Here is a 144,179-nt window from a genome sequence, read left to right as displayed (position 1 = left end):
TGAGCTGTGGCTGGGCTGGGCAAAACATGAGACAGTCTTGCAGAGTATTTCACTGCCTCTTTCCTGAATTCAAAAGTATGATGGGCAGGGGTATGCTACATGGTATAATTACCCAGAACTCCTGAGCTCTACCCAACCCAGGCCTAAACCGGCAAAACCTGAACCCTCTTAATTCAGATCTGCCTTGAGCCTGAACTTCTGGGACCCAGTAGGAGAAAGGCTGATGCCAGTACCCCCAAGCTTATTGCACTAAAAACTATCCAGGAGAAGAGAGCTCACAGCAGAAACATCATCATCTATCCATACCCGCACACTAACCATATGGTAGTTTTAGAAAGGGGAGGAGGAACTGAAACAGGAAAAGAGGGGTCCCTTTCCCAAATACTATTAAGAACAGTGAGGCCTGAGGCCAGAGGAAGGACCCCAAAATCTATCTGTCCATCCAAGGGCTCTGTCCTTGGAAAGTGGGTCATTTGGAAGAATTTTTCTAGTGAGCCCTGAACTCTGCCCATCACCGGTCCCCCAGTGCAGCCCCATTCAATACTCAGGACAGTTCCAAAGCAGCAAATCCTACCGAATCAAATTCAGCACCTGGGACAGCTCCCAGCCACTCTGGCCCCATTGCCAGAAAGGCAGGATGCCAGAAACGAAAGGCTTACCCCACTATACACCCTCTTTAGTACAGAAGCCCCTCTCCCATGCCCCTCCCACACTCGCTCCCATCCACCGGAGGCACCTGGTACTCCTCCTTTCTCTCTGTGTCCAAAGAAAGAAAAGAAACCCAGACACGAGACTTCCCTGAGTGAGCCTAGAGAGAGGACCCCACCCACCTCCTTTCAGCCCTGAGCCTCTCAACGCCACTCACAGCTGGTTCTAAAACCACTTTCCTTCTCAACCACCACCCCAAAAAATAAAAGAAATACTCACGTGGGGGCTCCCGGCCCTGCAGGCAGATGTGGTGGGGGGAGGCAGAGACAGGTAGCTCCCCACACCCTGTTCTGAGCCCCCTTTCTGAAAGAGCCAGCTCCCATCTGGACTGGGGGGAGGAAAGATATGTGGAAGCACTGAATGAGGGGAGGGGAGAAGGAAGAGGGGAGGAGGCAAGAGCGGGGGACTGCAGGGTGGGGATGTCGGGATAGGGGCGAGGGAATCCTTTTTAATTTCATTCTCTCCCCATGTCTACATCAGCCCTGCAGGCTCAGCTCTTTAATATTTACACACAGGAAGAGGAGAGGATGAGAAAGAACAGAGAGTGAGGAGGGCAGGGGATACCTGAGCTCAAAGGGGATAGAGGCAGGAGCCTTGGAGAGCTGGGTGCTCACACCATCCCCAGGTCATTTCCATTCTGAGCTCTTGACTGGAAGGAAGAAGGAACTCTGGGACCATTCTGTCCCTTTGTTAACAAGACACTTTGAAACAGCATCAGAAAAAGATCAGATCCCCACCCACATACCTGGACACCCCCACAAACCCAGATTTCTTGGGTGCCTTATGTTCAGATGGTAGAGGCAGTATTCATGCACAAGCATGTTCTGATGCTTGGAGGCATGTTTGCATGTGGGCTGCTGTGTAAAGGCACATGAACATGTCAGCTAGCATGTACAGGTTTCTACAAGTATGTTTTCAGGATATGCACATGTAACAGCCCCTGCAATCATATGCAAACTTATATAATCATATGTGTAAACCAGTCCCCAAGCAACCTCCCCACAGCTCCCCAGCTACAGTCCCAAGGACAAGGCCACCCACCTCCCCAGACTCCCTTATTCACAGGCCCCTCCCTCAAAGCCTCACTTTTTCTTTCTGTGACATGGGGAGAAGGGATGGTGGGAAGGCATGCTGCATTTGAGCCCAGGGACTTGACAAGTTATTAGCAACGATGAGCTGGCAGCTCGTTACCATAACGATGTTGCCACCACCTCACCCCAGCTCAAACCCAGACTCCCCAGACAGCAGGAGGCCCGCTGAGCCAGCAGCCTTCAGACTGGGGGGTTGTGGGGGGAAGAGGGAATCAAGACATAGCGCTTGTAGAGTGGAGGGTACGCAGCTGTTCTTCCACCCCCCACTGAGAGACAAAGCTTTGAATCTACCAAGTGGGAATGACATCAGACTCTGGAAAGGTTTCCTGACCATGGGGCTGGTAAGATACTGGAAGGGGTCTGTAGAAGCCCCTCTAGACAAAAGCTTCTGTTGTCATTTGCTCCTCTGTCCCCTCACTCAAAAGAATCTCTTCTACTGATCTTAGTAGATTACTATAAAAAACGAACAAATAGGAGGCTGTTCTATGAATTTTTATTTTCCCACCTATAAAATGAGAACACTTTTCTTTATCATTTACCCGAGACTCTGGGAAAGTTTAATCAGAAAGAGTTTAAGAGTAACCACAAACCCCTCCAAAATCAGACAGGCCCCAGAAGCTTCTCTACCTAACTGGAACCTATAAACCTATAAAGTAAGGAACTATCAGGTCAACAAAATGCATCAGAAACTGGATGGTATGAAGCAAAATGGAGCTCAGCCAGCCCAGGTTCCAACATCAACTGGAGAGAGATGATATGAGCTGCCAGGTAGCAGCCAGCTGCTGCCACAGAAGAAAGTCTGGGAGTCTGGCCTGCAGCAGTTTCAGCCCCTCACTGGCAAGAATTAAGAGATGCCATGGCCTACCTCAGTGGTGGGTATGGCTAGGAATCCCCATTCCCAGGAACATCTGTTAACTCCTTCTCTTTGGAAAGGGGTCCCAGGTCAAAGGGTCTATAGCCTTAGGGTTATTGAGTCTTTGCTTCTTTTCCCCAAATCCCCTCAGCTCTGTTTTAAGGAGCAAAAGGTGGGAGTGGGGGTTTCCAGGAATGGAAAGCAACATGGAAGTTTGGAAAGTTCCTGGGCTAAGATAGCTAGGAACCCACAAGTTTGCTCTGTGACCTTGGGCAAGTCCTCTCCCTTCTCTGGGCTTCAATCTCCTCACTTTGTAATTAAGAGATTGGACCAAGTCAATTCTAAGTTTCTTCCCCTGGCCATCATTCTGTAACTACATACAAGCTCACTCCTTGGACATGAGCCCCCTGGCATTAAATGCAGTGGGCACTGCCTGCCAGATCAGTGGGGCAGTGGGGGGTGGGGGATGCGGGGGTTGTATCTGAGGCTGTTCATCCTATGTTCGTGTTCCTTTTAGAAACACCTGCCACCCTAGCCCTCCCAGCTCCCTTTTTAGACCCTGATTCACTGCCAACTCACGAAGCCTCTCCCACCCCTCCCTCCTCTCTTCTCCCCCTCTCTCCCAGCTAGGCCTTGGCAGCTGGGTGCAGAAGTAGCCCCAGCACTCAGGGAATGCTGGGCAGAGGTGGAGGGCAGTGCCACCAGGGTCAGAGAGAGCACACCATGGAGTACCATTCTCTAACCTTGGCCCAACCCAGCTCTTTGGGTCAGCAAAAGACCCAGGCTGGAGTCTTTCTGAACCTCTAACTAGCAGTGTGTGATTGTGGGGAATGCAATTCAACTCTCAAGCCTCAACATCCTCATCTGTAAGTGGGCATTATATTAGGTTGAACGACATGAAATTGCTGTTTTTGTAGGTAAAAAGCAAAGACAGTTGAATATTGGTAATTTCATATAACTTAACCTGCCCTGCCTGTTTCCTGGGGCTGTTGGGAAGAAGAGAAAGAGTTGAGAGGGGAGCATTTTTCAAAAGCCCTGAACTGATACAAGGACATTGTCTCTTAAATTATTATTACTTCAGAGAGCTTTTGCACGGACCCACCTGGAGTCAGTGGTCTGAACCAATGACCCAGAACTTAGAAATTGAGGACTTGGAAGTCTAGAGGTAGCCACCTGCTCTGATGACTAAGAACAGGACAGAAGCCTCCACCTGGCCTCCTGAGCCCATGGCACTAAAGGGCCCTTGGTGAAACATCACTGGGGTGACACAGGTTCCAGACCTCAAGAAGAAGAAGCACACACAGGCACATACACCCCAGCTGCACCCCCGCCCCACAACCCCCAGGGGCCTCAGTGTCCAACTAGAACACAACCAGTAGCATCACAGAGGGTAACCCCTGGGGTAGGTGAAGGTGGGAACCAAGGTGGAAAGTGCCATGCAGCTCTTGCCTGAGTGGGGTGAGGAGTCCTCGGGGAACGGGTTTGATCTGACCTCAGAAAAGTCCCATCTCTCTGTCCCATCCCCAGCACCTCACCAGGCATCCCCTGGGGGAGGAGGGGACAAAGCCTAGGTGTGCGTGATTTCGAATGAACCCAGCTCAGATACATTCTCACACAGCACGCACCCCCCAACCACACACACACACATTCACGCAGGCCACGGATACCCGAACCCACTCTCGGAAACAGTCACACCAGCACACACACATCCGTTCACATACACACTCAGAGGACCCCCCCGACACACACGGTGACAACACACACACTCATTCACACACATGTTCACAGATACATACACGGGAACACCCTCCATACTCACACTGCATACACCCACGGACACGCACACACTCACCCACAATGACACACGCACACTCTCGCTGCATACACTCACTGGCACACACAGCCACCCACAGACCCACACGGTGACACACACGCTCATCACAGACACACAGTGACATGCACTCACACTCACACACCTGCAGAGGAAAACTTCTCTCCGGATCTCCCTGAAACCTCCACTTCCCCCCACCACCCTGCTGGCTACTCCCGCTCAGACCCAAGCCTCAGCCGGCCCGGGGCTGGGCCGGGGCTGGTGGCCCCGCGGCTCTCCCCAAGAGCCGGTCCCCGCTCCGCGTGGTCTCCCAGCCGTCCCTCTGGTCAGGCCCGCGGGCAGCCAGGCCCGGGCGGGGGCGGCGGAGGAGGCCAGCCTTCCCCCATCCCCGGACTGGGAGCCGAGGCCGCCGGAGCCCGGGGCGTGGGCGGCGCCGGGGCCGCAGCCAGGCCGAGGCTGGGGGGCGCTGCAGAGGGCGCGGCGCGCGCGGCCCGGTCCCCACCCCTCCCCGCGGCTTACCTGGCCCGGCTCGGGCTCCGGCCGGGTTACATGGTGCCAGCGGCCCGGGCCGGGGTCGCTGCGGCGGCGGCGGGCGGGCGGGCGGGCAGGGACGGGGCCCGGCACTGCGGAGCCCCCGGCGGAGGGGCCGCGCCGGCTGCGGAGCCCCGAGCGAGCGCCGAGCGGCAGCGGGCGCGGGAGCGGGAGGCGGCCAAGCCACGGAGGCTGGATTTCCCGGGGACCAGGAAGGGGAGGCGGGGGGATCCCGCCCGCGCGCTCCGCCCCCGCCCCCGCCCCCGCGCAGGGCTGCCGAGCCCGGAGCCGGCGAGAGGGAGGGGGCCGAGCTCCCCGCCCCCGCACGGGACCCAGGAGGGCCGAGGTCGCCGCCAGCGGACGGCCGCCCGGGTCTCTGAGGAGCGCCCGCCTAGGGGAGGCTGAGCGACGGCGCTGGGAGGCCCAGGCAGGGGTGCGAATAAGCTCCCCCTCCCCGGGGACCACCGGGTCCGCGTCCGCTGGGGACCCAGGAACGGGCACACACAGTGTCACGGTCACGCACGGCCGCCTAGGCACAGGTCCGAAGCCCGGAGACGGGCGCTTGGGTAGAGAGTCACACAGCCTCCCAGACAGGGTCTCGCGCCCCACCGAGGCACAGTCCCACCCTGAATGTCACACAGCCCCCTGGGCGCATCCCTCTAGGAGACGCTTTTCGGGTTTCGCGGATGAGCTACCCGACTGCAGCTGCTGGCCGCAGGTCTAAGGGCCCCTCTTCAGCCCTGCGTCCCCGGCTGGGGCGCCGTGCCGGGCTCAGAGCCACAGACTGGATAGAGTCCCTCACCCACAGCCCAGGCAGCCCCACTGTGTGGAGGGAAAACCCCGCTCGACCTGCGGGCTTTGCCGGGGCCCCACCTGTGCCCACTGTGTCCGCCCACCTCTAGGCCCTGAGCCAGGGGTCGTGCCAAGGCGGAGGCGGGGTGGGGGAGGGAAAAGGGACGGTCCGGAGCACAGCCGGAGGCTGCAGAGCCGGGACTCGGGCTGCGGGAGCCAGGAGAGGCGGAGGAGAAAGGACTGCAGCAGTCCCTGGCTGGAATCCGTCTTGGCGCCCAGGGCGATGCTGTAATGGGGGGGAGGGGGCGCACTGGAGAAACCGCTTGGGGAGGGGCTGGCTCTGGGTTCTGATTTCCTGAGGTAGGTGTGACGGGAGCTCGGCCTCAGGCGCTGAAAGTTGGGGTGGAGAGTAGCGTGCATCCTTAAAGCCGTCTTCCCTCTTCCTTCGTCCACCTTTTCTGGTCTGGAAAGCTGGGACGGTGAGGAGTGGGTTTGGGAGGCTAGGGAGACTGACCATCCTCCTCTCTAGGAATAGACAGACCTTGGAATAGTTTTGATTCAATATCCACCCGACAACCTTCTCCCTGTACCTCTTTGGGGCCACTGGCTCTCCTTATATAAAGGGGGAAACTGAAGATAGAAGAAGTAGAAGTCACAGGCCCAAGTGAATTAAAACTGAGAGTCACACCCTTTCCCCTTTTCCCAAGATGTTTAAAGATGCCACATGACATAAAGTTCTGGTGGAAGACAGGCAGACTGGTCACCTGTCCTGCTGGCCGCAAGACCTAGTCAATCAAGAAGTTTCACCCTGAGCTAAGGTTGCAGAGAATTCCCAGCCCAGAGATCAGCCAAGACCAGATACCAGGGAAAATCAGATAGAAAGCTGATCCTAGGAACCCACTTCAGAACTGCAAGAAGCATCTCACTTGCCATGAAGCATAAGAACAGCCTTCATGCAGGATGTTAAAAGGCACCGTCACGTTTTCTCAGGTTTTTTTTTTAATTATTATTATTTTATTTATTTATTTTTGACTGTGCAGGGTCTTCATTGCTGCCTGCAGGCTTTCTCTGGTTGCGGTGAGCATGATGCACAGGTGTCCCATTGCAGTGGCTTTTCTTATTTCGGAGCACAGGCTCTAGGGCGTGCAGGTCCAGTAGTTGTGGCACACGGTCATCGTTGTCGCACAGCATGTGGAATCTTCCCGAAACAGGGATCGAACCCATGTCTCCTGCATTGTCAGGCGGATTCTTAATCACTGGACCACCAGGGAGGTCCTTCTCAGTTCTAAAATGTACATTCTGTTGACTGTTCTGAAATTGGAAACGCATCTTACAATGGATAGGGACCTTTTATGTGGTTCCCTACTTTTCTCTTACAGTTTGTATAAAAGAGTTGACATATTTTAGAATTAAGAAGTGGCGTCGTTTTCATCTGTTCCCTCCATGAATATTTACTGATTGTACCTGGCACCTTGCTAGCCTGCTGGGGCATAAAGATTAGTCAGACAGACTTTAGACAGTGTTCTCTCACACCCATCCAGTAGTGTATGAGGGAGACGGAAAGGTAAATCAGTCATTACTCTCAGGGCCAGCTTCACAGGAGTGTGAGTGGGGCAGTCACACAGAGCCCCACGCTTACAAGCTTTATGCTCTGCTGTCACTGTTTTGAAATTCTCAATAATTTCTTTAACAAGGGACCTTGCACTCCACAAATCATGACTGCTGTGTTAAGAATTCCATGCCTTAATAGAGATGAACACTAAATACTTTTAGAATCTAGAGCTCTGTCTGGGTGAAGAAAGGTAGTCAAAGAAGTCAAGAAGCATAACAGAAGCATTTGAATAGAGTCTCTAAGACTAGAAGAGAGAATTAGAGAGCCACACAGGTGCAGAGACAGAGAAACTCATCAAAATGTCAGTCAAGCAGTACGGCAGACTAGGTGCCTGGTTGATCCTCCCACTGAAAACATGATAAATGATTTTTTTAATGATAGATGAAATATATTTTTAAATCTTCTTAAATGTATCAATGAGCTGGTAAAAAAAAAAAAAAAATCCCACCAGCCAAAATCTAAGTGAAGACAGAACCAGAGAAGTAAGCAGAGCACTGAAGCCAACTTTAGCCTTGGGGACTATAATACGTTGGTTGCAAAAGTGGCACTAATTTACCCCTCCATGAATCCATGATTTTGCCATATGACTTTGCAACTCCCTGCATCAAGAAAAGGCTCTGTTTTCCCACTCCTTAAATCTGGATGGACTTGTGACTTGCTTTAACCAACAGAATATGGAAAAAGTCATGGTGTGTCTATTCTGAGCCTAAGCCGTAAGAGGCTTCCCTGCTTCTACTCTTTCTCCTGGTCTTCTGCCTGCTTTGTGAGAACAAGCCGGGTAACCTGCTGTTGGATGAGAGACAAGATGCAAGAGAGCCTTGCTATCCAAGACAAGGTCATCATAGATCAGCCTGTAACCAGCTGACCCCCAAACATGTGAGAGAGTCCAGCCAAGAGCAACAGAGACATATACCCCACTGTGGCTGACTGTAGACACTTAAGTGAGACCAGCTGAATGAGAAGACCCACTCAGTCGGTCTGAGGACTGTTGAGTAATAATAATGCTTATTAATTGGAGCCACTGAGAAAACCACTATTCTAAAAGACACATGTACCCCAGTGTTCATTGCAGCACTATTCACAATAGCCAGGACATGGAAGCAACCTAGATAGGTATTGACAGATGAATGGATAAAGAAGGTGTGGTACATATATACAGTGGAATGTAACACAGCCATAAAAAAGAATGAATTTGAATCAGTTCTAGTGAGGTGGATGAACTTAGAGCCTGTTATATGGAGTGAAGTAAGTCAGAAAGAGTCAGGTCAGGTGGTCTGGTATTCCCATCTCTTTCAGAATTTTCCACACTTTATTGTGATCCACACAGTCAAAGGCTTTGGCATAGTCAATAAAGCAGAAATAGATGCTTTTCTGGAACTCTCTTGCTTTTTCCATGATCCAGCAGATGTTGGCAATTTGATCTCTGGTTCCTCTGCCTTTTCTAAAACCAGCTTGAACATCTGAAGTTCACGGTTCACATATTGCTGAAGCCTAGCTTGGAGAATTTTGAGCATTACTTTACTAGCATATGAGATAAGTACAATTGTGTGGTAGTTTGAGCATTCTTTGGCATTGCCTTTCTTCGGGATTGGAATGAAAACTGACCTTTTCCAGTCCTGTGGCCACTGCTGAGTTTTCCACATTTGCTGGCATATTGAGTGCAGCACTTTCACAGCATCATCTTTCAGGATTTGAAATAGCTCAACTGGAATTCCATCACCTCCACTAGCTTTGTTCGTAGTGATGCTTTCTAAGGCCCACTTGACTTCACATTCCAGGATGTCTGGCTCTAGGTGAGTGATCACACCATCGTGATTATCTGGGTGGTGATGCTGTTTTCTGTATAGTTCTTCTGTGTACTCTTGCCACCTCTTTTTAATATCTCCTGCTTCTGTTAGATCCATACCATTTCTGTCCTTTATCAAGCCCATCTTTGAATGAAATGTTCCCTTGGTATCTCTAATTTTCATGAAGAGATCTCTAGTCTTTCCCATTCTGTTGTTTTCCTCTATTTCTTTGCATTGATCTCTGAGGAAGGCCTTCTTATCTCTCCTTGTTATTCTTTGGAACTCTGCATTCAGATGCTTATATCTTTCCTTTTCTCCTTTGCTTTTCGCTTCTCTTCTTTTCACAGCTATTTGTAAGGCTTCCTCAGACAGCCATTTTGCTTTTTTGCATTTCTTTTCCATGGGGATGGTCTTGGTCCCTGTCTCCTGTACAATATCACAAACCTCCATCCATAGTTCATCAGACACTCTATCTATCAGATCTAGGCCCTTAAATCTATTTCTCACTTCCACTGTATAATCATAAGGGATTTGATTTAGGTCATACCTGAATGGTGTGGTGATTTTCTCCACTTTCTTCAATTTAAGGTTGAATTTGACAATAAGGAGTTCATGATCTGAGCCACAGTCAGCTCCCAGTCTTGTTCTTGCTGACTGTATAGAGCGTCTCCATTTTTGGCTGCAAAGAATATAATCAATCTGATTTCGGTGTTGACCATCTGGTGATGTCCATGTGTAGAGTCTTCTCTTGTGTTGCTGGAAGAGGGTGTTTGTTATGACCAGTGCGTTCCCTTGGCAAAATTCTATTAGTCTTTGCCCTGCTTCATTCTGTATTCCAAGGCCAAATTTGCCTGTTATTGCAGGTGTTTCTTGACTTCTTACTTTTGCATTCCAGTCCCCTATAATGAAAAGGACATCTTTTTTGGGTGTTAGTTCTAAAAGGTCTTGTAGGTCTTCATAGAACCATTCAACTTCAGCTTCTTCAGCATTACTGGTTAAGGCATAGGCCTGGATTACCATGATATTAAATGTTTTGCCTTGGAAATGAACAGAGATCATTCTGTTGTTTTTGAGATTGCATCTAAGTACTGCATTTCGGACTCTTTTGTTGACCATGATGGCTACTCCATTTCTTCTAAGGGATTCCTGCCCACAGTAGTAGATATAATGGTCATCTGAGTTAAATTCACCCATTCCAGTCCATTTTAGTTTGCTGATTACTAGGATGCCTACATTCACTCTAGCTATATCCTGTTTGACCGCTTCCAATTTGCCTTGATTCATGGACCTAACATTCCAGGTTCCTATGCAATATTGCTCTTTACAGCATTGCTCTTTACATCATTGCTTCCATCACCAGTCACATCCACAACTGGGTATTTTTTTTTTTTTTTTTTTTTGCTTTGGCTCCATCCCTTCATTCTTTCTGGAGTTATTTCTCCACTGATCTCCAGTAGCATATTGGGCACCTACCGACCTGGGGAGTTCCTCTTTCAGTATCCTATCATTTTGCCTTTTCATACTGTTCATGAAGTTCTCAAGGCAAGAATGCTGAAGTGGTTTGCCATTCCCTTCTCCAGTGGACCACATTCTGTCAGACCTCTCCAGCACGACCCATCCTGCCTCTTGAGAAAACTATATGTAGGTCAGGAAGCAACAGTTAGAACTGGACATGGAAAAACAGACTGGTTCCAAATAGGAAAAGGAGTACGTCAAGGCTGTATATTGTCACCCTGCTTATTTAACTTATATGCAGAGTACATCATGAGAAACACTGGGCTGGATGAAGCACAAGCTGGAATCAAGATTGCCGGGAGAAATATTAATAACCTCAGATATGCAGATGACACCACACTTACGGCAGAAAGTGAAGAAGAACTAAAGAGCCTCTTGATGAAAGTGAAAGAGGAGAGTGAAAAAGTTGGCTTAAAACTCAACATTCAGAAAACTAAGATCATGGTATCTGGTCCCATCACTTCATGAGAAATAGATGGGGAAACAGTGTCAGACTTTATTTTTTGGGGCTCCAAAATCACTGCAGATGGTGATTGCAGCCACAAAATTAAAAGATGCTTACTCCTTGGAAGGAAAGTTATGACCAACCTAGATAGCATATTAAAAAGCAGAGATATTACTTTGCCAACAAAGGTCCATCTAGTCAAGGCTATGGTTTTTCCAGTAGTCATGTATGGATGTGAGAGTTGGACTGTGAAGAAAGCTGAACGCCGAAGAATTGATGCTTTTGAACTGTGGTGTTGGAGAAGATCTTGAGAGTCCCTTGGCCTGCAAGGAGTTCCAACCAGTCTATCCTAAAGGAGATCAGTCCTGGGTGTTCACTGGAAGGACTGATGCTGACATTGAAACTCCAGTACTGTGGCCACCTCATGCGAAGAGTTGACTCATTGGAAAAGACTCTGATGCTGGGAGGGATTGGGGGCAGGAGGAGAAGGGGACGACAGAGGATGAGATGGTTGGATGGCATCACCGACTCAATGGACATGAGTTTGAATGAACTCCAGGAGTTGGTGTTGGACAGGGAGGCCTGGCGTGCTGCAATTCATGGGGTCGCAAAGAGTCAGACACGACTGAGCGACTGAACTGAACTGACTGAACTGAAGTCAGAAAGAGAAAAACAAATATCATACATTAATGCATATATATATATATGGACTCTAGAAAAAAAAAGGGTATTGAAGAACCTCTTTGCAAGGAAGGAATGGAGATGCAAATGTGAGAATGGACTAGTGGACACAGTGGGGGAGGGAGAGAGTGGGACAAATGGAGAAAGTAGCATCAACATATATATACCATCATGTATAAAATGGATAGCTGGTGAAAAGTTGCTATATAACATGCAGCCCCATCTGGCACTCTGTGATGACCTAAGGGGGTGGGACAGCGGGGGCGGAAGGGAGGCTCAAGAGGGATATATGTACAAATATGGCTGATTCACATTGTTGTACAGCAGAAACCAATACAACATTGTAAAAATTTTTTAAAAATAAACAAATACAACACTATGGGCAACAAAAATAAATAAGTAAATAAAAAGTCCCCAGAAGGTAGCACCCCAGGTGTCTAGCAGAAGAAAACATAAATCCTTGTTAGAGGAACTCACTTTCATCTCAGGATTCAAATAATTTCCAGCAATAAAGTTCCAAAGAAAATGAACAGCAACAAATAGCAGAAACACATCTACAAAGGACTCAGTTATTAGAATTATGAGACACAGATTATAAAATATGTTTGATATATTTAGAGAAAATAATCCTGTTGCTTTTGGCTTGTTTTTCTTGTCATATTGTGCTGGCCACAGAACAGTGTTAGGTAGAAGTGGTGATGGTGGGTATGTTTGTTTTGTTCAGAATTTTAATGCTCCAACACTTTTTCTTTAGGATGATACTTATTGTGGGATTTTTGAATACCTCTCTTGATCATGTAAAGGAAGTTCCACTTTATTGCTAATTTACTACAAGTTTTATCAAATATATGTTGAATTTTTCAAAAGTTTTTTTCTGCATCTTTTGATATGATCGTATGGTTTTTCTCCTTTAATCTATTGTGATCAATTCCATTTCAGTTCGGTTCAGTTCAGTCACTCAGTCATGTCCAACTCTTTGCCACCCCATGAACCACAGCATGCCAGGCCTCCCTGTCCATCACCAGTTCCCGGAGTTTACTCAAACTCATGTCCATCGAGTCGGTGATGCCATCCAACCATCTCATCCTCTGTCATCCCCTTCTCCTCCTGCCCTCAATCTTTCCCGGCATCAGGGTCTTTTCAAATGAGTCAGCTCTTCACATCAGGTGGCCAAAGTATTGGAGTTTCAGCTTCAACATCAGTCCTTCCAATGAAGACCCAGGACTGATCTCCTTTAGGATAGACTGGTTGGATCTCCTTGCAGTCCAAGGGACTCTCAAGAGTCTTCTCCAACACCACAGTTTAAAAGCATCAATTCTTCGGCACTCAGCTTTCTTTATAGTCCAACTCTCACATCCATACATGACCACTGGAAAAACCATAGCCTTGACTAGATGGACCTGCTTTTGAATATGCTGTCTAGGTTGGTCATAACTTTCCTTCCAAGGAGTAAGCATCTTTTAATTTCATGGCTGCAATCACCATCTGCAGTGATTTTGGAGCCCAGAAAAATAAAGTCAGCCACTATTTCGACTGTTTCCCCGTCTATTTGCCACGAGGTGATGGGACATTTATTAATATTAAATTTCACTAGTATTAATTTTACTTTCCTGAGATAAACCAAACTTACTTGAGGAGTTTAGCATTTATTTTACATATACTATTGGATTTGATCTAATAGTGTTTTGTTTTGGATTTTTGCATCCTGTATTAATAAATGAAATAACCCTGATGTTTTCCTGTTTTTGTTATTTAGGACCTGGTTTCTAAGTTATTCTAGCTTCATAGAGTGTGTTCTTGTCTCTGAAGAAGTTTGTATAAGAATAGGATGATTTGATAGTTGTAAGTTTGGTGAGACACATCTGTAAAGCCATCTGGAACTGGTGCTTTTTTGTTTTAATGGAAAGTTTTTTGTTTGGCCTTGTTTTGTTTTGTTTTACTATTACTTTTGTTTCTTTAACAAGACATTCATTTATTTTTTTGCTGCCCTGTGTGACTTGTTTGATCTTAGTTCCCTGGCAGTGAAAGCACTGAGTCCTAACCACTGGTGCACCATGGAATTCCCTAACAGGACTATTTAAAGGACTATTTCAAGTTTTCTATTTCTTCTGCATCAATTCTAAGAATTTATATCTTGCTACGAATGTCTATTTGTCTAAGTTTTCAAACATATTGTCATAAAGTTAATGATGAAATTCTCTTTTTATTTAAATTGGAGGATAATTGCTTTACAATGTTGTGTTGGTTTCTGCCATACAATAGTATGAATCAGTCATAACTATGTATATATATCTCCCCTCCCTCTTGAGCCTCCCTCGCACTGCCCTACCCCAACCTACCCCTCTAGGTCATGACAGAGGTCATCACAGAGGTCATCACAGAGTGCCAGGCTGGGCTCTGTGTGTTGCACAGTAGCTTCCCACTAGCTGTCTCTTTTACATAGAGTCGTGTATACACGTCAGTGCTATGCTATGCTATACACATCAGTGCTACTTTCTCAATTTGTCCTACCCTCTCCTTCTCATGCTGTGTCCACAAATCCATTCTCTATGTCTGTGTCTCCATTCCTTCCCTGCAAAAGATAGGTTTATCAGTACCACTTTTCTAGATTTCATATACATGTGTTGATATATGATATTTGTTGTTGTCTTTCCGACTTACTTCACTCTGTATAACAGGCTCTAGGTTACATCCGCCTCACTACAACTGACTCAGATTCATCCCTTTATATGGCTGAGTAATATTCCATTGTATGTATATTATCTTTTGAATCTGCTTCCTCTGTAATTGTGCCTCCTTCATAATATGTATTCGTGCCATCTATCTTTTTCTTGATTCTCATTGCCAGAGACTTGTCCATATTTTAATTATTGTAAAGGATTTTTTTTTTTTGCTTTGTTGATCTTCTCTACTGTATCTTCTAATTTCTTGATTTCTGCTCTTATTTTTATTGTCTACTTCCCTTTATTTTCTTCAAGTCTACTCCTTCTTTAAGTCACTGCTTAAATTGGAAATGTAGTTTCTTAACTTTTGGCTTTTCCTTTTATTCTTATATTTTTTCTTAAATGTTCCACAGTTCTTTTTTTTTTTTTTTTTTTTTGGTGCCCTGGATTTAAGTTGCTTCATGCAGTATCTTCATTGCCAAGTGTGGGTTCTTCCTTGTGGCATGCAGGATCTTTAGTTGCAGGCATGCAGAATCTACTTCCCTGACCAGGAATCAAACCCAGGTCCCCTGCTTTGGAAGCATGGGGTCTTAGCCACTGGACCAGCAGGTAAGTCCCACTTTTTCCTCTTTTTAAATATAAATAGAAAGGCTGTAAATTATTATTGGGAATTCCCTGCCAGTCCAGAGGTTATAACTTGGCATTTTCACTGCTAAGTGAGGGCCTGGTTCCATCCCTGATGGAGGAACTAACGTCCCACAAGCCTTGAGGCACTGAACTCTCCCCAAAAAACTACCCTTGAAAAACTATTTTCACTGCATTTCACATGTTTTCATTATCATTCAATTCTGAATATTCTAAAATTATCATTGTGATTTCTTCTTTGATCTGTGAGTCATTCAGAAGTGTGTTACTCATTTCCAAATAGCATTATTTAATGTACATTTTTGTTATTATCTTCTAACCTCATTGTATTGTAATCAAAGAATCCTGCCTGCATGATACTTATTCTTTGAAATTGCTGTGACTTAATCAATGCTTGTAAAGGTTACATGTGTGCTTGTGGTAGTTAGTCTCCAAGGTGACCCCCCGTTATTCTCCTCTCAAGGTATCTATTCTTTTGGGTAGTCCCCTCCCACAATGAAATAGGGCTGTTATGTACAGTCAATAGGACACTGCAGAAATAACAGTATGTGACTTCTGAAGCTACATCGTAAAACATTTCGCAGTGTCCATCTTTCAGTCTGAAGTTGCTCACACTGAGGGAAGCTAGCTGCCATGTCCTGAAGACACTCAGCCCTGTGGAAAGAACTGCACGGGAAGGAACCAAAGCTTCCTTCCAACCACTAGCATCAACATACTAGTTATGTGGGTGAGTCTGTTTAAAAGCAGATCCTCCAGCTCCAGGCAAGTCATCAGAAGACTGCAGCCACTTACAACATTTATGTGACTCTCATGAGAAATATTGAGCGAAAACTACCCAGCCAAGCTGATCCTAAATTCCTGACCCACAGACACTTAGAGATTTTTAGAATGCTTATTTTCATTTTACACTACTGAGTCTGTACAGCAGTGGATAACTAAGACCGTTTTGGAGAAGATTTTGTACTCGCTAATTGTAGAAAGGAGATTTATGTACAGTCAAGTTTCTGTTCATTCAGTTTTATTGTTTATATCTTCAATATGTTTATTGAAACTTTATCTGCTTGACTTGTCCACAATTTTTTAAAATGTGCTGAAATCTCCTCTTGTGACAGTGGATTTGTCTATATTATATTGCAGCCCTATCAAATTTTCTTTATGTAGTTTAAGGCTACTTTGTTAGGTGCATACATGATAGGATTAAAGAGGAAAAATAAAGCTATCATTTTTTTCAGATGATATAATTGTCTGCCTAGAAAATAATCTAAAGACAAATTATCGTATTAGATCTAATTGTATTTAGCCAGGTGTCTGGATAGAAGACCAATTTACAAGAGTCACTTGCATGTTTTTACATTAACACAATAATAAAACATGTAATTTGTAAAAGTATGTCACTTACAATAGCTATAGAGATGTTAGATATTTAATATTAAATCTAATAAAAGATACATAATAGCATAAATATTTACTCAAAGTTATTTAAAAAAAGACCTAATTAATGGAGAGATATTTCACATTCATGGATAAAAAATTATAATTTTTTAATGATGTCAGTTCTTCCCATTCAACGTTATTTCAATTTTAAAAAATGTAATTTGATAAGCTGATTCTAAAGTTATTATGGAAAACTAAAGAACCAAGAACAACTAAGACATATTCTTTTAAACTTTTTATTATGAAAAATATCAAACATACACACAAATATATAGTAGAGCGATTACTATAATTCCCCCACCCGCATGTATCTATTACCTATATTCAATTATTATTATAAATTCCTGGCCAATTTTGTTTAATCTATATCTTCTAGTCTCCCTCTCCATATTATTTTGAAGCAAGTCATAAACATATTTTATTAATACATATTTTAGTATGTATATAATGATCACATTTTTAAACTTTGACAATTCCTTAATATCATCAAACATCTAGGGAAACAGCCAATCAAATTTTCTGGCTTCTCATACATTGTACAGTGGACCTTTGAGCAACATGGGTTTGAACTGTATGTGTCCACTTATACACAGATTTTTTTCAATGAACGTGTACTACAGTACCGAATGATCCATGGATGGTGGAACCCACAGATGGGAAACAGTGAATATGGAGGACTCACTGTAAAGTTATAAATGGATATTTGACTGCTCAGAGGGTCAGCTCCCCTAATCCCCTACCTTGTTCAAGGGTTGATTGTAATTGATTGATGTCACTTAAGTATTTTTTAATCTATAGATTCCTTCTTCCATTTTTTGTAACAAGTTTATGTGTTGTAAAAAAAACCAAGATTGTTAATCTTGAGAACTTCTTACACTTTGGATTATTTTTTACCTGCAGAGTTATTTAGCATATTTCTTTATCCTTCATATTTTTTAAATATTGATAATTAGATCCAGAAGTTTGATCAGATGTAGGTTCAATTTGGGGGCAATAATTCTTCATAAGTAGTGTTATATATTTCTATCAATAAGTGTATCATATCATAATCTCTTTTGATAATGACTCCTTTTTATTGTTTCTAATGAGACTGTAAAAATGGTGGTATACCAATTTTATAATTCCTTCTTTAATTATTAGCTGGAGCACTTTTATAAAGTAAAATTCCTATCAAGAGAAACTTCTTTCCTCCATTATTTCATTACCTTATTGTACAGATTGTAGAGGAAAAGTGGAAAAAACATGACAATTTTTCCTTTCAGTTTTCAGTTTTTAAACAATGAGTTGGATAAAAATGAACCTTGACCTCAAAAAGTAGAGAAAAAAATCTTTGACCACAAAAAAGAAGTTCAAAATGGATTGTAGACCTAAATGTGAATGGTAAAATATTTAAACTTCCAGAAGAAAATAAAGGAGAAGATCTTTATGACCTCGAAGAGGAAAAATATTTCTTAAGCAGGATACAAAATGTGCTACCTGTGTAAGAAAATATTGACAAGAGGATTCTGGAACTATTGTGGAGCAGGAAGCCCCAAGAACCTGTCTCCCCATCTCGATACCTGCATTGTCAGAATCTGTCTGATGTAACTATTTTGGAACTCTGGAGTCTATTGAGGGCTTGAAACTTCCAGGGGGAAGACGTGGACGGTAAGCTGCTGCTGATTTTGGTCAACTGCAGCTTTTAGTGCAGTAGAAGTGGTGCATTCCCATCTCCAGTCATGTAGCAGGCAGCTGTGCGTGTGCTCCTGGGCCAGCTTGCAGAAACCAGTGTGCAGAAAGGGCCCTGTTCTCCAAATATCAGAGATCTATGCTCTGATCGCTCAAAGCCATTTCTAATAACAGAAGTGTAGACAAAGAAGTGTCCATTGTTTCTGGATTTCCTATTATTGCAAGTCCCAACCCCTCTGGCTAAAGTGATTTCCAGTGAATTTATGGGACTGGAGCCTCTTTTTCCCTTTCATTTTCTTCTTTTCCATTTTTGGAACACAGACATTAAAGACCAAGATATGTAAAAGCAACTACATATTCAAGACAAATTAGAGTGTCACCATGCATGCCCAGGAAAAGATACAGGCTCAGAAAACACCTAAGAAGATATTAATTTTACACCACATGTTGATCCTTGGTACAGAAACAGCCTACAAGAATTTATTTTTTAAAAAACAATAGCAAAACCTGGGGATGAAGGCAAAATCTGATTTCCAGAATTGCCACATTATTAGATTAAAGTGTCTAGATTTCAACAAAAAAAGTCACAAAGCACACAAAGAAATGGAGAGGTATAGCTCATTCAAAGAAAAATAATAAGCCAACTGAAACTGTCCCCAAAAGAGACCTAATGGTGGATTTATTAGCCAAAGACTTTAAAACAACTGACAATAAAAATAAAACAAAGATATTCTGGAGATGAAAACTATAATAACTGAAATACAAATTTACTAGAGAGTTTCAAAGGCAAATGTGAGCAGGCAGAAGAAAATATCAGTGAACTTGAAGATAGGGCAATGGAAAGTCTTGAGGCTGAGGAACGGGGAAAAAGAGGTTGAAGAAAAATATACAGAGCTTAAGGGACCTATGGGGCACCTTAAGGGGCTTTGGGGAAGGAGAACAATGTACCTATTGTAGGAGCCCTAGAAGGAGACAAGAAATAAAAAGGAGCAGAGAGAATATTTTAAAATCTCCCAAATTTGATGAAAGACATCTATATAAACATTCAAGAGGCTCAGTGAATTCCAAGTAGGTTGAACCCAAAAAGACCCACACTGAGACTAATTATAACTAAGTTTTTAAAAGGTAAAGACAAAGGGAATTTTGAAAACATACCAAAGAAAAGCAGTTTGTCACAAACAAGGGATCATGATTAAAATAGTAAGCAGAGTTCTCATCAGAAACTTTAGAGGCCAGAAGAAAGTGGCCAATATATTCAAAGTGTTAAGAAGAACAAAGTTTGGCAAAGTTGTTTTTCAAAAAGAGGGAGAAATTAAGACATTTACAGATAAACAAAGATGAGGAAGTTTGTTACTGTCAGACCTGCCCTGCAAGAAATGCTCAAGAGTCCTGCAAGTTGAAATGGAAGGACTCTAGACAGTAACTCAAAGCTGTATGGAGAAATAAGATCTTACTAAAGGTAAATTCATGGACAATTATAAAAGCTAGTATTATTGTAACAGTGATTCATAATTGTGTATTTGGGGTTTTTTCTATACGATGCAAGAGACTAAACATTTAAAGAAAAATTAGTATAAAAGCTGCTGCTAAGTCACTTCAGTCGTGTCCAACCCTGTGCAACCCCATAGGCAGCAGCCCACTAGGCTCCCCCGTCCCTGGGATTCTCTCCAGGAGTGGGTTGCCATTTCCTTCTCCAATGCATGAAAGTGAAAAGTGAAAGTGAAGTCGCTCAGTCGTGTCCGACCCTCAGCGACCCCATGGACTGCAGGCTTCCAGGCCCCTCCATCCATGGGATTTTCCAGGCAGGAGTACTGGAGTGGGGTGCCATTGCCTTCTCCAATTTAGGATACTAATAAATTTAAAAGAATTATTAGTTTATATTATGGGACACATTCTACATAAAGACAAAATTTTGTGACATGAACAACTGAAAGAGATGGGGACAGAGCTTTTTGTATGTTATTAAAGTTAGTAAGTTCAAATTATTGTGTTATAATTTTAGGGTTTTAAAATGAAATCCCCATAGTAACCACAATGAAAATAGCTCTAGAGTACACACAAAGGAAATGAGAAAGGAATTTAAATATTTCACTGCAAAGAAAAAAACACCTAAGCACAAAAGAAGATAATAATGCAAGAACAGGAGTGGCTATATTAATGTCAGACAAAATAAAATTTAAATCAAAATGCATTACAAGAGACAAAGAAGGACACTATGCTGAGTGAAAGAAGCCAGTTATAAAAAGATAAATACTACATGATTCCACTTATATGAGGTATTTAGAGTAGTCAAAATCATAAAGACAGAAAACAGAATAGTGATGGCCAGTGACTGGAAGAGGGACTGGGGAGTAATTGTTGCAATAGGTATAGAGTTTCAGTTTTGCAAAAGGAGAAGAGTTCTGGATATGGATGGCAGTGATGGTTGTACAGCAACATGAATGTACTTAATACCACTAAATTGTACACTTAAAAATGGTTGTGAGGGTAAATTTTATGTTCTATGTAGATTACCACAGTTTTTTAACTGAAGAAAAATATTAACAAATTTGAATTTTGTTTAAATTAAGCAGATGTTCACTAACAGACGCCGTTAAAAGAATGAAAAGGCAAACCACAGACTGAGAATAAATACTTGCAATATATGTATCCAATAAAGAACTCATATCCAGAATATAGGAAGAATCCATCCAAATCAAGATGAAACAAAATAACAAGCCAAAAATTTTAATGAGAAAAAAATCTTGAGTACTTCTCAAAAGAGGATCTCTCATTGGCCAAAAAACCTCAGTTGGATACCACACACCCAATAGAATGACCATATTTTTAAAAGAACAATACCAAGTGCCAGTGAAATGTAGAGCAACTAGAACTCTGGTGTATTACTGGTAAGGGTGTGATGGTACAATCATTTTTAGAAAACTCTTTGACCGTATCTCTTAAAGCTAAGCACACCTACACTATGACCCAGCAATTCTACTCCTAGGTATATATCCCTCCAAAATGAGTGCATATGTTCATCCCAAGACATGTACATGAATGTTCATAGCAACTTAATTCATAATGGCCCCAAACTGAAAACAACAAAATGTCCATCAATGGTAAGATAAGTAAATAAATGTTAGACTATTAATACAATGGAAATCACTCAGCAATAAAGAGAACAAACTACTGCTACATGCTACAACATTGAAAATGTTATAACCACATTCTCAAAATGTGGTCCACAAACTAGCTGTATCAGCATCACTTGGGAGATTATTTATTTAAAATACAGCATCTAAGATCTTACTGAATCAGAATTTGCATTTTAACAAATTCACTAGTTGATGCAAATACACATTGAGATTTGAGAAGCACTATTTTGATAGTTAAGTAGATGTATGCTAAGTCGCTTCAGTCGTGTCCGACTCTGTGCGACCCCATAGACAGCAGCCTACTAGGCTCCCCCGCCCCTGGGATTCTCCAGGCAAGAACACTGGAGTGGGCTGCCATTTCCTTCTCCAATGCATGAAAGTGAAAAGTGAAAGTGAAGTCGCTCAGTCATGTCCGACTCTTAGCGACCCCATGGACAGCAGCCTAACAGGCTCCTTCGTGCATGGGATTTTCCAAGCAAGAGTACTGGAGTGGGGTGCCATTGCCTTCTCCGTAAGTAGATGTACATACATGTAAATTTTCACCAATCTATACATATAAGATAATACTTCAGATTGTACATATCCAGATCTATACATCTAAGATGCGCTCTATGGGTTATTTAAATTCAATCAAAATTAAGATAATTGAATAAAAGTAATGATTTGGTTCACTAGTATTCTGAAGGGGACCAATGAGGATTTTTAAAATATCATTGCAACCTCATGGATTTAAACATACTTGACTTATTTTAATACACTGAATTAGTTATTCTACTTTTGCTCTCTTTTTTCCATCTTTGACCAAATGGAGACTCTTCAAGCTGATGGCTGGGAAATTTGCAACCCCCAAAATCTTGGTGATTTCTTTACTTTTTAACGTAAGAAAATATTTCAACTCATTTTGTACATTTTCTGTCTAGATCTGAAAAAAGAAACATTTCAAGCCAGTTTTAACTCTCCTTTCACCCTGAACAAGAGGCTCTTTAGTTCCTCTTCACTTTCTGCCATTAGAGTGGTATCATCTGTATATCTGAGGCTGTTGATATTTCTCCTGGCAATCTTGATTCCAGCTTGTGATTCATCCAACCTGGCATTTAGCATGATGTACTCTGCATGTAAGTTAAATAAACAGAGTGACAATATACAGCCTTGGCATACTCCTTCCCCAATTTGGAATTGGTCAGTTATTCCATGTTTGGGTCTAACTGTTGCTTTTTGACCCGCTTATGGTTTTTTAGGAGATGGGTAGGGTGGTCTGGTACTCCCATCTCTTTAAGAATTTTCCACAGTTTATTGTGATCCTCACAGTCAAAGCCTTTAGCAGAGCCCATGAAGCAGAAGTAGATGTATAAGAAAATATTATTCTGAACTTGTATTAGTCCCAGGTGGCTTGGTGATAAAGAATCCACCTGCCGATGAAGGAGATGCAAGAGACGTGGGTTTCATCCCTGGGTCAGGGAGATCCCCTGGAGCAGGAAATGGCAACCCACTCCAGTATTCTTGCTGGGATAAACCCATGGACAAAGGAGCCTGGCAGACTGTAGTTCCTGGGGTCACAAAGAGTTGGACACAACTGAGCGCACACACAAGCTTGGATTAAGAAGATTTTCTTAAATAAGACAAACAAAAAACACTGTCTAGGAAAGATAAGACTGATACACTTGACTATATTAAAAATCTTCTATTCATAAATCATCTTAAAGAAAATGAAAAGACAAGCTACAAATGAGGAGACATTTGTAACATACATAACTGACTAAGAATTGGCATCAAGCCTCAATACCACTATTAGAGAAATGCAAATCAAAACTGCAATGAGGTACCACCTCACACCAGTCAGAATGGCCATCATTAAAAACTCTACAAGTAACAAATACTGGAGAGGGTTTGGAGAAAAGGGAACCCTCCTACATTGTTGGTGGAAATGTAAATTGGTCCATTCACTATGGAAGACAATATGGAGTCCTCAGAAAACTGAAAATAGAATTACCATATGGTCTAACAATCCCATTCCTGGGTATATATTTTGACAAAATTATAATTCAAAAGGATACATGCACTCCTATGCTCATAGCAACACTATTCCCATAGACAAGACATGAAAACAGCCTAATGGATATATAATATATACATATATAATAGATACATAATATACCATTAAGTACTGCTCAGCTTTAAAAAAGAATGAAATCATGCTATCTGCAGAAAAATGGATGCAACTGGAGATTACTATACTAGGTGAAGTAAGTAAAAAAAAAAAAATACCATATGGCATCACTTATATGTGGAATCTAAAATATAACACAATGAACCTGTCTACCAAGCAGAAGCAGACTCATAGAGCACAGACTTGTGGTGCCAAGAGGGAGGGTGGGGAAGGATGAACTGGGAGCTTGGGGCTAGCAGAAGCAGACTATTATGTATAGAGTGGATGGACAACAAGGCCCTACTATATAACACAAGGAACAATATTCAATGTCCTGGGATAACCATAATGAAAAGAATATAAAAAAAGAATATGTATATATATGTATGTATGTGTATAACTGAGTCACTTTGTTGTATAACAGAAATTAACATACCATTGTAAATCAACTACACTTCAATTAAAAAGAATTGGCATCAAGGATTTTGTAATTTCTTTATATGAATTTCTTCAAATGAATGAGAAAAAGATAATCAAATAGAAAAATACATGGTAAAAGAGTAAGGTACATGAGCAAGATATATGAGTAGGGAATTCTCAGAGGAAAGGCCTATGGCCAGTATACACTCAGAGAGATGCTCCAACTTATTAGTAAACAGAAAATCAAGACCATATTGTGATATTAACTTACATCTATTTGATTGACAAAAATTAAGATATCTGACAATTTGAAATGTTGGAGAGAATGTAGATGAACAAGATCTCCTGTATTTCTTGTGGAGGTATAAATTTGAACAACCATTTTAAAATAATTTGGCTACAAAGTTTATTTCATAGACCCTCAAGGATAATACTGAAGTATTAACAACCAACATCACATGGGTACTGCCCAATTAAAACAGATGCCTGGCCAACCAGACTGGATGCTAGCCAATAGTTCTACTGGTGTGCACTGGCTTATTACTAATCCTATTTTCAGCACAACTCAGCATTCCACCTCTATTTACATACACAGTGGAAACTTGCTCCTGTTTATACAGAGATAGATATAAGAATATTCATAGCAAGACTATGAATTAGTTAGTAGCTATTAATGCCTCATCAAAATTCCCAGTAACAGAAAAATGAATAAAATAATCATGGAATAGTCACACAATGGAATTATAAAGAGCATGCCGAAATATGGGTAAATCTTAGTTAATATAATGTCAAATTTTCTCCAAGTCCCAGGAGATTATATACATTGTGATATGGTTTTTTTTTTTTTTCATAAAGTTCAAAAACAACTAAAACTGAACAATATATTTAGGTCACATAGATAGATTAAAAAACTAAAAACAAAAAAGAAAGAGAATAATCATCACAAATTTAGGAAGAGGGAAGCACGGTTATAAGATGGAGAGGAGCAGATAGGTAGCTCTTCTGGTTGTTGGATGGTGGGGCTGTAGGTATTCACTGCATTGGGCTTCCCTGATGGCTCAGAGAGGAACGAATCTGCCTGCAATGTGGGAGACCCAGCTTCACTCCCTGGGTCAGGAAGATCCCATGGAGAAGGGAGTGGCCACCCACTCCAGTATTCTTGCCTGAAGAATTCCATGGACAGAGGAGCCTGGCAGGCTACAGTTCATGGGGTTGCAAAAAGCTGGACACAACTGAGAGACTAACACTTTCACTTTCATACATACATACATATTCAAATAAGAAGTCTATGTCCAATGATACCAGTGACTATGAAGCAAGGGTAATGACTTATCCAATTCTGTGTGTCTCAGACTCATTGAAAAGTAAAAGGTGATTTTGAAATATGAGCAAAGAGCAAGGAATTTTAAAGAATGACCAAGCAGATAAGAAAAGGAACTAAATATAATTTCTAGGAATGAAAACTGTAATAGCTATAATTAGAAACTCAATAAATGGGTTTAGCAGCCAAGTGGATGCAGGTGCTAACTGAACTGGTGAAACAGAAAGACAGGGCTGAAAAAATACATGCAGGAAGCAGCATAGGGAAATAAAGCTCTGAGAAAGAAGGGATGTGAAGGGAGCATGAGGTGACCTAACATACTTCTAATCAGAAGCCCCCCAAAAGAGGGGGAGAACAGGGCAGAGGCAAAAAATGGTGAGATAACAGCTGATGATTTTCCAGAACTGATAAATATATCAAGATGTAAATCCCCAACAAATTTCAAGTAAACAAATAGAAATAAATGCACACCTACAACGTCATATTAAAACTGTAAAACCAGAGATAAAAAGAAGATTTAAAAGCAGCCAAAGAAAAGATGGGTTGTCTTCAAAGAAGCAATAGACAAGCTAACCACTGACCTCACAAAGCAACAACAGACACCCAGAGGACAATGGATCAGTATGTTCAATGTGCTGAGAAAACAAAACGGTCAACTTAAAATCTATGCCCAGTTAAAAAAGACTTTTCAAGGATAATGGTGAAATAAACATATTTCAGAGAAGAAAAAGATCGAAAGATTGCCATAAGAGACTTCACTAAAGAAAATTATAGTAGGAATAGAGATGCAGACATAGAGTACAGATACATGCACACATGGGGGGGGGGGGCGGACTGGGAGAGTAGCACTGACATATATACGCTATGACGTGTAAAACAGATAGCTACTGGAAAGCTGCTCTATAGCACAAGGAGCTCAGTTGGATGCTCTGTGATGACCCCGAGGTGTGCGATGGGGAGGGTGGGGTGGGAGGGAGGCTCAAAAGAGAAGGACTATATGTATACATATAGCTGATTCACTTTGTTTTACAGCAGAAACTAACATAACATTGTATAGCAATTATACTCCAATAAAAAATAAAAAGGAAGTTCTTTAGACAAAATATCTTTTCATGTAAAAGTGATCTCAGATGGAAGGTTGGGATGCAAGAAGTAATGAAGAACAAAGAAAATAGTCAATATGCAGATACATATGAAAAAGACTTGACTGTATAAAACAGTAATAAAACAGGTTGGTGGGTTTTTCAAAGATAGAATTAAAACATATGTCAACAATAGTATATATCTCTGGAGAAGAAAGAAAAGAACAGAATTAAAGTTTCTAAGACCCTAGTATTTGGGGAGAGGAGGATAAAGAGATCTATTAACTTCAGACTTTGATAAGTATATATGTTAAATTTTCTGAAGTAGTCAAAAAAAGAATAGAATACTTCCCAAACAGTTGTAGAAAAATTGAAATAAATATCCTCGATGAAAGTGGGAATCCCAGTAGCATTTCAAGATGATTAGACTGTGGGCATGATGATAGAAGATGAGATTAATGATAAAGCAAGTCAGATTACAAAGGGTCTGAGGAACCCAGCTGAGGTGTCGGACACCTAAGCAATGCGGAGTCAGTGAGGTTTTGACTTAGGTGAGACTAACATGATCAGATCTGCTTTAAGAAACAGATCTTTAACAACAGTGTGGATATAGACTAGATTTTATGTATGTACACACTCACACATTTATATAAAATCTCACAAAGATAATCAGAAATCTCAGACTTTGCCAGGAGAGGAATACAAATGTCTCCCATTGACATTCACTACTAAATCTTGGTAGCTTAAAACCCAGACCTTGGGACTTCTCCGTGGTCCAATGCTAAGAATTCACCTTCCATTGCAGGAGATGTGGGTTCCATCTCTGGTCAGGGAACTATGATCCCACATACTGGGGGTCTACTAAGCCAACACTCACAATAAAGAACCAGTGCAGCCAATATTTTATTTTAATTAAAAATTTAAAAAATTTTAAAAACATGAGAACAAGATGGTAGAGGAGTAGGTGGACATGGAGCACATCTCTCTCCACAGACACATCAGGAATACATCTTCAGACACAGAAGTGCATGCAGAACACCAGCTGCGAGAGGACAGAAGTACCTGACCAGAGGAAACGAATATATAGACCCACGCAAAACTCAGTAGGACAAAGGAACTAGGGGGAAAAACAGGAGTGTTAGTAGGACTGGACCTGCCTTCTGCCAGTGGGGGAACTGAAGCAGGGGTCCAAACCCCACATCGGGGCAATTGTCTGGGTCAGAGGAGAAACATTTTAAGGCTGAGAGTGAAACAGCTGACTTGTGGCAGCTTCAGACAGTCCTCGCCGCAGTCATACAGACCCCGGACAGGGATGCAGGTCCCCTGGAAGGTGCAGAGGCTGGGAGCTGGAGTTCAGGGATTGTGGAGCAATCCCAGGGCGACAGCTGCTGTTGACTGCAGAGAGACAGATCGAGGGGATGTGAGGGAGGAGATTGTGGTGGGAAATGCCTGTGGAGAAAAACCGGGCAGCCATGGAAGCAAGGCAATACTGCTGAGTCACACATAGAGGGTGGAGCCATTATCAGAGCCTCTCTCTGCTCACATGCCAGCATGGGCACCTGAACAATAGAGAGGCTGGCCCATCAAACGCCTGACGCACTGAACTACAGAGCAGGACCCCACCCAGGGTGCTCCTTCAAGTGACTGATGTACCGAACCAAAGAGCGGGACCCCACCCAAGGTGGGGTGCCCTAAGTGCCTGAGGCACCAATCTACAAAGTAGGACCCCAGTCAGGGGGGCCCCTCTAAGTGCTTGATGGGGGACAGCAGAGAAGGACCCCAGGCAAGGGAGCCTTCTAAGTGCCTAAATGGGTGGAGCTACAGAGAAAGACTGGCCAAAGAGGCCTTCTGATTGCCAGCTACAAGAGGCTAGAAAAAAGATTCTGATAGGGCCATAACTCCTGTGGCAAAGGCAGTCTGTGTCCCTGCACACTTGGCACCACCAGGATCCCCACAAGCCAAGCAGCCGTGCCACCTTCACGCTCAACTCTCACTGGGGCAGAGCTGCCACAGGCAAAAAAAGTCTTGCAACTATGCACACAGGGTCACTTAGGTCGTGTCCAACTCTGCGACCCTGTAGACTGTGGCCTGCCAGCCTTCTCTGTCAGGGAGGGGGTCTCCAGGCAAGAGTACTGGAGCGTATTGGCCAGTACTGGTTGCCATACCCTTCTAGAGCACTATATTTCCTGCTGCCCTGGCTGCCAACTCCCCTGAGTACCTGGCACTGCCAGAACCCCTGCAACCCAAGCAGCTGCACCACCTCCACACCGGGCCCTCACAGGGGCAAACCCAGGTCCTCCAGGGCAGCCCCGGGAGGAACCCCAGTGGACGACCCACGTGCAGAGGTGGAAATAAAACTACAGTTGAAACACAGGGGCAGTGTGGCTAAGGAAGAAGACCCCAAACCTTCCCACCAGCTGTACAAGCTGCAGATTAAGTCCACATGATCAACTAGGCAGACTCTGTGTCTATGGAATATACAAAAGGTCATTGAGAGCTCCCACAAAAGAAAACGCACTGGTCCTGATAGCCATGGACATTGGAGGCAAGAACAAACAGGAGTAGGACCAGATTAGAATCTGAGCTGCCCCCACAGCAGGTCCAGAGATCAGCACAGTGTTGGAGGGCATGCTAGGGAGGTGAGGGGGAGTGTGACTCCCAGAGAGGGAAAGGACTCTGACAGCAGTGCCTCAAGAAAAACATTTATTATTCTTAGATTTTGACTTGTTCTGTAGATTCTTTTGGATTTTTTTTCTTTTTTTTCCCCATTTTCCCCCCCTCTGTTGTAGTTGTCGATTTTATTGGCACTATGAAATCTAATTAAGCTTTTGAGCTTTTTTTTTTCTCAGTGACATTTTTTCTTGTTGTTATAAACCTCTGCCTCTGTATTGGGCTTTTGCAGTTCTGTGCGGTTTTCTTTTTTTTTTTTTTCTTTTCTCTTTTTTTAATTTTAATTTTTAATATTTTAAACCTATTATTTTTTTATACATTTATTTCTTTGTTTGCTTTTCCTACTGTTCTTTTCCCCTTGCAGTTAATCTTTAATGTATACCAATCTTCTTTATCTACCTGTATTTAACTTTGAATATCTATTCTTTCTTTCTTTTCTTTCTTTCCTTTCCTCTCAACATATTTGTTAGTTTTATTTTCATTGCTTTATTCCCCACTTGGCACCTTGCTTTAGTTTTGTTTTTCAGTTTGTGCTTTAGTTAGTTTTGTTCTGGTAGATATAATTTTTGGTTTCCTTTTTTCACTGGGTCAAACTATTGTACTTTATTTTTGTTGGACTGTTTTGATTTTGCTTATAGGTGTATACATATATGAGTATATTTAGTCACACTTTTTATTGTTGTTATAAACCTCTGCCTCTACATTGGGCTTTTGCAGTTCTGTAGAGTTTTCCTTTTTTTTTTTTCTTTTTTCTTTCTTCTTCCATTTTTTTTTACTTTTCTCTTTTTTATAATTTTAATTTTTTAAACCTATTATATTTTTCTATATTTATTCCTTTGTTTGTCTTCCCTACTGTTCTTTTCCCCTTGCAGTTAATTTTAATGTATATAAATCTTCTTCATCCACCTCTATTTAACTTTGCATATCTATTCTTTCTTTTCTTTCATTCCTTTCCTCCCAACTTATTTGTTAGTTTTATTTTCATTGCTTTATTCCCCACTTGGCACCTTGCTTTAGTTTTGTTTTCCAGTTTGTGCTTTAGTTAGTGTTGTTCTTAATTGTTAAATATAATTTTTTATTTCCTTTGTTCACCAGGTCAATCTACTGTACTTTATTTTTATTGAATTGTTTGACTTTGCTCATTGGTGTATATATATGTGTGTGTATGTGTATATTCCATTATTTTAATTATTATTTGCCTGATTTTGTAACTGCCACTTGTCTGGGGTTCATCTGGGGTTTCTCATTTTTGGATATTTGTTTTAATTTCACTTAATGCCATAACAAACCACTTGTGGAATCTTCGTTCCTGACCAGAGATCAAGCCCTGAACCTTTGGAGTGGGAGCACTGACTCCAAGACCCAAGGATACCAGATAACTAACCCTAGGGAGTATCAAATGGTGAGAACTCACACAAAGGAAACCACTTGAATACAAGACCCAGCATCACCCAACCACCAGTAGCACCCTGTGCAGGATGCCTCATCTAAACAACAAACAAAACAAAAATACAAGCCCAATCATCAGCAGATAGGATTACCACCTCACTCAGCCTTGCCCATCTGAGGAAAAATGAACAAACAAAAATTCAGCACAAACCTCACCCTATAAGCTTACACAAACCACTGGACCAAACTTAGGAGGGCAGAAACCAAAAGGAAGAAAGAATTCAACTTAGAAGCCTGGGAAAAGGAGACCTCAAACACATTAAGTTAAAAAAGAAATAATGAAAAGGCAGAGAAATACTATACAAATGAAGGAACAAACTAGAAACACAGAAGTTCAAATAAATGAAGAGGAAATAGGCAAACTACCTGAAAAATAATTCAGAATAATGATAGTAAAGATGATAAAAAAAAAAAAAACCTTGAAAACAAAATGCAGAAAATGCAAGAATCAATTAACAAAGACCTAGAAGAATTAAAGAATAAACCTATAGAGACAAACAGCACAATTACAGAAATTTAAAGTGCTCTAGAAGGAATCAATAGCAGAATACCTGAGGCAGAATAACGAATCAGTGAGCTGGAAGATAAAGTAGTGGAAATAACTTCTAAAGAGCAGAATAAAATAAAAAGAATGGAAAGAACTGAGGATAATCTCAGAGACCTCTGGGACAATATCAAACGCACCAACATTCAAATTATAGGGGTCCCAGGAGAAGAAGAGAAAAAGAAAGAGTATGAGAAAATTTTTGAAGAGATTATAGTTGAAAATTTCCCCAACATGGAAAAGGAAATAGTCAATCAAGTCCAAGAGGCACAAAGAATCCCATACAGGATAAACCCAAGGAGAAACATGCCAAGACACATACTAATCAAACTAACAAAGACTAAACACAAAGAAAGAATATTAAAAGCAGCAAGGGAGAAGCAACAAGAAACATACAAAGGAAACCCCATATGCTTAACAGCTGATCTTTCAGCAGAAACTCTGCAGGCCAGAAGGGAATGGAAGGATATATTTAAAATACTGAAAGGGAAAAATCTACAACCAATGTTACTGTACCCAGCAAGGATCTCATTCAAAATTGATGGAGAAATAAAAAGCTCTCCAGACAAGCAAAACTTAGGAGAATTCAGTACCACCAAACCAGCTTTACAACAAATGTTAAAGGGACTTATATAGTCAAGAAATACAAGAGAAGAAAAAAGATCTACAAAATCAACCCAAACAAGTAAGAAAATGGCAATAGGAACATATATATCAATAATTACTTTAAATGTAAATGGATTAAGTGGTCCAACCAAAAGACACACACTGGCCGAATGGATACAAAAACAAGACCCATATATATGCTGTCTACAAGAAACCCACTTCAGACCTCAAGACACATATAGACTGAACGTGAGAAGATGGAAAAATATATTCCATGCAAATAGGAAGCAAAAGAAAGCTGGAGTAGCAATCCTCATATCAGACAAATAGACCTTAAAATAAATAATGTTATAAGAGATAAGGAAGAACACTATATAATGATCAAGGAATCAATCCAAGAGGAAGACATAACAATTGTAAATATCTATGCACCCAACATAGAAGCACCTCAATACATAAAACAAACACTAATAGACATAAAAGGAGAAATTGAAAGTAACACAATAATAGTAGGAGACTTTAACACCCCACTCACACCAATGGACAGATCATCAAAACAGAAAGTTAATAAGGAGGCACAAGTCTTAAATGATACATTAGATGAGTTGGATCTCATTGATATCTTCAGGACATTCCATCCAAAGGCAGAAGAATACACCTTCTTCTCAATTGCACATGGAACGTTCTCCAGGATAGACCACATCTTGGGTCATAAATCAAACCTCAGTAAATTTAAGAAAATCGAAATCATATCAAGCATCTTCTCCAACCACACACTATGAGACTAGATATCAATTACAAGAAAAAAACTGTGAGAAACAAAAACACATGGAGATTAAACAACATGTGACTAAATAACCAACAGGTTACTGAAGAAATCAAAAGGGAAATCAATTCTAGAAACAAATGACAATGAAACATGACAACTCAAAACCTGAGGAATGCAGCAAAAGCAGTTCTAAGAGGGAAGTTTATAGCAATACAATCCTACCACAAGAAATAAGAAAAACATTGAATAGACAACCTAACTTTACACCTAAAACAACTGGATAAAGAAAAAAAAATCCCAAAAATTAGTAGAAGGAAAGAAATAATAAAGACCCAAGCAGAAATAAATGAAAAAGAACTGAAAGAAACAATAGTATACATTAATAAAACTAAAAGCTGGTTCTTTGAGAAGATAAACAAAATTGACACAGCCTTTAGCCAGACTCACCAAGAAAAAAAGAGAGAAGAATCAAATCAACAAAATTAGAAATGAAAAATGAGAGGTTACAACAGAAATAACAAAGGATTATAAGAGACTATTATGAACTACTATCTGACAATAAAATGGATAACCTGGAAGAAATAGACAGATTCTTAGAAAAGTTCAACCTTCCAAGACTGAACTAGGAAGAAATAGAAATTATGAACAACCCAATTACAAGCACTGAAATTGAAGCTGTGATCAAAAATCTCCCAAAAAACAAAAGCCCAAACCAGATGGCTTCACAGGAGAATTCTATCAAACATTTAGAGAAGAGCTAATGCCTATTCTTCTAAAACTCTTTCAAAAAATTGCAGAGGAAGGAACACTTCCAAATTCATTCTATGAGGCCACCATCACCCTGATACCAAAATTAGACAAAGAAAACTACAGGCCAATATCACTGATGAACATAGATGCAAAAATCCTCAACAAAATTTTAGTGAACAGAATTCAGCAGCACATCACAAAGCTCATACACCATGATCAAGTTGGTTTTATTCCAGGAATGCAAGGATTCTTCAATATATGCAAATCAATCAATGTGATACACCATATTAACAAATTGAAAGATAAAACCATATGATAATCTCAATAGATGCAGAAAAAGTCTTTGACAAGATTCAGCACCCATTTATGATTAAAACTCTTCAAAAAATAGACATAGAAGAAACTATCTCAACATAGTAAAAGCCATATATGATAAGCCTACAGCAAACATTATTCTCAATGTGAAAAACTGAAAGCATTCCCCCTAAGATCAGGAACAAGACAAGGGTGTCCACTTTCACCACTATTATTCAACATAGTTCTGGAAGTCCTAGCTACGGCAATCAGAGAAGAAAAAGAAATAAAAGGAATCCAGATTGGAAAAGAAGTAAAGCTCTCACTGTTTGCAGATGACATGATACTGTACATAGAAAACCCTAAAGGTAGTATCAGAAAATTTCTAGAGCTAATCAGTGAGTTTAGCAAAGTTACAGGATACAAAATCAATACACATAAATCACTTGCATTTCTATGTACTAACAATGAAAAATCAGAAAGAGAAATTAAGGAATCAATCCCATTCACCATTGCAACAAAGAGAATTAAATATCTAGGAATAAACTTACCTAAGAAGACAAAAGAACTGTACACAGAAAATTATAAGATACTATTGAAAGAAATCAATGATGACATAAATATATGGAGAAATATTCCATGTTCCTGGTGGGTAGGAAGAATCAATATTGTGAAAATGAATATACTACCAAATGAAGCTACAGATTCAATGTGATCCCTATCAAATTACCAATGGCATTTTCAACAGAACTAGAACAAAAAAGTTCACAATTCATTTGGAAACACAAAAGACCCTGAAGAGCCAAAGCAGTCTTGAGAAAGAAGAATGGAGCTAGAGGAATCAACCTTCGTGACTTCAGCTTATACTACAAAGCTACAGTCATCAAGACAGTATGGTACTAGCACAGAAACAGAAATCTAGACCAATGGAACAAGATAGAAAGCCCAGAAACAAACCCATGCACCTATGGGTACCTTATTTTTGACAAAGGAGGCAAGAATGTGCAATGAGGCAAAGACAACTTCTTCAATAAATGGTGCTGGGAAATTGGACAGCTACATGTAAAAGAATGAAATTAGAACACTTCCTAACACCATACACAAAGATAAACTCAAAATGGATTAAAGACCTAAATGTAAGACCAGAAACTATAAAACTCTTAGAGGAAAACATAGGCAGAACACTCGTTGACATAAATCAAAGCAAGATCCTCTATGACCCACCTCCTAGAGTAATGGAAATAAAAACAAAAGTAAACAAGTGGGACCTGATTAAACTTAAAAGCTTTTGGACAGCAAAGGAAACTATAAGCAAGGTGAAAAGACAACCCTCAGAATAGGAGAAAATAAAAGCAAATGAAACAACTAAGGATTAATTCCCAAAATATACAAGCAGCTCATACAACTCAATGCCAGAAAAACAAACAACCCAAACAAAAAATGGGGAAAAGACCTAAACAGACATTTCTCCAAAGAAGACATACAGATGGCCAACAAACACATGAAAAGATGCTCAACATCATTAGAGAAATACAAATCAAAACTACAATGAGCTATCATCTCACACTGGTCAGAATGGCCATCATCAAAAAGTCTACAAACAATAAATGCTGGAGAGGGTGTGGAGAAGAGGGAACACTCTTGCACTGTTGGTGGGAATGTAAATTGATACAGCCACTATGGAAGACGGTATGGAGATGCCTTAAAAAACTAGGAATAAAACCACCATATGACCCAGCAGTCCCACTCCTAGGCATATGCCCTGAGGAAACCAAAATTGAAAAAGACACATGTATCTCATTGTTCATTGCAGCACTATTTACAATAGCTAGAACATGGAAGCAACCTAGATGTCCATCGACAGATGACTGGATAAAGAAGTTGTGGTACATATACACAATGGAATATTACTCAGCCATAAAAAAGAATCCATTTGAGTCAGTTCTGATGAGGTGGATGAACCTAGAACCTATTATACATAGTGAAGTGACTCAGAAAGAGAAAGCTAAATATCGTATTCCAAGGCATATATACGGAATCTGGAAGAATGGTACTGAAGAATTTATTTACAAGGCCGCAATGGAGAAACAGATATAGAAAATAGACTTATGGACATGGGGAGAGGGGAGGAGAGGGTGAGAGGTATGGAAAGAGTAACATGGAAACTTACATCACTATATGTAAAATAGATAGCCAACAGTAATTTGCTATATGACTCAGGAAACTCAAACAGGGGTTCTCTATCAACCTCAAGGGGTGGGATGGGGCGGGAGATGGGAGGGAGGTTCCAAAAAGAGCAGATATATGTATATCTGTGGCTGATTCATGCTGAGGTTTGACAGAAAGCAACAAAATTCTGTAAACCAATTATCCTTCAAAAAAAAAAAAAAAAAAAGACTGAGAAAAAAATAAAATAAAGAACCAAAACACCCCAGACCTTTTGAAAGCAAGCAAAAAGTGGGAGCTTTAGGCCATGACTAGCCAAGCCAGAAACCTGCTCACTCAGGATCCAACCATTTGTGGACGCTCCACTCCACAGTGGCACTGGCACCTCACTCATTACTATGTCTCATTGTTAATGGAATTGAAATGCTGCTGCTTCTGCTTGATCTTTGAGGTTAACGTTATCTCTTTTCCATGTTGTGCTCAGTTGGAGAGGTCCTGCAGTGAAATTGCTTGAGCTGTTAGTTAGGTCATTCTTCTCCTCACCGCCATGGATATCCAGGCAGGGACTCCATAACCTCGGGCCCTAATGATTCCATGAGAGTCACACTCCTGCTGAAACTCCATTCCTATTGATGTTATCACCACCACCAGCTCTGGGAACCAATGAAGCAGGAACTCAGCCACACTACATGCTGGTAGAGCTGGAATTCAGCTGTAGCCCGAAGGCCATGACACTTGGACCCTATATGGTACTCAAGGCCAAAAAATCCATGTCTTTACTCCTTGAAAGTCAGAAAGAAAACTCTCTTAATGAATTATCAGTGGAAGAGAAGAGGGAAGCTATAGCAAGGTTGACTAAGCCCCACATTGTTATAGAGATCAATGATTTGGTTCTTCTAATTTAATTCTATTATCCATGTCTCCCAGGATGCACACGCACCACCAAAGTGGCTAGACTAGAATTACCTCCAGTATCAGCCACTGTCTTGTACCTGGAACCAGAACTCTCTTCATTACTTAGGATCTACTGCTAGAGCTGGTTCTTGTACTCAACTCCTTTTTCTATCTTCAGGAGCTCCCCCTTAGTAGCTTCTGGTCTCCTTTCTTATCACCAGACTTCTGTTTGGGTCATGGTTACATATATTCATAAAGAGTTCATGACTTATTTTCAGGGGTTCATCAAGACCTTGTGTAAATCAGTAGATGCAAATGGATACAAAGGGAAGAGGATTCTTTTCAGAAACACCTGAACGCCAGTTTATATTTGTGGATTTTCAACCTGGATGCATGAGTCCTGACTATACCACATCTCCCACCTCCTGTTTGTCTTGTGGCAGTTCCTTTTTTTACATCTTTAGTTGTGGAACTTTTTTTCTGCTTATCCTTAGGTCATTCTCATAGATAGTCGCTCTGTAAGGAGTTGTAATTGGTGTGTCTGTGGGAGGAGGTGAGTTCAGGGTCTTCCTATTCTACCATCTTGACCACTTCCCTCTAAGAATTTTCTGCTTTTCCTTGTGATTTCTTCTTTGATATTTGTTGTTTAAAAAGAGAATTGTTTAATCTCCACAACTTTGTGAATTGTCCAGTTTTATTTTTGTTACTGATTTCTAACCTCATCTACCGTGATCAGAGAGATACTTTTTTGATAACTTTTAAAATCTGTTGAAATTTGGGATTCCTTGGCAGTCCAACAGGAATGGGACCTTCCAGAGCAGGGAGAGTAGGTTCAGTCCCTGCTAGGGGAGCTAGGATCCCACATGCCTCGTGGACAAAAAGCTAAAACATAAGACAGAAATAATATTGTAATAAATTCAATAAATACTTGAAAAATGGTCCACATCAAAAAAAAATCTTTAAAATAAAATCTACTGAAGCTTAATTTGTGGCCTAACATACAGTCTATCCTGAAAAATGGCCAATAAGTACTTGAGAAGAGTATGTATGCTATTGTTGTTGATAGAGCGTGTTCTGTACATGTCTATTAGATTATTTTGGTTTATTGTGGTGTTTAGGTCTTCTGTTTCTGTATTTCTATCTGGTTGATCCATCTACTACTGAGAGTGGAGTATTGAAGTCTTCAGCTACTATTGTGGAACTATCTATTTCTCCCTTCAATTCTTTCAGCTTCTTCTTCATATATTTTGATAGTAATTTGGTGGCAAAATTTATAATTGTTCTATCATTTTGCTGTATTAAACCATTTATTAATATATAATGTCCTTTTTAATCTCTTGTAAATTTTTTATGTAAAGTCTGTTTTGTCTGATATTAGTACAGCTCGTTTGGTTACTGATGCATGAGATAATCTTTTTTCATATTTTCACTTTCAACCTGTTTGTATCTTTGGATGTCAAGTGAATCTCTCATAGACAGCATATTCAATTCAGTTCAGTTCAGTTCAGTTGCTCAGTCGTGTCCGACTCTTTGAAACCCCATGAATCGAAGCATGCCAGGCCTCCCTGTCCATCACCATCTCCCGGAGTTCACTCAGACTCTCATCCATAGAGTCGGTGATGCCATCCAGCCATCTCATCCTCCGTTGTCCCCTTAGTTGCATCATATATTTTATCTGTTGTACTAAGTTCCGTCTTTTGACTGGAGAGGTTAATCTGTTTATATTTTAATTACTGCAACTCACTTCTGTCATTGTGCTATCTGTTTTCCATATGCCTTCTAGCTTTTTTTGTCCCTCGTTTACTGCATTACTATCTTCTTTTGTGTTTAGTTGAATTTTTTTTAGTGAAACATTTAGATTTGTTTTTCATTTCCTTTTATGTATATTCTAGAGCTATTTCCTTTGTGGTTTCCATGGGAATTAGATTTAACATCCTAAAATTATAACACTATAATTTGTATTTACATCAGCTTAACTCCAATAACATACAAAATTGCTCCTTTACAGCACTGTCCAAACCTCTTTCAGCTGTTGACGTCAGAAAATTATATCTTCATACAATTCATGCTTAAAAACATAAACTAATAATTCTTTTAAATTCATTAGTATTCTAAATTATGTAGAAAAGAAGATTTGGAGTAAAAAACCAAAGTTACAGTAATAACAGCTTTTGCACTCATAACTTTTAAAAAATGTGTCAGTATCTTAAATTACAGAGAAAGCAAACAAAATACAGTTATAAGAGATTGTTACAATAATTGCTAAGTCACTTCAGTCGTGTCCGACTCTGTGTGACCCCATAGATGGCAACCCACCAGGCTCCCCCGCCCCTGGGATTCTCCAGGCAAGAACATTGGAGTGGGTTGCCATTTCCTTCTCCAATGCATGAAAGTGAAAAGTGAAAGTGAAGTCGCTCAGTTGTGTCTGACTCTTCGAGACCCCATGGACTGCAGCCTACCAGGCTCCTCTGTCCATGGGATTTTCCAGGCAAGAGTACTGGAGTGGGGTACCATTGCCTTCTCCGTGTTACAATAATACTTGCTCTTATAATTGACCATTTATTTACCTTTAGTGACATCTTTATTTCTCCATACAGCCTCAAATTACTATCTAGTGTCCTCTTGTTTCACTTTGCAAGATGCCCTTGAGCAGATTACAGTGTAACAAACTCCTTCAGCTCTTGTTTTTCTGTAAGTCTTATTTTAATTTACTCCTCACTTTTGAAGGACAGTTTTGTCAATATAGTATTCTCTGTTGATGTTTTTTTTTTTTCTTTTAGTACTTTAAATTTATTTGCCACTCATGGTAACCGACTCCAGTATTCTTGCCGGGAAAACCCCATGGACCAAGAAGCCTGGTAGGCTACAGGCCATGGGGTCACAAAGAGTTGAACATAACTGAGCGACTTCACTTCCACTTTCTGGTGTCCAGAGTTTTTTGATAAGAAAGTTGCTGATAATCTTATTGATGATCCCTTGGATGTGACAACCCACTTATCTCTTGCTGATTTCAGGACTCTCTCTCTCTCTGTCTTTGTCTTTTGAAAGTTTGATTATAGTGTCTCTCAGCATGAGTCTTTCTGAGTTCATCTGCCATGGAGATTGTTAAGTTTCTTGGATCTTTATATTCATGTCTTTCATCACATTTGAGTAGTTTTCAGCCAGTATTTTTTCACATACTCTCTCTGCCTCTCTGTCTGTCTCCATTTCTTCTGGGACTCCTATGATGCATATGTTGATTCACATGATGGTGTCCCACATGTCCCTTAGACTCTGTTCACTTTTCTACAATCTTTTATTTTTCAGTTTGTCGGCCTGAATAATTTCCATTGTCCTATCTTCAAGTTCACTGATATTTTCTTCTGCCTGCTCAAATTTGCCTTTGAATTCTTCTAGTGAATTTTTCTTTTCAGTTCTTGTACTTTGCATCTCCAGAATTTCTTTTTTTGTTTGTTTGTTTGCTTGTTTTAGATTTTCTGTTTAATGATATTTCCATTTTGTTTATACTGCTTTCTTGATTTTCTCCACACTTTCTTTTTGTTCTTTGAGCATCTTTGAGGCAGTTGTTTTAAAATCTTTGTCTAATGTATTTTCCATGAGATCTTTTTCAGGGGTAATTTCTATCGGTTTAATTTTCTTTCTTTGAATGGGCTACAATTTCCTGTTTCTTTGTGATATTTTGTTGAGCACTGTACATTTTAATCAGTTCTTTTCATTTTAGCCATCCAAAATCAGATGAGTATGAGGTGGTATCCCATTGCTGTCTTAATTTGCCTTTATCTAAAACATAATAATGTTGAACAATTTTACAAATGTTTACTAGCCATTTGGATATCCTCTTTTGTAAACAACTCATTAATACTTTTACCGTTTTAAGACTTCAGTTGTATTTTTTTTAATATTACTAATGGAAGAGTTCCTGATATATTCCTGTTATTATTTTTCTAAATATATGCTGCAAACATTCTCTATAAGTTTGTGATTTGCCTTTACAATCCCTAATTTTGTCATTTTGTTGAAGCAAAATGTGTAATTTGAACAAAATCAAGATTACCAATATTCGTTTTATAGTTAATTTTTAACTACAGGCCTTAAATTAAGTCCTGTTTAAGAAATCTTTGCCAACCTGAAGGTAATGAAGATATCTCCTCTGATTTCTTTTAGAAGCTTTACCATTTCGTCTTTCACACATAGGTCTATGCTTCATCTCCAATTAGTTTTTAGGTACAGCATGAGGTGGGGATCAAGGTTATTTTTTTAATATAATAATTCAAAAGACCCACTTCTACCCTCACTGAATCACAGTAGCATTTTAAAAATGCTAAAAATTTTAACATTTTTAAAATGTTAAAAATCAGAGAACTATATAGGTGTGGATCTATTTCTTCTCTTCTACTCTGCTCCATTGAGCTAATTGTCAATTTTGGTACCAATTACACAATATCTTAAAGCAATGTCCACCTAGACTTCAGCTTCTGGCAATGGTGGAATAGCAGGCCCCATGATTACTCTTCCACCAAAAAGAAGTAGAAAACATGGCAAAGTATATGAAACAACTGCTTCATACATTGGACACATAGTGAATAACTGTGACCCTGAGAGAAAGAAAACAAGTATGGTGAGCCCTATGAATTCGCCAGAAATCTGCCTGGAGATACATTCTGGACCATGGTACAGAGTAGATGATCTGAGCCTAAGCAGAATACAGAAGTCTTATTTAATTGGGTATAGAAACTGGGATTCATGGAGCCTGACTTAGCTTCAACTCACAGGCAAAGTTATAAATAAAAGGAACCCTAAGAAAAAGAGCTCTAGAAATCTGGTTAAAGGTCCCCTTGGGTTTATCCTAACCTCCAAACCATACACAAAAAGGGGAATACCACAGGGCAAAGAACATGTAAATAATTGTAAAATTAAAAGTTATCTGAGCTCACACAAGTTTTGGAGACATCCAAACTCTGAACAGTTTGAGTGGAGAGTCCCCGTTGAACAACTGTGGCATTCAGTAAAGCTCTCAGGAGGATCATGTATCTGTAGTAAGGCTAAATTTTGCCTACAGTAAAAGCTACTCCAAACTAGCCCTGATAAAACTTCAGTGCTCAAGAAGATCAATATGATTTGAAATAATTTAGTTGCCTCATAGTACAAAGTACAAAGCTCTTTAAAAGAAGACACTGAAACTCAATAACCTAATGTCCACACACATATACATAACTATCATATATGACTTTCTTTTGAAAGCATAACTTTTTCTTTTGAAAGCATAACTTATGAAAACATAACTTTCACAATGCCCAACATCTAACCCAAAAGTAATATACATGCTAGGAAAATGTGACCCATAATGAAAAGAAAAAAACAGTAAATAGATACAAATATCAGAAATGAGAAAAATAATGGAATTATCAAACAAGGACATTAAATATCCATCATATATGTGTGCAATATAATGAATGTGAAGGAAAACAGAACATAATAATAAGAGAAATAGAAGACTTGAAGATAACTAAGTGGAATTTCCTGACATAAAATCTATAGTATGAAAAAGCCACTGAATGGGGCTAATCACAAATCAGACACTGGAGAAAAAAAGATCAGTGAAGCTGACAACACACAATAAAACTCCAAAATGAAGACAGAGAGGGGGGATAAAAAGACTAGGAAAAATGAACAGACTGATGGAACAATTTCAAGTGGGTAGAAAGAACCCCACCAAGCTGCGGGGATGATGTTGCCACCACAGTGGGTCTGAATGGCAGCACATCTAACGAAGAGGAAATTTCTCCAGCCTTAAAATCTTGTGATGCTTGCCTTGCTAGATTTTTTACTGTTTTGAACCCATTGCCCCTTCCTTGCTTCCTATGTCCCCCTTTTGGAATGGTAACATCTCTCCTATGCCTATTCAACCTTGTATTTTGGAAACACATAACTTGTTTGGTTTCACAGGTTCACAGCTGGAGAGTAATTTTGTCTCAGAACGGATTATACCTTGAGTATCATTCATATATGATTTAGATGAGACGACTTTATAGAATTGACACTAAAATGAGTTAAAGTAAAAGTGAAGTTGTTCAGTCGTGTCCAACTGTTTGCAATCCCATGAACTGCAGCCCACCATGTTCCTCTGTCCATGAGATTTTCCAGGCAAGGGGTGGGTTGCCATTTCCTTCTCCTGGGGATCTTCCCAACCCAGGGATCGAACCCAGGTGTCCCCTCTTGCAGGCAGACTCTTTACCCTCTGAGCCACCAGGGAAGCAAAAATGAGTTAAGGCCGTTGCAGATGTTGGGCTGGATTGAAAATATTTGGTTTATGAGAAGGTCATGAATTTGGCAGGGGCTTAGGCAGCAAGGATGAAATACAATGGACTTGAATGCTTGTGTCCCCCAAAAATTCATATGTCAAAATCTGACCGCCTCCTCAATGTGATGGTTATTACAAAGTGGAGCATTTTGAGCTAACTAGGTCATGGGAGCAGAGCCTTCATGAATAAAATTAGATAATCATCATAAACAAAACTCTTTCATAAAATAGGTGAGAAAACATCCCAACTTGTTTATAAGAACAGAATTATTGCAATATAAAGGCCAAAGATATGTCAAAAACATAAAACTACTGATCAATATCTCTCATAAACATAGGCACAAAAAACCCTAGGCAAAATATTAGCAAACTGAATAAAACATTATATTAAAAAATATGTCTTGATATCTGAAAGTGTAAGTCCTCCAAAGTCCTTCTGTTAAGATTGCCTTGGCTATTCTAAGCCATCGATATTTCTATATAAATTTCAGAATCAGCTGTCAACTTTCATAAAAACAATCATGCTTAGACTGTCACTGAGATTGAATTGAATCTATAGATTAATTTGAGCAGCACTGACATCTTAATAACATTGAGACCTCCAGTCTATGAATGTGGTATGTCCCTTCACTTACTTGGTTCTTCCCTAAGACTATCTTAAGATATTTCAGTTTAGAAAGTCTTGCACATCTTTCATTGAATTTATTAATAGAATCTGTGTGTGTGCATACATACACATTGGTAAATGATATTATTTTGTTTCCTAATTGCTTGCTGTTGTTATACAGATATACAATTATTTTTGCATGCTGATCTTGTACCCAATAACCTTGGTTGTTATTCATTTTTCAGTCGCTAAGTCATGTCCAACTCTTCTAGACTCCATGGACTGACGGGCTTCTTTGTCCTTCACTATCTCCCGGAGTTTGCTCAAACTCACATCCATCAAGTTGGTGATGCCATCCAACCACTTCATCTTCTGTTGCCACATTCTCTTCCTGCCTTCAATCTTGCACAGCAACAGAGTCTTTTCCAAGAAGTCAGCTCTTCGCATTAGGTGGCCAAAGTATTGGAGTTTCAGCTTCAGCATCAGTCCTCCTTCCAGTGAATATTCAGACTGATTTCCTTTAGGATTGACTGGTTTGATCTCCTTGCTGTCCAAAGGACTCTCAAGAGTCTTCTCCAGCACCACAGTTCAAAAGCATCAATTCTTCAGCACTTAGCCCTCTCTCACATCCATACATGACTACTGGAAAAACCATAACTTTGACTATATCTTTGTCGGCAAAGTGATATCTGCTTTTTAATATACTGTCTAGGTTTGTCATAGCTTTTCTTCCAAGGAGCAAGTGTCTTTTAATTTCATGGCTGCAGTCGCCATCTGCAGTGATTTAGAAGCCCCCCCAAATTAAACCTGTCACTGCTTCCACTTTTTCCCCTTCTATTTGCCATGAAGTGATGGAACCAGATGCCATGATATTAGTTTTTGAATGTTGAGTTTCAGGTCAGCTTTTTCACTCTCCTCTTTCATCCTCATCAAGAGGCTCTTAGCTCCTCTTCACTTTCTGCTATTAGAGTGGTATCATCTGCATATCTGAGGTTGTTGGTATTTCTCCCAGCAAGAAAATTCACTTTTCTTGAATTCTAATATTTTCCTAATATTAGGAATTAATATTCTAATTCTAATATTGTAATATTTTGTCAGTTTAGAATTATACACAATCATCTACAAATATTAATCGGTTTAGTTCTTCCTTTCCAATCATTTTAACACATTTCTTTTTCCTTCTTTATTTCCTTTTTTTCCTCACTAGAATCTCCAATAACATGTTGAACGACATGGTGACAGCTGACATCCTTATCTATTTCTGACCTCAGGAATAAATGGTTCAAAATTTCATAATGAAGAATAAGATTAGGTTTAGAACTTTTGGCAAGTAGCTTTTATCAGAATAAGGAATTCTTTCATTCCTCATTTTCTGAGACTTCTTGTCATAAATGGGTATTGAATTTTATTAAATGTTTTTTCTGAATCTATAAAGTTTTTATTTATTCTGCTAATATGGTAAACTACATCGATTGCTTTTTAATGTTAAATCACATCTTGCATTTTTAGAATAAACTCTCCTCATTTGTAATGTATTATCCTTTTTGTATATCATAAAAATAAGTTTGTCAGAATCTTGCTTGTGATTTTTGCACCTCTGTTCATGAAGGATATTGGTCTGTAACTTTCCTTTCTTATAATGCCTTGATCAAATATCATTGCTATGGTGTTCTCACAAAATTGAGAAGCCTTTGCTCTTTTTTCTACTCACTGGAAGAGTTTTTGACTAATGGTATTAGTTCTTCCTTAAATTCTGAAAGTATTCACTAGTCATCTGGACTTGGAACCTTCTTTGTGGGAAGGCTATACTTGTAGATTCATATTATTTACTGTATAAGGAGAGCAGTTCTAATTTTTATTTTTTTCTAGTGCAGAATTATGTCTTTCAGAGGATTTTCTCATTTCAGGTTTATTATTTTTTAAATATTTCCTACAATTACTTTCCCTATTGCTACTTATATTGATAATTTGGCTTTTCAATCTTATATTTATATCAGTTTTGCAGGTTATTTACCAATTTTATCAATCCTTTCAAAGAACCAACTTTTGGCTTTGTTGACCTTATCTTTTGAATGTCTACTTTGTTTTGCATTGATTTCTGTTCCTTATTCTTTTCTTCTACTTCCTTAGGTTAAATTTGTGTACTTTTTTGTGGTTTCTCGGGATGAAGGCTTAGACTGTTGGTTTTAAATCTTTCCTCTTTTCTAATATATTTACTTAAAGCTGTAATTTCCTTTCTAAGCATTGCTTTAGCTGACTCTCACAAGTATAACAAAATATTTGGAGCTCAATGATAATGATAATGAAAATGCAATATCGTTCAACTCAAATATTTTATGATTTACCTTGTGATTTCTTCTTTGACTCATGGATTAATTAAGAGTGAATTGTGGGACTTCCCTGGCAGTCCAGTGCTTAGGACCCCATGCTTTCACTCCTGAGGTCCTTGGTTGGAGAACTAAGATCCCACCAGTCTTAGTGAATTGCTTAAAATACAAATATTTGAAGGGTTTTTCTGATTGCCAATATAATTTCACTGTGGTCAGAGAATGAGGTCAGGGCAACTTTTGAAAGTTGCTGAAAATTGTTTCCTGCTATATCATGTTGCCAGAGAAGGCAATGGCACCCCACTCCAGTACTTTTGACTGGAAAATCCCAGGGATGGCAGAGCCTGGCAGGCTGCCGTCTATGGGGTCGCACAGAGTTGGACTCGACTGAAGCGACTTAGCAGCAGCAGCATATCATGTTGCACCTAAAAAAAAAATGTTAAGTATTGTCTTATTTTCTTGGGCTCCAAAGACTTTATTTTCTTGGGCTCCAAAACCACTGCCGATGGTAACTGCAGCCATGAAATTAAAAGACACTTGCTCCTTGGAAGAAAAGCTATGACAAACCTAGACAGCATATTAAAAAGCAGAGATATTACTTTGACAACAAAGATCCGTCTAGTCGAGGCTATGGTTTTTCCAGTAGTCATGTGAGAGTTGGACTATAAACAAAGCTGCGCGATGAATTCATGCTTTTGAACTGTGGTGTTGGAGAAGACTCTTGAAAGTCTCTTGGACTGCAAGGAGATCAAACCAGTCAATCCAAAAGGACATCAGTCCTGAATATTCATTGGAAGGACTGATGCTGAAGCTGAAACTCCAATACTTTGGCCACCTAATGTGAATAGCAGACTCATTGGAAAAGACCCTGATGCTGAGAAAGATTGAAGGCAAAAGGAGAAGAGGGTGGCAGAGGATGAGATGGTTAGACAGCATCACCAACTCAATGGACATGAACTTGAACAAACTCTTGGAGATAGTGGAGGACAGGAAAGCCTGGAGTGCTGCAGTCCATGGGGGTCAAAAAGAGTCGGACATTACTGAGCAAATGAACTGAACTGATTGTGTCTTATAAATGTCAATTGGGTGCAGTTGATTAACTGTGTCATTTAAACATTTTATATTCTTACTGAATTTTTGTCTATGTATTGTATCAGTTTTGAGACAAAAACGCTACATCTCCAGTCTAATTGTAGATATGTCTATCCCCCTTTTAGTCCCATCAGTTCTTCCTTTACATATTTCCTACATAGTTTTAAGATGTATTATTAGATCATATAAATTTAGATTTGCTATGTACGTGTTTTGGATGGACTCTTTTTATCATTGAGTTGTTGTCATGCTGTGTTAGCCACTCAGTGGTGTTCAACTCTTTGTGACCCCATGGATTGTAGCCAGGCTCCTCTGTCCATGGAATTCTCCAAGCAAGAATACTGGAGTGGATTGCCATGCCCTTCCCCAGGGGATCTTCCTGACCCAGGAATTGAACCTGGGTCTCCCACATTGCAGACAGATTCTTTACCATCTGAGTCAACAGGGAAGCCCCTTAAGAAATATCCTTTTTCCTCTCTATTAATACTTCTTGACTCAAAGTCTACTTTAATATTAATATAGCTGCACCAGCATTCTTTTAATCAATATTCATATATCTTTTCCATATTTTCACTTTCAGCTTGTCTGCATCCTTTTATAAAAGTGTATCTCATAAAAAGCAAATTGTTGGGTTTTGCTTATTATCTGATCAGACCAGTGTTGACCCCTAATTTGATCATTTAGTGATTTACATTTAGTGTAATTACTGATATAGTTTGGCTTAACTCTACTATCTTGCTGTTAGTTTTCTCTCAGTCCCATTATTTCTTTGTTCTTTTATGTTACTTGCCTTTTTTAAATTAATTGGTATTTCTCATGTTCTATTTTTTACTTCTATCACCTTCTATTGCTATATATTCTTCTATAATTCTTTCAGTGCTTACCCTAGAGGTTGCAATATGCATTCTTGACTTATGACAGTCTATCCTACATTAGTTTTCCTTATATTGTGGGTATACTAGTGAGGTATACTAGTGATGCCTTCCTCAGCTTTTGCTTGTCTTTATTTCACCTTTTTTCTGGCTGCACTGGGTCGGCATTGCTGCAGGTGGACTTCCTCCAGTTGTAGCGAGTGGGGGCTACTCCTCATTACGGCGCACAGGCTTCTCACTGGGGTGGCTTCTCTAGGAGCAGAGCACAGGCTTTAGGCACGTGGTCCTCAGTAGTTGCAGCACACAGGCCTACTTGCTCCTTGGCATGTGGGATCTTCCTGGCCCAGGGATCAAACTCGTGTCCCCTGCACTGGCAGGTGGATTCTTAACCACTGGACCACCAGGGAAGTCCCAATTTCACCTTTATTTTTGAATGATTTTTTTCTAGGTTGTCAGTTTTTTCCCCAACACTTTGAAGATGTCATTCTATTATCTTCTACCACTCACATTTTCTTTGGAAAAGTACATTTTAATCTTATTATTGCTTCTTTGAATGTAATGAGTCTTCTGTATGATTTTAAGATTTTCTACTCTCTGAATTTAAACTCTTTGACTAAAATATGTCTGTGAGGTTTTTGTTTGGTTGTTTGTTTTTATTTATCGTACTTGGAGTTTATTGAAGTTCTTGAAACTGTGAGTCAAAGTATGTGATCAATTTTGAAAAGTTCTTAGCTCTACTTTCTTCAGACATAGCCCTTACCCTATCGTCTTTCTCCTCTCCTCTGGCTCTCCATTACAAGCATATTGGAGTTTTCATTGATCTCATATTTTTCGCTCTGTTCTTACATTTTTTTCTTCTTTATTCTCTGTGTACTTCTATTTGAATATTTTCTATTGGCTTTTCTTGAATTTTGCTAATTTTATAATCTATGTCCAATCTGCTGTTGAGTCCAACCAATGAGGTCTTAATTTCAGGTCCTAGAATGTTTATTTGATTCCTTTTCTTTCTTTTTTAATGTTGTAGTTTTTTAAAGTAAAGAAATTCAGATTAGTTTTCATTTTTCTTGGCAAATAGTGATAGCTGGCGGGTTTAGACAAAGATGGGCTATAGTCTCAACTTGGAAGTCCCGGCTATGACCAGTCATAGACAATCACAGTCCTCATCAGCAGGTAGTGCCAGAAGGGACTCTCCCTTCTAACAACATTCTCTGTTCCATTTGCAATGGAAATATGTGAGCACTTCTTTTAGCAGAGGATATAAGCTACTATCCCTGTTTGTTTAACCCTGTCCCTTTTCTTAATAACAACAGCCTTTTCAGAATGGTCACTCACCTGAGTCAGCCAGAGAGAGGAACCTGTTTTTTTCAGTACATCCTCTGGTTTTAGTTAAAATTCATAATGTAGAAGATCAGTTATAATACAAAATCTCAAACATCTCCACTTCTGACATTGTGCTAACAATAAGTTTCTTCTTATTGTTACATTCCAGCTTCTCTGTTTCATGTTGAAAAATATAGGGATATAATTCATTTTTACATATCCAAATTTCCTGGTCAATATTCAGCTTCAGTGTCTGTCCTGAGTGTGACCAGTGTTTAGATGCTACGTTTTATATTCCATTATATTACACTTGGGCTTCCCTGGTGGCTCAGCTGGTAAAGAATCCGCCTGCAATGTGGGAGACCTGGGTTCGATCCCTGGGTTGGGAAGATCCCCTGGAGAAGGGAATGGCTACCCACTCCAATATTCTGGCCTGGAGAATTCCATGGACTGTATAGTCCATGGGGTCTCAAAGAGTCGGACATGACTGAGTGATTTTCACTTTCATATTACACTTTATTCCTACAGCACTATAGAAGCAAATCTATGCAAAGAAGTCCAAATTAAAAACAAAATTTTCAAACTGAGCGTTTAATGTTCAACCGCTAGATTCATCACAATTGCAAGAATTAGCACCACCGTCTATTGACACCTTTCCATTTTCAAGTATTTTTAAATTTTTTATTTACTCATTTATTTGGCTGCCTGAGGTCTTAGTTTGCATACAAATGTCCGTCTAATCAAGGCTATGGTTTTTCCAGTGGTCATGTATGGATATGAGAGTTGGACTATAAAGAAAGCTGAGCACCAAAGAATTGATGCTTTTGAACTATGGTGTTGGAGAAGGCTCTTGAGAGTCCCTTGGACTGCAAAGAGATCCAACAAGTCCATCCTAAAGGAAATCAGTCCTGGGTGTTCATTGGAAGGACTAATGCTGAAGCTGAAACTCCAATACTTTGGCCACCTGATGCAAACAGCTGACTCCTTAGTAAAGAACCTGATGCTGGATAAGATTGAGGGCAGGAGAAGAAGGGGACGACAGAATATGATATGGTTGGATGGCACCACCGACTCAATGGACATGAGTTTGGGTGGGCTCCGGGAGTTGGTGATGGACAGGGAGGCCTGGCGTGCTGCAGCTCATGGGGTTGCAAAGAGCCGGACACGACTGAGTGACTGAACTGAACTGAGGTCTTAGTTGTGTCATGTAGGATCTTTTATTGCAGCACGTAGAATCCCCAGAACACGGGCTTAGCTGTTCTGCAGCATATTGGGTCTTACTTTCCCAATTAGGGATCAAACACTTGTCCCCTGCATTGCAAAGCAGATTTTTAACCACTGGACTACCAGGAAAGTCCAATATCCAACTATTAGAAGAGACACCTTATGGGTGCTATCTCATCCTTTACATCTGAGTAAAATTGATCATGTGAAGTGGCAGTACTTTGCCAAGGTCCTGTATCTGGAACCTGGTAAAGGTAGGATTCTATCCTGCTGCTGCTGCTGCTAAGTTGCTTCAGTCGTGTCCAACTCTGAGTGACCCCATAGACGACAGCCCACCAGGCTCCCCCATCCCTGGGATTCTCCAGGCAAGAACACTGCAGTGAGTTGCCGTTTCCCTCTCCAATGCATGAAAGTGAAAAGTGAAAGTGAAGTCGCTTAGTCATGTCCGACTCTTAGCGACCCAATGGACTGCAGCCCACCAGGCTCCTCCGTCCATGGGACTTTCCAGGCAAGAGTACTGGAGTGGGGTGCCATCACCTTCTCCGGGATTCTATCCTGCTGCTGCTAAGTCGCTTCAGTCGTGTCTGACTCTTTGCGACCCCATGGACTGCAGCCCACCAGGCTGCTCCGTCCATGGGACTTTCCAAGCAAGAGTACTGGAGTGGGGTGCCATCGCCTTCTCCGGGATTCTATCCTGCTGCTGCTAAGTCGCTTCAGTCGTGTCTGACTCTTTGCGACCCCATGGACTGCAGCCCACCAGGCTCCTCCGTCCATGGGACTTTCCAAGCAAGAGTACTGGAGTGGGGTGCCATCACCTTCTCCGGGATTCTATCCTGCTGCTGCTAAGTCGCTTCAGTCGTGTCCGACTCTGTGCAACCCCATAGAAGGCAGCCCACCAGGCTCCCCCGTCCCTGGGATTCTCCAGGCAAGAACACTGGAGTGGGCTGCCATTCCTTTCTCCAGTGCATGAAAGTGAAAAGTGAAAGTGAATTTGCTCAGTCGTGTCCGACTCCTAGCAACCCCATGGACTGTAGCCCACCAGGCTCCTCCATCCATGGGATTTTCCAGGCAAGAGTATTGGAGTGGGGTGCCATTGCCTTCTCCCGGGATTCTACCCTAGGTCTCTCTAACTCCAGATCCCATGCTTTTCCCCCTCTGTATCCCATGCTTCTGTCATGCCTTAATTTCCAAGAAAAATTTAACAATCCAAGCAAAATAATTTGAACGTATTGGAATATTAGATTTTGCATTTTCTTCCAAATCATAGTAATATATCATTTTTTTCCTCAGTTGGCGCTTTTACAAAGACAGTTTGCTTATATGGCTTATGCCTTCCCTATGTAAACTGCTGCCAGTTTTGAATTTTCAACCCCAGCTCTGATTATCTCTGATGCTCCAAGACAGAAGCCTTGACAGGCTACAACTAAGAAGGTTATTTGACTCATCGTTTTGCATGCCAGAGGCCAATAAATTATTTGATGATAGACTTTTCCTATGTTGTTTCCATCAGTGTTGAAATGCTAATGATTCTTTCTTCCCCAAAAAATTACAATGGTAAAACTTTATCCTGTAACACTAATTGCTTATGTTTATTGATAGATTTGCTTCTAGCAAGAGATTAATTGTTTTACTTTTATATATAGGTTTTTGACTGGGTGAAATTAGATATGTGAATTCTGCTTGTTAACCATTATTCTGTTAATAAAAAAATCCCAAGGGTTGCCTATATTACCTTCTCTATTGCTCTCAAATCAATCATTGGATTCCTTTTTGAGAATTCTAATTCTCCACTGAAAATGTCTATTTTTAATACATTTTGTCCTTATCTTCCTCTATTTTCTTTAATCGTTTTAATTAATTTTAAATATTTAAAGTCTTGTCTTATACTCCAACACCTAGATCATTTATGGTTCCATTTCTATTTTCTGTTTATTCTCTTGATCAGTTTCATTTTCCTACCTCTTTGCATTCCTAGTAACTTTATTGTATGCCAGACATTGTCTGTAAAAGACATGTAGAAGCTCTGTATGGTATTTCCCATTATAGAAAATTCCATCTTTTATGTCTTAGGCAGACAGGATAAGGGACTGGTCACCTCAATCCAGTCAGAAGTTAACTAAGACAGAACTGGGTGACAGTTTTAGTATGATTCGATCCACTTACGATTCATTTCTGCTTTCAGAGTGGTGTTTCTCTGGATTTTGACCAAGAGTCCAGAGGCTGTCTGTCTCCTCAACTCTGAAAGACCTGCCGGAGATTCAGATCTGCCCTTAAAGATTCTGCACCTAGCACTTTAGCCTCTTTTCCTACTTCCTATTTACCCCCACATCTTCTAAGTCTGGAAAGTTTCTTGAGGGGAATATCAGCAATATTTTTACATCAGGCCTCATTCTTCTAGTTGGACTTTGTGTCCCAAGCATCTCAAGATTATGAGAGACTTCGCTTGGGCTTTTGGAAGCCCTCATCCTAACTTTCCAGCCTTTTATACTCAAACTCTGAACTCAGAAAATGTCCTATAGTTATAATCAGCATGTTTTAGAGATCCCAACTTTTCACAACAGCCCCACTTAACTGCCAAAAGACTTGCGGTTCCTTTTTCTACCAGCAGAAGCTCTCTGCATGAGTCAAGCTCAATTCATGCATAGAATGAGCAAATGCCCAGGGAAGAAAATATCCAGTGACTATCTATTTCTGCTTTATTGACTATGCCAAAGCCTTTGACTGTGTGGATCACAATAAACTGTGGAAAATTCTGAAAGAGATGGGAATACCAGACCACCTGACCTGCCTCTTGAGAAACCTATATGCAGGTCAGAAAGCAACAGTGAGAACTGGACATGGAACAACCGACTGGTTCCAAATAGGAAAAGGAGGTCAAGGCTGTATATTGTCACCCTGCTTATTTAACTTATATGCAGAGTACATCATGAGAAACGCTGGGCTGGAAGAAGCACAAGCTGGAATCAAGATTGCCGGGAGAAATATCAATAACCTCAGATATGCAGACGACACCACCCTTATGGCAGAATGTGAAGAGGAACTAAAGAGCCTCTTGATGAAAGTGAAAGAGGAGAGTGAAAAAGTTGGCTTAAAGCTCAACATTCAGAAGACTAAGATCATGGTATCTGGTCCCATCACTTCATGGGAAATAGATGGGGAAACAGTGGAAACAGTGTCAGACTATTTTTTGGGGCTCCAAAATCACTGCAGATGGTGACTGCAGCCATGAAATTAAAAGACGCTTACTCCTTGGAAGAAAAGTTATGACCAACCTAGATATCATATTGAAAAGCAGAGACATTACTTTGCCAACAAAGGTCCATCTAATCAAGGCTATGGTTTTTCCAGTGGTCATGTATGGATGTGAGAGTTGGACTGTGAAGAAAGCTGAATGCCAAAGAATTGATGCTTTTGAACTGTGGTGTTGGAGAAGATTCTTGAGAGTCCCTTGGACTGCAAGGAGATCCAACCAGTCCATTCTGAAGGAGATGAGCCCTGGGATTTCTTTGGAAGGAATGATGCTAAAGCTGAAACTCCAGTACTTTGGCCACCTCATACGAATAGTTGACTCATTGGAAAAAGACTCTGATACTGGGAGGGATTGGGGGCAGGAGGAGAAGGGGATGACAGAGGATGAGATGGCTGGATGGCATCACCAACTCGATGGATGTGAGTCTGAGTGAGCTCTGGGAGCTGGTGATGGACAGGGAGGCCTGGCATGCTATGATTCATGGGGTCGCAAAGAGTTGGACACGACTGAGCGACTGAACTGAACTGAACTGATCAACTCAACTTAAAAGGAATACTTGCTATCTGAATTCCCATTCTCCTAGTCATTGTTCCTCCCACAGCTCTTCAGTATATTTAACATATGATTTTTGTAATTTATTTAGCTTTTTCTAGTTATTACAAACAGAGTGGAATATTAGGGTGCTGTATCCTATGCAAATCGGAAGCCAAAAATACAAGTTTGATTTGAATTAAGAGCTAAAAAAAAAAAGGTTTCAATTTTCAATGCTGACTTAAAAGATTGTCAAAGATAAATCTATGGTCATGATGCTGATGTGATTAATGAAGATAGGTATACAAGGCAAAAGCTGGGCCAATATCCAGAAATATTCTTTGGCCATGTATTGTACATTGTTCGGTTTTACTAAAAGACATAATTTCAAATTTTCACATTGTTCATGGGCTTCTCAAGGCAAGAATACTGAAGTGGTTTGCCATTTCCTTCTCCAGTGGACCATGTTTTGTAGGTCATAGCATCCAGTCCCATCACTTCATGGCAAATAGATGGGGAAACAAAGGAAACGATGACAGACTTTATTTTCTTGGGCTCCAAAATCACTGCAGATGGTGGCTGCAGCCATGAAATTAAAAGACGTTTGCTCCTTGGAAGAAAAGCTATGAAAAACTAAACAGCATATTAAAAAGCAGAGACATTACTCTGCCGACAAAGGTCTGTATAGTCAAAGCTATGGTTTTTCCAGTAGCCATGTATGGATGTGAGAGTTAGATCATAAAGAGAGCTGAGTGTTGGAGAATTGATGCTTTTGAACTATGGTGTTAGAGAAGACTCTTGAGGGTCCCTTGGACACCTAGGAGATCAAACCAGTCAATCCTAAAGGAAATCAGTCCTGAATATTCATTGGAAGGACCGATGCTGAAGCTCCAATACTTTAGCCACCTGATGCAAAGAACTGACTCACTGGAAAAGACCCTGACGCTGGGAAAGATTGAGAGCAGGAGGAGAAGGGGACAACAGAGGATGAGATGGTCGGATGTCTCACCAACTTGATGGACGTAAGTTTGAGCCAGCTCCGGGAGTTGGTGACAGACAGGAAAGCCTGGCATGCTGCAGTCCATGTCACAAAGAGTCGGACACAACTGAATGACTGAACTCAACTGAACTGATAGTTTCAAATTGTTCTGATAGCAGTGACATTTTTTGGAGTAATTCAGATTATACACAGTATTTTCTGGAAATTCCCAAAGATGAAATATATTAATGAAATACAACAGATATGACCTCAGTATCACTTTCAGACACATGGTAGAAACCTCAACTAAATGCCATTAAATTAATTATATTTAATTTAAGATACATACCAGAAAAATTAAATGAAACAACTAAATTCTCCATTAAAAAAAAACCATACTCATTGATGGAAAAATATATTAATTTAAAATAGGTATTACCAAGTTACTTGATTTATACTATTGCTTGTTAATTAAAAATGTTAGAAGGCAATGGCACCCCACTCTAGTACTCTTGCCTGGAAAATCCCATGGACGGAGGAGCCTGATGGCCTGCAGTCCATTGGGTTGCTAAGAGTCGGACATGACTAAGCGACTTCACTTTCACTTTTCACTTTCATGCATTGGAGAAGGAAATGGCAACCTACTCCAGTGTTCTTGCCTGGAGAATCCCAGGGATGGGGGAGCCTGGTGAGCTGCCATCTATGGGATCACAGAGTTGGACACGACTGAAGTGACTTAGCAGCAGTAAAAGTTTATAGAAACAGCTGACTAGTTCACTTTTAAAACTAAAAAATATTTCTATCAGTTCAGTTCAATTCAGTCACTCAGTCGTGTCTGACTCTTTGCGACCCCATGGACTGCAGCACGCCAGGCTTCCCTATCCATCACCAACTTCTGGAGTTGACCCAAACTCATGTCCATTGAGTCGGTGATGCCATCCAACCACCTCATCCTCTGTTGTCCCCTTCTTCTCCTGCCTTCAATCTTTCCCAACAATGGGGTCTTTTCAAAATAGTCAGTTCTTCGCATCAGGTGGCCAAAGTATTGGAGCTTCAGCTTCAACATCAGTCCTTCCATTGAATATTCAGGACTGATTTCCTTTAAGATGGACTGGTTAGATCTCCTTGCAGTCCAAGGGACTCTCAAGAGTCTTCTCCAATACCACAGTTCAAAAGCATCAATTTTTTTGGCGCTCAGTTTTCTTTATGATCCAACTCTCACATCCATACATGACCACTGGAAAAACCATAGCCTAGACTAGACAGACCTTTTTGGGAAAGTAATGTCTCTGCTTTTGAATATGCTGTCTAGCTTGGTCATAACTTTCCTTCCAAGGAGTAAGCGTCTTTTAAAAAATTTCATGGCTGCAGTCACCATCTGCAGTGATTTTGGAGCCCCAAAAAATAAAGTCTGACACTGTTTCCCCATCTATTTCCCATGAAGTGATGGGACCAGATACCATGATCTTAGTTTTCTGAATGTTGAGTTTTAAGCCAACTTTTTCACTCTCCTCTTTCACTTTCATCACGAGGCTCTTTAGTTCTTCTTCGCTTTCTGCCATAAGGGTGGTGTCATCTGCATATCTGAGGTTATTAATATTTCTCCTGGCAATCTTGATTCCAGCTTGTGCTTCTTCCAGCCCAGTGTTTCTCATGATGTACTCTGCATATAAGTTAAATAAGCAGGGTGACAATATACAGCCTTGACCTACTCCTTTTCCTATTTGAAACCAGTCTGTTGTTCCATGTCCAGTTCTCACTGTTACTTCCTGACCTGCATACAGATTTCTCAAGAGGTAGGTCAGGTGGTTTGGTATTCCCATCTCTTGAAGAATTTTCCATAGTTTGTTGTGATCCACACAGTCAAAGGCTTTGGTACCGGGGTCCAGCCCCGGCTGATCCAGGGTATTCGAAGGAGAGACGGCGTAGGCGAGGGTCAGGAAACAACTGCTTAATTACACTTTAATTAAGGATACAAAGAGTAATAGAATGAGGATAGCTCAGTAGGAAAATTCAGTGGAGAAAAGAGGCTGAGTAGCTTGGTTTACGCGGGAGACCAATAAAACTTCAAGACAAGAAGTCTGCACCACTTACGTAGGCCGCAGGCGTCGTTCCGTTCTCCCGAAGGAGAGGAGACACTGAGGCCTCCCCGGTCAGATCTTAGAAGCCCAGGCATAATTAGCAAGCATGGCGGGTTCCGCGCTCCAGATGGAGACTCAGCCAGAAGTTGAAAGAGAGAGCGACATGGGGAGACCAAGTTTTGGTGAACAAGGCCCGCACTTTATTTTCCAAAGTAGTTTTTATACCTTAAGTTGTGCATAGAGGATAATGGGGGAAGGGGTGGAGTCATGAAAGGACAGCAGTTCCTGGTCCTAATTGAAGCCAGGCTTTCAAACTTATCATATGCAAAAGTTCAGGTGATTGACATCATCTTCTGGCCAGGAGGCCTGTTAACATTTTAAGAAACTTATTTTTCTCTAAAGGTGATTATTCCAAAGTCAGGCACCAGCCTCCAAAAAAGCATTGGACAAAGCTGCATTTTACATTTCTATACACCCATTATATCAATCAATACACTGCCAAGGACACAGTAGGTAAGGAGTATGGAGACTTAGCAGCAAACATTGGCTCAATAAGTGAAAAACCCTTCACCAATACAATTTCTAATCAATCTTTTAACTACTCAAAATAATCTGTGTTTAGACAGTTTAGAACATCTCCTGCCTCTCACAGTTGGGAGGCTCTGAACAATCACATGTGGCCAGAAAAACCTATTCAGGCAGGCTAGAGGATTTCCAAAGGAGTTTGTAGGTTGAAACACTGTCACACCCAGGAATTATTAACTGGAGCTGTAAGCTAACTCTTTTTTCAGAGAGAGGTAGTGGGGCACAGCCCCCATAAAGTCAGAGGTGTAGGTGAAAGCACAAAGCAGAAAGTAGGCAGACTCTGGTTTGGGGGGTAGATGCTCGAGAATTTCCAGGGGGACTCCTGAGGCTCGATCCCGCCTTTGCGTATGCCGAGCCTCCTTCCTCATGACCTTTGTCATGGGCAGAGTTCCTCACGCTGGCTCCCGGCAGTGATAGAATTCCAGTTGAGCTATTCCAGATCCTGAAAGATGATGCTGTGGAAAGTGCTGCACTCAATATGCAATATGCACTCAATATGCAATATGCACTCAATATGCAATATGCCGGCTCCCAGCACTTTGGCATAGTCCATATAGCAGAAATAGATGTGTTTCTGGGATTCTCTTGCTTTTTCGATGATCCAGTGGATGTTGGCAATTTGATCCCTGGTTCCTCTGCTTTTTCTAAACCCAGCTTGGACATCTGGAAGTTCACGGTTCATGTACTGTTGAAGTCTGGCTTGGAGAATTTTGAGCATTACTTTATTAGTGTGAGAGATGAGTGCAATTGTGCGGTAGTTTGAGCACTCTTTGGAATTGCCTTTCTTTGGGATTGGAATGAAAACTGACCTTTTCCAGTCCTGTGGCCACTGCTGAGTTTTCCAAATTTGCTGGCATATTGAGTGCAACACTTTTACAGTATCATCTTTTAGGATTTTAAATAGCTCAACTGGAATTCTATCACCTCCACTAGCTTTGTTTGTAGTGATGCTTCCTAAGGCCCAGTTGACTTTGCATCCCAGGATGTCTGGCTCTAGGTGAGTGGTCATACCATCGTGGTTATATGGGTCATGAAGATCTTTTTTGTACAGTTCTTCTGTGTCTTCTTGCCACCTCTTCTTAATATCTTCTGCTTCTGTTAGGTCCACACCATTTCTGTCCTTTATTGTGCCCATCTTTGCATGAAATGTTCCCTTGGTATCTCTAATTTTCTTGAAGAGATCTCTAGTCTTTCTCATTCTATTATCTTCCTCTATTTCTTTGCACTGATCACTGAGGAAGGCTTTCTTATCTGTCTTTGCTATTCTTTGGAACTCTGCATTCAAATGGGTATATCTTTCCTTTCTCCTTTGCTTTTTGCTTCTCTTCTTTTCACAGCTATTTGTATGGCCTCCTCATACAGCCATTTTGCTTTTTTTGCAAAAATGTATTTCTCTTTCTATACATATCAGAAAATGGTTTTTTGAAATTAAAAAACACGGCATGTGAAATATACAACCATAATGAGATCTCACTAAAATATAAGGCAGTTAGAACAATGAAAGGAAAATATTTATCTGACAATGAATAAGATTCAGACCAATAATCTCAAAACAAATTTATATAGAGACTACTTTGTGGCCATGGTAGATTGAGTTATAACCCTGATTGAAGAGAGAGCTGAAGAAATTCAGCAACAAGGTGTCCTTTTTTGTTATTTTAAAATTAAATTCTATTATTGAAATTTTTGAAAAAAACTCAAGAATTTCTGTGTGAGAATAGAAATGGCTTGAAGAAATGGTAAAAAAAAAAAATTATAAATTATAGTAACACATATAATGAAATTAAAGTAACATATTTTCTGTAATAATAATTTATTAAATACCACCCAAATATAATATTTAAACATAATATGTAGGATTAAATTCAATCATCTTTGATAATTTGCTGACTTTCAGTCTTGAAAACCACAGCTTTAGACATATTTTTCTAGTCTGTCATTATAAAGGTATGTTTGTCAAGATAGATGGATGAAACACATTTTATTTAACAATGTGTTTGGTTAATTAATCTGCTTAATTTTGGCTTAGCAGTAATAGAATCTGCCAGCAATGCAGGAGATGCAGGAGACATGGGTTCAATCCCAGTGTCAGGAAGATCCCCTGAAAGAGGAAATGGCAAGCCACTCCAGTATCCTTGCCCAGAAAATCCCATGGACAGAGGAGTCTGGCAGGCTACAGTCTGGGGTCACAGAGAGTCAGAAAGGAATGAGCATGCACACTTCCATTGCTTGCTTAATTTATAACTTGCAAATATTTAGACATATAATATGTGGGCCTCCATCTATACTTTTGCCCAGGATCCCACAAAGGCTAGGGACGAGCATGAGCCCAGCAGCCCAACCAGTACGTTTCAGAACTAGATTGGTGCTCACTAAGAATTAGAGGTGAGGAAGTATGCTTTAATGATCACATTAGGGGACTTCCCTGGTGGTTAAAGAATCCACCTGCAAACGCAGGGGACATGGGATCCATCCTGGGTCCAGGAAGATTCCACATACCGCAGGGCAGCTAAGCCCATGCACAACAAATACCAAAGCCTGCACACTCTAGGGCCTGCAAGCCATAACTAGTGAGCTCCTGAGCCAACAACTACTCAAGCCTGCGCATGCCCTAGAGTAGGTGCTCCGCAACAAGAGAAGCCCCCACAAGAAGAAGCCCGCGCAGCACAACTAGAGAAGAGCCCCTGCTCGCCGCAACTAGAGAAAGCCTGCACACAGCAACCAGGGCAGCCAAAAAAATACTTTAAATGTTAAAAAAAAAAAAAAGATAGCATTAAGGCCAGATGGTGGTCATGTGCTACACCAGTGGCAGAACAGTACTGGGCGAGTCCTTGAATGACAGTTCTGGGAAGAAGGTCCCAGTCCCTGAAGCTGGAATGTAGTCCATGGAGCTGGTTTCAGGGCCAGTGAAGGACAGCTGCAGCCACAGGGGCACCTAGGGGACCAAGGGGAAATGCTATATTCCCACTAAGTCTAGAAGAAAGGCAGATAGATGGCAAGGCAAAGAATCAGCTGCAGAGAGAGGACCTGGGGCCAGGGCCTGAGGACGAGAGAGAAACCAGCTGAAGTCTGACAGGCTTCCCTACAGAGGTGGAAGGAGCAGGTGGGGCCTGGTCTCCAGGGGAGGACTCAGGAAGAGCAAGCAGGGTCACAGAGGATGCGGGGCTGGCTGAGGGACTCTAAGCAGGTGTTTGCAGAGCCCAAGGGTTTGGATCCAGAGACCTGGACAGTAACTGAATTGAGGGAAAGAGCAGGGGTCAGTAGAGAAGGGAAACTTTCTTCTTTCTGAGTCAGGAGCAGCTTCTCTGCACCACATGTGCACCCCACAGCCACAGGGTGTGGCCTGGGTGGGTCGGGGTGAGAGTTGGGCATTTCTGGCTTCACTAGAGGGACAGGGGCCTAGGGCATACTGAAAACATGCGCTAGACGCCACCAGCTTCTGGAAACAGTTGGCAGAGTTTTTCCTGGATCCTAGAGAAAGTGGGTGTCCAGCATCGAATCAAGGACCAACCTGGGCTCCTTCTTTTTCATCCTGGTTTGAGAGTGGGTCTTAGGTCAAATTCTTGAAGGTTTAGAATAAAGAAGGCAACCAAGAATCCAAAAGGATTGACAGTGCAAAGCAGTCTAGTCTCTCTTATCCCTCAGGCTCTTTGCCTCTGGGTTATCTCCCCAAGTTCCCACTCCTCTGAGTCAGCAGGGAGAGAATTCCAACACACAGTAACTCCAGACAGATGCTTTCTTTCCATTGTGCCTGACCTCCCAGAGGCAATCGACTCTCAAGTTCTTTTTCCCTAGGTCAGACAAAGAAGACTAAGTTAGATATCTCCCAAAGGAAACTACTTTACTAAGGGAAAAGTCACATCAAAAGCAAGATAGTACAAGACCACAGGGATGGATGATGCCGCAGGGAATCATTTTTTATTTGGACAAAATAAAATTCAGCCTCAGGAGATTCAGCTGGCTCTAGTGTGGACACAGGATCATTTCTCAGACTCAGCTTTGCACAGTCCCTGGGGATGAGCAATTCATTCCACCAAAGCAAGTGAATTCATGATGTGGGCTCAAGCTGTTTCTGCTGGCCTTGGCTTGAGATGATGGTCAATGTTGCATGGAATGAGCCAACGAAACTCCCAGGGAAGAAGGATGACAATTATTGCAGACCTACCAGTGGGTATTTGGGCTCTTGCTTAATTCCTCCAGTGAGAAAGGGTAAAGTTTGGCTAGTGCGAGGTCTCAGGTGATACCCCTTCTCTTCCTACTCCTGCCCCAGACAGGTTTCAAACAAATATGGAGGAGACTGAGAAGCCTTCTAGGAAAAAGAACAAATTAACTATGCTCACAGTTGAAATACAGACAGACGTCCAGAGAGGCAAGTGAAAATATCCATTTCTAGGGAGGGTGTGGTAAAACAAGGAGTGTTACAAAGTTGTTGATTGGTATGTAATTGGTACCCCATTTTTGGAGGCAATTTGGTGATGTGATTAAACAATTTAAGTGCACATACATACTCCTTGACACAGCAATTTCATTGCCAGGGATTTATTCTATAGATTTACAAGTATGCAAAGATTTGTGGACAGAGACACTCACTGCATCATTATTTATCACAGTAAAACAGTAGAAACAAATGCCCATTAACAGGGGGACCAATTGAGTAAAATAAATACTTTGCATTTATTAAAAAAATGAGGTTGATCGACATGTGCTGATATTAACAGATGTACAAGATATATTAAGTGAGGAGAGCACAGAAAAGCCTTGTACTACTATCCCATTTGTGGATTTTTGGAGGAAATTGACTATACATATATTTGTACTGAAATAGAAAACCTCTGGAAAGATATACACTACAAGAAACTGTGAACAGTGGTTACCACTGGGGGACCTTTATTTTCTATTTTGCATTTTTCTCTAGTACTTTGAATTTATTTTTATGAATGTGTATTACTTTTAAAATGCAAAAGAAAACATTTAAATAAGGAATAAAGGACCAATGAAAGGTAATTTATCAAAAATAAAAGAAGAAATTTCTCAAATTTACTATTAGAAGGCAAATTCAGTAATAGGACTGGAAGTCAGTAAGACATGGTGGCTGATCGGTGAACTTGTCCTGTCCCAGCTGACTTGGCAACGTGAATATGCTGCCCTCACTCATTAAACTCGAGACCCAAGCAGTCTTGCTATGGAGCCCCCAGTAACATGGCTGAAGAGAGGGAGAGGTTCCCTTTCCCACTTGAAGCCAACTGCTAAGTCATCAAGGCACAAGGAGAGAAAGAACCAGAGGCCAGAACCATTGGCAGGGATTTGCACCGACAGTCTCTCTGCTCAGCTGAAGCTGAAGGCAGCAAGTCTGGCCAATCCCTCTCCCAGGTAATAGCAGGATGGATATCCAGCTTGGTTATCTCCAAGTCTTGGCCCTGGAATCTTGGCACATTGGAGGTGATGGACGAGTTGCAGATAACCAGCAACAGCAAAAGGAAGCAATCACCAGTACTCAGTCAGGAATGCATCTGGGTAATATAAGCTTAGAGAATCCCAGAAACACTTGAAGAAAATCTGAGACTGGAGTGTCTGAATGAGTCCTTGGGCGTTTTAAGCTAATGATATTCACGTTTCATGCATTCATCTGACATACTGAAGTGTTACTATGTGCAAAGAACAGTAGCAAGCAGTAAATAAGGCAAACATGGAATTCATTAAGTTGAATTGGATAAAAATAAAACTGCCACTATTCAAACTTTCTGGGTCTATAAAAATGGCACTTTCTTATGGATCAACATAAACACATTCTGAAAAGAGAAAGAACTACAGGGAGAAAAACTAAGGAAAAAAAAAAAGGGAAGAACTATCCAGTTAATTGCTTGATTGCAATTATGGAAAGACCTGTAAGGGAGCAATCATATCTAATCCAGTCTAGGGTATGGTGTCTGTGGTGCTGATCAAGAAAGCTTCCACCTTTGAGGAGGTGATAATGAAAAGGAATTAATGAAGGAGACCGAGGGACATCATTCCTGGCAATCAATTCCAAAGGCCTTGAAGGGCAGGAAACTGGTCTGTTCCAGGGACTGATAATGTGACTCAACCCACAGAGACGGGCAGACGTGGTAGAGAAGAGGGAAGATGCGGGTGAGAGGATGCGGAGAGTGAAGCTGGAGCCAGTCAGGCCTTGGAGGACCTTTTAAGGACTTTGGGGTTTATCCCAAGAGATTTTAAAAACAATGGCATACTATGCGTATCCAAACAATGGTCAAGTCTAGGGAACTTTCGGCTTACAAAGTTTTCCCCTTTTTGGCAGAGCCTGGAGGTCTACAGTTACAGGCGGCTAGTATGTGGCTGTGTCAGAATTGGAATCCACGTCCTTGCAAAGAGCTTCCACCACCCAGGACTCGGCTGGGAGGGTGGCAGGGGTGAAGCAGGCAGCGGACCAGGGACCCTTCTAGGAAGAGGCCAAGGAGGCCGAGTGCGCCCCAGATGCCCCCACCCCCAGACGGCAGCTCAGCGCCCAGCAGTCCTGGCGGAAGCGGCGCACCGAGAAGCAGTAGATGAGAGGGTCCAGGCAGCTGTTGAGACTCAGCAACGCCAGGCTAAGGGTGTGCAGGACGTCGAGCGTGGAGGTGGCCCGGCATCCGCCGCCTTCGCGGCTCGCGGCGACCTCCTGCCCCGTTACCCAGGGCGCCAGCAGCAGGTGGTAGGGCGCCAGGCAGAGGGCGAAGACCAGCAGGAGCCCCAACACCATGGTCCTGGCCGCGCGCCGGTGCGTACCGGCGCGGGCTGGGCCCGGGCCCGAGGGCGCGGCGAGCGCCCGCGCCACGCTCACGTAGGCCGCGAGCACCAGCAGGAAGGCGGCGGTGAAGAAGGCCACGGTGGTGTAGGCCAGGCCGGCGCGCGCCCAGCCGCGCTCCAGGCAGCGAGAGGCGCCGCCCGGCCCGGGGCTCAGCGCGTGCGGGGCGGCCAGCGAGGGTGCGGCGCAGGCCAGGCCTGCCAGCCAGGCGGCGGCGCACGCGGCGCGGGCCGGGCCGCGGCGGCGCAGGGCCGGGCGGGCGGCCGCCTTGGGCCCGGGCCGGTGCACGGAGCTGCAGCGGCACACGCTGATGAGCGCCGCGAAGGCCACGGCCGCGTAGGTGGACACATAGTAGGCAGCCCCGGCTGCACGGCAGGCGGCCTCCGGGAAGGGCCAGTGGGCCGGGCCCAGGTAGTAAGTGAGCCACAGCGGCAGCGTGAGCGTGAAGAGCACGTCGGCCAGGGCCAGGTTGAGCAGGTAGAGACGCAGGGCCTGGCCCAGGCGCCTGCCGCTGCGGACGAACACCGCCAGGGCCGCCACATTGGCCGGCAGCCCCAGGCCCAGCGCCAAGGCATAGGCCGCAGGCACCACAATGAAGCGAGCAGGGTCGTCCCAGGGTCTGCAGCCGCCAACACCCAGGTCCCCCACGCTCCTGTTCATCTCGGACCTTGGACTAGCAAGAGGAAGAGAGATCACTGTGGAGGCCAGCCGCACAAGAAGCCCTCCACCCAGCCTTTCCTCGCCAGACCCGTCCTCTCTTCCAAAATCCGTGGTGGGAGGAGACTAGGAGCCGGGAAGCCCCCGTGAGGGGCTGAGGAATTAGTTCCGCCGGTGCCCGCTGGAGGTGGAGCAGAGGGGACTACAGAGTTAGTAGAATGAGCTTGGTGAAGGATGTGGGAAATGAGGGCGGGTCAGGAATCCCAGATAGCTTGGAAATTTTTCACCTTGGTAACCGGGAAGGTGGAAGTGCCCCCTTATAGGTGGAGTAGGGCTCCACTTTGTGGGGCACTGGCATGTGCATCAAGCCCCAGCAAGGCTGAGCCAACAGGAAGTCATAGAGAAACCAGGGTGGAATACAGACTCCTTCCCCGAAAAAGCCCAATCCTCCAGCTCCAGTGCCATCCAGGTCAGTAGAGGAGAGGCATGGATGGAGTTATGGCCGTAGGATGCAGTGACCCAGGAGACAGGCCCCTGCCCAGTGACCTTGGACTTATCTTGGTGAATGTCCTCTCTGGGGCTTGCCTGGAGCACCTTGGGCAGGGCTGAAAAGCTTTCACATCTCAGGCTTTCCAGCCTGTTTCCTTCCCCCTCATCTTTTGACCACAAAGAAGTCCGGGGTCTGATTTGGAACTTTGGACAGCAAAGCAAAAGGAGCACAGGCCCAGAAATCAGGCAGATTCTAGATACACACATTTATCTGCCATGTGACCTTGGGCAAATTACTCAGCTTCACAGAGCTTGTCTTCTCTGCTGTAAAATGGAGATTAAAATACCTACCTCACAGGGTTGTTCGGAGGATTATGAGAAAGCATAAGTAAAACTCTGAGCACTGGCTGACACTGGGGAGATACTGCATAACCATTAGCTCCCTTCCCCTCTAGGCAGCACACGGATAAATGTGTGCACCCACACAGGCACACACACACCGTTAGAGACAGACACCTCAGGCAAATAGCACAAAGACATCTGGGCATACTGCCCCTCTCTCCAAGGGGGGATATGGGCACAAGCCCATGTCCTGTTCCTATTTTTGGCACACAGTCACACTCCTAGGATATCCCAAAACTTAGTTCCTCCAATACCAAAATTTGTACTTCTGCCTTTGAGCTTCACAGGCTCATCCTTTCTGGGATCGTGAATGAGTCTATTCCTTTCTCCCCCTCCCTCTAGGCTCTGTCCACCAAGTCTCTGTCCCTCCACTTCCCCACTCTGAACCTCTCCCTGCCATCCCACCAGATGACTCCTACCTCTTGCTGCTCTGGCTGCTACAGCTCTCTCTGGGGCCCGGGGTCTAAGGAGCTGAGACAGGGCAGAATCCACTCCCACCCACACATCCTAGACCCTCCCATCAACCAACTAATCCTAGACAGGGCATGAAGAATGGGAGCAACAGCTGGAGGGGCAGGGGTCCACCTGTGGCAGCTATGAGTGGGGTGTGTGGGATGCAGCCAGAGCCCCAAAGGAAAGGAATATCATTGCAAGGCATGCGGGCACAGGGAGGGAGATAAAAATGTATAAGGAAGGCCTTGCTGCTGAATGTCATTCTGCTGACCTGACCAATGCTTAGGCTGTGGTTTGGGGAGGAGGGTGCCATTTCCTAAGGCCTGGCTTCTCCTCCGACTGAGGCAGCACTGCTAAAGCTGAAGATACTCCTGCTGCTGTCAATCCCAACTACTCCTCCATACCAGCTGGCCAGCCTACTTCTCCAGCACCCTGCCTTTCCTGCAGCTGCTGGTTGGGCCCTAGAGTCAAGCTTGCAGGGCCTTGTAGCTTCTAATCAGCTTACAGGCCAGGCCTTGGTAAACAGGAGCCTTCAATCTAATGCCAGCTGTGAGAGATTTTACTCAAAGTCCCGGCTGGAGACAGGCTGGCTGTGGAATCCTGGAAGGGGTGGAGATGGGAAGAGGCCGGGCTCCTAGGGTGTCCAGGCTCTACTTTCAAGAGCTTCAAAATATCCATGCAGAGGGGCAATTCTGGGAAGCAATGCAGATTTAATTACGTTGGACTGATCATCCCATTTACCTTAAAGTTGAAGAGCAGGGGTGCCACGCCTGCCCACTTCTGACTTTGGCAGCTGGTGCGGTGGGAAGTGTTGGGTTCTGGAGTCAGTCAAGCCTTAATTCTAGCCTCAGCACTGACACGTGGGCACTTAAGCTTTCTGAATCCACTTTCCCATCTGTAGAGCTGCTGTTTAATAACAGCATTTCCTGAGCACTTATTATGTGCAGGCACTACTGTAAGCACTTTAACTCACTAAGTCTTCACAGCAACTCGATAAAAATCTTTGCCATTATTATCCATATTTGGCAAGTAAGTGGTAAGAGGCACTACCTACTCTCTCCCTTCTCTTGCTGACCACTTGACCAGTGTGGGTAAATCTTAACTAGTCTAAGTCCATCATGGGAATTCCATTCCCCATGCCAGTGATTGGTGTAAGAATGGAAATATGACATAATTCTGCAGAGTGGGATATGAGGGAAACCTAGGGGTCTTCTAAAAGAGCTTTCCTCTCTCTTTTCATCATGGTATATTATATGCAAATGCGTTGTCTGGAGCTGCTGCAGCTATTTTATAACCGTGATGTCAGTAGTCAATAAATTGAAAGAAGCAGAGGACAAAGTTGAAAGAATATCAGTCTGGTGTCATCCTAAAGCAGCCAAAATATGCAACAATGAAACTGAAGCTGTTATCTCTGGACCTAGCCTAACAGAAAAAGGTTCCTTATTGTTTTGACACTCTGTATATGTAGAGGGTTTCCCAGATGGCTCAGCAGGTGAAGAAACTGCCTGCAATGTAGGAGACACAAGTTTGATCCCCAAGTTGGGAAGATCCGCCAGAGAAGGAAATGGCAACCCACTCCAGTATTCTTGCCTGGAGAATTCCATGGACAGAGGAGCCTGGCAGGCTACAGTCCTTGGGGTCACAAAGAGTCAAACAGGACTGAGCAGCACCAGCACACGTAGTATGCATATATATACACATACACATACACATACACCTACTATAGATAGATTGCATCACTGTGTCTTCAGACACCAGACCTAAGAGTGCCAGTTTGCCTGAGGTTCCCAGCTTGTCAGTGTCAGAGCAGAAATTACCGTTCTATAGTGAAGATGAAATGGAGTAATATACACTTTTCTTTTACTTTTACTTCTTTTACTTTTCTTCTGTGGGCTCGCAAAAGCCACTGTCCCTACCCCCAAAAGCAAGTTGTAGGCTGGTGGCTAGAGTATTTGTATAAATAAATGAACTTTTTTCTTCATTATTTTCCTTGATAGGAAGCACATCATTTCCCTACCTAGGTGAAGGCGGTTGGGGATATGACAGTAGGCACCTTAACATGGTCACTGGCCCTTGAGAATTGTCTCACACGCACGCTTCTGACTCCCTAGGGCTTCTGCGATTCATCCCAGGTTTCCGGCACTGCTTTAACACACTGCTTTAACACACTGCTTTAACAACACCTTTTGGAGTTGGCTGTCCCCTGCCTCTACATAGATGTCCAAGGAGCACTGCACCGAGTGCCCTGGCGGTTTCAGATCCTGTAAAATGATGACTCGATGCCCATTTTTGTTAGCTTTGTGACTCTAAAGTGCATGAGATAAAAAGGAATGGGAGGGATTATCTCATGTGGCTCAGCAGGCAAAAGCAGGTATTCTTAATATTCTGCCATACTCAGTGTGTAAATTCTAAGCTTATAATAAAATCTTAAAAACATGCATGCCTTTTGAATCAGCACCCTTGCTTCAAGGAAAGAAAATAAGTATGTAGAGGTGATTCACTGTGAGGTTTACAATAGCTAAAAAAATCGGGAACAATCCAAATGTTCCTAGTGGGGGCCTTTATAAATACATCACACTGCAGCCTTACAATGGAATACTACGCAACCATTAACATTAATGAGATAAAATAGACGTGGAATGGTGTTAGTTACAGTGTGTTAGGTTTAGAAAGCAAGGAAAATAAAGTAGTACATATAGTCTCATTTTCATTAAAAATATATCCAAATAAAGACACAGGAAAAAGTTGGGAGGTAGTTATACAAAGGAATTGAAAGTATCAATAGTTATTTGGGGCATTAAAAGTTTGGGTCATTTAAATTTACTTTCACATGACATGAGGAATGCTAAGAGTATGTAACATGGACTCTTCAAAAAAAGAGCAGTAAAGTGTCCAAGAGAAAGCAGGGCCAGGTAGACCACATGTCTACTTGAGAAAGCAGAGCCAGGTAGACCAGATGTCTACTTCAACACTGGCCACCCTTGGGTATATGGGTAACAAGGTGACACTCTGTCTTCCACCACGTTTCTGCTTTGACAGTGATATGGCCTGAAGGGACAAGAGATACTCTACTCCCAGGATTCCTTGAATGGACTTGGAGACTTCTTCCTAGTGGGTCTGGACATCTTTTCTGGTTTGGACTTAGAGCTAGCAGATATCCAGCAGCAGCAGGAGCCCCAGGCAGACGATGGCTGGGACGCAGGTGTTCAGTGACTCTTTTAGAGACACCAAAGTGAAGATAGCCCCTAGAATGGAAAATGAGGTTCCTGAGGCTCCCAGGGAATGCCTGGGAGATCCAGGAGATCAGAGCCCTCCAGCCAAGGTTGACTCATTCGAGCTTAAGCCCTCTCTTGAACACCGTCCCCCTCCCCACATACACACACCCTAAACTAGCTGCTCTCAACCCTCTGATCCCCCAGAAAAAGCAGAACCAGAAATCAGAAGTTTCTTAAACTAACACAGCCCCTCTCAGATGGCAAGAAAGAAAACAGGAACAATCCAACCAAACAGGGCATGGAGTGAGTAGGTGGGCATTTTCTGAAGGATCAGATTGCCCCTGATCCTTCTCCTTTCTCAACCCCAGTGAAGAGAAGGGAAGGCCCAGGGACTGGTGGTGGATATGGTGGGGAAGAGCTAAAAATGGGGCAAGCTGCGGAGATGGAAAGAAAGCCTAGAAGAAGGGCAGGAGCGCCAGCAGCAAGGGTGACACAAAGCCAGGGGATACAGAAGAGCCTGAAGATGTCTGGCCTTTGAAGAAGCAGCTGTCTTTGTACACTGGCAGTTCCTGTGGGGAGAGCCACTGAAAGGGGGCCCTCCAGGAATCATCCGCCTTTCTGTTCAGGGGGCCCGGCTTTCTTGCTGTTCCACCTGCCAGACACATGAGTCCAGTGGCAGCTGCTACTTCCTCCCCTCATCTCAGGTTAGGGGGTGAAGAGAAAGGGGTAGGGGCTTTTAGGTTCCAATATATCCTTATGACAGAAATATCATGCAGCCAATAGAACTGCTGACAATTGTTATAGTGTAAGTTTTAAAAGCACCTATCCTAGTCTGAAGACCATGGAAACTGCAAGTGAGCAGAAAGTGCTTCTGGTTCCAGAGAAAAAAGGGTGGCAACAGTCAAGAGAACAGTCAGATTTTTTCCTCCCGCAGAAGTCCCCATTTCACCAGCCCGGTTGCACACCCCCCCCACCCCCCTTACCCATCATGAGCAGCGTCAGAATCAAGTTACTCATCTCTTGCAGAATCGGTGGGCCCAGGACCAGCAGCAGCCCAGCCAGCAGTTCCAGCCAGCCCACAGCCACTTGGTAGCTCATGGGATCTGGCTGGTAGCCGAACACCTTCAGCGGAAACACCTCAGCGAACTGCACGAACAGGGCTTTCTAGGGGTGGCAGGGAATGCCTGTCAGCCACAGTCACCAAGGATCCACTTCCCAGATGCTCCGCAGGGGCATTCTGTGCCAGCACCCTTAACTCCCCCAGCAAAGGAGCTACTATTCTAGGCCAGGGCCAGGGCTGACCTCAGCCAGCCTGGAAAGGAGAGGGCCCCGCTGAGGGGCTGAACTTTGGCATCAGAAAACACTTTATGCTCCAAAAAGGGCTGGATGGTGGTACACAGATGGACGAACTTTCTCACCAGATTACAACCCAGTCCCAGATTCCAGGAAGAGGAAGCTAGGCTTGGCCCCTCTTATCTAGTGCCAAGGCTTGGGAACTTCATGACTTCTCTTTCCTTCTGCCTGGCCTGGTTTCTCTTCAGGCTACTACGCAAGGGAGTATTTGGAGATGAGGAAGGGGATGGAAGGAGAGATTGTATTGTTCATTAAACAGATTCTACTGAATATCATATGCTGGGACCCAGATCTCACTGCAGCAGACAGGAGGTTGAGGGGTTCAGAGTGACTCAACTCTCTGACTCAAACTCTGTCCTGAGCCACATGACTTCACCTGGACCCTTAGGGTGGCTACTTTTTCCTGCTCCCCAACCTCAGTTCTACCTCCCCTACTCAGGGCTCTAAGGAAGAAACTCTAAGCCGTCAGGCTCTGAGGATGTTTCCCCAACCCACCCTAAGCCAGGCCAACCGGGGGCAGGGGCGGGGAGGTGGGGTGTACTTTGTCTACAAAGTCTGGCTGGTTTAAGGGGCTCGGTGGATTGGTAGGCAGAAAGACATGTCAGCATTCCCGAGAGTGGAACTAGACAGGGAGCCGAAGGGCGACTTCTATGCCTCCCTCTCGGCCCCGGGAAGGATTCCGGATTCTAAGTTCAGTTCAGCTGCTCAGTCGCCTCCGACTCTCTGCGACCCCACGGACGGCAGCACGCCAGGCTTCCCTAAGGTAGTTGAAGGTCTAAAGTTTGGGTCCTGCTTCCTGACTAGCTGTGTAGCCTTTAGCAGAAACACTCCACCTTCAGGGCAAGTTTCCTATTTTGTCAAGCGGGGATTAGTTAAACCTCTGCCTCGTGAACTTTCCGAGAACTCAAGCAAACGAAGCAAGGGAGCTCGGTCCTACTCCCTCCCGCAAAGGGTCCCCGAGCATTCCTCTTCCGGCTCTAGATTTGCCTGGAAGGGGATACCCGATGGGAAGGGGATGGCAGAGAACTCGCAGGAACTCCCCAGGCGGGTGCCCACGTGTGCGCCGCGGGGCAGGCGCTCTCCCCCAGCGCTAGCGCCGTCTAGCCCGAAGGCAGGCGGGTCCGCTGGGCGCGGGCAGGCGGGACGGGGGCCGGCCGGGCACCTGGATAACGGCTGGGGTTGCAGCCCCCGCTGCCGCGCGGTCGATCCCCCCGCCCGAACGCCCTCCGCCCACGCCGCGCCGCTCACCATCTGCTCCGACACCGGAGCCGAGATCTGCTCCGAGAGCTTGGCCGCCCCCGTGAGCGCGAAGAAGCTGCCCAGCAGCACGCGCAGAGCGGTGAGCGGGAGCGCCATGGCCGCGCAGGCATGCGGGCCGCGCCCGCCCCGGGGCGGGCGCCGCCGAAAACCCGCCCCCTGCCGCCCGGGCGTTGCCTCTCTCCCCGGGCGGCCGGAAGACCTCGCCTCCCAACGGGGCTGCCTCCCTCCCTCGGCCCGGCAACGGCTGCGAGAAGAGACACCGCAGGGGCAGGGCATCCCCATCTCACAGCTGGGGACACTGACGCCCGCTTGCTCTTAACTGACACTAAACGGTCCCTTCTGAATTCAGGGAAAGTTTCCCAGCCAATATGGACAGAGCAGAAGATACACGGGTATCTGGACGTGGCTTGCAAAAGAGCTCCATTTGGGTGAAAAGACGGTGGGGCAGGGGGTCGCTCCTGCCCCTGCCACGCTAGCTTGGCGATCGGAGCTGTCACCTAACCTCAGCGGGCCCCAGTGGTGTCCTCATCTGAAATGCGGATAGCGCAGTATCAGTCCTGAGATACAGCACAACGCCTGACACAAAGAATTATTTGTAAATTATTTGTGAAATTATTAGGAATATATCAATTGCTAGTGATTATAAAATAAGCTGTTTCTTATCTTTGCCTGAAATATATTTTCGCTCTAATATCTCTCAGTTGAAATTACAATGTGAAAGGTGTTTGAAAATTCAGCTATGTGCAGCGGTGGGTAGAGACGTTTGCACTGAACAAAACCTTGCAGTCCACTCCTGGCCCATTTTCTTTTACCGAAATCTATCTAAACCTGGATGAGAAAACGATGACAAATTCAGAAAGTGCTTTTTTTTTTTTTCTTCTAACTAACCCCCACCCCCAGCTAACAATGCTTGTTTACATTTTTTAATGATTTTTTTTAACTTAAGGTAGCTTTCATGACACTTGAAAATATATGAAATTCATATTACAGTGTTCATAAATAAGCAGTTTAACTGAACCACAGTTTGTGTATTGTCTACCACTCCATTTGTGATGCAACAAGAGAACTGAGTAGTTCCCACCATACTGCCTGCAAAACCTAAAATATTCACTACCTGGCCTCTTAATGAGAGGCCTCTAGAGAGCCGAGAGGCCCCTAACAGGGGTCTCAAATTCTCCTGCTGCTTCCATTTCCTGTTAGCCAAGCTGCTTGGATCTGGTTTTCTATCTACCCACAACCGGCTGGCTGAAGACTGAAATGTCTCGTGTTTCTAAAGGCCAAGCAGTTTCAACATCCAAGTGTGTTAGCTATTACATTATAAACTGGGCCTTTCGCTGAGTCCCTTTGCTGTCCACCTGAAACTATCACAACATTGACAACACTGTTAATTGCTATACCCCAACAAAAAATAAAAAGTTAAAACACCAACCAAAAAAAAAAAAAACCAAACTGGGCCTTTCATTACCTACATCTTTGTCACTAATCCAAATGACTGATCCATCAATAAAATAGCTAAGTTCTCTACCTTGGACTATTAAAATTATATATAGTTATGTATAAACGTGTAATTATTAAATTCCTCAACAAAAAGAAGAATTATTAAAACACATATTTAATCACCGAGAACATATATCCACATTATGAAATTATATTTTCAGATACTCATACAAAATTTAACACAAAATTATAGACTTTGATAATAAGGAATACGCAGATTACTATTCTTTCTCCTTTACCAATTTTTCTATCCTCGGAATTAAAGATGTGACAGCAAGTCGTAGTGCAGGGCCAGAAACCAACAGATTCCTTTGTTTTGACTCAGTCAAAGCTGAAAAGGTAGCATCACATAAATAAATAGTTGAAAAAGGTAATAAGAATCTCATCGCCTTTTCATGGAGTTCTGGGTAACTTGCCTTTGCGTTTATCCAAAACTGAGTTACAGACATTGATTTAAATACTGATTGTAACCTTAAATCTGATGATAATTGTGCTAATTTTTCTTCTTCAAAGTCCGTGAGATTACTATTTTGGTGATTTGTAAAAGGATTAATTATCCACAAATTTCCTGAACGCACGTCTTCTTCTGGTGGATAACAATCATTGAGCATTTGAGAAAGTCCTTCCAGGTGCTCTAATATAATGCTTGCCATACTGCTCATATTTAAGCCTGATGAGCTTGAGAATTCAGAAAATGAAGGGAACATGTCATAATCATTCTCTTGTGTGCGCTTCAACCACGTTTTTAACTTTTTCTTAAGCATATCGATTTTATTATACAAATTGAAGAGTGTAGTCATAGTTCCTTGGAGACTTAAATTTAATCCATTTATAAGTGAAAAAACATCTGATAAATAGGCCACCTTTGCAACCCATTCCTCATCAAAAAAATACTTGGCCAAATCTGAATGCTTCTGATTTAAAAATATTTCAATTTCATGTCGTAATTCAAATAATCTTGTTAAAATTCTTCCTCTTGATATCCAACGCACTTCAGCATGAAGTGGTAAATTCACATGCTCAGACCCCATCTCTTCACACAAAACTGTCAACATTCGTGAATTCAACGCATTGCTCTTTATAAAGCTTAAAATTTGTGCTGACTGCAAAAGAATTTCATGTAAGCATGGAGACAATTTTGCTGCTGCTAAATGTTCACGGTGAATAAAACAATGTGTAAATGCCACTGTATTCGTGGCAACTTCTTGAATTTTTGCCCTTAAACCAGAACACCTACCAGTCATGCTTGCCGCCCCATCTGTACAGAGACCAACACAATGCTTCCAATTCAGAGATTTACTGTCAATATATTTATTTATTAGTTCAAATATTTCAAAACCTGTCATTTGGGAAGGTATTTCAATGCAACATAATAATTCTTCTTTTATATCACTACAACCATAATCAATGAAACGAATATAGCACAAAAGAAGGGTGGTATTTGAGATTTCTGATGATTCATCTATCTGAAGGGCAAACCACTTTGACTCTCTGACTTTTTGTATCAACTGATCTTCAATGTCTGCAGATAGTTCATCAATCCTGTGTCCAATTGTATTATTAGAAAGAGGAATGGTTTTCATCTTGTCTCCAGCACTGGAACCCAAAACTTCTGAACACATTTCTACTAAATATGGTTTAATTAATTCTTCAGCAATGGAAAATGGCTTTTTGCTGGCAGCAATTTGGAAAGCAATTAAATAAGAAGCTTTAACAAGTGACTTTTCAACTAGTAAACACTTTTTTAAAGCACTGTTTTGACATTCCATTTCAAGAGATTTTTCTTCAAAAAAATCTACTGGTTTGTTTTCTAATTCTGAATGCTTTGTCTTCAAATGATGAGAAAGGTTTGCTGGCTTCATGTTTTCACTGGATAAAATTTCTCCACAGATGACACACTGTGGCCTCGGTGAACTTTCTTTTGATCCCGGACAGATAATAAAACCAACTTTTAAATATTCCGCATCATAAGTCTGGAAAAAACCTATTCTTTTTTTCTTTGCAGGTGGAGAATCAAGTTCCACATCATTTTTCTCATTAGGCATAGATAAATCTGAATGAAATATTTGAATCAGTTATTTTCAAGAATAAGCAATTTATGTTTATCCCCCAAGCAGTTAAAATTTACATTTTGTTACTATTTATATTTGTCAAGAGCATATATTAATTAAGGTTTAAACACAAACCATAATACTTCCATGATGCCATTTTTAATTCAGCTTTTAGCTGAATCTCTGTTTGTTCAAAGCCTGGTCACTGACAGTAGTAGTCATCAAGCTGAGGGCAGTCGAACATGTCCTAGCAACGCCATGCATTCAGTACATGAGTGGGATTAGGGCTGATGTCTGCAGAACACACCAAGTTAAAAATAAACTATTTTCCTTTTTAAAAGATGTGGGGACGGGAGCAAGAGGAGAAAAAAAATGTTGAAAAAAATATTGAGTGAATCTAGATGAAGGGTATATTCATTGTGTATATTCATATATTCTTCCAAGGGTGTTCACTGTGCTGTATTTTCAATCTCCAAATTTTGAATTTTTCAAAATTAAAGTTGAGGGGAAAGGGGTTTCATACCCAGTGTCATAGTGCAGAGAAATGGATGCTCTCAAACATTGCTGGCTGGAGCATAAATTGATATAACTTTTCAGGAGGGTAATTCTGCAGTAACACATCAAAATCTATGCCTTAACAATCTATGATAGCTTTTGAATCAGTAATCCCACTACTTAGGATTTATCCTAAGGATATAATTATACAAGTGGAGAAAGATGCTTATACACCCTTAACTCAATACTGTTTATAACACTAAAAAAACAGCAGCAATCTTAATGTTCAACCTTAGGAGGATGGATACACGCTATATATATATCCGTATGTTATATACATTGGGATCTATGCATCCATTAAGAATCTCAATATATATTTAAATTTATGTTGATATGAAATGTTTTCATGCAATGTCAAGTAAAAAAGTAGTTTACAACAGTATATGGGAAACATCCTAGTAGAATCTAGAAATTCAAAATATGTAATAAGCACACACATACCCACATATGTAGCTGTCCACAGATCCCTTACTACCTTCCATATGTGGATGTGTATTTAAAATAAAATACAGATAAACAAAGAATGTATCATTTTAACAGGAATATAAAACAAATTAGATTTACTGAGGAAGGAAAACAATTCTCCTTGACTCCTACCAAAAGAAAGACATCCTACATAAAAACTCATGGTTAGTTGTTGACAGAGTGAGCTTTTAAATATAGTATATTCTGTGAAGTAAAATTATCATTAAAAAAAATAGCAAAAAAAGTTTTCGGCAGTATATTTATGACTGAGTACCTTTGCTGTCCACCTGAAATTATCACAGTATTGTTAATTGGTTATAAATTCCAATGTAAAATAAAAAGTTAAAAAAAATGTTTTAGGCAGAATAGGCTATAAAAATACCTGAAAATATAAAGGTAGTGGGATTAAAAGCAGTTAACATGGATTGGGGCAAGAGTATACAACATTTTCAAATAATTTTCCTGATCACCAATACCTCACATATAGTTACACTTTTAGTAAATTAATTCAGTGTTTAAAAAAGAACCAAGGTTAATCCACTAAGACTTTTAACTAAATTTGTATTTAGTAATTATAATAGCCTGTCAGTACATCTCAAGAGCAATGCACAGGTACAGAAGATGCTTGTTCAGAAGATACTGTCCACATAACGCTTTGGTACATATGGATTCAATTTAGTAGTTATTAGTGTTAATGACAATAAATACAAAAGGAATAAATTAGACGTTCAAAGTAAGTGATCCAAGAACTAATGTTTTCACATTTAAGAAACTCTCCATGACTTTTCTTTCTTAAAAAATCAAAAACAAGCACACAAAACAGAATACACACTTACTACGTGTGGAGAGCACAACACGTACCTGTCTGACACTCCTTGTGTTGTGTATGTGGTTTGCAAGAGGTAGCCTTGGTCTGTGTGACAGGTTTGCACAATAACGCTTTGTTCTTTAAAAGTTTTGAAGACTGGGAAGACAGAAGTTTCATGGCATCTGTCTGCACACTTCCCTAGTTAAAAACAAATTCAGAAACCAAAGAGAGATTTTGTTTTTTAGTATCTTCTCACTGACTATAATTGCTATCGATCGAAAGGTGATATATATAAAAAGAAATATAATTCTCTGAAAGAGTGGTACAATAAAATTGCTTTGGAAAATATATACTAATTACTAATTCTTCAATCAGTATCAGTACCACTTATTGATTTTTAAAAGTACTCTGCCTACAGTAAGTACAACGAAAACAATCTGCAGATTAGGACAACTGGATATTCAGAAAAACTGGATCAAACTTCAGACCATATGCAAAAAAATACTTCATATTGATTAAAGACCTCAACACACAAAAAAATAAAACTTTAAAATTAATGGAGAGCCTTTCCAGCGGTGACGACCTCCTCACGAGAACATGCCTCTCGCAAAGGATCTTCTTCATCGCTCTCCAGAACAGGAGAAGAGGAAACACAAGAAGAAGCGCCTGGTGCAGAGCCCCAATTCCTATTTCATGGATGTAAAATGCTCAGGATGCTATAAAATCACCACCGTCTTTAGCCATGCACAAACAGTAGTCTTGTGTGTTGGCGGCTCTACTGTCCTCTGCCAGCCTACAGGAGGAAAAGCAAGGCTTACAGAAGGATGCTCTTTCAGACGGAAGCAGCACTAAAAGTACCCTGTGTCAAGATGAACGGGAAACCATCCCAATAAACACGTTTTGGATACAAAAAATAAATAAATAGATAAAATTAATGGAGAATTTTCAAATAACCAGAACTCAGAGAAAATACTATTCATCTAAGAAGGCCTTCTCATCTCTCCTTGCTATTCTCGGGAACTCTACATTCAGTATATCCTTCCCTTTCTCCCTTGCCTTCTTTCTCCTTTCCCTTTCTTCTGTGCCTGGTTCAAAATTGGGAAAGGAGTATGACAAGGCTGATTTAACTTAAAAGAACATAGGGCTTCCCAGGTGGCATTAGCAGTAAAGAACCTGCCTGCCAATGCAGGAGAAATAAGAGATCCAGGCTCAATCTCTGGGTCAGGAAGATCCCTGGAGGAGGGCATGGTAACCCACTCCATTATCCTTGCCTGGAGGGTCCCATGGACAGAGGAGCCTGGTGGGCTACAGTCCATAGGGTCCAAAAGAGTTGGACATGACTGAAGTGACATAGCGTGCATGCACACAGAGTACATCATGCCAAATGCCAGGCTGGATCAATCACAAGCTGGAATCAAGACTGCCTGGAGAAATATCAACAACCTCAGAGATGCAGATGATACTAGATGGTAGAAAGTGAAGAGGAACCAAAGAGCCTCTTGATAAGGGTGAAAGAGCAAAGTGAAAAAGCTGGCATAAAATTCAATATTCAAAAAACTAAAGATCAGTGCATCTGGTTCCATCACTTCATGGGAAACAGAAGGGGAAAGAGTGGAAACAGTGGCAGATTTTATGTTCATGGGCTCCAAAGTCACTGCAAATGGTGACTGCAGCCATGAAATTAAAAGACACTTGCTCCTTGGAAGAAAAGTTAGCACAAACCTAGACAGTACATTAAAAAGCAGAGATACCACTTTGCCAACAAAGGTCCGTATAGTCAAAGCTATGGTTTTTCCAGTAGTCATGTACAGACGTTAGAGTTGGACCATAAAGAATGCTGAGCGCCAAAGAATTGATGCTTTTGAATTATAACGCTGGAGAAGACTCTTGAGAGTCCCTTGGAGAGCAAGGAGTTCAAACCAGTCAATCCTAAAGCACAGTCCTGAACGTTCATTGGAAGGACTGATGCTAAAGCTGAAGCTCCAATACTTCGTCCATCTGATAAGAGAGGACTCGCTGGAAAAGACCCTAATGCTGAGAAAGACTGAAGGCAAAAGGAGAAGAGAGCAGCAGAGGATGAGACGGTCAGCTAGCATCACCGACTCAATAAACGTGGATCTGAGCAAACTCCAGGAGATAGTGAAGCACAGGCAAGCCTGGTATGCTGCAGTCCAAGGGATCGCAGAGTCAGACACGACTTAGCGACTGAACAACAACAACAGAGAAAGTATTCTTTAATAAAACATGAAAGACTACAAGCAGAAAAGGCTGATACAACTGACTACCTTGAAATTTTAAACTTTTTCAAACAATGGCCTTTAAAGTTAAAGGACAAACAACAGAATGGGCGAATGTATTTAAAACATGTTCTTTCATTCAGTAAACATTTACTGAATGTTTACTACAAGCCAGGCACTGTTCTTAGCCCTGGAAGGTCTTAATTTAAAAACAAAAGCTAGAAAATTAGGATTGTATTTTAAGAGTGATGGGAAACCACCAACGGTACACAGCAGTCCCTCCTCGTCTGCAGTTTTGCTTCCTTAGTTTCAGTTACCCATGGTCAACTGCAGTCTGAAAATACAGTATTAAATGGAAAACTCCAGAAATACACAATTCACAAGTTTACGTTATGGAACTGTGCACCATTCTGGGGAGCACGATAAAATCTCCTGCTGTCCCGTTCTGTCCTGAAGAGGAAGTGAACCATTCCTTTGTCCGGCATATCCTGCCCATTAGTCGTTTCGTAGCCCTGGTGGTTCAGACAGTAAAGAATCCGCCTGCAATGCAGGAGACCTGGGTTTGAACCCTGGGCTGGGAAGAGTACCTGGAGAAGGGAGTGGCTACGCACTCCAGTATTCTTGCCTGGACAATCCATGGACAGAGGAACCTGGCAGGCTACAGTCCATGGGATCTCATAGTCAGACATGACTGAAGCAATTAACACTTCCACTATTTTTTCCACTTTCAGCCATCAAGGATGTCAAACGATTGCCGTGGTATCACAGTGCTTGTGGTCAAGTAACTGTTACTGTATTTAGGTTCCCAGATAGCTCAGTGGGTAAAGAATCTGCCTACAATGCAGGAGACACAAGAGACTCAAGTTCAATCCCTGGGTCAGGAAGATCCTCTGGAGAAGGCCATGGCAACCCACTTCCAGTCTTGCCTGGAGAATCCTGTGGACAGAGGAGCCTGGTGGGCTACAGTCCATGGGGTCACAGAGTCAGACATGACTGAAGTGACTGAGCACAGCACAGCATAACTCTTATTGTATTTGATAATGGCATCCCCAAACACAAGAGCAGCAATTCAGATACGCCAAAGAGAATTCAGATACGCCCAAGAGAAGTCCTAAAGTACATCCTTCAAGTGCAAAGGGAAAAGCGTAACACTTCATCACAATGCCTACGTACTTCACCTCAATCATCTCATATCACCACAACAATGGTGATACAGTACAATAAGGTATTTTGAGACAGAGACCACGTTCATATAACTTTCATGATAGTATACTGTTATAACTGTTCTGTTATTGCTATTGTTGTTAATCTCTTACTCTGCCTAAGTTATAAATTAAACTTTATCATAGATGTGTATGTATAGGAAAAAAATTAGTGTATATATTGGGTTTGGTACTACCCATAGTTTCAGGCATCCACTGAGGGTTTTGCAACATATTCCCCACAGATAAGGGGAAGACTTATTTAAACTTACTTTTTAAATAGATATTGAAAGAAAATAAAGTGAAGTCGCTCAGTCATGTCCAACTCTTTGTGACCCCATGGACTGTAACCTACCAGGCTCCACTGTCCATGAGATTTTCCAGGCAAGAGTACTAGAGTGGGTTGCCATTTCCTTCTCCAGGGGATCTTCCCAACCCAGGGATTGAACGTGGGTCTCCGGCATTGCAGGCAGGAGCTTTACTGTCTGAGCCACCAGGGAAAGCCACAATAGATGTTAGATGCAATAATTTTGAATGATGTAGTCATTCATAAAGTATATGCGTGAAAAGTAAGTTTTCTACAACTGTGTGCCATGTATCCAAACTCAGTCTTGAACACAGTGTTCTCAGTCTCTTATACATCCTTCTAGAGATGGGCTATATAATTAAGTTGCTTCTGATTACACATGATGTTGTTGTTCAGTTGCTCAGTCCTGTCCAACTCTTTGTGACGCCATGGACTGCAGCAAGCCAGGCTCGCCTATCCTTCACTATCTCCTGGAGTTTGCTCAAACTCATGACCATTGAGTTGATGATGCCATCCAACATCTCATCCTCTGCTGCCACCTTCTCCTGCCCTCAGTTTTTCCCAGCATCAGGGTCTTTTCCAATAAGTAGGCTCTTCATATCAGGTGGCCAAAGTATTGAAGTTTCAGCTTCAACATCAGTCCTTCCAATGAATATTCAGGGTTGATTTCCTTTAGGACTGACTTGCTGTCCAAGGGACTCTCAAGAGTCTTCTCCAGCACCACAGTTCAAAAGCATCAATTGTTCAGCACTCAGCCTTTACACATGGTAGCATATTATTAGCAAGGTCAGCACCTTGCTTTGCCACTTAGCTAACTATCTTGGAGGTATTTTCATATAACTTTAAACAAAGCTGCCTGTTAACACTTTTATACACTGAATGCACTATATGTAATTTGAAAAGTCCCTGCTGCTGAACATTAAATGTTACAAATCTTTTGCTACTATAAACAAATAAATATCCTTACATACAAATTAATTCTGCATGTGCTAGTATATCTATAGACTAAGGTCTTTTCTCTTTTCCTGCAAAACCTTTACTGTCTCCATTTGGTCCATGGCTTGGGAGAGGGCTCCTGGGTCATTAAAAAGCTGCCTAGTGGCTTTAGGAAGATGTTCAGGCAGAAGTCCTGACACCTGGAGGATGCAAGTGGCAGCTGGGCCAGAGGCTCTGAGCCCTTCTGGAGTTGAGGTTGACCCCTCAAAGGGACACCTGCCGGCCCAACGGCAGCCAATCTGTCAGGTGGATGCCCAACTTCTTGCTGAGTTTCACCTCCTCATCTGTGAAGTGATTCTCCAGGACGTCACAGAGCCGGAGGTCTGCACAGGCAGAACCAGGGTATGAAGACCCAAAAGGGCTTGGTTTAGGTTCTTCTCCATGACCACAGCAGTGTCCACAGGGTCTAGGGTTCTACCTCACTCATCTTGGGACAGCTTCTGCACAGCCACTGCACCAGGTTTGTATCTTCAAGAGACCAACTCTCAGGAGAAGTGGCCCACATTCTCCAGAGCCACAGTGCTATGGTGGAAATGGATGCGCAGAGAGCAGTACGTGTGGGAAGCCTGCAGATGCAGGTTGACCATGTATTTCATGCTGGCCTCCACCTTGGTGGAATAATTCTGATTAATCTGGGAGTTCTTGATTGACTGGTGGTAATAAAGACAATGCTGGCTGGTCCTGGAGACGGTGGATAGCTGAGAAGATGGTTCTGAAGGTTAGGACTGGAAAAGAGGTTGGAGGGTGGTCAGAGGCTGCAAGAAGAGGCTTCCCTGGGTCTATTCCAGCTAGACCCTATTGAAACAAGAGACAGATCCGCAGGACCGCCAGGCGTGCTGACTAGAATAAGGTCGTGTAAGTGCTATTTGGTGGGTCAAAGTATATGAAAATCTGTATATTACAATGTAAAGGAGCCTGCCTGTTTCCCAATACTGTTAAACATCATCAAACTTTTTTGCTGTTTCTCAACAAGTGAGAAATTATGTAATAGTAGTATGGTTAGATATTTTTCATGTTTAAGCATTATTTATATTTCCTCTTCTGTGAACTGTCTATTCATATCCTTTTCCTGGTTTTCCTTTATCTTTTAATTCTATGCATGTTTTTTAATGGGCAGTATAATATGGGACAAATCCAAAAATTCAAATAGCAAATAATGAAAAAAATAATTCTCCCTGTTAAAATTCTCTCCCAGTCTTTCAGTTCTCCTCAGAGGTAATCACTGCTGTCTCGTTACTGGCTGCCTTTCAGAGGTATTCCATACAAACGTACAGGCACAAAACATACATAAGACTGCTTTGTGTCTGTACATAAAGACCACCACATTCTTTTTAACTGCATGATATTCCACTGCACGGGATATGGTATATTTAACTACAGTCTGAACAGAGCAGCTGTGTATGCGTGCAAGGGACTCCACTTGCCAGGCCATGTGACTAAGTGTGGGATTGGAGAGGATGCATTTCAGAGTCTCTATCTAGGGCTATTTTTTTTTTTCTAATTTATACAATATCTCAGGATGAACTCACAACAGCCCTGATCACCGATGAAACAACCAGGATGTTTACAGGCTTTTCCTACTGCAAACAATACTGCAACTGTTATCCTTGTACATCATTTCATACATGTGCACAATATATCTGAAGGGTAAATTCTTAAAATTGGAGTTCCTGGGTAAAAGAGTACTTACATTTTAAATTTTAACAGGTTTTACTAAGCTGCCCTCTGTAGCAGTTTTACCAACTGCTATTGGCATTTTTATCTTTGCCATCTGATAAAACTATAGTTCTAAATAGCATTTCTCTAATCTTGAAGCTGAATTATGTTTGTGTATGTTTAAGAACTATTTTTATTTCCAAGTCTGTAAAATTATGGATCATACTCTTACCCATGTTCCTAATGGGTGCTGGGTCTTCTGACTGACTCACAGAAACTCTTTACATGTGGGAAAAAATAGCCTTCTACAACATAAATTGCAACTTCTTCATTTTTCTCATGTGTCTTGACTTTGAAATGTAGTTGAATTTTCCTCACAAATCTTTTATGGCTTTTGGGTTCTGTGACATATTTAGAGAGACTTTCCCTACTTCTGCATTAAAATTCTTTCCTATACTTTTTCCTAATATTTTCATTATTTTTTAAACTTGAAACTTTTCTCCATCTGGGCATCATTTTGGTTTAACTTAGGAGGTAGAAATCCTATGGTATTTTCTTCCATATGTCTACTCAGTTGTCACAACACTGTTTATTGAATAATCTAGATTTCTCCTAATGATGTGAACGGCCACCTTTATTATTTCTAAAGTCGTGTGTATGTGTGTATATATATATACACATACATATATATTTACATATATATTATATATATAATTTTATATAATTATATATATAATATATATTTATGCATGCATGCATGCATGCTAAGTCGCTTCAGTCATGTCCGACTCTGTGCAACCCTAGGGACAGCAGCCCCCAGGCTCCTCTGTCCACAGGATTCTCTAGGCAAAAAAATTGGAGTGGGTTGCCATTTCCTTCTCCAGATTTATATATAATATATATAATATTTCTACAATATTTATAATTATATATAATTTTAAAATAAATTTTTATTAAATAAAAAATTTATTAAATATATATAGTATATATTATATATTTATAAATATAAATATATATATTTATATATATTTAGGTCTATTTCTGGACTTCTTTTCTATTAACTGTCTATCCATGGCTTCCTGTTGTTTCAACTATGTAGCTCTATAAAATCTGTTGTATAAATGATTCACTTCACATCTAAAACTACCACAGCACTGTACATCAACAATATGCTAATAAAATTTTTTAAACTTTTTTTTTAATTTGTAGTTATAATTTGGGGAACTAGCTCTTCCCCTTCTTTATTCTTCTTTTTCAGAATTTCGTTGAAGGTTTTTAAAGCATCAGAGTGACAATCTGATTTGTGTTTTAAAATGATCATTCTGGTAACACTGTGGAGGGAAAAAACTGCAAATGGCAAGAATGGAAGGAGAAAGACAAGCAGGAGGTCAGCGCAGTAATACAGAAGAAAGATGGTGGTGGCTCAGACTAAGACAGCCCCAGGAGTGATAAGAAGTGAGGAACACTGCAGAGCAAGTGTGCAGGAAATAAAAGGACTCGGCTTTACCTGAGATGGCAATTCATCATCTAAGAGTAGATGTCACGCAGACAGTTGGATGGATACGTGAACCTAGAGCTCAGACGTCAAGGCAAGAGAAGTAAGTTTGGTAATCAGCTACCATCCAGGTGGTTTAAAATCAGAGGACTGTATGAGTCCCCTATAAAGAAATGTGAAGATTGACAAAAGGGATAAGTATGATGACCTAGAAGTTGAAGGTATTTCAAGGAAGGAAAGAGAGATCAACTGTATCAAATGTTACTGAAAGCATGAGGAGAATGAGAACTGAAAATGGACTACTAGATTTGGCAAAATAAAGACTGATGGAGATCTTGACAAGAAATATTTCAGCAGAGTGGTACAGATAAAAGCCTGACTAGAGTGAGCTAAGGAAGGAAAACAAGATTAAAAAAATGATGCAACAAGCAGAGGCCACCCTTAAAGGATTTTTTTCCAAAATGGAAAGCAGAAAAATGGGATAGTAACTGAAAGGCCATGGTATTAAAGAAGGATTTTTTTCAGGTAGGAAATAATACCACATGTTTTTGTGTTGATAAAAATGATGAGTAGAAAGGAAGACAAATCCAGAATAAAGAAATCCATAAGAAAAAAGACAAATACAAAAACGGGGAATAATTAAAAACAGGAAATTCAAAGAAAAGTCAAATGTTCAGAAACAGAAATATAAGCAAACTCACTAGTAATCAGTGACATACAAAATAAAACAATAAGATATTATGGAAGACTGGCAAAAAAAAAGTTTAAATCTGAAAACATAAAATGATACTAAGGCTGTAGGAAATGAGTACAAACATAAACTGCCGGTGGAAATAAAAACTGGAACACCCACTCAACAGGGCAATTTGAAAACTAAAAATGCAAATACACTTTGTCCTCAAAATTCCACCCTTCCATGTCTACACTAGACAAAGACACCTGTACACACGCACAAGAAGACATATACGAGAATGTTCATTCACTGTAGCAGAGATTTTTGATAGTGAAGCAACATATGTTTATCAACAGGGCAATAGATAAATAAAATGTGGTATCTACATGCAATGTAGGAGATCAAACCAGTCAATATTAAAGGAAATCAACCCTGATTATTCACTGGAAGAAATTTTGCTGAAGCTGAAGCTCCAATACTTTCACCACCTGATGCGAAGAGCCGACTCACTGGAAAAGACACTGATGCTAAGAAAGATTGAAGGCAAAAGGAGAAGCGGGCAGCAGAGGTTAGATAGCATCACCAACTCAATGCACCTGCATTTGAGCAAACTCTGGGCAATAGCAGAGGAGAGAGGAGCCTGGCATGCTGCAGTTCATGGGGTGCAAAGAGTCAGACCACAACCCAGCAATTGAACAACAAAATATACAATATTATCAGCAGCAGCAGCAGAAATGTACCGAATCTATTAACAATCAGATGGATATTTTAAAAAATAAATTATTTTCCATGTGTATATATGAACGTGAAAGATTAAAAACGGTCTGAAAGGACACACACCGAATTCGCAACAGTAGCTGCCTCTAGGGATGTGAAAAAGGACTGGGGGCAGTGATTCATTTTTTAAACAGGGAGGGTAAGAAAAGAAAAAAGTGTGAGCAAATAAGCCAAATCTATCAATGGTTAATTATGGATGGAGGGAATACTGTAGAACACGGAGTTGGCAAAGCTTGGTTCATCGGCCCATCATTTGTGTTTTAAAGTTTTACTAGAACAGAGCCACTCACTCACTCAGGTATTGTCGATGGCTACTTCTGCACTACAGTGGCAGAAGTAAGGAGTTGCAACAGAGACTGCATGGCCTGCAAAGTCTAATTTACTCTCTAGACCTTTATAGAAGTTTGCTGACATTTGCAGGATGTTTTCTTCTTTGCACTTCCCAGTACCTCACCTTTCCCCCAAATTTAGGACCACTTAAATAACCTGAAGGAATCCAGGAAACAAAGAAAAAGATTCTAAAACAGTCTGGTTTTCTTTTTTTAAAATCATAAAAATACTACATTATTTATTATTATACTTTTTATAGACTAAACTGAAAATATTAATCAGAACTATTCTGTAAGACAGTTTAAATGACTGGTCGAATTACAGAAGTACTACATATAGGGAAAACATATGTAGGGCAGTCACATTTAATATGAGAGAGATGCTCCTGAATAATTCAAAACCAACATAATTTAAGACTAATTGTCCCATACATATAGAGGAAGGATGCATTATCACAGAATATAAACTTATAATATAGAATATTTTCATAATATATAACATAATACATAACAATACTTATTTCATAACAATACACATTAATTTAAGGCACAATACATTAATAATTCATTATATAATTAAGCAGTTCATAAAATTATTAATTCTATAACAGTGATTTATTAATCATGTAATTTTAAAATAATTTAAAGTACAATACATAATATACATATAAATATGAAATTAACTTAATGACAGTTCATTAACTAATGTGGTATACTGCCTAAAAATAATTAGTGTTATCATTATCCTCTTCCAACAACCTTAATAAAAGGTTAGGGAGTTAAGAGATATCAAATTAAGTAGGATAAACTCTCTCTCCACATTATGGTGAAGGCTGGTCTGATTTCCTGGAAGACTTCTGCTAAAGAATGAAGCTAATGAATCTAACATGGTTTGGGTTGTCTCTCTTTTTTTCCCCACTGAGGATTTCTTCATATGCAAAGACACTTGTCCATCATTCACTTCACCACCATGGAAGTGCAATCCACATATGGATCATCTTCAAAACCAGCAACTGTTGCTGAAATATGGTCAAAAGTCTATGCCAGTCGCTTCATTGCTAGTTGATGCGCTGAAGACCCAGGCTAATTGCTGGGGCCCTCTTCCTATTACCTTTGTTTTTCTAATTCTAGCAAGTCCTCCTTTATTAATCCCTGGGAAAAAACCCAAGCAAAATCTCAACATCCCTTTCAACAACCTTGCACAAATTTACCTTCTTTGCCATTTTAAAAGCTTCTTTATTAGCAGATGTTATGTTGTCTTCCAAGTTAAAGACTCTTTAAATTCTGGTAAAGCTGAAATAAACAGTCCATCCTAAAGGAAATCAGTCCTGAATATTCATTGGAAGGACTGATGCTGAAGCTGAAACGCCAATAGTCTGGCCACCTGATGCAAAGAACTGACTCATTGGAAAAGACACTGATGCTGGGAAAGATTGAAGGCAAGAGGAGAAGGGGACGACAGAGGGTGAGATGGTTGGATGGCATCACCAACTCAATGGACATGAGTCTGAGTAAACTCTGGGAGTTGGTGATGGACAGGGAAGCCTGGCATGCTGCAGTCCATGGGGTCGCAGAGTCGGACACGACTGAGCGACTAAACTGACTGACTGACTGAAAGCTGAAATGTTTTGATAACTTCAGCGCTAGCAGATATAGCTTGCCTGCTCATTTTTATATTCTTAAAACCTTGGTGGGCTTTAAACTTGAGAAGCCAGCCGTGACTTGTAGTGAACCTTTTTGTCTCAGTGTCACCTCCTTTCAAACCATCAAACATACTTCATGTCTTAGCACAGATGAGGGCTCGGCCTTAGGGGCACATTATGGAAGCATTGATCTTACACCTGTGTTGCCAGGACTTTTTCAATTTATTCCATCATCCTTGCCTGGTTACAAGATAATTTCGTGAACTAAAGGGTGTATCTGCTCTAAAACCACTTTGGGGTTTTTTGAACATTATCTCTAAGACCCTGCAGGGTGCACTCTCCTAAATTAACAGCATGAGATATCATAGCAATGGTCTAGCCTTCTTCACAGAGTTTTATCACATCTAACTTCTCCAAATTTATTGAATTTGGGGCACACTTTTTAGTACAGCACTACCACTTAATGAACCTGAATCACACTGTTATCTGACATTTTTTAAGACTTTTAATTGTATCAAGAGCAAATATTAAGAAAGCAACACAGTAACGAAAACATTAACCCAAGATCTGACACATTAAGTTTTGTGTGATATTGATAAAGGATGATAGGAATTTTGTTTTCCTGCTAAAGTGATGCTGACGTAAGACAGTGACATAGTCCGCAACTCTCTCAGGTGCGCGATTTGAAATTACGCATTTCTTTAAATTTTTTTTTTAAATTTTGGGAAGTTTCACAATAAAGAATTTAAATATTATTTTACTTTGCACTATTTTCAGCTTCACATAATCCAAAGATGCATAAAACAATACAGTGAACTTTTCCAGAACCTTCTAGTCTTAAAGAAAAATACTTGAAAGTAGTAAGAGAAAAATAAGCAGCCAGATGGAATTAACAAGTATTTAAAGAAACTAAGGAACCAGAAGACAAACAGTAAAACAAGTCAGAAATGCATTCTTATTAACGATCTAACTTTAAAATTCAAAAACAAAAATTAGTACATAGTATATTACTCCACTTTTTAAAACAACTAAGTAGCAAATAGAAATATACTCAGACATACATTAGAAGCTATATATCAAAATGAAACTAAACCCAAGGAACATTAATCAGGAAGATAATTAATAAAACTTACATTTTCAATGATCTTTGTTGCCTCTTTAGTAACAACTGCACCTGTTATAAATTAAAACATACATTATTATCCCTAGAATATACACAAGTAAACACTGAAACCAAGAGGTTACTTTCCTCTCTCTAAGGTGGTCTAGAGTCTAGTCCAGAATTTCTCAAAAAATAGTACAGGGAAATTTGGCATCAATATCACCTGGGGTGCTTGGTAAAGGCAAGGGATTCCTGGGCCCCAATCCCAACATACTGTGTTAGAATCTCTGATGTTAAAGGCAGCTATATTAAATCATTGGGATTCCTTAAAAAATAAATTATACATACCACTTCCTTCTCTATGCACGCCACCCTGCTTGCTACCCACTTCCCTCACGGACAGAGGGGCATGTTTCTTCATATAAATGTACATGTGAGTATTACCAGTAAGTGCTATTTACACTAGGAAAAAACCTCTACAGTTTACCCAAATGCCTTTACTTCACGTCATACCTTTTAAAACACCACTCCCTGTGGGCTGGGCAGGAGATATTTTTGCCAATGACACCACATTGGTTATAACTGGTGTTGTATTTGTCCTTGCAGCAGGGAGCGCCACTGAAGCAATGTGTGCCTTAGAAATATTTACTGATTAAAATAAACAAAAAGGTAAGACAAAAGGATCACATGCACACATTAAAAAAACTCTATTTAACAACTAAGTTTCAAGGCAATACAAATATATAACTGCATAACGTTGGGTTTCCCAAAGAAAGGCAATACCAAAGAATGCTCAAACTACCGCACAATTGCACTTATCTCACATGCTAGTAAAGTAATCCTCAAAATTCTCCAAGCCAGGCTTCAACAATACGTGAACCATGAACCTGCAGATGTTCAAGCTGGTTTTAGAAAAGGCAGAGGAGCCAGAGATCAAAATGCCAACATCCACTGGATCATCGAAAAAGCAAAAGAGTTCCAGAAAAATATCTATTTCTGCTTTATTGACTATGCCAAAGCCTTTGACTGTGTGGATCACCACAAACTGTGAAAAAACTCTTAAGAAATCTGTATGCAGGTCAGGAAGCAACAGTTAGAACTGGACATGGAACAACAGACTGGTTCCAAATAGGAAAAGGAGTACGTCAAGGCTGTATACTGTCACCCTGCTTATTTAACATATATGCAGAGTACATCATGTGAAAGGCTGGGCTGGATGAAGCACAAGCTGGAATCAAGACTGCCGGCAGAAACATTAATAACCTTAGATATGCAGATGACACCACCTTTATGGCAGAAAGCAAAGAAGAACTAAAGAGCCTGTTGATGAAAGTGAAAGAGGAAAGTAAAAAAGTTGGCTTAAAGCTCAACATTCAAAAAAGTAAGATCATGGCATCAGGTCCCATCACTTCATGGCAAATAGATGGGGAGACAATGCAAACAGCAGCAGACTTTATTTTGGGGGGCTCCAAAATCACTGCGGATGGTGACCGCAGCCATGAAATTAAAAGACGCTTATTCCCTGAAGGAAAAGTTATGACCAACCTAGACAGCATATTAAAAAGCACAGACATTACTTTGTCAACAAAGGTCCGTCTAGTCAAGGCTATGGTTTTTCCAGTGGTCATATATGGATATGATAGTCGGACTATAAAGAAAGCTGAGCACCGAAGAATTGATGCTTTTGAACTGTGGTGTTGGAGAAGACTCTTGAGAGGAGAGTCCCTTGGACGGGCAGGAGATCCAACCAGTCCATCCTAAAGGAAATCAGTCCTGAATATTCATTGAAAGAACTGATGTTGAAACTGAAACTCCAATACTGTGGCCACCTGATGCGAAGAACTGACTCATTTGAAAACACCCTGATGCTGGAAAAGATTGTAGGCGGGAGGAGAAGGGGACGACAGGATGAGATGGTTGGATAGCATAACCGGCTCAATGGACATGAGTCTGAGTAAACTCTGGGTGTTGGTGATGGACAGGGAGGCCTGGTGTGCTGCAGTCCATGGGGTCGCAAAGAGTTGGACACGATTGAGCAACTGAACTGAACTGAACTGAACTGAATGTTGGGTTGGGTGATCCTGTTTAGTGTTCACTGGGACTTAAAGGGTGCCTAATTCTCTAAAATTAGAAACTTCAAATACTTAATGCATAAAAATACAGTTATCGGCTTCAGGATTGACTGGACTTTTCCATTAGTGAATGTTAAAATTTCTACACCGAAAGCTTGATTCAAATGAAAATTTAACCTGATAATTTTTATAAATAAGTTGGTGACGTAGCTCTTCATCCACATAAGAACACTGATTTTGTTAACCCACATTATAGAATGAAAATTCCACCATTACCCGGACTGGTCTTAGGGAATGGATGATAACACAAAAGATTAGCACAAGGCATATGTGGTCAAGGTGATGATTAATAAGATTGCAAAAGTAGACAAAGGCTAGACCATAAAGCCAGAGCATGTGAATCGTGTCAATTCAGGAGCACTCCAGGCTTTGATAAGAGAACATAACATCAAATGTTTTTAGCCTAACTCAGAGAAGTGCTACTTCAGAGAGCTACTTTCAGAACATGCCACATTTCTATTCATCTGGATATTTTGACCACATTAGCTGTCCTACTTGCAAAATTATTTTATTCTTAGCCAGGAAAAACTTTGCTACCCATGAAGAACTGGTCTACTTTATTTTTTCTGATATAATTAATGTGTTGTTCTTTTTCCCTTGGCTACAAGCGAGCTCTGAATCAAATCTCATACCAGTAACAGCCACTATATTAACATATCCTCTTCCTTTGTTTGCCCTGATTTCTATTTTTATTTCTGCTTTATTAACTGAATAGCAACATATCACTTAGTGTAAGTTATTTATATACAGATAAATTCAATCAAAAGCAAACAAATCTAATTTTCCTAGAAAATTATTGCTTATGTATTTATTGATTCCTTGGTATGTTTGATTTTGAAAACAAAAAGCATCAAGATTAATTTGCCCACTAGGGCAATCTTTAAGGATTCTTAAAGGAAAATTTAAGTAAATTTAGGCTATCTGAATGCAGTGAAATTTTATTATATTATTTACAACTTTGAGTGCTGACAGTAACTTAGCACTGACAGAAAGATCCCATTAACCAAGTTTAATTTTACCTTTATTTTGTGAAAAAGGGTCATTCATAATTTGCTGACGATGACAAAACTCCAAGACACAAAATAGGTTACAGAAATGTTTGATGTTTCCTCGCCATTTTATGGACTCACTTAGCTTTCCCTGCCGTTTACAACCATCACACTTGGCCATCTGAGAAAGAAATGTGAAACAGGATAGGCTGAAAACTATAAAATAATGAAAACATAACACTAATCATAAAACTAGAAGGAACTATGAAAACAGAATGTATGAGTCAGTTGAGATCACAAAATGTAAGGTTCCTACCTCAAGATATTGTAGTCAAAAATATATACACTATTCATTTTATATAGATGCCCTCAACTGAGAGGATATAAAAATTGATCTCCTGTTTTCAAAATTACTGGTGAAGGAATCAAAAGATAGGCTTTTTTGGCTTTTTTTTTTTTAAGGTTAAGAGGCAGCCTGCTGCTGCTGCTAAGTCACGTCAGTCGTGTCTGACTCTGTGCGACCCCACAGACGGCAGCCCACCAGGCTCCCCTGTCCCTGGGATTCTCCAGGCAAGAACACTGGAGTGGGTTGCCATTGCCTTCTCCAATGGATGAAAGTGAAAAGTGAAAGTGAAGTCGCTCAGTCGTGCCGACGCTCAGCAACCCCATGGACTGCAGCCTACCAGGCTCCTCCGCCCATGGGATTTTGCAGGCAAGAGTACTGGAGTGGGGTGCCACTGCCTTCTCCAAGAGGCAGCCTACTGCAGTATAAAGAATATGGGCTATGGTCACTCTGCTGTGCACCTGGACTGATACATCATTGTTAATCAGCTATACTCCAATATAAAATAAGTTAAAAAAAAAAAGAAAGAATATGGGCTTTGTAGTCATAAAGACTTTGATTCATTCAAAAAATATCTAACTAGGTTTCCTTCGTCTTGAGCATTGAGATAGGTCCTAGTCATATAATTATGAAAACGACATACCTTCTCTCAAAGAAAACTATATTTTAGGTAGCTAGACAAGTAAACAGGTGATTTTACTGGAGTGTTACAGGTGCTGTTCCTCTCCTACCAGATTCTTGATGGGAACATTACATAACCTCCCTGGACCTAACTCTTTTTCCTTATTTATAAACAGGCAATACCAGAACAACCTAACAATAGCAATACTATACCTTATCTCTTAGGATTGTGAAAGTGTTAGTCACTTAGTCGTGTCCAACTCTTTGCAACCTGATGGGCTATAGCCCACCAGGCTCTTCTGTCCATGGGATTCTCCAGGCAAGAAAACTGGAGTGGGTAGCCATTTCCTTCTCCAGGGATCTTCCTGACCCAGGGATCAAACTTACATCTCCTACACTGTAGGCACATTCTTTTACCATCTGAGCCACCAAGGAATGTGGTGAAAATTAAATGAAATAATATTTATGAAGCATCAGACATGTATTAGTGGTTAAATTGCAGCTTTTGTTGTTAGGCTTTCAAAAAAGTAATTTTAAAAAAAGAAGGTAGATGAAGGGTAGGGAGGTCAGAGTCATTTAACTCATGAAGTGAGAGCAAAGGCTCACTTCAAGTTCCTCAGAACCACTTCTGAATGAGAGAGCCACTTAAGGCAACATAACTGTGTAAAATTTCAACTACAAAGAACTAAAAGTTATAAATAAGATCCGTGTGCCTTACAAGAAAGCAAAAAATAAAAGGAACAGTTCCCCAAACAACAATTAAATCTCCAAAAATCCTATCTTCTTGACCCCAAAGATTTCATGTTTGTAGTCAACTGAATTTTGTTTTAGGAGCCCACAGCCCATAATTTATTTATTTACCTAGTTCTGAACAACCAATTTCTCTTCACATAATCTGAATATATTTTAAATAGAAAATAACTGTACCAACTTCAGAAAGTCAAAGAGCTATATCATACTTACCTGATAAAACAGAACAGTAAATTTGGTCATGCAATCTTCACAACAGAACTCTTCCAACTTGCCCTCCAGTCGATTTTCTACCAAATTAGGGGATGTCTGTGAACAGTAACTGCACATCTTACAGTAGCTTCCCCATCGTTCTCCAAAGTCACGGGCAGAGAGGAATTTGCAAACTGAGAACCAGAAGGATAAAAGGAAGATACATCAAGTTTACATTAACCAGAAGGCAGTGAAGTGAATTTCTACAGTCTTCAATAATACCAGCCTTAAGCTAACTTCTAAATCTGGACACAATTATTTGGCTCTAGGTTAAAAGATAGTCCTATCTGTATTCACAAAACAAACTCATATCACCTTTGAAACATACACTCTAAATATTAGGTTATCTATATTCAGAAACATAAGAGGTATAAAAGTTCTTTAAGCCGAGAAGCAGTAATTGCCCAAGTACCCCATTTATGAAAGGGTACAAAAAAAGATCTCTGAAGTTAAACTTACAAAGAGATTTTCTATACTCCATACTAATACCATTGTTCTAATTATATTTGGAAAGGTTTTCTTTATTGAGATTATTATAACATTTAAAAGCATAGACTTAGAGGTGAGTTAAGTATGCTGCTGCTGCTGCTAAATCGCTTCAGTCGTGTCCGACTCTATGCGACCCCATAGACGGCAGCGCACTAGGCTGCCCCGTCCCTGGGATTCTCCAGACAAGAACACTGGAGTGGGTTGCCATTTCCTTCTCCAATGCGTGAGAGTGAAAAGTGAAAGTGAAGTCGCTCAGTCGTGTCCAACTCTGGGCGCCCCCATGGACTGCAGCCTACCAGGCTCCTCTGTCCGTGGGATTTTCCAGGCAAGAGTATGGAGTGGGGTGCCATTGAGTTAAGTATAAACTCAATAAAAAAGCTTCAAATTATACCTCAAAAAAGAAATTTCTTGAAAATTAATTGTGGATTAATAAGGCACCCCACTCCAGGACTCTTGCCTGGAAAATCCCATGGACGGAGGAGCCTGGTAGGCTCCAGTCCATTGGGTCACTAAGAGTCGGGCATGACTGAGCAATTTCACTTTCACTTTTCACTTTCATGCATTGGAGAAGAAAATGGCAACCCACTCCAGTACTCTTGCCTGGAGAATCCCAGGGACAGAGGAGCCTAGTGGGCTGCCGTCTATGGGGTCGCACAGAGTCGGACACGAGTGAAGCGACTTAGCAGCAGCAGCAGCAGCAGCCCAACTCATCACAAATTACTTCATAGCCACCACATGCTCTATGGCTACAACTGAGCTTTTTTCTTACCTTCACTACAGAATGGCTTATCTACTCCTGAGAATCGTACAGTCTCCTTTATAATTTTCTGTAGTTTACAGTAGTCACACATTGCCATAACTCTATTTTTCTTTTTGTATTCATCAGAGCAAAGCTTGCCACAAAACAGAAACATTCTCCCCTACAGAAGAAGAACAGTCATTAATATCTAATTAAAGTGTTGCTTTATTTTTAAGAAATCTTTTTCTTTCTCACTTCAAAGAAAACTGAGTGAGTGATGTCAAACATGAAAAGACAAAAATGCTTCTATTGGATAAACTCATATATTCAATCCCTTTTATGATCTCCCTTTACCTTGTAAAATAGAAGTTCTGGTTTTGTCGCAAACAGATGGTTACAGTGCTGACACCTGAGTCTGACAATCCTATGGGTTAAAGCAACTTGCTGGAACTGAGCAGGAGGCTGCAGACTGGCTGCAACAGAGCCACTGACGGAGCGGGGGGAAAAGGCAGAGGTGTGACCTCTTCCGGCTGACACTGCCGATCCAGAGGGTGGGCTTACAATCATTTGGGTCTGAGATACAGGCACTGCCGAAGAGTTTGCTCCTTTTGGCTTGTTAAATACATTCTGAATAAATACAGATAAGGCAAAGATTGTATCAAGGAAGAAATAAGATAACTTGGTCATTTTCATTTTCTCATTTTAATAAATTAATTTCCCCCAATGTTTCTGCAAAATTTTCTTAAGGAGTTCACAGAAGAGTTGAAATGGCATATTCCCAGAATAGGACTGAGGAATGTAGCACTAAAAGGTTGCAAAACAAAACAAAACAAAACAAAAAACGCTGCAGACTAAAATTCAGGCTTTCCAGACAAAGATCTCTAGTACATAACTCTAATAAATAAGACCAGGCTTCTCCTTTCCCTCCACCTGCACACCTATTACCAACCAGAATCTCCTAGCTATTAAGAGCACAGTGGCCACTTTGCTTTCTCCCTGGGGCCAAGGATACTACATCAGGGATCTTCCCACCCAGGAGGATCACTAAATTCTACCCTTTCTCTGTGTATTAGAGAGTAAGGAGAGAGTGTGACAAGTGGAGGCTTCCAATTCTGTGCCAGGAGTCATGATGTATCTGGCCCAGGATGAGAGGAACGGACACAGGTGCCCATCACCATGCCACCTATCCAAACCACAGCCTACTTCCATTCTTTTGAAAGGGAGACGGCCAAGAGCGAAAGTGGAAGAGAAAGGCAGTTTAGGTGAGAACGCTGAATAAAGAAGGACTAAAGCTCAAATCTTGGGCTCAGACATTTTGCAGAAATGACCTCTTGGACTACAATTGAATAGAATCTCTTTTCTTCCTAACTGAAGCTTAATCTTTGATAAGGATGGTCCCTTCAGCAGTTAACATTTTGCCATAGACCACTGCCTAAGAGAACTGCAAGGGTACAGTACTACCTAAGGTCATACCTGGAAAGCCACCACACAACTGGAGTTGCAGAAGCTGTGTATCGTTCCATTGGACATGGCCAGGTGATACTGAGGGATTGCTGAAGTTTTACAACTATGGCACAAAACCTGGACACCTTGGTAACAAAAAACAAAAATCAATGACTAAGGTACACAGATGAACAAATAAACCAAAAATGTATTAGGGGAGTAAAAATATCAAATATTCAATAATATGCAAAACAAAAATGAAAGAACTTTATAGTAACATGTACAGCTAACTACAATTAAGTCCCACTTATACAAAAATTAACTTGGAATGTATATGTGTTTTTTGCTCTTTTCACATACGAAATTACAAAATAAATACTCTGATCAAGAAAATCACTGAAAAACTTTGCTGCTTAAAAATCAGCTCTTTGAGGGACTTCCCTGGTATCCAGTGGTTAAAATTTCACCTTCCAATGCACAGGGTGCGGGTTCGATCCCTGGTTGGGGAACTAAGATTCCACATGCCTTGCGGCCAAAAAAAAAACATAATACAGAAACAATATTGTAATAAATTCAATGAAATTTTTTTTAAATGGTCACATCAAAAAAATCTTAAAAAAAAATCAGCTCTTTGAAACTAAAGCAACCTTGGGTCTTTATTTAAACCACACAGATTGCTTTAGTTTTGTAATAAAGTAGAAAAAAAAGCAGTTACATTCCTCTTCAATAGTTACAAAATCTATAAATGTATGGAATTAAACACTACCTGAAGAAGTAACTGTCTTAACTCTGTAAGCAGATAAGCAATTAATAGAGCAGAAAAGCTCTGTTTTTCCTGAGTCATTCGTAGTCTCAATCATCTCAGCTGAGGGCCTCAATGATTTCCCCAAGGCATACGGAGGAGTTTGGGCTGAATTCTATTAAAATAAAATAACATGTAAATACCAAGTACAAGCACACATATATACATATGCTGTAAGGAAAGAAAAAAGGAAAAGCTACCTACAACCAAAGCCTCTGGCTAAAGAATCTGAGCATGATATTTGACAATGATAGAAGCTACACCAAGTATAGATTTTCCTAAAACTGGGATGTGGGAAAAATAAGTTCTTTCATTTACTAATACAGGCGCACTTCATTTCATTGTGCTTCACTTTATTATGCTTTGCGGATACTGCATTTTTCACAAACTGAAGATTCTGTGGCAATCCTGCGTCAAGCAAGTCTATCAGTGCCATTTTCCCAACAGCCTTTGCTCACTGTGACACATTTTTGGTAAATCTCGCAATATTGCAAACTTTTTCATTATTTTGTTATGGTTGTCTGTAATCAGTGATCTTTAATGTTACCATTGTACCTACTTTGGGGCTGCCATGAGCCACAGCCATTTAAGACAAGCTTAACTGGTAAATGTTGTGTGTGCTCTGACTGCTCGTTTCCCGTCACTCTCCCTCTCCTCAAGCCTCCCTATTCCCTGAGACACAATAATACTGCAACTAGGCTAATTAATACCCTACAATGATCTCCAGATAGTCAAGTGAAAGGAAGAGTCACGTATCTTTCACTTCAAATCAAAAGCAAAAAATGATTAAACTTAGAGAGGAAGACATAAAAAGCTGAGGCAGGCCTAAAGCAAGGCCTCTTGTGCCAGTTAGCCAAGTTCTGAATGCAAAGGAGAAGTTCTTGAAGGAAATTAAACATGCTGCTCCAGTGAACACACAGATGTTAAGAAAGCAAAAATGTCTCACTGCTGATATGGAGGAAGTTTTAGTGTCTAAAAAGATCAAAGCAACCACAATGTTCCCTTAAATCAAAGCCTAACCCAAAGCAAGGCCCTACCACTCTTCAATTCGATGAAGTCCGAGACAGGTGAGGAAACTTCAAAAGAAAAGTTTGATGTGGGCAGAGATTGGTTCATGAGTTTTAAGGAAAGACATCATCTCTATAACATCAAAGTACAATGGAAAGCACCACGTGCTGATGCAGAAACTACAAGCTATTCAGAAGATCCAGTTAAGATCATTAACAAAGATGGCTACATTAAACCACAGATTTTCAATAGAGATGAAACAGCCTTCCATTGGAAGAAGATTCCATCTAGGACTTTCATCCTACAAAGAAGCCAATGTGTGGTTTCAAAGCTTCAAGGAAAGGCTGACTCTCTTGTTAGGGGCTAATGCAGCTGGTAACTTGAAATGGAAGCCAATGTTCACTTATTATTCTAAAAATCCTAAGGCCCTTAAAAATAAGGCTAATTCTACTCTGCCTGTACTCTGTAAATGGAACAACAAAGCCTAAATGACAGTGTATCTGTTGACAATGCGGTTTACTGAATATTCGAAGCCCACTGTTGAGACCAACTCCTCAGAAAAAAAGATTCCTTTCAAAATACTACTGTTCAATGACGATGCAAAAAGTCACACAAGAGCTCAGACAGAGATGTACAATGAGATTAATGTTGTCTGAAAACATGCCTGCTAACAAATCATCCATTCTGCAGCCCATGGATCAAAGAGTAATTCTGACTTTCAAGTTTCATTATTTAAGAAATACATTTTATAAGGCTATTGCTGCCATAGATAGTGATTCTTCTCATAGATCTGGACAAAGTAAATGAAAAGCCTTCTGGAAAGGATTCACCATTCTAGATAGCGATTCATGGGAAAAGGTCAAAATATCTACATTAACAGGAGTCTAGAAGAAGTTGACTCCAACTTTCAAGGATGACTTTGAGAGATTTAAGACTTCCGTGAATAAAGTAACTGTGCATGTGAAGTCACTTCAGTCATGTCCGACTCTTTGCAACCCCATGGGCTGTAGCCCACCAGGCTCCACTGTGCATGGGATTCTCCAGGCAAGAATACTGGAGTGGGTTGCCATGCCCTCCTCCAGGGGATCTTCCCGACCCAGGGATCGAACCCGTGTCTCCTGAGGCTCCTGTACTGCAGGCGATTCTTTACCGCTGAGCCACCGCAGAAGCCCCTGCAGACTGGTAGAAATAGCAAGAGAACCAGAATTAGAAGTGGAGCCCAATGATGGGACTCAATTTCTGCTATCTCATTATAAAACTTTAATGCACACAAAAAAGTGATTCCTTGAGATGAAATCTACTCCTGTAAAGATGCTGCAAAGATCGTTGAAAAAAAAAAAAAAAAGATCGTTGAAATGTCAACAAAGGATTTAGAATATTAAGTAAGTTTAGTTAATAAAGCAGTGACAGAGTTTGACAGGATTGACCCCCATTTTGAAAGAAGTTCTACTGTGGGTCAAACGCTATCAAACAGCATTGTATGGCTAGAGAGAAACTGTTTATGAAAGGAGAGTCAATCCATGCAGCCGACTTCATTGCTGTCTTATTTTAAGAAACTGCCATAGCCACCCCAACCTTTAGTAATCACCATGCTGAGCAGTAAGTAGCCATTAACATCGAGGCAAGACCTTCTTCTAGCAAAGAGATTATGACTCTCTGAAGGCTCAAATGAATGGTTAGCATTTTTAAGCAGTAACGTATGTTTAAATTAAGGTATGCACATTATTTTTTAAGACATAATTCCACTGCACACGGCATAGTATTTACACAGTATAGTGTAAAACTTTTATATGCACTGGGAAATCAAAAATTCATGCGTCACTTTATTGCAATATTTGCTTTACTGTGGTGGTCTGGAACTGAACACGTATTATCTCTGAGGTATGCCTATAAACGCTCTCTTTCTAAAGGGGAGGAAAAGGTACATTCTGAATAAGTTAGTTATCTAGTAAGCTGCTTTCCTAGCTATAGAAACTGGATTAACTCAATTATACCTCTAAAACTCTTAACTGATGAAAACTCTATAAATACCATTTTGGAATTATTTAAGGATAAGTTGTTCACTTTTTGAAAGGACCCACTGAGACCTGAAACATACCTCTTTAAACCAAATATATATAAATGATATATACGTGTGTGTATATATATATATACATTATATTTGTGTATATATGTATATAAGAATTGCTAATATAATCTTCCTTTATTGCAATGGTCTAGAACCAAACTCACAATATTCCTGAAGTATCTCTGTAAAATAAAAACTGAAAAAAATTAGTAACTATTCAAATATATTTGCAACAACAAAATACATTAAAAATAATGAATTAATTAGTCATAACATACTTTTCTCATTACAAATAATCAGAGACCAAGTAATCCACAAAACCTAAGGACCACCCCCAGGAGAGACTTGGACATCAGTCTAAGAGAGAGTCAACCACCTTGAAGGTCACTTTACTAGTAAAACTCTTTAGCAGGAGACAAAAAAGATGTTTAATGTATATTAGGAGATTCTGCAGAACTACCTGTTTTTCAAGCTGAGTTTCACAATAAAATTTGCCTGTAAGTTTATTCACGTTTTAAGAAACACAATAATACTGGCCACCATTTATATAAATTAAAAATATTATTACTTACTGAGTGCTCATCATGAGCCAGGCCCCATACTAAGCAATTTTATGTACACTGTACCATAAAACCCTTCCAATAACATAGTGAGATACTTTAAAAAATTATATTAACAAACTGTAACTTTAATTAACTTAACCAAAAAAACCCAAAAAACAGAAAAGTAGGAGACTGAACTTACTTCATCTGGATCCAAAGTCCAGGCTCCTAGCCACTACCCTATACAGTCACTGGCACACTGTAAAATCTTTCACCAATAAATTACACAGGGAAGTAAAAGGTAGGAAAACATAAATTGCAAGGTTTCTTTACATAATCTTCTGGGTAAAAGAGGAACACCACTTATACAGTGGACAGAATACAATACCAGTAACAAAATCAGGAATGGAACTGATCTGGGGACTATACACACACACACACACACACACACACACACATATAACACGGATTCTATTCTCACAAAAATAGTAAGCAGACTGCCGAAAGTGGCTAAGTTCCTAGAAAAAGGATACTTTATAAAGATGAATGTCCATTACCAACTGCTCAGAGGAATTAAACCAAACTCCCTAACTGAAAAAAAAATTTAATTATCATTTACACGTTTTTTGAAAATAATAACTTCTTTTTTTCAGGACCTCCCTGGCAGTCCAGTGAGTAAGACTCTGTGCTTCCAATGCAGGGGGCACAGGTTCAATCCTTGGTCAGGGAACTAAGATCCCACATGTCACATGGTACAGCCAAAAAATAAATAAATAAAAATAAATTTTCAGTTTATTTCTTAAATAAATAACTTTTAAAGACCCCATATTATTCAGCAATGATTAAATTGACACAAATTAATACATTTAGTAGCAAAACTAATAAATAAAAATTAGCTAAAGTTAAAAAAAAGGCACTTGGAAAACAGAAAAATGCAAAAAAAAAAAAAACCTAAAGCATCCTAATAAAGCAATGTTGCCAAAATAATGACAATTAATTCCAAAACACACTTAAAATACATACTGTCTAAAACGAAAAAGATATGTTTTATATTTGCTGATTATATCATTTTTTAACTCTTGGTCATAGTTTATCCACAATAATATGGGGTTTTCTTCACTATCAATAGAGCACAAAATATTTCAGACTCATGAAATTATGTTTGTGAATTCGTGGCCATGAAGGAACCCTAAAGAATGATCTAGTTCAGCTATCTTATCTTACTATCAAAATCAACCCTTAAAGTTTCACAATCTATCCCATTCTTCTGGAGGGGAAATCACACACAAGATCAACTGGCGGGAAGAGCTCCCTCTATTCTGCACTTTGTTCCTGTGCCGCCACCTGGAAAGGGGCGCGCCTGACAGGGCACCGGAGCCTGCCGTTCGTACCTGCTTATATGCCGTGATGCTTGTGGAACTAAAGACCTTCTGGGACCGGCAGGGACCAGAGCTACTGTAGCAGTAGCTCCCACAGTTCTCACAACAGTTCATGGTGAGGTTGTTGGTAGAATGAAATTTTGAAAAACAGGCATCGCTACAAAGACCATGTACCACATTTTGATATTTAACTTCAAATCGAATCTAGGAAAGAAAAACACACACAGATACAAAGTAAGCAGAGCCAGTAGAAAACCTCTGACTTGTGAACAGAATCTGAATAAAGACGAAATAGGACTTACATCAGCATTCTTCTGACACATACTGCACTTAGTTGAAATGCTATTGGTATATATGGTAACAACAGGTTTTCTCTTCAGCTCATAAGAAGAAACGCATGATTGGCTGCAGAAATCTTTGCTAGGAGAGGAATTTTCAAATTGGGTTGTGATCACATCCTTTGGATTTAAAATGTCTCTAAAAATAAATAACAAAGGCAAAATGAAATGTGTTCTCCCTAATTGTAATCTCTTCCTCTTTGTGAGCTAAAATAACTACATTTACTAAGGGCAGCTATTGTATAAGCAGAAAATGGCTGGCCCTGGGACAGGCTTCTGGAAAACTGGGTTTGATGATTAGTTCTATTACTTCTCAGCTGAGGGACAATGAGTGAGGCAACAGGCAATTACTGGCTCAATTTCCTCATGTATAAAATGGAGTTCATAAAACTTAATTTATAGACGTGTTGAGGGAGAATTACATTTAAAAGATATCCAGCCAGATGCTCATGAAAAAAACATTGAGGCTTCCAGTTCCAACCAAGTTTCATCTACTGGAGCCAAAAAGAACAAGTGTCCATCCCACAACCAGACCACAAAACACTTGTCCTCCTATGAGCCAGCAGCTGCCAAGAGTAGAAACATAAATGAAACAACGAATGAAAAAATTTTTTATTCAAATGTAAGATTTGAGAAACATAAATTATCAAAGATTTGCATTAAAAATTAGCATGATATAGAAAACTTCACTGTAACTGAAGAGATCCAAGAAACAAATGACAAACAAAAGGGTTATTAAGGCTTGGTATCAGAGGACAGATGGAAACAAGAATGAGACGAAAAGAAGAGAAATAACTGAGTTGCTCTATGAGACTCCTAGAGTTATTTTGTGACAGCTCTCTGTTACGATAAGCACTGCCAGTAAAAACAGAGGCTAAGTTACTGCCATTCTTCTGACAAGTATAAAAACTGAAGGAAAGAGTCATTAATTAGAAACACTAGCACAGGCCCCATAGTAAAGAATCATACTGGCAATAATATTATGTACTATAGTAACATGCTGCATAATTACTGTGTGCCAGATATTGTTCTCTTGACTCAAATTATCCAATCTAATGATCACAGAAAACTCTATAAGGCAAGTCTTATCGGGAGACCACATCAGAAAGGTTAAATAGCTTGTCAAAGTCATTCAGCTGGATAAGCAGTGAAGCCAGAATGTAAATCAAGGCAGTCTGAGTCTACCATCTACGCAGTTCATCATCTCACTATTCTGCCTTCCATCCTGTACCTTCATCACACTTAACTATTCTATGGTCAACTACAAAAGAATTTCAAAGGTGACAGAACACTACTTTAATTTTCTATAACTCAGCCTTAATAAAAAAATAGTGAATCTTGAGGACCAAGTGGATATGCTTACATGCACATGAAACATTAATACTGAAAAGTAATTCTTCTACTAAAATCAAAGCAATTAAGAATTTCATTTAACACTGAAAGTCTACAAGTGCCATGTATACATACATATACCAATGAGAATGACTTTTTAATGAAAATCTATGCACATGAATATAAATGCATTCTAAACCTTACACATCCAAATGTATATGCTACACCTAAACATTCACCTTAGAAAAGCTATACCTCTTCCAACAACAACATGGCTCAAACACTTTTTCTAATTTCTCATTTAGTTTATAAGAACTCTAAGCACAACTTCTTAATTTTATAGTCAGATATCATGTTTAACAGCATAACTCAGTTTAATCATCTACAACAGTCAGTTGGAGACATCAAGTAACTTCTGGCAACTTGCAAAAATCAAACCCTAGCTGAAAAGATAGATTTATCACCTAACTTAGCCTAAAGGAATGTTTCACAGTCTCTGAAAGCAATGCCAGATCAGGAGACAAAAAATTTTTCTCAACAACAGTACTGTGGTAAAAAGCCAATGACAAGGGTGACTATTTTTAAGAGAATAATATGTATTTGGATGTATAAGTCATGTTCTATTCTTTCAAATTTAATTAATTTGGGCTTCCTCGGTCCAGTGGTTACGACTCCACATTTCTACTGCAGGGGGCATGGGTTCAATCTTCGGGTGGAACTAAGACCCCATATACCATGTGACTTGGTCAAAAAATAAAATAAAGTAAAATTTAATTAATTTCCTCTTGATATTTTATATATTGAAGCTGAACACCTAAAATCAGAAAACTAAATTTGGTTTTCCCCGTAGTTATGTATGGATGTGAGAGTTGGACCATAAAGAAGGCTGAGCACCAAAGAATTCTTGCTTTCAAACTATGGTGCAGGAGAAGACTCTTGAGAGTCCCTTGGACTGCAAGATCAAACCAGTCAATCCTAAAGGAAATCAACCCTGAATATTCATTGGAAGGATCACTGCTGAAGCTAAAGCTCCAATACTTTGGCCACCTGATACAAAGAACCAACTCACTGGAAAAGACCCTGATACTGGGAAAGACTGAGGCAGAAAGAAAAGGGGGCGGCAGAGAATGAAATGGTATGGGATGGTTAGATAGCATCACCAACTCAATGGACACAACCTTGAACAAACTGGGAGACAGAGGAGAATTTATTCTTCCAGATCAGTTTCATGAGAATGACATAAAAAATTTAAAGTAAAGTATTGGGCATTTTGTAACAAAAGTAAATCTGAATATTTAAGTAAAATATTTTAAAATTTCTCTTTCCTTTTAGTTGGGGATTTCCATTTTAATAGGATCTACTTTTAGATACCTAAGGTCAACACAACCAAGCAGATAAAGAAACTATCATTATGTCTCCAAAGACAAAATAGAGGTCACAAATTATATGTTAACTATACATAATATCAAATTTATTATTTAAAACAATAGGATCCCACTTATTAAGCATTTGCTATGTGCTAGGTCCTGTGCTAACACTTTCTCACTAAAACCTGAGGAAGTAGATACTATTTACTCATGAAGAAACTGAGGCTGAGAAAAGTTAAATATCTAGCCCAAGGTCATACAGCTAGTAAGTGACAGAGCTATTAATACAATCCAAAACCACGCTTGTTTCTTGCTCCACATTAGTGACTACTCCACAACTCACTATATTCCTAGAATTACAGTACCACACAAATAGGCAAAACATGCCAGATTCTTCAAACTTACTGAGATAAGTTTATGATTAATTATTATTAGTTTTATTATTTTTTATTTTTCTGCCCACACCGTGCCCAGCACGCAGAATCTTACCTAGTTCCCCAACCAGGGACCAAACCCATGCCCCCCGCACTGGAAGTGCAGAGTCCTAACCACTGGACCACCAAGTAATTCCCAAGAAAGTTTATAGGACTCTGTTGCTACTTCTTCCTCTCTGCATCTATGCGTTATTACAAGGCAACAGTGACCTCCAACAAAAGCTCACAAGGACTTCTCAGGAATAAATGCATTACTTTTGTGGCCAATTACCTTCTAAAGAATTAAATAACTTTCAAATACCATTATAAGGGTGATATTATTTCATTCTATACTTCAGTAACTTTCAAGATAACAAATAATTTTGAATGGTTGTCTACAATTACAACAGACATACAATGTATGAGTGATCCTGCAATCTCTCAAAGAATTTCTTTCTTTCTAGTAAAATTTCAATTGAAAGACATAGGAAAACTGGGTTAGGCAATCTTTTTTTACATCAAGTCACTTATTTAGCTTTATAAACTTTAGAATTGGCAAATTTCTCAATTAGCTAAAAAATATTTCCAAAGAAATGTGCTAAAGAAATTTAAAGTAGTGATAGTATGTTTGAACTAAATACACTAAAAAAATAAAAAGATATAATTAAGAAACTCATACTTTGAGCAGTTTGCACAGGTTTTCTTGGGAGGAGGTAGTAGGCAGACAGATGAAGAATGTCCGATGATGCACCTTGTGGAGCAAAAGAGCTGAGTAGATCCTGTCTTATGAAATGCAGTTTGACCTTTATAAAGCATTTTTTTACAACCAGAGCAAAAAACCTGAAGAGCTACAGCTGGAACTGAAGGAAGTGATACATTTGGGCCAGATGATGCAAGAGAAAGCTGAAAGCCTGGAGTCAACTGTTGGGCTATAAAAACAAAATAAGAAAAAGAAACAGAAAAAAAAAGTTTTCATATCAACATGAACATATATACATTCTCTGTTTTTTAGGACAAATTCCCTCAGTCTGGAAATCCAATATTGAGACAATGAACCACTCCAGAACAGGTGATTTCCAATTTATTTAACCGTGACACACAGAAAGAACCACATTTCACATTACAATCCAGGAGACACATACGGAGATTTGTATGTATGTGAATAGGCATACAAAATTAAATAGCTGAAACAACAGTTTTATGAAATAATATGTTTCCTTACTATATGCATCACACTCTGATATACAGTTGACCCATGAGCAATTCAGGGGCGGGGGTGCCAACCCCATGCAGTCAAAAATCCATGTCCTGCTATCTCTGCCTCAAAAACAAAAGAACAGACAAATGACTCATCCAAGGGCAGGCAGCTGAAATTTTGGATAGAATCAGGACTCAAACTCTAATTCTTTTGATTTCACATATTGCGATTTCCAACTGAACATAAAAATTTCCCCATACTTAATTTACAGATCTATAAAATGAAAATACTGGTACTGTATTTATTGAAAAAAATCACCCAAATAAGTTGACCTGCACCCATTCAAATCCATGTGTTCAAGGATCAACTGTAATCATATTCCACTTTTTAAAATTGTGGTCTTGACCAGCCAGCCAGTCTGAAAAGCACTGCTTTGTCTAAAGGAAGAAAACAGACTTACAGAAGGAGGTACTTTCCATCCATTCTCCCAGTCAGAACATAACAGATACGGATCGTAACTAACTTACAGTTCTGCTTCTTACCAAGAGGACTGTCACCAACTGAAAACACAGCACTGATTTTCAGTTCACTTTCCTGAGCTTTGGGCTTTGAAGCATGTATATAGTCCTTAAAGAAAAAGAAGAGACAGAGAAAGAGTATAGTGTTAGTACCTGAGTAAACCAGAAATTCAAACAAAAAAAATAATGGTCGTATTTATCTCTTCTACCTTATAATCCTAGTCACCTTCACAAATACTTCAAAAATCAAAATTTACAAGTTATTAGGCTGATTTATCTTTACAAAAAGGATCCTGTAACTGGAGAATCTTTTATGATACTTATATTTACTTACCACATGTAATCTTGAGAGGGAGGGGACATACGTATACCTGTGTTGCTATATGGCAGAAACCAACAGAATATTGTAAGGCAATTATCCTCCAATTTAAAAAAATTTTTTTAATTTAATCTTGCTATACACAGCTATTTCAATGCTGAGCACTACTTTTTTTTAGGCTGTGTTTATAAGGGAGCAATAAATGAAATTAAATCTGAGTGATTTCGAGTTTGGATCAAATTAGTAATTTTATCCAACAGATTTGCAAGCTGTCATATCTGTTAATGGCAGAAAAGGTATGCGTTTCAATGCAATCTGCTCATTATATACAAAATCATCACAGCCTAAATCAGATTTATCTTTAATATATTCTTCAAAATGCTTTAAAATAACATATAATCATGGAAAAAAATTTAAATACACAAATCTCCCTTAGAAAAGACTGCCCTTTATTCGGAGATATGAACTATCCTACATTTGGGGGGAGGGAACAGATGTTAAAATAGCCTTACATATTTCAAAATAAAAAGCTTTTTTAAAAATAGTCTTACTTTTTTTGAAACAATGGTGATAATAAGCAGTAACTGTTTTAATCTCCCTGTACTTAGCAAAATAACTGATATATCAGTTCCCAAAGTTACTCGGGCATTTCTCTGGAATAGTAAATGCCAAAGATTAAAATCCACTGCATTAATTTACCACTTTCCATGGCACCAAACAAGCTACTGCCTGTAACGTAAGACCTACTGAACCTTCTCTATGGATGAGAAAAGTGAGCTTTAGAGACGTTCATCAACTTGCACAAGGTCACAAAAATAGCAAGTGCACAAATGGGAATCAAACTTAGGTCTGTTTCAAAACCCACGCTCTCTCCCTCATAAATGTACAAATACAATATAACATAATTACAATAATGAATTCAAACCCTGGCCCCCAAGTGAAGTTTCCCTGGTATAGGCTCTCCCATCTCCTTTCACTCACAGCACTTGTCATAATTCATCACTTCATATTTATTTGGGTGATAATCTGCTTAATGTCTAACATCCCTCTTCCTCCCACACTAGACTGAAAGGACCATGTTCACTACAGGCAGGGATCCTATCTGTTTTTCCACTTCTGTACATTCAACACCCAGCACAGTCAACATAACACAACGGAGAAGACTAAGGGCTCTGACAGACAGAAACAAGTGCAATCCTGGTTCTTTTTTTGCAGTGGGGTGGCCAGGCACCAACACAACTTGAAACTTTTTATCGTATAGGACAATGGTTACAGAACACAAAGATTCAGGAAAACCCTCTGCTTGGGCCCAACAAAAGACACTATTTGCCTTCTCAGTTCACAGTTCTCTGGGTTGCAAGGGGACAGGCTTTTTCCTACGTGGCTCTAGTAGAAGGTCCATGACAGTAATCAATACAAGAAGAGCCACATCTGAGTCTAGCTGTAGGCGGCTGGATGGTTAAGGTGGGCCAGCCTCATTTCAATTTCTTGAGGGTGACCCTGAAGACACAGATATGGATGGCTGAGTTGTTGCAGATCTGGAGCAGCGGCTCTCCTGTATCCGTCCTGGTTCCCGCTCATCCACAAGCTCCATGGTGGAGGTTCTGACAGCCGTGTGCAAAGACCTGAAGCTGCTAGCCTGCAGCTGTAGGGCAATGTGAATGACACGGGTGACAGGCAGGCCCAAGTGGTGGATGAAAATCTCAGTGCAGGCATTCTGAATCCCTGCCCTTCGGCCTAGCAGTTTCTGGCAGCAGGCCAGCTGGACCATAAGGCCAGTCTTCTTGTGGACATAAATGTCACTGGGCCTCCAGGGCAGGCGGTGGGGAAGCCGCTCCCACAGGGTATACTCCACTGGGTCAGGCTCAGCCTTGACAACCCCAACAGGCTCTCGATTTTCAGCCACGCTGTGTGTCTCTCTTCAGTCCACAGTGCCCTCCACATGCTCGTGGCCCACTCCCCTGCCAGGCCACTCAAGCAATTGGCTGGGATACAAGACGCTGTCCACAACCCCCAGCTCTAAGAAAGGAAGAGAAGGAAAGGGTGCGCTGTAGGAATGACAACGCTAGCAATCCCAGTATTTAGGAACAAGTTATTTAATCTTTTCCAGTTCCAATTTCCTTATCTAAAAAGACAGTATTACCTAACCCACTGGAGTGAATTTATGGAACATATGATTTAAAACAAATAAAGTACATAGCACGATGCCTTACAATTAGCCAAAAGTTAAATATGACTCATCAACAAAATGCTAGCTCTTATTATTATTTTCATAATTATAACACCGAATAAATATCTGTTGAATGAGTGAATCCAAATTCATTCAATTCAAAGTGTGTGTGTGTGCTCAGTCACTCAGTCGTGTCCAGCTCTTTGCAACCCCATAGGCTGTAGCCCACCAGGCTCCTCTGTCCACGGAATTTTCCAGGCAAGAATACTGGAGACTTTTACCACTGAACCACCTGGCAATTCAAAGTGGACATTCTTAAACAGTATACTTAGATAACAATATTCATTTACTGGCACTTGTAAAAAAGGAGAAGTTAAAAGTACATATATAGACTGCCTTCAACTTAACCAAAAAGAACACTTAAGACTCAATAAAAGATCGTCTATCATCAACTCAATCTCTTAATATTTTTCTAATATGCCTGCTACATTTCCCTAGTCAGTTTTTCTTACTTCACAAAGTAACTGTTCCACACCTCCATCACTTGTAAGTCCAAACCCCATGTATTTCTGACTCAGTAATGTTTCTATTTCACCAAGAAAACAGAAGCAGTTAAGTAAGAATTCCCTCAGCATCCTGACTGCCTCCTCCACCATGCCTACACACAGGTCGGCAAACTGTCCTTGAGCCTTACAGGAAAAGGCAACCTTCTCAGCCATGGCTGAAACAATGCCTGTTTTTGGAGTCCCTTTCCCTCCCCCTTCTTACAGCACTTCCTACTTTCTTTGTGTATCCTAAGCCTCTCTCCACCTTGTCAATGAACTGTAAAGAGGCAAAAAGGTAGTCTATATGGGTTCTTAGAACTGCAATTCAGGGATCACAGATTCTGGAGGAAGCCAGAATAGTGTCCCAGTGGAGGAGAATGCATAGGAGATTTTATGGGGCAAAGGAGGAAGTTCAAGCAGGCTTACACAAGCTGTTGACTAAGAATTTGGATTGGAGGATAAATCTGTTCTGTACATTTCATTGGGTTATCGAGCACACCTCATCTGTTACTAGAGAAAGGTATGGTTTCCTTAGTCTAGAAATAGTCCAGTTCTTAGCACTGTTCTTTCCTTTCGGCAACTCAGCAATTATTCAGCAATTTTACGTTACAGAGTTCAGCAAGAGTTAGGCATGGGTACCAAATATCATGACCCTCAAGGAGTCTCAGTCATTCCTGCCTTTGTTCCTTTTACAACTTCCATGTTGGCTTCTTCCCTTCAGCTTGTAAGGAACCTATTCCATAGGGAACTACTGCCCTCTCTTCTCTCTCCCTTTACAACCAAACTTAACAGAAAAAGTATTCCATTCTTTCTCTACTTCTTCACTTTGATTCCCTCCTGAACACAATGCAATCAAGCTGTTGCTTCAACTGAAAGATAACCAATTATCTCAAATTGCATAATTCAATAAACAATTTTAGGTTTTATCTTTCTTGGTCTCTCAAAAACATCTGACATCACCAATAATTCTATTGGTTGCCTTCTGATAATGTTATTTCAATTCATCATTACTATTTCTTAGTATCCTTCATTAATCTTATACTCACCCCAAGTAAAAGGTGGGCTCCCCAGGTGGTTCAGTGGCAAAGAATCTGCCTGCCAATGCAGGAGACACAGGTTCAATCCCTAGGTCGGGAAGATCCTCTGGAGAAGGAAATGGCAACCCACTCCAGTATTCTTGCTTGGGAAATCCCATGGACAGAGAAGTTTGGTGGGCTACAGTCCATGGGGTCACAAAAGAGTTGGACACAACTTAGCAACTAAGCAACAACAAAGTCAATGGTCTCAAATTCAGTGGCATTGGAAACCCTTAAAATCTTGTTAAGACATAGATTTTTGGGTTTCAGCCTCAAAATTTCTTATTCAGCAGGTCTGGAGCATGAACCAAGAACATACATTTCTAATAGGTTCCCAGGTAATAACAAGGCTGCTGCTTGGGAGATTACTTGAAGCCATTCTGAAGCATTAAATTAATCCAGTTCCCAGCGCTCTATCCTGAGCTCTACTCTTTTTTCTATTTTTGTTCCCTGAACAATCTCATCCACTTTCATGACTTCAACTATCACCTATATAGGGTGACCAAATAGAGTAAATAAAAATATAAAACAACCAGTTAATTTTAAATCTCAAATAAACAACAAATAATTTTTTAGTATAAGTCCCAAATACTGCATGCAACATGCATGCTAAGTCACTTCAGTCGTGTCCGACTCTTTGCAACCCTATGGACTATGGCCCACCAGGCTCCTTTGTCCATGGGGTCTTCCAGGCAAGAATACTGGAGTGGGCTGCCATGCCCTTCTCCAGGGGATCTTCCCAAACCAGGGACCAAACCTACATCTCTTACATCTACCTATATTGGCAAGCAGGTTCTTTACCACTAGCTCCACCAATACTTACATGAAAAAAATATTCATTGTTCATTTGATAGGCAAATGTAACTAAACACTGTTTTTAACTGGCAACACAATACCTACATACAGATAACTTTCTAATCTCTAAATACATGCAGGTGCGTCCGAGGGCAAAATTATCACTTGAATGCCCCCATGAGCCCCTTGAACACAACAGATCTCCAACTACACTTATTCTTTCCTCTTAAATCCTGTTCCTAGCCCCTCAGTAAATAGTATCATCACAAACTGAACTTACTGAAGCCAGAAACCTCTGAGTTTTCCTGGATCCTCCTTGACCCTCATACCTCATATACTATCTCTAAGTCGGATCACTTCTATCTAAATATCTAAAATTTATTCTCTTCTCCCACTTTACTGTTGAAATACCCAACCACTGAATATATCACATTCTCTCACCCCTCAATGATTTGGCACATGCTGTCTTCTCTGTCTGAAAGTTTTAATCAACTGCTGTAACTTAAGCACTACCCGCCCTGTGAAACCTTCCTCTTCTCCCTAGACAGACATAAGGTATCCTTTCCCTATGCTCCCCATGCACCTTACACAATATTTAAAATTATGGTAATTATATCATATTCTGATTCTGTAGCTGTACAGATTATCTGCACAGATTCTGTATCTGTACAGAGGGAGCACAAAGCAACAGAAAGAACACGTTTGAAGTCAGTCCAAGCTAAGTTCCTACTCTGATGCTTCCTTTGAGTTTGGTAAGTTACCTAACCTGTCCTTCCTTCAGTTTCCTCCTTTTTAAAACGGGGTAATGATACTCCCCTCCTGCGTTTGTCGAGTTTAAATGAGAATGGGCAAGACGCAGTCAGCATACCTTTGGCAGGGCAGTCACCACAAATAATACCTCTCCCATTTCCATACCTTTACTCCCCTCATGCCATCAATTCACTTGAGAGCAGCGGCCCTATCTTTTCATCTCTGTAGCGCCTCTGGAAACAAAATAACTCACACAGCTTAGCATCCTGGTTAAGGGTTTGGGCTCTTGAACCAGACCACTTGGGTTCAAATGCTAGCTCATCGATGTACTAGGTTGTGTTACGTTTTATCTGTGTGTCTGTTTCCTTGTGTGTGAAACGGGAATAATAACATACTTAACTCACAGGATTTGGGAGTGTCATGTATAAACTGCTTACAACAGTGTTCAACAAGTGCTCTAGGTCATATAAGCAGGAATAAAAGCTCACTGAATAACTGAGTGACAATTCATATAGCTTTAGTATCCAGAGCAGACCCCTGGTACATGAGGAAATAGCCAACTTTTTCAACTTCTTCTCTACTATTTTCCAGTATTCAAATATTTACAATATGCAAACACGAAAAGGAGCACACACTATTTGTTCAATTGGCTTTTCCATCATAGCTGACACTCAATCATGAAAAATCATAGCCCATTCACCTTCAAGCATTAATATAAACCAAAGAGAACTGAAGAAGCCCCCATCCACATAAATTTACATTGCAAGCTGTCAGTGGGATTTTCTTTACCACAATTTTTATATTCAGAAAGAATACTCAATTAATTCATAGTTCAATATTTCTTAAATTTTTTGACTACAGGCAAAGTACAATGAAAGAAATATTGGATCTAGAATCTTTAAAAACTGGTTTTGTATGCCAGCTTTGCCATGAGACCTTGATGAAGTCACTTACTCCTTCATGCTCAGTTTCCTCATCTGTGAAACACAGGCTCTTTTATTTTAATTATTGAGCACATGCAGTCATTGTGCAAGCAACTGAGGTCAAATAAGACCTGACTCTGAAAACAAAATTCACTGACCTGTAGATGCCATAATAAAAGTGAAAGCACTACACACAATTTAAAGAAAAAAGAGAGAGAGAGTGGCTAATTCTAAGTGACAAGACAGTTAAACCGTTATCTTAAAAGAGGAGCAACTTTCTGCCAAGCTACCTAGTTTAGGATGCAAAGGCAGAAGAAATGGCATGTGCAAACGCAAGGAAACAAAAATTAACAGAATATACCTTTTTGTGAAATGCAAATAGTTTGCAGGATCATAGATTAGAAAAGGTGGGAAGGATGAGTGATGATAGTGAAGAGGGAAACAAAGGTCTAAATATGGATAGTTTGGATATAACACGAAAAAGTTTATGTTTTATCCCACATGAGGAGACAAGGTCTTTAAAGAGAACAATGTCATCAAATTTGTAAAGAGTATCTTAGAGCTCTTTCCCTGTCGCTGTGGAGTCACATGGGAGGCAGAGGTTTAGGTGCATTCAAGCTTTGGCTCCACCCACTGCCATGGCACCATGGCTATAACCCACCGCACCTTGGTGGAGGAAGGCATTTCTGCTGGAGGTGTAATGGACATTAATGCTGCTTTACAAGAGGTACTAAAGACCACCCTTACCCAGGGTGGCCTAGCATGGGGGATTTCAAAGCTACCAAAGCCTTAGACACGTGCCAAACCCATCTTTTTGTGTTTGCATCTAACTCTGATGAGCTTATCTCAAGTTGGTGAAGGCCCTTGTGATGAATGACAAATCAACCTAATTAAGGACAATGATAATAAAAAAACCAGAAGAAAGGGCAGGCCTCTGTAAAACTGACAAGAGAGGGGAAAAAACCCTGTAAAACAGATAGTTGCAGTTGTGCGGTGGTTATGGACTATAGCAGAGAGTCTCAAGCAAAGGATGTCATTGAGGGGTACTTCTAATACTAATAGAAGAAATGATTTAATTAAAAACTTGGCTCTTGTTACTCAAAGAGAGAGAGAGTACCATGGTATCACTATACAAGATTTTCATGAATGTGACTGAAGAGATGATGTTTAATAGGAAACTCAATGTTATAAAAGTCCAGATGAGAAATAATGAAACAAGAGAGGAAAAGGAAGAGTGAAAAACTCTTAAAAGGTAGAATCCACAAAACTTGGCAAACAAATGGTTACTCTGGCAAAGGAAGAATTACTATCTAGAGGGAAAATAAGTGTCATAGATACCACCATCCCCCACCCCACATCCTGCAGACACTCCCTCAGAACCCTTCACAGCACAGCCCTTTAGGAAGGCGTGGAGTTGATGAACAAATTATTTGACAACCCTGTCCTGGAATGATACTGCCTTAGAGATAATATTAGAAATAAAATATTATCATTATTATTTACATTTTTCAGTATTACTGGTTTGCTTCTGCAATAAAGCCAGTAACTGGAGTATACGGCAAAGGAATTGTCCAAGACGAAAAAAAAAATCATTTTTTGCCAAAACAACTAGCTGGTCTCTCCACGCTGATGTCCACAGATTTCTAATCTGGGTCCCTAAAGGGCAGCCATACGATCTTCCCAAACATGTTTATCTTATTCTACCAAGTAATACCCTACAATGGCTTCACAAAGCTCTCATGATAAGACCAACATAAGACCAAAATTTGTAACAAAGTCCTGCATAATCTGGCCTCAAATTACTTACAGTGCCTTATCCTAGAAGCAGGATAGCACAGGCTCTTAAGTCTGAAACCTGGATTTGAATTCAGTTTTTGCCATTTAGGAGCTATGATCTGTGGAACTGCTTGATCTCTGTGTACTTTGGTTTCCTCATCTCAAAAATGGGGCTAATGATAAGGTTGTAAGAGTGGTGCTCATCACAGTCTAAGCACATGTAAGTTTTAACAAGTTACGATTTATAATGTCAGGTTACTGTGATATACTCTACATACTGATGTATCAATACCGCTATTAGTACTGGCATGATGGTCACCATTCTCACAGTCATCACCATTTTCAGTTTTTATGTCCCAGGCCCACTGGTCTTGCAGTTCTTCAAAAGAACCATGCATCTTCCCAGATCAGAGCTTTCCTATATACAAATCACTCTGTCTGGAACACTATCCTCCATGCCTCTGCCTAATCAATTCATTCTGCAAAATTCAGCTTACAAATCCTCCTCCAGCCCGCACCTGCCAATCCTAACTAGGCCAGATCTCCCATTTTAGCCTTTTTTCCACAGCATTTGTCATAGTTTGTAATTATATATGTTTATACAATGTGATCAATTACTTGTGTAATGTCCATTTCCTCTACTAACCAGCAAGTTCTATGAGGGAAGAGATTAAACTGACCTTGCTCACTGCTGGATTTCCAAAGCCTGGCATAGAGTAGGCCACAAATACTTACAGAATAAAAGAAAACTACTATCAGATACACGAGAATTCTTTATAAAGGTACCAAATAATGGGAAAAGGGTAATACGCATTACTTTCCTCTCACAAAAAGAAAGAGTTATCAAGATCTTTTTTCATTCAAGGAACGTAAGAGGTAATTTACCCGTCTAATGGGGGAAAAAAATCAATTTGGGTTACAAGTCAGAAACTTAACTAAAAATTTGAATTCAACAGATACAAGAAAAGAAATTTAAAAAAAAAATTTTTTTTAATTAAAGCTGAAATGCTTACTTGAGCATTGTCAGGTTCTTCTTTAATTTTGTCCAGAAGGGCTTGCTGTGGTGCCAGTGCTTTGCCACATTCACCATCCAAAGGTTCTTTCATCCTAATTTTTTACGTAAAGGGATTTCTCAGTCTAAATAGATTTCTTCTTGGTGGTAGATAGCTGGATTCCTAAAACACAACATAAAGGATTGGTACTCAAGCTTATTCTTGTTTTTTTCCTCCTCCATGTGTATCTGTATCAAAAGCTCTGTGTTGAGCGCAAGGTTTTAGGGCTAAGCATTTGAAAAAACAACTCTTCTGAGGCCATGACTATACTCCTTCCTGCCTTCTCCTTCAGTAGCTGCCTTCACATTTAAAAAAAAAAAAGTGTCTTAGAACAATAGTTCCCACTTCCCTGATGTCTTTAAAGACAAACATTCTCAATTTTTTGTACGATGCAAGTTACCATGGGATTGAGACTAGAAGACCAAGACGGGAGAGGAAGTTACCAAGCTCTTGGAAGAAAGGACCTAGAAATACAGTTTCTGAGACCATGAGAATTAGTACTTGAAGCACATCTCCAGCTTATATGTCTCAAAGTGGGGCACACCAAGCTCCCCACCCCCACCTCTAACTCAGCCTTCACTGGAGGTCTCCCTAGGAACCCCGTCTCTGGCCTTATGACAAGCTCTAAGCTCAAGATGCCACCAAATTAACTGGTATACCCTTAAAGTGGTCCACCTGCACTTTTCAGGGTCTCATCGGGTCCATGCCCAGGAAGGAGCCCCTCTGAGCTCCACTGCCCAATCTTCTCGTAAACAAGATTAGTCATTCAGCAGACTTCCCTTCTTCTAGGAGTCAACATACTAAATTGGACGTAGTACACCTGAAGCAAACGAAAACTCTGCAAAGTTGTCTTGATCCAGTCAAGCCAGGCATGGAAATGGTCAAAGCCAGGCTTAAAAGCCAGTGCGAGAGATGAGAACTTATGTGCCCACTTGCCACAGTTATAACAATCTATGAGCGCTCATATCTTATTCGCTCCCCAAATCTCGTCCCCCACCATTAACTCCCACGCCTGTCAGTGGGTACAAACACAGCAACGCTGCATCTGATGGAGGGAACGCGACCCGCATATGCCTGTCAGCCCATCTCTGCTGCGAAACCCCAACGTTTCAGCCACCCAGCCAGACTGCGCTTCTTCCGCCCTGCGTCCGCCTCATCACGTGGCGCGGCCGCCGCCCCGCCCCATACAGCCCCTCCCGCTGCAGTCGACCGCTCTCACCGTCTGCTGCCCTCGTCGCTCCTGGGCAGCCCTCGTCGCTCCGGGAAGCGGGGAAACAACCTGAGGGCCCCACGCCGGGACAATGATTACTTTCTCTTACTGGAATTCTTCTACACGATCCATCGCAACGCAACAACCATACAACTGCGCGTGCGCAGCCTCGGTTGCCGCCCCGCCCCCTTCGCCCTTTCCCATCATGCTTCAGATCTGAACTGAGCTGATTTCCCAGCATTCTCTCTCCTCATATATGGTTGACTTCTTAAAGAGACAGAGATCCAATAGTGAGAAGCTAGAGAAAGGGATTTAGGGGGAGAACCTAAGGGGCCTAAGATGATACTGTAAGTGCTCTGCACCATTCTTATTTCCGGAAAGGTGACCTACTAAGAGAAGTTGAATAAGTAATAGCTAATATTTATTAAGCCAAGTGTTTGGTAAAAACTTGGTATAAATCTTTCCACTTATTCCTGACCACAACTCCAATGGTACAAATGTTTCTCTGGGAGCTGTAAATGAAGAGATTAATGAACTTGTTCAAAGTCAAGATTTGGTACATTTGCATTCAACATTGTTTTGGAGATACAGCTATGATTTGTGAGGCTGTCATTTATTCATTTTGACTGCTGTATAATATTCCATTTTATGAATGTGATACAATTTATCTACTAGTGATGGACATTTGAGTTATTTCCAATTTTTGGCTATTAGAAATAATACTGCTGTGAACACTCTTTCCTCTTGTGACACATATGCTAGGTTTATACATAGTAGTGAAATTGCTTGTTTTGTTTATATGAAAGTTAAGCAAATAGTTTCAAATTTATTTTTTAAGATTTAACTAATTTATTTATTTGGTTGCCCTACGTCTTGGTGGACTACAGTATGTGGGGTCACAAAGAGTTGGACACACATATTAGTTGTACCACATGGGATCTTCCTTAAGATGTGCAAGATCTTCTAAATGGGGCATGAAGCATCTTAAGCTGTGACATTCAAGATCTACTTTCCATTGACCCTGGACACCCTGCATTGGGAGTCCTCAAACAACTTTAGAAAATGGTTGTTTCGATTTGTACTCCCACCAGCCATTTATAGGAATTCCAGTCGCCCCACATCCCTGCAGATAATTACTACTGTTGATCTTCAGTCACCAAGTCATCTCTGACTCTTTGCAACCCCACGGACTGCAGCATGCCAGACTTCCCTGTCCCTACTGTACACCTTTTAAATTTTAAACATTCTGGTGGGGTATAGTCGTATCTTACTGTGATTTTAATTTGGATTTCCCAGGTTTCTAATGAGACTGAACCCATTTTCCTGTTTTTTGATATCTGGATAGCCTCTTTTATGAGTTGCCTGTTCAAGTGTCTTACTCGTTTTTGTATTGGATTGTCTGCTATTTTCTTATGGATATGAGTTCCTTGTTGAATACATGTGTTGCACCTATCTTCTCTCACTCTGTTGCCAGCCTTTGCACTTTATTATTGGTGTCCTTTGATGAATATGGGCTTCCCTTGTGCCTCAGCTGATAAAGAATCCGCCTGCAATGTGGGAGACTTGGGTTCGATCCCTGGGTTGGGAAGATCCCCTGGAGAAGGGAAAGGCTACCCACTCCAGTATTCTGGCCTGGAGAATTCCATGGACTGTATAGTCCATGGGGTCACAAAGAGTCAGACACAACTGAGCGACTTTCACTTCACTTTGATATATATAAAGGACATTTAAGTGTTTCTTGTGTCCTGTCAAAAAAAATTTTTCCTACCAAAGGTTCTGATTAATTTATAGAATTATCATTAATTTGCCTTCCTCATTAGATCTACAGTCCATCTTCAGTTGAGTTTTGTGTATGGGTATAAGATAAGTCAGGTTTCATTTTTTGATGTGAATATTAAACTGATTAAGTGCTATTTTTTAAAGGTCTGTCCTTTCCCCCACTGTTCTTTATCATCACCTTTACATATATAAGTTATCCAATAATGTGTTAGCTTATTTGAAGACTATGTAATCTATTCTTTTTGTCTTTTTTGTAGAAATACAACTCTGTCTTAATTTCTATAATAACTATATAACAAATCTTGATGTATGTGCTCCGTTATGTCCAACTCTTTGCAGCCCCATGGACTATAGCTCACCAGGCTCCTCTGTCTGTGGAATTTTCTAGGCAAGAATACTGGACTAGGTGGCTATTTCCTACTCCAGGGCATCGTCCCAACCCAGGGATCGAACCCGACTCTCTTGCATCTCCTGCATTGGCAGGCGGATTCTTTACCACATGAGCCACCTGGGGAGATCCACTGAATGTTGATATCTAGCGGAAAAAGTCCTTCATCCCATTATGTTTTCAAGAATGTTTTGGCTCTTCTTGGTCCTTTGCATCCCATTATACTCTTCAAGACTGTCTTGACTCTTCTCGATCCTTTGCATATCTATATGCATTTTAAAATCAGTTAGGATTTTGTTTCAGTTCAGTTCAGTTCAGTTCAGTCGCTCAGTCGTGTCCGACTCTTTGCGACCCCATGAATCGCAGCACGCCAGGCCTCCCTGTCCATCACCAACTCCCGGAGTTCACGCAGACTCACGTCCATCAAGTCAGTGATGCCATCCAGCCATCTCATCCTCTGTCGTCCCCTTCCCCTCCTGCCCCCAATCCCTCCCAGCATCAGAGTCTTTTCCAATGAGTCAACTCTTTGCATGAGGTGGCCAAAGTACTGGAGTTTCAGCTTTAGCATCATTCCTTCCAAAGAAATCCCAGGGCTGATCTCCTTCATAATGGACTGGTTGGATCTCCTTGCAGTCCAAGGGACTCTCAAGAGTCTTCTCCAACACCACAGTTTAGGATTACACTAAAGCTGTAGGCCTGTTTTGGAGAATTGGCATTTGTTATTCACTGTGTTGGATGTGTCCCCTAAAAAGATATGTTGAAGTCCTAACCCTCAGATTTGAGCTTATTTGGAAATAGGGTTATTGCAGATATAATTATTTAAGAAGGGGTCATATTGGAATAGAGTTGGCCCTTAATCCAATATAACTATTGTCCTTATATGAGAAGGAGATATAGAGACAGACACATGGGGGAAGAACACCAGGTGACAACTGCGGCAGAGATTAAAGCGCTGTAGCTTCAAGCAGGAGGAAAATCAAGGATTGGTGATAAACACCCGAAGCTGTTAGAGGCAAGGTAAGATTCCCCCATACAGATTCCAGAGAGAGAATGGCTCCACTGATAACTTGATTTTGGATATTAATCTTCCAGAACTGTGAGACAATACATTTCTATTGTAGCACTTTATAACAGGAGGACCAGGAGACTAAGATAGCACTATATAGGGTTGACTCTTCCAGTCCATGAAAATGGTATATCTCTCCATTTATTTAAATGTGTATGATTTCAATTAATAATGTTTTATACTTTTTAAGTGTAGCGAACTCATATCTTTTTAAGATTTTTTTCAGGACTTCCCTGGTGGTCCCGTGGTTAAGACTTCACCTTCCAATGCAAGGGGTGCAGGTTCAATCCCTGGTTGGGGAGCTAGGATCCCACATGCCTCATGGCCAAAAAAACAAAGCATAAAACAAAAGCAATATTGTAACAAATTCAATAAAGACTTTAAAAATGGTCCACATTAAAAAGTACTATATTTCTAAAATAAAAAAACATGTTTTTCTAGGTCTTTGGTATTTTATTTTAAATGGTAAAATTTCGTTTTCTAATAGTTTATTTCCTGTGTGTGTGTATATATATATATATATATATGTATATTTATAAAGAGAGGGAGAGAGATCTCTACAATTGACTTTTGTATGTTGGTCTTGAAGCCAGCACCATGCTAAATTTATTTATTTATTCTAATCGTTTATCTATATATTTAAACTTTTTTAATTCCAACTATGTAGAGAATAGTGAAAAGTTATCTCTTCCTTTTCAAGCATATGATATTTATTTATTTAATTTATTGCCTTATTCCACTGGCTAAAACTTCTACTAATGTGTTAAATAGAAATAGTGACATTGGGCATGTGTATCTTCTTCCTGCTGTGTTGCTTTCAACATAAAATCATTATGTACTATATTTGCTTTAGAGTTTTTGCAGTCACTTGTGGGAGATTAAATATGCTAAATTCTTTGCAACTCTTCCCATCAGAAAAAGGATCTGTCTCCCTACCCCTTGTTTTTGAGTTGGGCCTTGTGAATTATACTGAATTGATAGAATATTACAGAACTGATATTATGTGAATTTCCAAGTGTATACCTTATAGTCCTTTCAGCTTCTGTTTCACTTTCTCGGAACATTTCCACAATATATCAAAGTTAGATAAGTTAAACTACTGAATGATAAAAAAAAAAAAAATCATGCAGAGTGGCCCAAGAGTCAGCACCAATGCCCCAAACTTGTGTGTGGAACTATTTTAGATCCTCCACCTTGCTAGATGACTGCTCAGCCTCATAGGTGAGCCCAGACAGAAGAACTGCCCAACTAAACCAAAAATTGTAGAATCACAAATCAGTAAATGATCCTTTTTTTTTTAAGTGGGAGGTTGTTTTATTTTTTTATTAATTTATTTTAATTAGAGGCTAATTACTTTACAATATTGTATTGGTTTTGCCATACATCAACATGAATCCACCATGGGTGTACACGTGTTCCCAGTCCTGAACCCCCCTCCCACCTCCCTCCCCATACCATCCCTCTGGGTCATCCCAGTGCACCAGCCCCAAGCTTCCTGTATCCTGCATCGAACCTGGACTGGCGATTCGTTTCACATATGATATTATACATGTTTCAATGCCATTCTCCCAAATCATCCCCCCCTCCCTCTCCCACAGAGTCCAAAAGACTGTTCTATATATCTGTGTCTCTTTTGCTGTTTCCCATACAAGGTTATCTTACCATCTTTCTAAATTCCATATATATGTGTTAGTATACTGTATTGGTGTTTTTCTTTCTGGCTTACTTCACTCTGTATAATAGGCTCCAGTTTCATCCACCTCATTCAAATGTATTCTTTTTAATGGCTGAGTAATATTCCATTGTGTATATGTACCACAGCTTTCTTATCCATTCATCTGTTGATGGACATCTAGGTTGCTTCCATGTCCTGGCTATTATAAACAGTGCTGCTATGAACACTGGGGTACACGTGTCTCTTTCAATTCTGGTTTCCTCGGTGTATATGCCCAGCAGTGGGATTGCTGGGTCATATGGCAGTTCTATTTCCAGTTTTTTAAGGAATCTCCACACTGTTCTCCATAGTGGCTGTACTAGTTTGCATTCCCACCAACAGTGTAAGAGGGTTCCCTTTTCTCCACATCCTCTCCAGCATTTATTGCTTGTAGACTTTTGGATCGCAGCCATTCTGACTGGTGTGAAATGGTACCTCATAGTGGTTTTGATTTGCATTTCTCTGATAATGAGTGATGTTGAGCATCTTTTCATGTGTTTGTTAGCCATCTGTATGTCTTCTTTGGAGAAATGTCTATTTAGTTCTTTGGCCCATTTTTTGATTGGTTCGTTTATTTTTCTGGAATTGAGCTGCAGGAGTTGCTTGTATATTTTTGAGATTAGTTGTTTGTCAGTTGCTTCATTTGCTATTATTTTCTCCCATTCTGAAGGCTGTCTTTTCACCTTGCTTATAGTTTCTTTTGTTGTGCAGAAGCTTTTAATTTTAATTAGATCCCATTTGTTTATTTTTGCTTTTATTTCCAATATTCTGGGAGGTGGGTCATAGAGGATCCTGCTGTGATTTATGTCGGAGAGTGTTTTGCCTATGTTCTCCTCTAAGAGTTTTATAGTTTCTGGTCTTATGTTTAGATCTTTAATCCAAGTAAATAATTCTTGTTTTAAATAAATAAGTTTTGGGGAGCTCTGTTATCTAGCAATAGACAGCTGTTTCAAAATTAATATCTAAAAATGGAGTACTGCCAGAACTAAAACCTAGAGGCTAGAAAAAGATTAACCCATATCAGGTAGTGGCAAAATTTTTGGCAGCACTTCCACTTGTACTAACATAGAAGATAGAAAATGTGCTTAATGAATTTATGGATCTATCAGATTAGGAGATTTCCAGAAAGAATATTAAAGGTGCCTATTGATTTATTTCAACCATCTTTGATAAGGTATTGTAAAAGAGAAATAAGCTAAAGAAAGAGCAATTTTGTTTTCAAACAGAAATTGCACAATATATAAAGGATCCAGGACAGTCTCTCCAGCTAGTAAAATGTCATCAAAATAAGAAATTGTGGGGCTTCCCTGGTGGCTCAGTGGTACCGAATCCACCTGCCAGTGCAGGGGACATGGGTTCCATCCCTGATCTGGGAAGATCCCACATGACTTGGAGCAACTAAGCCCATGTGCCACAACTATTGAGCTTGTGCTCTAGAGCCCAGGAGCCACAACGACTGAAGTCCACATGTCTTAGAGCCCACGCTCCACAAGAAGAGAAGCCACTGCCCTGAGAAGCCCACTCACTGCAACTAGAGTAGCCCCTGCTCTCTATAACTAGAGAAAAGCCTGCATAGCAATGAAGACCCAGCACAGCCAAAAACAAATAATAAATAAATAGTTTTTTTAAAAAAGAAACAGCCTCAGAAGAAAGATTGCATAAGGACATCACAGGTAGAATGTGGCCTCAAGGTCAAGATCAATTCAAGAATGCAGCTGTAAGAACTCATAAAGGGTTAAATGTTATCTCATTGACCCTCTCACTCATTTGACAAAAGAGCTTCTAAGAAGTGTAAGGACGTTGTCTCACGGCAATCTGACACACTGTGGTCAAAGCGACTGTCACAGGCCAGCTTTATGAATATTCTGCCTCAGAAAGAAGTATGGGTGTGGGGTGGGGATGAGAGGCTCAGTGAACTCAAGCCTGGGGCCACATGGACACCCTGGCTCTGGGCCGATGGCAACAGCAGAGGCCAGAGGAGCTGCAGGTTCCAGGTGATACAGTCATGCCTTCAGTCCAGGGATGGGCAAGCCTGAGCTCCAAGAGAGGGCAGGTTCCTAAGGATGGTGGAAGAAACTGGGCCCAGCCTGGCCAGAGATGCATAGTGGGGGAGTCTGTAGGTGTGTTCACCTTTTTGCTGTGACGTAAAAGATAGACCTGTCCTTAAATATTAGATCCATAAAACAAAGTTCATAAAAGCGGCAATTACGTTTCTAAGGAATGAGGGATGTAAATTAAAAGGTGCAAATTGATTTAAACTTTTCTTAGCATTCTACCCTGCTGAAAATTAATTTGTTTCCAGTTTCATATTGGAAATAGAAGTTGAATATACATTTTAAATTCTTTCCAAAAATAAGGTTCAGGAAGGGAACAGGTCCTGGATGTGGTTAAAATAGAGATTATTTGAGAACATCTTAGAGAAAAGTCCTAACCTCATTCACTGATCCAGATAAGAATCAACATTTTTTTCTTTTCCCTCTTCAAGCTTTTCTTTCATGTTTGTATAAACCACGGATTTCAGAAGGAGAAACACAGTATTCACACCATTAATTCAAAGTAAAGGGAGGTTTTAACGTTGCCAGAGTCAGAATCTCAGCTTCCTATGTTGGGCAGAAAATTGTAAAATGTGTCTTAGCATCATGATACCATCATTACTAATTTGAACTTGTTCTAAAAAAACAAGTTAATAGGTTTGAAACCTCTGTAATTCTTGGGGTTTTTTTATATTAAATTTGAACCATTCATATTGCAATAAAATAGAATTGTGCTTAATATCCACATAGAAGCCAGGAGTGTCTGTGTCTGTATATGTGTATCTGTGTGAGTATTTTCCGGATCGCCCCCTAAAGATCTTTAGAGAAACATAGCGCTGCTTTTGATAAGCAAAGTCATTAAATTACAGAATCTTCACTTGACACATTGCAGGTGACTGTTTTATAGTGAGAAGGGCTCATTTTGTTTTAAATCAAGTCCTAGAACTGTGTTACCACACATCGGAACCTCTCATTACCTGAAGTCATTAGACAAATATGAAGACAAAGACTGGTGGCAGATCCATCCATGAAGATGCGCATTTCTACTTTTGACCTCTATCTTCAGAAAAATTTCTGCACGTTATGTTACATTTTGTGGTGAACAATGGTGAAATCAAAGATCCAGCAACTTGAACATACTATATTTTGATTGATTCATGTAATTGCCAAACATGCCCTGGATTTCTAATAAATAATATGACCCCCCCAAAAAAAAAGTATGGAAATGCTTTGGGGGATGCATGGAATGAATCCAGCAAAACCTCATAAAACACCCATAGAGACTTCCCTGGTGGTCCAGTGGCTAAGACTCCATGTCCCAATGAGCCTGGGTTCAATCTCTGGTCGGGGAACTAGATCCCACATACTACAGTTAAAAGATTCGATGTGCACAGTGGAGATGGAAGATCCCTCGCGCCTTAGCTCCCTGTGCTAAGACCTAGCACACCCAAATAAATAAACAAATATTAGACTATAAGGGGTAATGACAATGTGAAATGAAAAAGATCTCTGGGCTCCAACTTTCAATGGACAGAGAAGTTGAAAAGTCTACTAACCTGCCAAAATGGACCATTTCTTATGGAAAATGAAATTTTCTCAGGAGGCAAAGCCACAAACCCAGAGAGGAGGAGCAAACACATCTGAAAAATGGATTATGAAGCTATTCCCAGAAAACAGAATAATCAAAGAACATTTCCTTCCCCTAGAGTAGGAGAACCTAACAACAGGTGCCCAGGTTGTGAATTATTATGAATCAATGACTGTTATGTGCTTTCTGTTCTTCTTTCTTTTGCACAGGAGTGTTGCTGGAGTCATTATGTCTCTGTAGCATCTGATGTATTGAGTGTGTAGGGCGAGAAATAGGGGAAACAGACAGCTGGTCATTTTAGTTCACAGGTCTCTGGGCTGAAAAAGTTGCATATGAGCAGCTGCACTGAATGAACCACACCAGAGGAGTTTCATCTTCATAGGCTTGATTTATGCAGAAGGTTGTTGGAGGGTGGAGGGAATGAAAAGTACCCCTCGAAGTGAGAAGGTATCTTGAGTTATTTTCCTCAAAATAAAGATGATAAATTTTTTATTTTAAACATTTTTTATATTTTATTTATTTTTGGCTGTGCTGGGTCTTCATTGCTGCTCAGACTTTTCTCTAGTTGCGGCCAGCAGGGGTACTCTCTAGTTGTAGTGTGCAGGCTTCCCCTTGCAGTGGCTTCTTTGTTGCAGGGCATGGCTTGCGGGTTTCAGTAGTTGCAGGGTTCAGTAGTTGGGGCTCCCAGGCTCTGGAGCACAGGCTCCGTCATTGCGGCACACAGGCTTGGTTGCTCCATGGCATGTGGGATCTTTCTAGATCGGGAATGGAGCCCATGTCTCCTGCACTGACAAGTGGGAGTCTTTACCTCTGAGCCACCAGGGAACCCCAATGATAAGTTTGTTGACTCTGTGTGTTAAAGACTAAATTTCTATAACAAAGAAACTCTAAAATGTAATTGGTCAAGTAAAACTGAAGTTTATCCTTCTCTCATGGCACAGTTCAGTGCCATGTGTTCCGGGTCATTAGCAGTAGTGATTCCACACAATCATTTCTAGAAAGAGCATCCTCCCAAATTGTTTCTCCATCATTGAATCTGGGTATAGGCACATCTTCCTAAGAGTATGGAGTAGGCACATATGGGTCTTAAGTTGCTGGGCTCAGAAATGGCACATAACATCTGAGTACATTCTGTTAGAGACAGCTTTGTCCACATGGCTGTGTAAAGCTGCACTGAGGGTGGAGGGAGGGACTAGTGTCATGTTCCACACTACAGTTATAATCCCAAAGAAAAGGGGACTGAATTTCATTAGAAGGCTTGCTATCTCCACCATACCTTGTACAGTATTTCCGAAATGTCATCAATTGGCCCTGATGAATCATGCCTTGACTGTGTCTAACACTCTTGGATTTTAGTTTCTGTCTTAGTAATGCAGATGAGAAGTTCAGTGCTATGCTATGCTATGCTAAGTCGCTTCAGTCGTGTCCGACTCTGTGCGACCCCATAGACGGCAGCCCACCAGGCTCCGTCGTCCCTGGGATTCTCCAGGCAAGAATACTGGAGTGGGTTGCCATTTCCTTCTCCAGTGCATGAAAAGAGAAAAGTGAAAGTGAAGTCACTCAGTCATGTCCGACTCTTAGCGACCCCATGGACTGCAGCCTACCAGTCTCCTCCGTCCATGGGATTTTCCAGGCAAGAGTACTGGAGTGGGGTGCCATTGCCTTCTCCAGTTCAATGCTAGTCTAATCTTTTTCTTTTGTAAGTAAATATTTTTTTCATGCCTGGAATTATTTTATTTAGAATTTTTCCCACTTACACCTCCTGCACTATGCTTATGAACTGGAGAGTTGCCTATCAGTTACAACTTTTTTTTTAACATACTTCTACTTCATTAAAGCTGAAATGTAGTCAATAGTGTTGAAATTTACATATTTACTATTTATTATAAATTACTCCTTTTTTTATTTTTATACCAGGAAGTCCATTTGAGATCTGGGTGACTTTTTTTGAGATACAGTCTTATATAAGTTTCAGGTGTACAACATAGTGACTCAAAATTTTAATTTTTTTGGCTGCACCCAGCATCATGTGGAATCTTAGTTCCCCCAACCAGAGATCGGAACCTGCACTCCCAGCAGTGGAAGCTAAGAGTCTTAACCACCCGACTGCCAGGGAAATCCCCTCAATCTTTAAAGTCTATATTCCTTTCATAGTTATAATAAAATATTGACTATATTCCCTGAATTGTACAATATATCTTGTAGCATATTTATTTTGCCATTTTTTAAAATTTGGCAGCACCTCATAACCAAATACACTATTATTTTTTCAGTAAAAACTTCATGACTTCATACTAAATAGGATAAATAAAAACTAAAAGGAACTGGTGGCTCAGACAGTAAAGAATCTGCCTGCAATGCAGGAGATCCAGTTGCAATCCCTGGGTCAGGAAGATGCCCTGGAGAAGGGAATGGCAACCCACTCAAGTATTCTTGCCTGAAGAATTACGTGGACAGAAGAACCTGTTGGGGTCAGACATGACTGAGCCACTTTTACTTTCGTAACCAAGTACATTATTACTTTTTCAGTAAAAATTAAATGACTTCATACTAAATGGGATAAATAAAAACTAAAAAGAGCTTCACATTAGCTCTAGGCAGATTTTGTTGCTGAAAGAGTTCAGGTTAAGTAATTATGCCACTAACTGAATTGTGAAAAAAGTTTCAATTTTTGGAGCCCTTTGTATTTCAGAATTTTAAGTGAAGGATTGTGGACCTTTAGATTTAAACTTTTCCTACTTTCTTGTGAAGTTTTTGTTTATAATGGTAAGAATCAGGGGCAAGGGTTTTGTTAATACGCAGTCTATATCACCTCTTTTCTGGAAATTTGGGAACACTGACTTGAGTCTGGAAGTGAAAGTGTTAGTCACTCAGTTGTATCTGATTCTGTGTGACCCCATGGACTGTAGGCCACGAAGCTCCTCTGCCACGGGTTCTCCAGGCAAGAATACTGGAATGGGTTACCATTTCCTTCTCCAGGGGTCTTCCCAACCCAAGGATCGAACACAGGTCTCCCACATTGTGGGCAGATTCTTTACCATCTGAGCCACCAGGGAAGGCTACAAGTGACTTAAACGAAATGTGAGTTTATTTCTCTCATGTAGACATTCATAGGATGTTGGCATGGCAGATTGACAGTAACCAGAAAAGTCCATGAATCATGAGTTCATTGTAATATATAGGTTATACAGATAATCATAAATTACTATAGAGAGAACATAGCTTGCAAACATCAACCAGATCTAGTTATAGGACTTTACTAGTCCCTCAGTACCACTACTTCTAGGGAATAAACTTCAGAATCCCCTCTTCTGTGAGCACTGCATTTTAAATTGGGAAGATAAATTGTCTTTTGGCAGCCAGATGAGGAAGTGGACTTGAGGGGAAAATTGAGGGGACAATGGTGCCAACACAGAAGTCACATGGTTCATAGCAAGAGATCAGACTGACAGGTGCCCAACTTTGCATCATGACAAAACCATCTCTAGCTCCAACACCAAACTCGGGGTTTAAGACAGAAAAACAGGTCTTTACAAGGGCTGTATTCAGAGACATCTCAAGAAGAGTAATACAGTAAATGTGTCACACCCCAAAATACTTGCTACACCTGCTGGGTAGCCTCCCTCTGACCTGTGTTGGGCTCCTCTGACCTCCTGCAGGGTCAGCAATGTTCAATCACTGTCCTCACCTATGAACACTCCGGTCATGCACTAAGGCTTTGGAGCCAGAGCTGGTTCAGGGTTTAATCCAGAAACTTCAGGATCCTAGCGACAATAGAGATAGTCTCCCTCTCTCACTCTCTCTCAGGCTCAACCTTAGGTCTTCCACCAATGACCAGGTCTGTCTGGCCCAGGTCCCCAGCTGTGCACACACCAGCCTTGCAGCCTTTCTGTCTCTGCCTGCTCTTGCCAGGATCTTCACCCTCACCTCCGGCTGTGCCCCGACTTGGCTCCACAGGCATCAGAGTGAAGTCTCTTTCATTTCTCCCCCTTGACTTTAAGCCTCAAAGCACTTTCCTTGCAGGTACTTCTCTGCCCTTGGCATCTTCTTTTCTGGTCCCAGGAAGAAGAGGCAATTTTCCCTATGGGTCCTAGAGACCCTTTGTGGCATTAAGTTGAGCTTATCTGATGCAGAAGCCATTAGACTGCTTGTTATCTGACCTCTAGGAACACAACTTCTTTTCTGTAACTGGTGGCCAGAAGGGATGGCATGAGATTCCTTCTGGGATTTCCTTTTCTTCTGGGATTCTCTAGACCTTTTTCTCTCCTCTAGAGTGAGCATATCCTGTAAGTAGCTCTCACAGAAAAGCTTTCTTTTTAAAATTCTTGGTAATTTTATTGAGATATAATTCACATACCATACAATATACCAATTTAAAGTGTACAATTCGATGGATTTTGTGTATACACAGAATTGTGCAACCGTTACAACATTATCAGAAGATTTTCACCACCCCAAAAAGAAACCCTCTATCTATTAGCCATCACTCCATACTTCCTCCCAACTCCTAAGCAACTACTTTATTTCTCTATAGATATGCACATTCTAAACATTTTTTTATAACTAGAATCATACAATAAGTGGTCCTCTGTGACTGGCTTCTTTCATTTAGCATGTTTTCAAGGTTCATCTGTGTTATAACATGTAAGAGTATTTTATTACTGTCTTTTATTACAAATAATATGGTGGACAGATTACCACATTTTATTTATCCATTCATCACTTAAGGTATTTTTTATTATAACAAATAATGCTGCTATGGACAGTCAGATACAAGTTCTTTTGTGAATATAGGTTTTTATTTCTCTTAGGTATATCCCTAAGAGTTACATTGCTAAATTATATGAAAGGCCTATGGTTAACAACTTGAGAGTGTCTTCCAAAGTGGTGGTATCATTTTTATATTCCCTCCAGCAGTATATGAAAGTTTTGTATTCTTCTCATCCTTTATACATTTATTATTATCTCTCTTTTTGATGATAGCTGTCTTAGTGAGTGTGGAGTTGTATCTCATTGTGGTTTTAGTGTGCATTTTCCTGATGACTAATGATGTTGAGCATATTTTCATGTGCTTATTGGTTAATTGTTTATTTTCTTTGGCGAACTGTCCATTCCGATCAATTGTCCATTAACTGGCTTGTCTTTTTGTTATTGTGATGTAAAAATTATTTATATATTCTAGTTACAAGTACCCCATCAGATATATGATTTGTAATGGTTTTAATCCATTCTATGAATTGCATTTTTACATTCTTGATGGAATTTTTAACTTTGCTGATATCAGATTTCTTTTGTTGCTTATGTGTTTTATCTAAGAAACCATTCCCTAGTCCAATGTAATAAAGATTTATGGCTATGTCGTCTTCAAGGATTTTATAGTTTTAGTTCTTACCTGTAGGTGCTTGATCTATTTTGAGTTAATTTTGTGTATAGAGTGAAGGCGGGGGGGTGCGGCATCCAACTTCATTCTTTTATACGTGGATACCAGTTGTCCCATCGCCATTTACTGAAAAGACTATTCTTTCTCCCCATTGAATTGTCTTGTCATCTTTGTCAAAATGAATGTACTGTAAACGTGAAGGTTTATTTCTGGACTTACAATTTGTTTTTGGTTGATCAATATGTCGATACTTATGCCAGTTCCATGTTCTATTGATTGCTACAGATTTGTGGTAAATTTTGCAATCAGATATTATGAGTCCTCCAATTTCATTTTTACTTTTAATATGGTTTCAGCTGTTCTGAGTCACTTGCATTTCCATATGAATTTTAGGGTCAACTTTCCCATCTCTGCAAAGAGGCTTGCTAAAGTTTTGATTAGGATCTATTTCTTCTTAATATAGCCTTCCTCATTCCTCAGGGAGAAGGTTCAGCTGCTGTGATATAACTTTTTATTCTACTTTCATAGTTGTTTCCTCAACTTTCTTTTCTGTTGAATTTCTAATATTAGCTATTATGGTTTTTTTTTTAATTTCTGAGTTCCTTCTTGTTCTCTTATTGTTCAATTTCTTCAAAGCATTGTGCTCTTGTTTTGTAAATGTAATAAATTTTCTTAACTCTCAGTTCAGTTCAGTTCAGTTCAGTCATTCTGTCGTGTCTGCCTCTTTGTGACCCCATGGATGGCAGCACACCAGGTTTCCCTGTCCATCATCAACTCCCAGACCTTGCTCAAATGCATGTCCATCAAGTCGGTGATGCCATCCAGCCATCTCATCCTCTGTCATCCCCTTCTCTTCCTACCCTCAATCTTACCCAGCATCAGGGTCTTTTTCCAATGAGTCAGTTCTTTGCATCAGGTGGCCAGAGTATTGGAGTTTCAGGTTCAGCATCAGTCCTTCCAATGAATATTCAGGACTGATTTCCTTTAGGATGAACTGGTTTGATCTCCTAGCAGCCCAAGGGACTCGCAAGAGTCTTCTCCAACACCACAGTTCAAAAGCATCAGTTCTTCTGTGCTCAGCTTTCTTTATAGTCCAACTCTCACATCCATACATGACTACTGGAAAAACCGTAGCTCTGACTAGATGGACCTTTGTCGGCAGAGTAATGTCTCTGCTTTTTAATATGCTAAGTTGGTCATAAATTTTCTTTCAAGGAGCAAGCATCTTTTAATTTCATGGCTGCAGTCACTATCTGCAGTGATTTTGGAGCCCAGAAAAATAAAGTCTCTCACTGTTTCCATTGTTACCCCTTCTATTTGTCATGAAGTGATGGGACCAGATGCCATGATCTTAGTTTTCTGAATGCTAAGTTTTAAGCCAACTTTTTCACTCTCCTTCACTTTCATCAAGAGGCTCTTTAGTTCTTCTTCACTTTCTGCCATAAGGGTGGTGTCATCTGCATTCTGAGGTTATTGATATTCTCCCAGCAATCTTGAATCCAGCCTGTGCTTCATCCAGTCCAGCATTTCTTATGATGTACTCTGCATATAAGTTAAATAAGCAGGGTGACAATATACAGCCTTGATGTACTCCTTTCCCAATTTGGAACCAGTCCATTGTTCCATATCCGGTTCTAACTGTTGCTTCTTGCCCTGCATACAGATTTCTCAGGAGTCAGGTAAAGAGGTCTGGTATTCCCATCTCTTGAAGAATTTTCTGGTTTGTTGTGATCCACACAGTCAAAGGCTTTGGCATAGTCAATAAAGCAGAAATAGATGTTTCTCTGGAACTCTCTTGATTTTTGATGATTCAACAGATGTTGGCAATTTGATCTCTGGTTCCTCTGCCTTTCCTAAATCCAGCTTGAATATCTGGAAGTTCACAGTTCATGTATTGCTGAAGCCTGGCTTGGAGAATTTTAAGCATTACTTTACTAGCGTGTGAGATGAGTATAATTGTGCGGTAATTTGTGCATTCTTTGGCATTGCCTTTCTTTGGGATTGGAATGAAAACTGACCTTTTCCAGTCCTGTGGCCACTGCTGAGTTTTCCAGATTTGCTGGCATATTGAGTGCAGCACTTTCACAGCATCATCTTTCAGGATTTGAAATAGCTCAACTGGAATTCCATCACCTCCACTAGCTTTGTTCATAGTGATGCTTCCTAAGGCCCACTTCACTTCACGTTCCAGGATGTCTGGCTCTAAGTCAGTGATCACACCATTGTGGTTATCTGGGTCATGAAGATCTTTTTTGTATAGTTCTTCTGTGTATTCTTGCCACCTCTTCTTAATATCTTCTGCTTCTGTTAGGTCCATACCATTTCTGTTCTTTATTGTGGCCATCTTTGCATGAAATGTTCCCTTGGTATCTCTGATTTCCTTGAAGAGATCTCTAGTCTTTCTCATTCTATTGTTTTCTTCTATTTCTTTGCATTGATCACTGAGGAAGGCTTTCTTATCTCTCCTTGCTATTCTTTGGAACTCTGCATTTAAATGGGTATATCTTTCCTTTTCTTCTTTGCCTTTCATGTCTTTTTTTCCTCAGCTATTTGTAAGGCCTCCTTGGACAACCATTTTGCCTTTTTGCACTTCTTTTTCTTAGGGATGGTCTTGATCACTGCCTCCTGTACAATGTCATGAACCTCTGTCCATAGTTCTTCAAGCAGTCTGTTTACCAGATCTAATCCCTTGAATCTATTTGTCACTTCCACTGTATAATCCTAAGGGATTTTATTTAGGTCATACCTGAATGGTATCATGGTTTTCTCTACTTTCTTCAATTTAAATTTGAATTTGGCAATAAGGAGTTCATGATCTGAGCCACAGTCAGCCCCAGGACATAACTCTTTGGGGATATTAATTAAAGTTGATGAATTTTTAAGTCATTTTCTTCTGTTTCCTATATTGTGTCTATTTATTCCAGGTTTCTTTTTCCTGCTTCTTAGTTTTTGGTTTCTCCTTTTTACATTAAAACTTTCCTCATGTGTCTGCTGACCCTTGGTGCTATATTAATTTTTTAGTGCAGCTCATGGAAAAGTAGATTTCACTGGATTTTTCACTGGGAGATCTCCAAATGGCTTATCTAAAGATTTCTCAAGGGTTCTGTTTCTCTGGGGAAGAATTCTTCAGTTCTTCAAGTTCTCACCTGATGATCAATGTGACCTGGGCACAACATGGGGGGAAAAGACTTCAAGTCTCATCCTTCTGTTTGCAGACTTTCATTATTTTCATACCCTATGTTAATCTCCACTCACCATCCCACCCTCCATTGTACCTGATGGCTCCAACCCTAAAGGCTCTCTGGTTCAGTTTCTACAAAAAGGAGTTGGGAGTGGGTCATTGCCTGGCTGTAATAGATGCTGGCGAGAGTGCTGGGGGATCTAAATGTTTTAAGTTTAGAGTGTCTATCGATAAATTCCTACTTTTCCTCCTTATGCCAACTCTCACCATATGCAATGCCTGGTACTTCTGTGTGTACATGCTAAGTTGTTTCAGTCATGTCCAACCCTGTGCCACCCTAGGGAATGCAGCCCACCAGGCTCCTCTGTCCAAGGGATTCTCCAGGCAAGAATACTGCAGTGGATTGCCATGCCCTCCTCAAGGGATCTTCCCAACCTAGAGATCAAACCCACTTCTCTTAAGTCTCCTGCCCTAGCAGGTGGGTTCTTTCCCACTAGCGCCACCTGGGAAACCCCGGTGCTTCTGTATCCACAGAGCCTTTGTGGGCTTCTGTGGAGTGGATTGACTTCCTTCTAGAGATACCTCACCTCTGCAGCTATACAGGTTTGCTTGTGTAAGTTTTACCACTCTACCACAAGCTTTCAGTCTTCCAAATTGTGTTGAACTCTTCTGTTCTTTAGTATCTCCTTTCCCATATTTTTTGCCCTTTTAAAGTATGGATCTTTTCTGTATTCCTTTTAATGTCAGTTTAGTTGAATTGCAGGAAGAAGCATTTTTAACTAGAATTTAGTCCAGTCAATTCTACTCCCAAATATTTTTCACTGTTTTACTTTCTGAGGGAAGCAAAGAAACCTATGTAAAGGCTTGTCTCCTGCCATTCTATCCCATGCCAGGAAATGGGCCTGCCATGAGTGGGAAGTCATGGCAATGGCTTGAATAACTCAATGAAGTAATGAGCCATGCCATGCAAGGCCACCTACGATGGATGGGTCATAGTGAAGAGTTCTGACAAAACACGGTCTGCTGGAGGAAGAAATGGCAAATACCTCCAGTATTCTTGCTGAGAGAACCCCATCAACTATGAAAAGGCAAAAAGATATGATACTGGAATATGAGCTCCCCAGGTTGGAAAGTGTCCAGTATGCTAGTGGGAAAAAGCAGACGGCAATTAATAATAGCTCCAGAAAGAGGGAAGCAAATGGGCCAAAGCAGAAATGACGCTCAGTTGTACATATGTCTCGTGGTGAAAGTAAAGTCTGATGCTGTGAGGAACAAAACTGCACAAGAACCTGGAATGTTAGTTCCAGGAATCAAGGTAAATTAGACATCGTCAAGCAGAAAATGGCAAGAATGAATATCAGCATCTTAGGAATCAGTCAACTAAAATGGACGGGAATGGGTGCATGTAATTCAGGTAACCATTATATCTACAATTGTGAGCAAGAATCCCTCAGAAGAAAGGGAGTGGCCCTCATGGTCAACAAAGAGTCCAAATATAGTCCTGGCGTGTGTAAGGAATATGCTATGCACAGGCCTGTACTATAATTAACAGGGCTTCTTTCAAAAATAAGAATGACTTTCTCATCACCCCCCAGGTGAAGGGCTGGGAGCAGTAGAAAGTACATCGTGGAAAAACATGTTGAAAACAAGATGTTGAAGTACTGATGTGACTGATGGAAAACCATTAGAGACTGTTCTCATAACCAGAGCCTTGAGGGAGTTGCTGAGAAAGGTCATCACTAGCTGAAGGGCTAAACAGAGTCATGAAAGGCCTGAAGGCTTGACATTGAGGACTGTGCATTGTACATCTTTATCCCCGATCTGAGATTGTAAAAAACAGATATCTCTAGAGCACGTACAAGGAAGTAGATGTTAGCAATAAAAAGCATGCAAGGATTAGGATCTGGGCTTTTGCCTGTGAGCGGCATCAGCCCCCTGATCCCCACCTTATTTCTGAGTCTTATTTTTCCTTGTTCTTCTGTGGCACCACTCCCTCAGGTCAGTTCATTGTTGGGCTGGTCCCAACAGGGTGCAATCTCAAAACAGCAGAATGACCTCAATTTGTTTCCAAGATAAACCATTCACTATCACAGTAACCCAAGTCTATGCCCCAGCCACTAATGCCAAAGAAGCCGAAGTTGACCAGTTCAATGAAGACCTACAAACAATCTAGAACTAACACACACACACACACACAAAGATGTCATTTTCATCATAGGGGACTGGAATGCAAAAGTAGGGCGTCAAAAGATACATGGAGTAACAGGCAAGTTTGGCTTCGGAATACAAAAGGAAGCAGGACAAAGGTTAACAAAGTTTTGTGAAGAAAACACACTGGTCATAGTAAACACCTTCTTCCAACTACACAAGATGACTCTACACATGAATATCACCAGATGGTCAATACTGAAATCAGATTGATTATATTCTTTGCAGCTACAGATGGAGAAGCTCTATACAGTCAACAAAAATAAGACCTGGAGCTGACTGTGGCTCAGATCATGAGCTCCTTATTGAAAAATTCAGGCTTAAATTGAAGAAAGTAGGGAAAACCGCTAGGCCATTCAGATATGAACTAAATCAAATCCTTTATGATTATTCAGTGGGGGTGATGAATAGATTTAAGGAATTAAATCTGGTAGGTAGAGTGCCTGAAGAACTATGGATGGAAGTTTGTAACATTGTACAGGAGGCAATGACCAAAACCATCCCAAAGAAGAAGAAATGGAAGAAGGCAAAGTGGTTGTCTGAGGAAGCTTTACAAATAGCTGAAAAAAGAAGAGAAGTGAAAAGCAAAGGAGAAAGGGTAAGATATACCCAACAGAATGCAGAATTCAAGAGAATAGCAAGGAAAGATAAAAAGACCTTCTTAAGTGAACAGTGCAAAGAAATAGAGGAAAACAACAGAATGAAAGAGACTAGCAATATCTTCAAGAAAATTGGAGATATCAAGGGAACATTTCATGTAAGGATGGGCACGATAAAGAACAGAATGGTAAGGACCTAACAGAAGCAGAAGATATTAAGAAGAGGTGGCAAGAATGCAAGAACTATCCAAATAAGGTCGTAATGACCTGGATAACCACAATGGTGTGGTCACTCAATTAGAGCCAGACATCCTGGAGCATGAAGTCAAGTGGGCCTTAGGAAGCATTACTATGAGCAAAGCTAGTGGAGGTGATGAAATTCCAGTTGAGCTAGTTCAAATCCTAAAATATGATACTGTGAAAGTGCTGGACTCAATATGCCAGGAAATCTGGAAAACTCATCAGTGGCCACAGGACTGAAAAAGGTCAGCTTTCATTCCAGTCTCAAAGAAGGGCAATGCCAAAGAATGTTCAAACTGCCATACAATTACACTCATTTCACATCCTAGCAAGGCAATGCTCAAAATCCTTCAAGCTAGGCTTCAGCAGTACATGAAACAAAAACTTCCAGATGTACAGTCTGGATTTAGAAAAGGCAGAGGAACCAGAGATCAAATTGCCAACATTTGTTGGATCATAGAGAAAGCAAGGGAATTCCAGAAAAACATCTACTTCTGCTTCATTGACTATGTTAAAGCCTTTGACAGTGTGGATTGCAACAAACTGTAGAAAATTCTTATAGAGATGAGAGTATCAGACCACCTTACCTGTCTCCTGAGAAAGCTGCATGTGGGTCAAGAAGCAACAGTTAGAACTGAACATGGAACAAAGGACTGGTTCAAAATTGGGGAAGGAGTATGACAAAGATGTATATTGTTACCTTGCTGAACAGGGTAACTGTTTATGCAGAGTACATCAAATGCCAGGCTGGATGAATCCCAAACTGGACTCAAGCTTCCTGGGAGAAATATCAACAACCTCAGATATGCAGATGATACCAAATTAATGGCAGAAAGCAAAGAGGAACTAAAGAGCCTTTTGATAAGGGTGAAATAGAAGAGTGAAAAAGTTGGCTTAAAACTCAACATTCAGAAGACTAAGATCATGGCATCCAGTCCCATCACTTCATGACAAATCGAAGGGGAACAAGTGGAAGCAGTGACAGATTTTATTTTGCTGGGCTCCAAAATCACTGCAGATGGTGACTGCAGCCATGAAAGTAAAAGACACTTGCTCCTTGAAAGGAAAGCTATGACAAACCTAGATAGCATGTTAAAAAGCAGAGATCACTTTGCCGACAAAGGTCCATCTAGTCAAAGCTATGGTTTTTCTGGAAGTCATGTATGGATGTGAGAGTTGGACCATAAAAAAGGCTGAGTGCTGAGGAACTGATGCTTTCAATTTGTGGTGCTAGAGAAGACTCTTGAGAGTCCCCTGTCCAGCAAGGAGATCAAACCAGACAATCCTAAAGGAAATCAACCCCGACTGAAACTGAAGCTCCAATACATTGGCCACCTGATGTGAAGAGCTGACTCATTAGAAAAGACCCTGATGCTGGAAAAGATTGAAGGCAGGAAGAGAAGATGGTGACAGAGGATGAAATGATTAGATAGCAAACTCTGGAAAATAGTGAAGGACAGGGGAGCCTGGTGTACTGCAGTCCATGGGGTTGCTATTAGTTGGACGTGCTCTGTCCATGCTTCCCTTCACAAGCACGCCACCCCTGCTGCTGCTGCTGCTAAGTCACTTCAGTCGTGTCCAACTTTGTGTGACCCCATAGACGGCAGCCCACCAGGCTCCCCCGTCCCTGGGATTCTCCAGGCAAGAACACTGGAGTGGGTTGCCATTTCCTTCTCCAATGCATGAAAGTGAAAAGTGAAAGTGAAGTTGCTCAGTTGTGTCCGACTCCTAGAGACCCCAGGGACTGCAGCCTACCAGGCTCCTCCATCCATGGGATTTGCCAGGCAAGAGTATTGGAGTGGGTTGCCACTGCCTTCTCCAGTAAGTAAGAGAACCAGAATTTACACATAGGCTGTCTGACCCCAAAGATAGTATTGCTATAGAGTGACTCCTTGCCTACTATTATGTTAAGTACTAGGACATGAGCTGTAAGAGCAAAGATACCCAGTTTCAGAAACAGAGAAAGTACCTGTCAGGCAGAGACGCAGAGCAAGAGTTACATAGTGAGTTTCATTTGAGTTTGTGTGATAACCAGTAAAGAAAATCCAATATATCTTTCGAACAGTTCTCTTTAGACACATAGTTAGGGTGCTTTTATTTTAATTATTTATTTATTTTTCGTTGTGCTGGGCTTCCGTTGTATGCACTGGCTTTATCTAGTTGCAGGGAGCAGGGGTGACTCCTGGTTGCAGCGCGCAGGCTTCTTATTGCACCCGCTTCTCTTGTCGTGGAGCACAAGCTCTAGACACACAGTCTTCAGTAGTTGTGACTCACAAACTTAATTGTTCTATGGCATGTGGGATCTTCCCAAAGCAGGGCTTGAACCCATGTCCCCTGCATTTGCAAGTGGACCCCTATCCACTGTACCACCAGTGAAGTACTAGGGGGCTTTAAAAATGCTCTTTTTTAGCATAAAGAACACTGAGGAGGGAGAAGGGCTCTTTAAGGAGACAAACAGAATTATGACTCATTCTTACTCTCCCTGGGACACATCGTTCCACTTATTGCCTGTTAGCTGGGTACCAACAAGCTGTTGAAATCTCACACTATTTGCATCATTCTTTGACTCTTGATTTTTTTTCCCAACAAATTTATGAGACTTTCCCCCCATTATAAAAGTGATACAAGGTTATATTTGGAGTGGTAGGGAGGTAAGTCGGAGAAGGCAATGGCACCCCACTCCAGTACTCTTGCCTGGAAAATCCCATGGACGGAGGAGCCTGGTAGGCTGCAGTCCGTGGGGTCACTAAGAGTCGGACATGACTGAGCGACTTCACTCTCAGTTTTCACTTTCCTACATTGGAGAAGGAAATGGCAACCCACTTCAGTGTTCTTGCCTGGAGAATCCCAGGGACAGGGAGCCTGGTGGGCTGCCGTCTATGGGGTCACGCAGAGTCGGACACAACTGAAGTGACTTAGCAGCAGCAGCAGCAGGGAGGTAAATAAGTAAACAAATATTTTAAGCTGTAAGGCAAAAAGAAATCAACCCTCAGTCTCATTGTCTCAAAGGCAACTATTCTTTACATTTAGCATATTTTTCCATATCTTCTGTGAGTCATTTTTTAAAATTTATTTGAAATCGTACTACTTATGCAGTCCTCCTCACTGTGTGGTAGCCAAGTGCTTTGAATGGGACTGATACTGCCTCCCTAGTCCAAGAGTGGTCCCTGATTGGTATAATTCAATAATAGTATCCCAGACTCCTCACCACACCAATTGGTTCAGAAACATCACAAGATCCCAGATAGGCCTGCTGATGTGAATGAGGAAGTAGATTCTGTGGTAATGACCTTGCTACCATGAAGGAGGCCACCTTGAAAATAAAGTCAATCAAAGAGGGCAGAGCTTCATTATGTCATACACCTGAAACTAGCATACTATTGTAAGTCAACTATATTTCAACTTTAAAAAAAAAAATAGGGTAGAACTGAGAGAATTATACCACCTAGTCCAGACAAGTATCAACTTATCCCCTTTCTATCAGAAGCAGAAGTGTGCATTCACTGCTCCAGTTCTCTTAAAGTTGTTACACAAAAGTTAAAGCTTGTCTCACGGATTCTGATATTTTTCACTTCTAAGAGTCATTCATTAGAAACAGGAGCCTACACATCTTATAGGCTCAACTGCTTTATTTTATCAAGTAAGACAAACTTTATTAACCTAGAAACTAAAACACATTTATTGTTAGGAATTGCTCATGAGTACATTTATGAAAAGATAAAGACTTTGGGCTGCAAGTGACAGAAAACCAGGGCAGTGTAAGTTAAGTACAAAAGAAAACCTAATGGCTCACATAATTTGAAAGTTCAAGAGCTGGATATCACAAATGGAGGTGACTGTGGAGGGAAGGTGTCAAACTTGTCATTTTATGACCTAGACTGGAATCTGAGTACTCCGTCTCCTGGGCATTGCGATTAGGTCAGTGATGGTCATTTGATGGAATCAGCACTTTGCCGGAATTTTTTTCCTAACTTATCAAGAAATACACTTCCATATCCAGTGAAAATATCCTTCAGGCATATGGGTATAAAATAAAGACATTATTAGAAAAGGAAAACCAAAAGAATTTGTTACCAACAGACACACTAAAGGAAGTTCATCAGAAGGAAGCTGGAACATCCAAGAATGAAGAACAGAAATGGTAAATATTTGGGTAAACATAATAGACTATTCTTCTCCTTTTGAGTTCTTTAAAAATATTTGATATTTGACAAAGAAATTATAACACTATCTGATGGTTTATAATTCTAATACATGAAACAACTATAACATAAATAGTGGGAAGAGGACAAAGGGATTTAAATGGTAATAATATTTCTACATTCCACTTGAAGTGGTAAAACATTGATTCTAAGTAGGCTATGAAAAGTTACTTATGTTTACTGTAAACACAAAGTGATCATTAAAGAGATACATAAAAAGAGATACATCATAAACGCAATTGATCAATTAAAATGCAATACTAAAAAATGTTCGAATTAGTCAAATAAGGCAGGAAAGGGGAACAAAGGCAACAGAGTAATAAAATGGTATACCTGATTACTGTGTAACTGGATTAGGAGGGCAAGAATAACTGTTGGAGAAACTT

At 40.6% G+C, this 144,179-nt stretch overlaps 4 protein-coding genes and 2 pseudogenes across 9 annotated transcripts; 2 read left to right on the top strand and 4 right to left on the bottom strand.

Moving 5' to 3' along the window:
• Positions 1–64,109: 64,109 nt before the first annotated feature.
• Positions 64,110–65,114, bottom strand: LOC129656508 (platelet-activating factor receptor-like). The gene has a single exon (XM_055587131.1). It carries the CDS (start codon positions 65,112–65,114, stop codon positions 64,110–64,112), a length of 1,005 nt encoding a protein of 334 aa, XP_055443106.1.
• A 4,035-nt stretch (positions 65,115–69,149) lies between these two features.
• TMEM35B (transmembrane protein 35B) lies at positions 69,150–72,450 on the bottom strand. The gene is made up of 3 exons (XM_055586450.1): positions 72,272–72,450; positions 70,654–70,834; positions 69,150–69,700 (listed from the first exon to the last, which is right to left on the bottom strand). Exons 1-3 carry the CDS (start codon positions 72,377–72,379, stop codon positions 69,603–69,605), a joined length of 387 nt encoding a protein of 128 aa, XP_055442425.1. The 5' UTR covers positions 72,380–72,450; the 3' UTR covers positions 69,150–69,602.
• A 1,412-nt stretch (positions 72,451–73,862) lies between these two features.
• ZMYM6 (zinc finger MYM-type containing 6) lies at positions 73,863–119,661 on the bottom strand. Of its 6 annotated transcripts, none has more exons than XM_055586444.1 (16): positions 119,425–119,661; positions 118,167–118,328; positions 108,824–108,908; positions 107,763–108,012; positions 103,936–104,110; positions 103,646–103,837; positions 98,601–98,751; positions 97,865–97,980; positions 96,746–97,018; positions 96,422–96,572; positions 95,125–95,297; positions 93,228–93,378; positions 90,590–90,724; positions 90,108–90,148; positions 77,713–77,857; positions 73,863–75,833 (listed from the first exon to the last, which is right to left on the bottom strand). In XM_055586444.1, exons 2-16 carry the CDS (start codon positions 118,257–118,259, stop codon positions 74,002–74,004), a joined length of 3,963 nt encoding a protein of 1,320 aa, XP_055442419.1. In that variant the 5' UTR covers positions 118,260–118,328; positions 119,425–119,661; the 3' UTR covers positions 73,863–74,001. The 6 variants fall into 6 exon arrangements, with proteins under 6 accessions (XP_055442419.1, XP_055442420.1, XP_055442421.1 ...); XM_055586445.1 differs by lacking the exon at positions 119,425–119,661 and adding an exon at positions 118,865–119,361; XM_055586446.1 differs by lacking the exon at positions 119,425–119,661 and adding an exon at positions 118,881–119,361.
• On the top strand, positions 78,237–78,590 carry LOC129655715 (40S ribosomal protein S27-like). The gene has a single exon (XM_055586452.1). It carries the CDS (start codon positions 78,257–78,259, stop codon positions 78,509–78,511), a length of 255 nt encoding a protein of 84 aa, XP_055442427.1. The 5' UTR covers positions 78,237–78,256; the 3' UTR covers positions 78,512–78,590.
• On the bottom strand, positions 109,304–112,007 carry LOC129655841 (ribonuclease P protein subunit p20-like; annotated as a pseudogene).
• On the top strand, positions 116,024–116,430 carry LOC129655840 (40S ribosomal protein S12-like; annotated as a pseudogene).
• Positions 119,662–144,179: the final 24,518 nt, after the last annotated feature.

The sequence above is a fragment of the Bubalus kerabau genome, chromosome 6, assembly GCF_029407905.1.
Source record: "Bubalus kerabau isolate K-KA32 ecotype Philippines breed swamp buffalo chromosome 6, PCC_UOA_SB_1v2, whole genome shotgun sequence".
NCBI lineage: Eukaryota > Metazoa > Chordata > Mammalia > Artiodactyla > Bovidae > Bubalus > Bubalus kerabau.
Note: the sequence above shows the minus strand (reverse complement) of the source record. Positions and strands in the feature narration are given on the sequence as shown.

Coding starts and splice junctions, on each gene's coding strand:
- LOC129656508 (XM_055587131.1), bottom strand. CDS start 65,114: ATGAACAGGAGCGTGGGGGACCTGGGTGTTGGCGGCTGCAGACCCTGG.
- ZMYM6 (XM_055586444.1), bottom strand. CDS start 118,259: ATGAAAGAACCTTTGGATGGTGAATGTGGCAAAGCACTGGCACCACAG. Junction 108,013..108,823: donor AGTTGGTGACAGTCCTCTTG/GTAAGAAGCAGA, acceptor TTGTTTTTATAG/CCCAACAGTTGACTCCAGGC. Junction 97,981..98,600: donor TAAGACAGTTACTTCTTCAG/GTAGTGTTTAAT, acceptor TTTGTTACCAAG/GTGTCCAGGTTTTGTGCCAT.
- LOC129655715 (XM_055586452.1), top strand. CDS start 78,257: ATGCCTCTCGCAAAGGATCTTCTTCATCGCTCTCCAGAACAGGAGAAG.
- TMEM35B (XM_055586450.1), bottom strand. CDS start 72,379: ATGGCGCTCCCGCTCACCGCTCTGCGCGTGCTGCTGGGCAGCTTCTTC. Junction 70,835..72,271: donor CTCCGGTGTCGGAGCAGATG/GTGAGCGGCGCG, acceptor TGCCACCCCTAG/AAAGCCCTGTTCGTGCAGTT. Junction 69,701..70,653: donor TCTGACGCTGCTCATGATGG/GTAAGGGGGGTG, acceptor TTTCCATTCTAG/GGGCTATCTTCACTTTGGTG.